Source organism: Strongylocentrotus purpuratus, unplaced genomic scaffold (assembly GCF_000002235.5).
Source record: "Strongylocentrotus purpuratus isolate Spur 01 unplaced genomic scaffold, Spur_5.0 spur5_scaffold_21, whole genome shotgun sequence".
Classification (NCBI taxonomy): domain Eukaryota; kingdom Metazoa; phylum Echinodermata; class Echinoidea; order Camarodonta; family Strongylocentrotidae; genus Strongylocentrotus; species Strongylocentrotus purpuratus.
In genome coordinates, this window is record NW_022145607.1 from 21093227 (window position 1) to 21213835 (window position 120609).

At 38.0% G+C, this 120609-nt stretch overlaps 6 protein-coding genes across 6 annotated transcripts; 1 reads left to right on the forward strand and 5 right to left on the reverse strand.

Moving 5' to 3' along the window:
* Positions 1-23383: 23383 nt before the first annotated feature.
* On the reverse strand, positions 23384-27238 carry LOC100892759. Its single transcript, XM_003724175.3, has one exon. It carries the CDS (start codon positions 26914-26916, stop codon positions 25054-25056), a length of 1863 nt encoding a protein of 620 aa, XP_003724223.1. The 5' UTR covers positions 26917-27238; the 3' UTR covers positions 23384-25053.
* Positions 27239-31688: 4450 nt separating this feature from the next.
* LOC582542 (S-methylmethionine--homocysteine S-methyltransferase BHMT2-like) lies at positions 31689-36035 on the reverse strand. The gene is made up of 5 exons (XM_030994231.1): positions 35862-36035; positions 34864-34975; positions 33450-33649; positions 32768-32849; positions 31689-32121 (listed from the first exon to the last, which is right to left on the reverse strand). The coding sequence occupies exons 1-5, from the start codon at positions 36033-36035 to the stop codon at positions 31814-31816; spliced, it is 876 nt and encodes a 291-aa protein (XP_030850091.1). The 3' UTR covers positions 31689-31813.
* A 5303-nt stretch (positions 36036-41338) lies between these two features.
* Positions 41339-46294, reverse strand: LOC115918913 (betaine--homocysteine S-methyltransferase 1-like). Its single transcript, XM_030994232.1, has 7 exons — positions 46279-46294; positions 45555-45745; positions 44936-45130; positions 44280-44391; positions 43900-44102; positions 43174-43255; positions 41339-41637 (listed from the first exon to the last, which is right to left on the reverse strand). Exons 1-7 carry the CDS (start codon positions 46292-46294, stop codon positions 41348-41350), a joined length of 1089 nt encoding a protein of 362 aa, XP_030850092.1. The 3' UTR covers positions 41339-41347.
* Positions 46295-48470: 2176 nt separating this feature from the next.
* On the reverse strand, positions 48471-56326 carry LOC115928328 (betaine--homocysteine S-methyltransferase 1-like). The gene is made up of 7 exons (XM_030995474.1): positions 55956-56326; positions 54045-54235; positions 53078-53272; positions 52374-52485; positions 51487-51689; positions 50469-50550; positions 48471-49671 (listed from the first exon to the last, which is right to left on the reverse strand). The coding sequence occupies exons 1-7, from the start codon at positions 55969-55971 to the stop codon at positions 49373-49375; spliced, it is 1098 nt and encodes a 365-aa protein (XP_030851334.1). The 5' UTR covers positions 55972-56326; the 3' UTR covers positions 48471-49372.
* Positions 56327-64972: 8646 nt separating this feature from the next.
* On the reverse strand, positions 64973-87773 carry LOC115928265 (macoilin-like). Its single transcript, XM_030995331.1, has 11 exons — positions 87441-87773; positions 79304-79448; positions 74696-74822; positions 73840-73972; positions 72565-72755; positions 71413-72025; positions 70796-70954; positions 70194-70361; positions 68585-68711; positions 66552-66723; positions 64973-65362 (listed from the first exon to the last, which is right to left on the reverse strand). The coding sequence occupies exons 1-11, from the start codon at positions 87653-87655 to the stop codon at positions 64977-64979; spliced, it is 2436 nt and encodes an 811-aa protein (XP_030851191.1). The 5' UTR covers positions 87656-87773; the 3' UTR covers positions 64973-64976.
* Positions 87774-104050: 16277 nt separating this feature from the next.
* On the forward strand, positions 104051-108135 carry LOC594195 (terminal nucleotidyltransferase 5C). The gene has a single exon (XM_003724176.3). It carries the CDS (start codon positions 104281-104283, stop codon positions 105685-105687), a length of 1407 nt encoding a protein of 468 aa, XP_003724224.2. The 5' UTR covers positions 104051-104280; the 3' UTR covers positions 105688-108135.
* Positions 108136-120609: the final 12474 nt, after the last annotated feature.

A 120609-nucleotide genomic window follows, 5' to 3' on the forward strand; every position in this document is an offset into this window, starting at 1 on the left:
TTTAAATATTTTTTTCTTCTGATTTGATATAGCACTTGGCAGTGGATTACTTTTTAATCCATTGACTATTGAATTCTCTCATAACCATAGACTTATTATATGAACTATCCAGTTCCCATGTGCAATGGGTTAATTTTGTTGGAAATTTTTATCTTCACACATTGGGGATGTTAGTCGAGTGACAAATTTGTTCGGCGGGACAGAAAATGCGGATGCGTTTGAGAAATTGCAGTCAGACAGGTTTCGTTAGATAAAACCGTTCAACAACTATTCACTTTTCAATGACCAGCAGAAATTCATGAATTGCTTTAATCACTCTCCCTTTGCTCCCTCTCTCCTATACTCTTAGCCTCCCATTTCTTTCTCCCCCCTCACCCTCTTCGCCCTCTCCCTCCCCTCTCTTTTTATCACCCTTCTCCTCGAACAGTTCCCCCTCTTTCAAGTTTCGATCGCTCATCCTCTAAATGTAAACAAAAACGTGTTGCTAGGTATTAGAACGAATCTTTATTGAACAGTGATTAGACGTTTTTTCACTATATACAAGAAATCAATAAATGAACTAATTTTTGTTTTCATTACCAAAAAATTGCGGACACTGCTAGTACCAATGCTATACAGTGTATATATGGAACAAACATGTCTGCGTTGCAACTAGAAGTTAGAAAATAGTCAAAAACTGTAATGATGAAAAGAGTCAAATGGTAGCACATAATTATATGCCTATCGACTCTGGCCCATCTGGTTACACACATAACGAAAATAAATTAAATATTGCTACAGATTTACATAAAAAAGAGTAATTAATTACATCATGACAGAATTATAAACTAATAGCAATCATTCATTTATTTATCATTTTTATTTGTTTAACTATTCATTTTCATTTTTTTCCTTTTTTCTAATACTTATACAGGGTAGTAAACAGTGAGGTGTCCCATGAGGCCCTGTTTGATAAAAACAATATTGAATAATAATTATGTATTGAAACACATAAAAGCAACAAAAACAAAAGTCAGAGGAAAAGATAAATCCATTGGTATCCTCGTAATAAACGTGGATGTTCAGCCAAATACCTTACTACACGTGCAGATGGTAATAAGTTGTTAAGCCTGACACATTCATCGTGAAGTTTTAAAGATAACAAATTTGAAAGTTCATAAACATAGTAAAAAGTACATTTTGACTAAATATTTTATATATGAAGATCCACTTTCAGGACTCAAGTTTGTACATACGCTGCAGCTTCTTAATAGTTACATAGAATATATTACAATATATTGTTTTTCAAATAATAAATTGTGAGTGTTAATGGTACAGCTTAGAAATTGAAATACAATCTAAGATACAAAGGAAAGTCCTACCAATTTCCCAAAACTACTGAGTAGCGATATAATATTCACAATTTCAGAACTTATTAATGAAACATCATTTGACACCAAACGGCACCCCAGACAATCCAAAGACTCAAAATTTCACTTTGTCAATTTAAGCTGAATTGAATAAAACTCTTCTTTTTTTTTTGTTGTTGGGGGGGGGGGGGAGGGGTATTAAGGTTGGACGGACAGGAAATGCCTTTTTTTCCCTTTACATCCAGAGCATATTAGGGCAACAAAGCGTGGTCAAAGGGCACTTCTTTCTTTCGGGGAGTGTTACTTTTGATCGGGGTTGGGGTCATGACCCCAACTCCGATCAATTTTCTTTCTCAATTTTCATGTTTTGTATTGCACAGAGCAAAACCTCTTCCTTCTGGAAAAAAAATCCGTGGATCTTAAGGAGAAAATTAACCCTTATGGGAAGGGGCAGTTAGATCTGTCAGGCAAATAACCAATCTCGATAAGTTTTGTCACGGTTTGTCTTCAGTCATGTCCAGTTGCACTACTTCCTATATGGTGACAGAGTTTTAATGCATATGTTAGACGGGGGTTAAATCGACACGACTTTAAGGTCTGTATCGACGGCTCGGTCGGCAAAACCCGATGGCTACCGTCAGGATTAGAAACTTTTTGGCAAATAGGATGGTCTTTAAGGGGTGAACAGGTGCATGGGTTGTCTACTTCGGGACAGGCTGATGGCCAAAAGGTTGTTTAGCGTCGTTGGTCTAATTTAGGAGTAGCGGACTTGGGCAACATCAAAGGGCAAAAATGAGTAATATTTCCTATTACATACAAGGAAATCGTTGCAAACAGAAAAATATGCAATGCGTAAATCGATATTTTTGCAACTTGTTCATTTGCATCTTCGTATACCGCTGTTGTTCTTGTTTCTGATATTGCTGGTACTGATGCGAGTATGTGATCGGATGGGTATGATGGGGGCACTGTTTGAATGCAAACATACTCAAACACATTGACCTATTTAATAATTAATCTCCTTGTTGGATTTTGTATTCCATAATACGTCTGAGCATTCACACTTTTATTTAGTTTCTTCTAAATTGGAAAAGCAACAGAACACATGGTTATCATTCCCTTGTACCAAAATCGTGTGGTTTAAAGTTGCCCTCGACAAATGTTTCCACTGACAAAGCAAAACTCATGAAAATAGGCTTACCTACAATAATACTCTTCCGCAAATTAAGGAAATAATGACAAGGTATAAAGTGGTCTTGAAATCTCACGAATAATGTACATTTTCCTTCCTAAAATATATGAGAATAAATATCATATGCTCGTTATAGTACCTTTAGCAAAACGGAGCATGTGGTGAATATTGGGTAACTCGCTTCTCTCGTTTCGACGCATGAATGTAAACGCCAAAAGGACGCCAAACATAGTATTACGCGCAGCGCGCTAGCAACGCGCTATGCATTCGGTGGCAGCTCGCTAGCTTCTCCCAAATCCTGACAAAAGTCGGGCTCACGATCGATTTTTAAAAGTGTGACCGGGCCATAGGAGTGGTGTGATTCGGATTTTTTGTCAGCCCCCCCCCCCCCCGGATTCACGGAAAATACGGCAACAACATATCAAAATTATTGTTACCATCAATAATATGACTGGAATGAAGCAAAGGATCACACCAAGTGACGATTTACTGGTTTTATGGGATTCTCTTTTAGTAGATTGTGTAACTTTCGTTATCTTTGATGTCATGGGATTGGATGCTGGCATCGATGAAACATTTTCAATCACACGCGCCGTGCTAGCTGTTGGACAAGGGTCTTGTATATTCGATTCGGTCATCGAAACTGGATCCTAAACAAAATCATTGCATTCACATATTCCTTTAGATTTTACAGAGGTCGTGGAGCAGCAAAATACATGTTGATTATTCTGGTGTACTATTATGGTCTGTTCTAGAGATTTACCGACTTTAAGAGGTTTACTAAACTGAGGCCTCAATTCGCCATCTTGATAACACAAAATCTGTCCCGGTATATCCCAAACTGGAGCTGTACAAATCAGTTTAACCCGATGCCCTTTTCCTAAAATTTTATTCCGTCTACATTGTGCCTTACCAGGAAGAAGATCAACACGTAACCCTACTCTTTCGATATATCCATTATTCTGTGCAAGGAGAATGTATGCTCCTTGATCTTCCCTATTCACATGGCTAATGTTTAACTGGAGTAGACAAATACCATCTTCAAATGAATCCTGCACCGATATTCTATTGAATTGACTAGAATGTAGAGTCAGAGATTTCGGATCAGCTGAATTGTAAAATGGGGTTCTGTATCCCAACTGTAACGTTGCATCTGTACTGTTACATGGATAAGGGAATTCGAGGTTTACCTCGCCTCCCTCTCTAGCATACAGTATAGAATCACATCTTATACTTGACAAATAAAACAAAATAATAATATAAAGAAATCTGTATCGAAATGGACCTTCTTGTAACATGTTTAAGCTTCATGAAAGATGTACCACATATAGTTGACTCTACCGACGAAGTTATGGAAAGATGCTCAGGATTTGAAGGTCTTGTTGCATCGACGGGAATTGATGATCTTCTTGTTTGATTCCAATGTACATACAGACCTTTCTTGATTACATGTATCTTTCAGATGAGTATAGCATTGACAGCCTTTCCCAGTTGAAGAGTGTAGGAGTGAAAGACGAGGACAAGCTTATAGTTTGTGCAGAGATTTCAACTCCAGGCCATATAGCTTTACTAGGTGAATCTGCACAGAAGAGCTCTCTCTTTCTCTCTTTTCTCGTGCAAGTACAATTCAAGTTGATATTTTATTGGCTCTGTACTAATATTCTTTTATGTGTGTGTCATGCAGGTGAACTTATCAAGCAGAAAGAGCAATATATAGCCAAGGACACGAGGAACTGTGACAGAAATCTAGGAACGCCGTGTACAAGCCACTCAGCCTCTTTCGGTCAATGTCGGTCAACGAATGTTACAGTAGCAATCCACTGTTATGATTTTCCGAAGGCGATCCAACCTAACAACTGAGAGTTTCTTGAAATCTGATCACGTGTTTGTCCGAGGTTGCTTGCACTCTTGTTTATCCAGTTTTACTGTGATTCGTTTATTCTAAAAATTAAAAGAGATTAAATACCCAAGTTTCAGTTTCACTCCTTGAAATTAAAAGATACTATCTTTATTGGGGCAACAACCTATTAGGTTGTTGCCCCCATCTGCCAATTTAAAATCTTGCTATGTGTTATGTTGGAATGTGGAAATATCAAACGACGAAAATCTCTTCATGAAACTATTATAATACACAAGTGGAAAATTGTATTTACACCCCCCAAAATATCAGGAACTGACCATATACGATTTTGCAATATGATCTGGAATCTAGGTTTTATTAATTTGCTGTTCTTCTGTTGTATCGGAATCATACTCTTACTAATATTAAAACACAAATAACTTATTCTTATATAAATAATCATTATATTGAGAAAAAGTCTGAAAACGGTTTATTTTAGTTACATATAACTGAAAAGGACTAACTGCTTACCAATTAACTGCTAACATAGACACTGCTTCCACCATGCCCAGAATCGCTGTAGAATGGCAGAAGCGAACCGCGTTCTTCAATTATGAACACCTCTGATTCGGTAACGAAATCTTCCATAAAAGATTAATTAAATAAAAGCATACCTCTTTTTATGATGGCTTTGATCGTGAATCTCATTTACATTTATTCACGGATTTCAAGAATAACAAAGTTCATAGTCTACCTTTTAAATGGCCACTTTTAAAAAAAGATGTCAAATAATCATAAATTTTCCTCGTAATCTCTTTTTAACAAAATAGGGGTTGTTAAAAAGAGGTTACGAGGAAAATTTATGATTATTTTTCCTCGTAATCTCTTTTTAACAACCCATGGTTGTTAAAAAGAGGTTACGAGGAAAATTTATGATTATTTGACTGATTATTTGACATCTTTTTTTTATGATTATTTGACATCTTTTTTTACACATCTTTTTTTTCATGGGTGGTTTTAGCACGAATACTTGGACTTTCATTTTGTATATGCTGTAATGATGAGATAAACACAGAGTTGTCAACAATCTTCAATACATATTATAGAATAATTGCCAATATTTGTTTAAGCTCTGTTATAAACGTGCTATAAATATTACGATATGAAAAAAGTGTAATACTTTTATCTTCACCAATTTCAAGGTCGAGCTTTGACTTGGAGCTTTTAATAGATGGCATTATTTGAAGAAGAAATGTCGTTGATATCTTACGGAGTCAAACCGTTCATGATTATGTTAATAATAAACATAAAATAAAGAGGGCACTCTATTCACGATATCTCTTTTTTCCTGCGGAATGGGATTGACGTGTTAAGAGTGTTTAAGACACCCCAGTTTCGAAAGTACACTGTCGCTCATATAGTTGGAATATTTTTGTTTTACCCCAATTTATGGAATTATTTCAAAAATAATTTTAAAATAATAGATCTAGATACTAGTATACATTCTCAGATGTTATTGAATAATCATTAGACAATGTGTGTTTTGCGTGACTGCTAAAGCATGTGTATGCTACTATGCGTATCAAATAGGGGACCTACGCCCTTAAGTCATAAATGACAGTAATGAGGATTAATGCCCCACAAAAGGGCACTTACATAGCACATCGACACGGTTTTGATGCTGGGGCTTCACAGTTACGAGGCCATTGCTTTGCCACTGAACAATGGCTGTACGCAGCGGGGGCTAGGGTAGGAGGCAGTTTCCATAAATATAAAAAAACAGAACATGCAATAAATTTTCAATAATTTATTGCATTTTACCCCGGTCCCCAAGATAAACAAATCCTGTGGATGGCCATGCATTAGGGCTCAAGGCATTGGGAACCGGGGTAAAATGCAATAAATTATTGAAAAAATATTGCATTTTCTGTGTTTTATTTTATTTATGGAAACTGCCCCCTATCCTAGCCCCCACTGCGTACAGTCATGGTTCAGTGACAAAGCAATGGCCTCGTAACTGTGAAGCCCCAGCATCAAAACCGTGTCGATGTGCTTTATTAGTGCCCTTTTGTGGGGCATTAATCCTCATTACTGTCATTTATGACTTAAGGGCGTAGGTCCCCTATTTGATAAGCATAGAAGCATACACATGCTTTAGCAGTCACGCATAACACACATTTGCAAATTATTATTCAATAAACTCTGAAAATGTATACTAGTATCTAGATCTATTATTTTTTAATTATTTTTAAAATAATTCCATAAATTGGGGTAAAACAAAAATATTCCACCTATATGAGCGACAGTGTATATCAGTGCGTTATAGTACCCTCAGGTAATACACAAAATATAACTCGTCCTTTGGGTATAGGAATCAAGAACTAATAAGCCAGTTCACGGTTGCAGTCTGAGCATGAGCAGATAAAGGTCATTGCAGAACAAATTTTGAAATACACGGAGACGCATTACTGGATGCGTGCTCATGAAAGTTATGTGATCATTATTCATTCATGCACATTCAGTGCACTCCATGATACACAGGTGGAAGTATTCTTTGAAAAGATGAAACAAAGGCTATCTATTTATCGCTGTAGGAGTGATTATTTCACAATGTACAAAGTGGGACGTCTTCATGTTTTGAAGATCTGTGGATATTCGGGGTCATTGCAGTGATGTGCTAACCGTGAACTGGTCTATTATATAAAATAGGAAATTTTGCGACTCACATCAATGAAAGAATTCAATAAACCAAGAAACAAATAGGAAATGAAAAATGAAACTAGGGAATATTTTTCTGACTCTTGACAGAAATTATTTATCAATAATCATTGAAACTATTCTCCCCTTATTATATCCACCAGTGTCTACAGCATTATTTTTTTATGCTACGTTATTTAAATGTTACTATATTAAGTACCATGACGAAATGCAAAGGAGAAAATGTGACAGCACTCGTGCTCATTTTGTTCAAGGAAAGTGTCAATCTTCCGGAAGTGGTTTTCTGACATATCTTTTCTACGCATATGGTAAGAACGGAAACGCGTTTAACCGGTTACCAGAGAAACCACCCGGAAGTGATTTATCCAAATCAGACAACAACCGGAAGTACCCGTGTAGAGCATGGACTGATTTGGTCATGATTTTTCTTTTCCAGCTGATTTGATACGCATGTGAAATCGTATTAGGATATTATGATGTAATTTAAGGTTATGACGAAATAACAGGGAGATGTTCACTAATAATGTGACGTAATATATTCAGGACATGGGCGAGATCACTTTCCATCATGTCCATTATGAGTAATAATATTCTATTCATTAAGTTTCAAAACTACATTTAACGAAAGTTGAACAAAGCTATGACATTAAATTACAAAGATCACAATTCCGAAGAGGAACCAACTTGGTGTTTTTTTGTTGGGGGCGGGTTCATTTCAGGAGACCAACGAAAACCTGATATTTATCGACCAGAAAAAAATGAGTCTTTTTTAAATCTATTGTGTAAGTGTGGGTGATTATTACCTTCAGTATCGTAGCTTGTTTAAATTCTCGGAATTCTTATAATTAAAATGTTATGATATTAAGTTGAACGATTCTGCTGCGTTAGATCATGCAGAGTTATGTCTCTTGACAAAAGTTTTATTATATTACATTTATTATCATATCATTTATTACAACACGAAGCGTAAAACCTCCATTTTTTAATCATTTTTTTAATACTTTTTAGGGGGGAGGGCATTACGCAAACTTAATATGGTATTAACTAGTATTAATATTGTTTGGTTTGAAAGGAACCTCCGGCATGTTCCTTATGAAAGTTCAATCGTGTATCAATATAAATTTATGTCTGTTGACAAAAGTTTTATTATATTATATTTATTATCATATCATTTATTACAGCGCGCAGCGTAACATTTCCAGATTTGTTATTTGTTTATTTTTTATTATACAGGTTTATGCCCGGGGAGCATTTCATTCCTAATGGATTTGGCGCTTTATAAGTCTTATTATCATCATATTATAAATACTAATACTAATACTAATAATGATAATATAGTTTCTTGTGCGCTCATGTCTTTCAGACTTGACGCTCCTGGTGCTCCACAAGTATTACCCGACTTGAGCATGGCTGCCATTATGACGCTCTAGAATTTCAAGAAATTAACTCCTGGCAGGTACCCATCAACCTCATCTCGGACGAGTAAGGCATGATTGTAGATCAATATCGTGCTGAAGGACGTTAGTGCCGCAGCGGGACTCGAACCGCGAGCCATGTAATCCACGGTCCGGTGACGTATTCACAAGACCACGACACCTCTACAAAATATGTCATATATTTAATTCTGCATAATGACATTTATATACCATCAACATAAAGGTTTGCAAATAAGGTTATATTGAGATTACTGAAATGATAATTTCATTATAGTGTATAAGCATTATAATAGACTACATTAATATTTTTAAGTCCGTGAACTTTGAAGTACAAACAAGATTAATGAAATACAAAGAAAAGATGATGTAAACTCAATGGCCAGAATAGCTTGGCTAAATACTTAAGATATTTTTTACTTTAAAGCATAAACGAAAGGTCATCTGTATGCTGTTCATAATAAAGGCGTGATAACAATAGCTGGGAAAATATATTTCATATTCACAGATACGATATTACACTACTAGGTCAAGTTTGTGCAGTTGATGTTTTTGCTTTCTTTATTCTGAGGCAGTTAGGTGAAAGTGGTTTTGTGGTATTTTCACAGCCTGACAAAAACACTTCCCCCAATTGTCTACACAAACAATCGCACTGCTTTAATCGTTGCAACAGAAACGGACGGATTTCTGTAAGAAAAATATGAAATATGACTTCATTGACAAAAACATTGCAAATCCTGAAACACACAATTGGCCACACTCATTGTATACAAATGGTTTCGATTTTAGCCGTGTCGCAATGGAGGCACGCGAGGGCAGGTCATGGTTTATACATTTCGGCCCAAGGGGGGAGGGGGAGCAGTGTCAAAAAATTTCTATCAAAAGTCTAAGATATGTATTCTTCTTCTTTCTACTGATGATTTGCAGCTAGATTGTCAGTTCAGGGTTGGAGAGTCACACAAGGGCGTCACTTGATATACAAGATGGAGTTTCTTGACGCCTTCTCGAAACCCTGTCAACACGCAGTCATTGATAACGTTCAACAAGGTCTGGGGGTGTTTCACAAAGATCTCAAGTTGAACTTAACTATTATGGAAAGCCGTTAGCATCTCTGAAATATTTTGTAAAAGTTATTTTAGAAGGCATAAAATGTTGATTTAATTCAATCATATTTTCTATTATCAAGGAGATTTCAGGTTCTTGATGAGGAATTTATGAACATTTTAAAGTACATGATTTTTAGCTTTTGAATATATCTTATTTTAAGGCTACAAATGGCTCGCCATAATGTTTAAGTCCAACTTAAAGTTGACTTAGGATCTTTGTGAAATAACCCCCTGGTCTGGGTGACCACAGTACCAGAGCCATCTATACACAGAGTTTGACCAACCCGGTTTGAGTTGGACACAATATGGCGACTACTGCTTTGTTGGGCAAGCACAACACAAAAGAATACACGCCATGTTGTGACCCAGTGAAACCAAGTTGGCCAAACTCTGTGTAAAGATGGCTCATGCTGCCTTCTCTTGGTACTTCCTTTTGTGCAGATTGTGTCCAGTTCTATATTTTCACAATTTAAAAATATCGAATTCAATGAGGTGGTAAAAGGACAAAGGTACCATAGGGGCTATCAAGGGATCACTAATCTGAATAGAAATTAGAGAATGTGGATAAATAAAATAAATATATCACAATACATTACTTGGAAAAGGAGTACGTTTAATGGATGTTCAGAAGGTGGCAAGACAGGCTATTTAGATGTTAAAATTCGGCAACAAATTCTATAATGGCTCTTCAACAATTAAACCATGTATGAAATATTATAAGTTGAGTGCTTATGATTCTTGAAAGATGAAGTCTATGCTTCGGGGGTCTAGACGTTTTATTCCCATTGCATCTCTCTTCGCATGATATAAATAAATTGTAAATATATATATCTGGCACAATGTGAATATACTCGGAACGAGAAAGCTAGCGCAATATAAAATGCTGGAATATTCTCATTGAAATGGTAGATGTATGGGCAAAATTACACATCAACTAATTTTCTATGGTAAAGATATAACTTTGAGCACTTTCACTAGTCACATGAAGAGTTGCATTGGTTGTGGTGTAAGAGGTATCAGTGAATCCTCTTTTGAGCACCCATGGACATTGTATGAGTATAGATCTGCAATTTTTCGAATATATACGTACAAGTGTAAATTTGCATAATTAAACAAATTGCATAATGGACCTGAAAATAGGAGAGCTGCGCATGTGCAACAAAACAGATACAGAACAGGTACTATAGGTTGATGTGCATGCAGCCCGCATGTATAGCTTACATTAATGTTTTAGTCTATATTTTAAAAAAAGGGAAGAGAAATAAAATAATGATACTCTTGCTGATGGGCTACATAAAAGGGTGTTGATGTTTAAAACAAGAGGAAAGAAAGACAAAATGTATTGTTTAACAAAAGAAAGAAGGGAGGAAAGAGAAAATTAGAAAGAAAGAAATAAAAGAAGGTAGGGAGAGAAAGAAATGAGGAGGAAAGAAAGACCGGAATGAAGAAAGAAGGATAGAAAGGAAAAGTTTCCTATATGCACATACATGTATGTGTTTTGCCAACAACGATAAACTAGGCCCTCACAACATTAAAGATGTCTCTAACAATGGTCTATATTTACATGATTTTGGTAGGGGCGCCATCCCTCCCATAACCCTATGGCTACGTCCACTGTGCAGAGGGGTGGGTTAAATAGAATCTTATCTGTCAAAACACTCTCAGGAGGTCGGGTGACACGGGAAGGAAAGTTCAGTCAATGGCCCTGTTTTTATAGCTTTCTTTCATTTCCCGTTCGCGTGTTGGTTTGTAGATACAAAATCAGGGAAATGTCACAAATTGTTGGTATAGACATCATGCCATTGTTTTGTACTTCATGATGTTACTAACCTACGTGTTTTGCTGAGAATATTGCTCAATTTTACCTGGCTTCGTCTTGTGAACATTCTTGAAGAACTATGTAATTATGTCCCTTGAAAGTCAATCTGTCTACAAACAAACACACAAACAAATAGACAAAACAAACCAACACGAACGAATGAACGAATAAACGAAATATTTTTAGATACTTGAAATTCAGGCAAGTTTGGCAAGTCATTGGTTAAGAATTATGTGTTGTTTCACACAAGATTCGATATTCTGTGCAGTTAAGACGACAATCTATATTTCGATTATATTTTGTTTACAATAATACTTTAGGACGTGATTATTGGAATAAAATTCGATTTCTGTTGAAGTGCATAAAAACGACGGGCGAATGTATTTTGGGCCTCGGAGTGTACAGAAAATTGATAGGGTAGCTTCCACACCCCCTCCATCCGCACCTCATTCATCCCGGGCAATAATCTGGCAGATTAAGAATGATTGTCTTACTGAAAATGATATAGAGGGACATCAAATCAATTGGTGGTCATTATTTGAATTGATAGATGTCCTATGAGAAATATATTCCGGTTAAAAATATTAAGGCAGGGAGTCAGGGGCAGTTATCAAAACGAGAGAGTGGTGATGTTAAGACGCCGTGCCTTATCTTGTCTGTAGACTAAAATCGTGCGGTTTCCAAAAGTTTAATTTATCAAACAACTAAATAGATTATCAATATATCCTGACAAATGCAGAAGAACTAATTTTATTGGGGCAGGCGGGTGGATGATTTCTTTCGATGTTGTTGCATGGATCAATATATTCATCCTTCTGAACCAGATAAAGCTTGCCTTTTTTGGTCATTATGCCAATTTCGTGAGGAAATAAATTCTATTGTGGTTTAAAACAATCCGCCATTAATTATTTTAATGTCTGACTCGGAAATTCCTAGGGTTCTCTTCTGTTTCCTTTGACGTGAAATGGGAAAGACAAATTCAGTATTTGTCTACTATTTAGGTTTTTATGAGCAAAATAAAAGGTTCTACTAACCTTGCGGCCTCTATCTATGGCCATGACAGGTTTTGATGAGCCTTCATTGTTTTCGTATTCGTCAATAGTAATTAGAGGGACTGCCCCCATATATAGACAAAATATATGAACTGTAATTAAACCCGACCTGGTATGTCAATTTTTAAAAACGAAGGCAATACACTTTTAAAGTTTCATATGGTATGCATCCCTTGTTTGGCTATTCTCAAAACAAATGCGTTGGTAAATAACAAATCGAAATGCATAGCCTCGTAATATCTTGAAAGAAATAATTACTGAATAAAATGAATCAAATATCATGAGATCAATGATAAGCAAAGTTTTAAAAACAATGTTTTTTGTCACGGTAATAATTCAAAATAAATCAAAATTATGATATTAATGGAACCTCTTTTGGGCAAAACTCTTGGCTTAAGATAAAGGAGCAAAATACATCTTTAGGCTAACAACCGCATTTTGACCTCCATTTATTGAACTAAAAAACCTGGTTTTATCGATGTTTTGAAAGTAAAAACGAAGACGGCGCCAAAATGACAGACACATCTATTATGGTTCAAAGCACATCCATATGCTACATTATTTCATCTCTCTCTCTCTCTTTCTCTCTTTCTTTTTATTTTCTCCTTCTTCTACTCCTTTCCCTTCTCTCTCCTTTTCTGTAGTGACTTCTTCGCTTCCGCATATCTGTTTGTACATTAGTGGCACTTCTTGAGTGTATTGTTTGTTTGTTGGTGTTTTTTCACGATTTGAAATCTCTTCTTGATAAGGATAAGATGATTTAAAATTTATATTAAAAAAAAAATTATATAAATATATTCATAGTTCATACTCCTTATTAATATCCGTTCGTCCTTCTTCTCAACGCGCGCACCTGTTTCCGCTTCTACATCATAGCCCAGTGGCGGATCCAGTGGTTGGGGGGGGGGGGGGGGTTATCGGCCGGCGCGATTTTCAAATTTTCGGGAAAAAAACCCCACTAAATTTCAAATAGTTTTCAAATTGGCCCCCCCCCCCCTAAGAAATCCTGGATCCTCGCATGTGTCTGTCATTTCAGTCCCCTTTGTTACTTCCTTCGTCTGCATAATACTGAAAGTAATAACCACAACCAGAAGACAATATTTGTAAGTAAAATGAAAATGTTATTCTAGGAACAAGTCTCATTTAAAATTATTTCTCCCTTCGATATCATCATTACTACGGAAGTGAGTTTGTATCGAATGGAACTGATCAGGTAAACGGTCGGTTTTGGAGGACATTGAATGTCCTTTCTTAATGGAATAAATTCTGCATCAGTGAACGTCCATGACTTTTTACCCATGAAGCTCGACACACCGTTGTATAGAAATTCTGTGCAGATGTTTGATATGTTCTACTCTATTTTTTTTAATTGATAATGCTCATATTATGTTAACCTTAAAATGTAATACAATCATCTGAGATATATGTAATTTCGAACACAAAACAGATAGAAAGATAGATAGACATATAAATGAATAAATGACTGAATAAGTGAATGAATAAATGAATAAATAAATGCATAAACCGATAAATAAACAAATAAAATAATCAATTAATTATCAGTTACATAAGATAAAGAAGGTAAATGGTAGACTTGACGTACCTTCAGAATTCTGAATAATGACCTTAAAAAAAGAAACAATCAAATTGTACAAGCCCCTCCATAGAACAGCTGGTTTAAATGTCATGCGTATTCATTGTAAACTATCTCGATAACGGAGGACATTCACTGTCCTCCAATAACGACTGTCTCACAGACTGGCAGTTCACGTCTGTTAGCTACAAATTCGATTTCGATGTTAATTAATTTTATCTCTCGATTAGAAATATTCTCTTGCTTAGAATAACAAATTTGCCAAAAAACTAAATCAGAAAAAAGCTTTTATTGCGACTTGCTCATGGAATAATATCTTAATTCTCTTGCAATGTCTTCTAATGAAATAATGTTGATGACGGGAGATGAGGATGAAGATGAAGATGACAGGAGCCAAGGAGACCGGAATAAAAGACAGCAAAACACAAAACCTTTCTAGCCAAACCAAAGAAGTGGGGGGAAGTGAAAATGGTGCCACAAATAACGATCGGGTGTTCGAATGATGAGAATGCAGCAAAGAGCGAGAGGAGACTGAAAAAAATGTACGGAAATTGCAATTTAATGTTTCTCTCATTTTGACACGAATACTTCGTCCTTAATCAAATTGGGATTGTCCCATATTTCAAACATTTATCCCTAATGGAACAAGTTTCCTCAATTACAGTGATTATTCTGTTATGGAAACAAACACAACAGGCTTCATGTCCAAGTTCCGTGTTCATATATTTCCTCTAGTTCAATGACAGACGTCACAAATTGAAAATACGTGCCCTTAATGTTTGACAACTTTCCAATATCAAAATATCGTTAAGAGGTCAATGAAAAGTGATAAAAGTCTCAATATTTTTGATAAACAAGAAATGACCGAAAAACTCAAATAGGCCAAGTGTTTTCTTATTGACATCAAATACAAAAAATAAAGGTCGAGCTAAGCTTTGATAGGAAATAGAAGGGATGAACCTTTTTCTTGTTATTGGGGTAACATTATTTTTTCTGAGATCAGCCGGTAACAATAAATTAATAACAATAATAATATACATTTATAAAGCGCTTAACAAAGATACAATGTAATGTTAACCTCCAAGTTACAATAATATTATACATGTACATAAGTAATAATTATAATAACAATTTCCTAATGACACTCATATAATAATGATGATAATAATAAGTAATCTTTTCATAGCGCTTTATAAATTAACAAACGAAATATAATTACATTTCTTTGAAAAGATAAGTTTTAAGTTTCCTTTTGCAGGTTTCTAAATTAAGGGATCTAAAGTAGCTGTTGATGGATTTGAAGTTAACGTTTTAGGTGTCTTCTACCATCAGAGTAACTATCCTCATTCTATTATCTTTCGATATTTTGGGGATGACTCTTGCAATTTTGTATATGGTATTTCAAGCATGAGTTACATGGATGTATTCATGCATCATGTTGTTTATTATGATAAGGTTTTATCTGTGTATAGTCTCTAAGACCTCTAGGAAGAACAGAGCCATTAAATGAATGGCTCTGAATAGAGCGATTCATCCGTATTATTTTTATTAAAGTAAATATCATTTTTGTTTATGTTCATACAAATTATGTATTTTTTTATACGGAGAAGAAAACCAAAGCATGTAGCGAGTAAGATTAAGCCTCGTCATCGGACTGTGTTTGTAACATAGTTCCGGAGTTCTGTTGATATGCTTGGGTTTTTCTGCTTACACCAATAATGTATCATTTACAATGAATTGATTCAGATTTATTCAACTTTGCCCTGGATAAAACACCTAGTCAAGTCATTTCCTTATTTAAACTGGGAAATCAAAGAAAACTGGACAGAGTAGCAAAGCATTTATTGTTTGACGGACTCATATAGGTTTTGAGCTGGAATGTTCGCATAGCCATTTAGGAGCAGCACGTCTATATTGAAACTGTATGAAATGAGCATTTCTACCAATTTTCGATCTTCATCATTACAGGCAACTCTAGTACATTGGTCGTTTTGCTTCCCTCGTTTGTCAACTTTTGGATACATCATAGATCGTTGTGTTTATTATGATGAGCAAATCAAACAGGCAAAACAAACAAAGCAACAACAAACAAGTAAACAACAACAAAAAGCAACAAAAACAACAAAACAAACTAACTACAAAACAACCATTCTAACCAAAACAAATAATACAACAAACACGAATAGGAGAAAGGCTTAGATGATTAATCATTTAAAAAGCTAAATCATTCAACAATTAACTGTTTTGTCGAAATATTGTAATTGTAAAAACAAATGATATCGGTTAAGCAAACAGGTGAATCGTGATCTCGGTCTTTCATCACATACGTTTTTCAATATCACTGACATTCCATGTGGCCTTGATATGTAACCAAACTTGAATGTATCTCTTTGTACTTCACATGAACGTGAGCTCTCCACGCTTATCATCTGTATAATCATTTATATTTCCGTTGGTCCGTCAACTCTCTTAATTGTCGACACCAATCGGGTAATTGAACTTTGAATAACAGGTCTATTTCTGTGCCCTTTTGAACGCAGTTGATCCTTGAAGTATACAACTTTCAAGCTAGGGTAATTTAGTTGTTTTTAAAACAGCACGAAACAAAACAAAAACAAAACGGGGTAAAACAAGACAAACAAGAATAACAAATTGTTTATAACAAATTGTTTACAAGACCGACTAAAAGATAATTATTGACAAAAAAGAAATAACAGGATCAAAATATATTGCATCATGTTTGAATGATCATTTTGTAGATTTACCATCTAAACGGAAAGGAACCAAAATATTTGGTGGTAATATGGATCAGTATATGACCCAAGTAAACTCAACATTTAAGTTTAAAGAGATTACAGATAATGAGGTCTTGAAATGTATTCATGATATTGCAAGGAATAAGGCCACTGGCCTCGATCAAATACCAGCCAGTTTCGTAAAAGATTCTATTGAATACATTGTTAAACCGCTAACTCATATCATCAATGCGTCATTAAGAAAGGGGAAAATTCCTTGTGTCTGGAAAAAGGCCCGGGTGACGCCTATTCACAAAGGTGGTGATAGAGCTAATCCCTGCAACTATAGGCCAATATCGGTCTTACCTGTATTATCTAAAGTGCTGGAAAAACTTGTGTTTAATCAAGTGTATGATTACCTTTCAAAGAATGAACTATTATGTCATAACCAACACGGCTTCCGCCCAAAACATTCGACTTTGACTGCACTCTTATCTCTCACAGAAGATGTTTGTAAACAATTAGACAATGGGTATGTAGTAGGTATTGTAACGCTTGACTTAGAAAAAGCATTCGATTTTGTATCATTTGAGATTTTGCTTAAAAAGCTAAGATATTATGGTTTTGATCAAAATTCAATATGCTGGTTTCAGGATTATTTCCATGATAGGGAACAATGCACTTTGGTAGACGGTAGCATGTCACAGAGCAGGAAAGTAACAAGCGGAGTGCCCCAAGGAAGTATCCTTGGGCCATTGATGTTTATTATCACTCTGAATGATTTATATAAATCAATCAACAAATGTTCCCTTTCTCTGTATGCGGATGACACTTGCATGTATTTTGCATCAAAAGACCCAAAGATATTAGAGAAAGTAATCAATGATGATTTGAAATCAGCTACGAAATGGTTTTCAAATAATGAATTGTTGCTTAACGTTGACAAATGTCAGGTCATGTTAACCGGCTCAAAGTCAAATTTGAGTCGTTTCTGTAATATTGATATTCGTCTGAATAACAAAAAATTACTTAGAGTAATGGAATGCAAATACCTTGGGATTTTGCTTGATTGCAATTTCTCATGGAACCCACAAATAGACCATGTAAAGAAAAAGGTTTTAAAGACATATTTTGCTCTAAAGCGAATGAGACAATTCACAGATGAAAAGATAGCATTAATACTGTACAAAACCTTAATTCAGCCTCATTTCGCTTATTGCAGCACGATTTGGATGAACGGTAGAGAAACTCGGTTAAAACAACTTCAAACTCTACAAAATAGGTGTTTGAGATCTGTACTTGGAGTGAATAGTAGATATCACACTGAAATTCTTTATAAAACCCTTGAAATTGACATGCTAAAAGAATACTGGGTCAAACAGGCTTTAGTTACTATATTTAAGTTGTTACATAATCTTGGTCCACCTGTTTTATCGTCATTGATCCAATTTAATACTAATGTAAGCTATAGGTTCCGTTACGCAAATTCACAAATCCCCCTTCCAAGACCTCACACTAATTTTATTCAACATAGTCCATTATATCATGCATCAAAACTTTTTAATACCCTACCCAACGATATCAGAATTATAAATGTTTTTAAATCTTACAACACTGAGATTAGTAAAATTCAAGATATTTGCTCACTTCTTCCATCTCGTAGATAATTTTTTTTTTTTTTTTTTTCCCTCCCCCCCCCCCCTCACTTTATCACTATGATTCTATTTTGTACTTCAATTTCTGTAAATATGTTCACTTATTATAACTTGCGTATTTGTTTGTAAATTGTATTTTCATTGTTTTATTTTCTGTTATATGTAATCACGGCCCTGCTGAAAAACAGCTTTTGCTGAATGCGGGCACAATTGTATTATGTTTTTAACCGTGAATAAATAAAATTTACCATACCATACCATACCAAGTCAGCTAATGAATTTTATAGTTTATAGCTAATAACAAGATTTTGCGGTAGCTACTTGCATTCAATGTGTGATGACCAGGGCCGTCGCTACACCATTTAGAAAATGGTGAAGTAAATATACCGACAAGCTCTTAAAATACATGAAACAAAATAAGATAAAATGATACAAAGTTACCAAATTAAAAAATGAAAACGAGGGGTCTTTAGATTTTTTTAAATTTTCGACAGGGAAGAAAGATCCAACGAAATATAGTTTGGCCGACAAATCGATCACCGACACGAGTTTTCGATAATGAGCAAGGGACCAAACCCCAAATCTTCCAGTGGCAAAGCCCCTTCCTCCCCCGCACTCTCCCCTATAGGCATGACCGGTTAGCAACAGTTCTGTTAGCTATTTGTAAACGTCTCTTAGATAACCGACTACCGCGCACCCCAAAAAAAGTTTATAAATGGAATACACACGTTTTAGTTTCACTGTAAACAAATCATACAGAACAGAGTTTGAAGGAATGAAAATCTGATTCTGTAAATGTGAGCTTTCGCGGTTCTACACGCAAAGTTATTTTTATGACTAAGGTCTGGTTTTGAATCATTATTCATCGCTGTGGTATAGACAAGACACACTCATACAAGAAAAATAAATTACGAACATGTAAGATAAAAATCGATGACACAGATAGACGCAGAGGCTTCAAGTATAAAGAACAAATTACAGGAGGAAGACATAGCAATTTAGACTAATTACAAATAAAAGACAAAAATGCCTATCAGTAGAAATATATGTAATCAAGGTAAACAAAATATTTTTAAAAGTATATCATGCCTATTAAATTTACCCAGATTATTTAACATAAACCAGGAGAAATGTGGGATTATGACAACGGAAAGACGGAAAGGAGGAGAAAAGCAGAAATATTGAAGATGATGATGATGATGACAATGATGGTAATGATGATGCTGATGATGGTGACGATCATATATAGATGAAGTATATCATGCTGATTTATTAGTTTACATAAAAAAGGAGAAACGGGTGAAGTATGACAACGGGAAGACGGAAAGAAGGGGGGAAAGCAGACATCTTGGTGACGATGGTGCTGCTGCTGCTGCTGCTGATGATGATGATGAAGATCATATATAGATGAAGTACATCATGCCTATTTACCTAGGTTAGTTTATATTTTTTTTAAAGGAGAAATGGGGGAATATGACAACATGAAGACGGAAAGGAGGGATAAAGCAGAAATATTGGTGATGCTGCTGCTGATGTAGATGATGATGGTGATGATGATGATGATGATGATGATGACCTACATGTAGTCAAGAATAACAACAAAGCGAACCCTGTAAATGATGATTCCTTCAATATTCCTACTCGAACAATCTTCAACCTAACATAATGTAAGTCATTCACAGGTCAAGAATAGCTATGACACCAGACTAGCTTTCTGCTGGTTTCCGACTCGTCATGGTTGTGTCTTGGAGCGGCTTCCTTCCTGCTATCATTAACTTGTAAACTAATATCGGCGTCTTTAACACAATCTTTACCAAGGAGAGGGTAGTTTGAGTGAGGCAAGACAGTGAGGGGGTTAACAGTGGAATCATGCCATTGTGACCCAAACCACTGACCCCGTACAGGTGCAGCTGTAATATTCGTTGGGTTCACACGAATTTCCGTAAACTTTAGGTTTAGCTCATGGCTTTAAACTTGGAGGTCATCTTGTCAATTACTATGTGGACTCACTCGTTGTTTATCGAAGATTGAATTTAAACCAGGAGTGGTCTCATGGTTGACCAAAACAATTGGGGTAACGGGTTGAGGGGGGGGGGGGGTCCTCACTCGAAGTAATGAGCCATGCGCAACTACCTTTGAGACTATGCCAGTTTGTAGTTTAATACAACGACTGCTTGCCCGCCCGGCTGGTAGTTTAAAACTTCGAGCAGTCGTTGTTCCAAGGCTTCGTGAACACACGTATTTGTTAGTTGGTCGTTGCTTAAAACTTCGAGGCTTCTCGAATCTAAAATTTAAAAAAAACGGCGATGCCGTGTGAAAACTGCCGTGTGAAAATAGATGTATCTATTGCTAAGTATAAATAAAACAAAAAGGACAACAGGCTACTCACACTATACTCATTTGTATTGTGTTATTGTCTTAGCTAGGTTCCCCACTTGATTTCCGTGATAATCCTCTTCTACTTACTTATCTGTATCCCATTTCAAAAGCGGATCGAGTTAAGGGCGGAGCGGGTGGGTGTCCCTGATTTAAAACCCATTTCCCAGCAAAACAAAATAATAACGGACAAACAAAACAACAACAATACTAGAGACAAAATTTGCGTCTGGCACACGGGGCCCTATGGCTGCTGAACATGACGCACTGTCCCTCAATACTTTTTTGCACTTGTAAATCTTCGCATTCATTGTTTGTGTCGTTTCTTTTATAACTGAATGGCAATCGGATTGTATACGATGGACTGAAGAATAAGAATAAGAAAAGGTATCCAAAAATTAAAAGGAGAAAAACGTTCCGACTTCCATTTAAAAAACAACCAACGCACATTGTAAACGGTTTTGTAGGCATCATGGAAGATGATCTTTACCAGTGCAATACGATACGTGTAATTTCTTAGCAGCCAAATCTTAGTAGAATGAACTCGGCGCTTTAAGACGCATAGCGTCACCGCACAGCCGGTCGACCGGCCTTCATTGTGTTACATGCTGCATTATCACCAAGGCGTCGGAAGTGGCCAGGAGCAAGGATAGACATCTAACTTAAATCTTTAAAAGAACTTGCTCTCTAGACAATTTTATAAAAATAAGATCATGCCTGCAAGGATTTATAAATCCATACGATGTTACATATAATCACAGTGATTCAAAGATTACGGGAATTCATCGATTATGATTTTTTTTTTTAATTTGATAACTCTATCTCTTATGTCTATTAAGATAGCATAGCACAGATTTCTCAAATGTTTCCAAGCCGTAAGCTCTTTTAAACATGTATTTTGAAAGATTAAGTTGAAAGAACAAAAAATAATTATGTTTCGACCGGGCACAGGTTCAACAAAGAAGTCTATACGCGTTACTATTAATTAATCAAGCTGACCTAACACGCCATTATTGTAAGACAGCTTTGTATAGTCTCCATGTTTCTGTAACATATAGGGGGAGTAAGAGACTCGCTTCTCAAATATGAGGTGTAGTTTTTCCCGAATAGTAGGGGGAGGGGTTGCAGCCTCCAGCTCCCCCCTCACCCGTACGCCTGTGTTTATATCGCTTACAAATTTCTCATTGACATTATTGGTGCCCATCTCTGCCTGTTAAATATGTAAGACTTGTTTCAGAATGAAAATGCTTACCAATGAGGATCGCTCACTTAAAAAGATTGTTTTCTTATTCCTGTCATTCAAAGGTCATATTATGTATTTAACCTTTTATGTCTGTATGCCATTATCTGTCGGAATTTCTGCTCTCCGTCTATATCTCTCTCTCTCTCTCTCTCTCTCTCCCTCTCTCCTTCTCTCTCTCCCTCCCTCCGTCTCCCTCTCTCCCCCTCTTTCTCTCTCCCAATTGTTTTAGTTACTAAGGCATTTAGTGAGGTTAGAATATTGGATGCGGCATTGTAATCTTTGAGATTTACACTATTTATATTTTGGAAAGTATTCTTATATGTTGACCATTACAACATAAAAATGTTTAATACACAAGTGGTGAATTCGTATTCGCATGCTAACATTAAACATTCTGATTATGTTCCTACTACATTTTAAGCAAAGCCTCCTTATGACTAATTTTTACGTGTCATTATTACTAGTAACATTATAACAACAAATGGACACACTAATACACCGCAATAACCCTTGGTCTTTAGTGGTAGCACATAACAACGTGAAAGAACTCAGTGCTGTACTACTGATATGTGTACATCTTCCGCTTGCTAACATCCGTAGCACAAGGTTATTTCCTTCCGGTGTCATCAGCAGATCCCACGTTATCACTGTCTCTCTCTCTCTCTCTCTCTCTCTCTTTCTCTTTCGCCCCTGTCTTTTTCTCCTGTCTCTTTCTCAACCCCTTCCCTCTCTCATGTATATACTTTTCTTTTGGCATAATCTTTCTCTCCATGTAGTATCCATTCATTTTGCCCCCCCCCCCTCTCTCTCTCTAATCTTTACATGTTTTACCCCCCCCCCTCCCATTTTGAAATATTTATATTAAGTTGCGTAATCCATTAGTTTTTCTATTTACAATTTTTTTTTTTGCACCTGAGTAATTGACTGATTTATGTATGTATGTATGTATGTATGCGTGTATGTATTTATCTATCTATTTATCGATGTATTTATTTATTTATCTATTTTTTAATTCTTTTTCAATTTTGTTTATGTATTCATTTACCTATTCATCTATGTCTTATTTATTCATATCTGATCAATGTATTCATTCATATGGGATCACCTTGGTTGGTCCATATGCATTTATGAACTCTAAAATAATATTCTATCAATATACATTGAGCTTGAATGTCAAGATAATAAGTAAGTCAGTGATAAGCCACACGAAATGGAACATATCATCATTTCATAAAAAACGACTCATAATAGAAAAAGAATAAAAACAAAAACGTTCTGTACGTTACTTAATTAATCTTTTATTTACATCTTTACATGATCTATACAACTACACTATTGTTTTTACAAACGTAAACATTGCTCATTACATATACAATTACTTTATATCCCCGTATATATAGTTCTATCATAACTTTACATTAATATACAACATAATTCCTTAGGAACAAATATCTTACATACCTTTTCTGTACATATTTATTACGAAGCCGAGTTCGAAATGCCGGCTAAAATGATTTTGTGCTGCAAAAATGTCATCAAAAACGTCGGTTCAAATTTCCTATCAAATATAACTTATAAAACGCATACTACTACTACTAGTTATTCAAATTGGCAGCATGTTTTGCTTTAAGAAACCTGAAGCCTTCCATCCTGCTATGCACTTAGAATTATGTCCTGATAATAAATAATGTGATATCACTTATTAAAAATATACAAACATGTAAGGCAGCTGTTACATCGAAAATTCTGACAACATAATTTAGTTTCATTTGGAGACTTAAACTTAATTCAATTATCTATGTTTTGTTGCATCCTAGTTGTGTATTATGATTATTCTAATAATTATTTTCCAATATCAACATTTTATACATAACGAAATAAAAGTGATATTATGTATGATAGAAGTAGAAATATCAGGAGATGCATCTAATTACATCCATACCTATGGATCGAGAACCAAACAAAATACACGAATATTTTCAACAAAATTAGGAAAACATGAAGAGTGTTAAATAAACGAATGAGGAGGAGTACGAGTGAAAGGGAAAGGGAGAAAGAATTGATATTTATACGAAATCAATATCAAGTAAAGGAGGAAGAGGAGTGGAAGTGAGGAATAGACAACGTGTAAAAAATGTAACCTGTAGAAGGGAATCTCGAAATGATACTTATAGAAATTAGACAGGAGCAAAGTAAGAGAAAGAGTAAAATAAGGAAAAGAATGTATTTAAGACATATAGGATGGGAAAGAAACCAACAGACTTAAATATTATACAGCAGCTCTAATATACAGCTAAAAAGGAAACAAAAAACATTGCCTTATGAAGTTGATCAACTGTAGGATATGGAACTTAATCTTGTAATTACTTTTTATAAACTCATTATGCGTGATGCGTGATAACGCGGCATACTTCGACCAGAAATATTCGAAAGAAAGTTGAATTCATGAACATAGGAACCATTGTTTAGTTTTTTTATAAGTGAGTGGTTATAATAAGCATGTAAGGAAAGATAAATGGATTCTTAAAACGCTGGTAACTTAAGTTTTTAAACACACACATAATCATCTAACAGACGATAGATGGATAAATCCCAAATTGCACAAAATACAGAAAGAAAAAGCAATCATAATATTCGATACTGTCACACGTTATAAACTAAACTGAGATTTATTGTACAATAATAATTCACCTGATTGGTGCTATAGAAACAGAAATTATATAATTCCAGCGAATACGCTGTCATTTATAGAAGAGAAGAGATTACTGATTACAAAGTTTGCGTCTTACTGTATTTTATTTGTGAAATAATTTGGTGTAGAAATACGTTACGAACTTATCTTTCAGATATCTGGGTAATAACATTAACTTGATGAAACTGTATCTGATTAAATATTGCTTTATATTCTTCTCTTAATATTCCGACTTATAGCTACGTGGTGTTAAACTTCGGTATGTTTAGCAAATCTTATATTACTATTGTTCACACTAAAATTCTGCTTTTTAGGGTTGTAATCGAATTCAGAATCACTATCACTGGTGTCTGATATTTCCTGCCTTTCCTCTTCGATTTTATCATCGGTAAAAGCAAGATCGGTCTGGCTGGCATGGGTCGTGTATTTCTTAAGAGGTGGGCATTCCTCGTACTTATGCTCGCTTGGCTGTCGGGTAAGCGTAGATTTCTCGCCTGGCGGTGTCGGGCTGCCTCTCTTCGGCGACCCTTCGTATGTGTTGTCCGTGGATTGGAACCGGTGAAATGGAGATCGTTCCATGTCGTCCATTTGGATCTCCTTCCCACACTCCTTCCCGTACTCCTTGCCGCATTTCCCGCCTAGTTTGCGAGTTGGTGATCCAGTCAGCTTGGGGTTGGTCTTGTACTCTGGCGACTCTAAGGATCTCAGGTGCATAAGAGCAGTAGCGGAATCGATGCTCTGGGTATCGTATGACATGGTGCTGAAGTTGCTCTGCATCCGTCCTAGGGAGTTGCTTCGATGCTCTGGATCAGGGGTGTTGTGCCGGGAGTGGAAGATGATGCTTTCGGCGATCGAGCGAGTGTCATCAGGGCCGGACATCATCGTCAGCTGGATTGGTGTGTCCCGACGTCGGCTGAAGGCGATGTAACCCAAGATAATGATGACTACCAGGAAAGCAGCTGCGATGATTATGATGATAATGTGCATGGTCGTCAGCATCATCGGTCCTGTAACTGGTGCTTTCGTAGGCGTGGGTTTGGTTCCTTCGGGTTCGGGTGCGGTTGTTGAATAACACAAGGCATTCGGATCATCGTTCATAACATTGATTGTAATAGATGTCGATGCTTTTCCGATGGTATTGTTGGCTGTACATGAGATTACGGCACCGTCGTAAGCCATGTCGACTGTCGTTAGGATCAGCTGGTCTCCTAAGGAATAATGGTTCATTCCCTTCGAACATCCCTGCGCCTCTGTCACAGTCCAGGTGTACTGAGCCTCAGGGTTAGCAGAAGTAGCGCAAGTGAAAACAACTCTTTCAGTATTGACTTCGACAACTGCCAACGATGAACCATCATCTGGAAGCATTGCAGAAGTTATCGCAATGTCCATCGGTTTGTATTTAACAACCAGAGGACCCTCTGTACAGTATTCTGGCTGATCTAGTAACTCCTGGCTTAATGTACAGCGGAATATCTTCCCGTTATCTTCCTTTCCAAGAGTTTTTTCGTAATTGAGCCTGATCTCGTTGGTCAGGATTTCCGTGGTTTCATTAACAGGTGACAAATCGTAGGTTGCACTGAGAGTCGCAGGTGGGTTTCCAAGATCAGCTTGACAAACGAATGTGATTGTATAGCCAATGCGCAAGTCTGAAGCCGATTCGGGTATTGAACACAAGAACGACGAGAGCGAAGGTGAATACTCAATGCTCACTGTCGCTTCTGTTGAAGTCTCTATGTAATCTCTAGAAGAAGCTTCTTGAATGATACATTTATACGCTCCTTTATCTCCCGAGATTATGTTTTGGATTTCAAGAGAGTAGTCTCCCTGAGCCCAGTTGCCGAATAAGCTGTATCGAGACGTGTCTACATGCCGGGAATCGAGGCTCTCGTTGTTATTGCGGGTAATTCTTGTTCCATCTTTGATCCAAACGACAAGGTACCCATCAGATTTATCACGGACCATGCATGTCAAATGCACGGTCTGCCCGAAATTTACAGTCTGGTTGTCAGGTCCTCTTGATATTGTAGGAACTCCTTGACAGGGTGTTAGTCTGGCCGTGTAGATGAGAAGGAGAACCAGGGCACCTGGTAGTCCTGTTCCTACCAATTCCATGTCCAACAGAGAGCGTTTTGTCACAGACGTATAGAAAGTTCTGCCACTTAATGCTTTCGTTCGTTTAATTAATCACTGGTTGCAGACGATATGCGACAGCAGAGGCTTTTGTTTTATTATAAGATTTTCGAGTGCGAAATGTCGAGAGTTTATTAATCCAATATGGCTGCCAAATTGACTTGAAAAGACGAATGGGCTACTCTTTACTTGAGAAAAATGAAACCAACTATACTGGGTGTGACAATGCAGCTATTCAAACAATCGATGCTTTTGGATCGGTAGGTAAGACAATAATGGCTTCATGTCAACTGACTCCCAAACAGCTATACAAACCTTAATCGACATAAACCGGTAACACCTTCTTCCTCCCGATATCCGGCGCATGTACAAACTAACGCGGTTGGTTGTACTAGGTGTATCAAAACAAAAAGATAACACCGCGCACTGGTGGTGGGTTTATGTGTGGTACATTGAGAAAAACATAGTCCAGTATATGAGGGAGTATATTAATCTCGTTAACTTTAACAAAAAGGCAATAGTTACTCTCAATATACACCCAGTAACAGAGCTTACTGACTTGGGTGTAACGGAAGTAAGAATGGAACTCAGACTATCTATTCCTTTTTTTTCTCCAAATTTGATACAGAAGGGGGAAATAATTAATACAAAATATCATGATACGCAAACAAGTAAAAACAAAACATTATTATTATTATTATTTTTTTAAACAGAGGAAATATAGGTATTGAGTGCATGAAAGGGTAGAGAGGTGATGTTGTGACTTTAAAAAAAATTAATTTGTGTTCTGTTGTGATATCTCCAATGTCTTTCAAAGACGTCGATCTAGTGTTTATATCGTTTTAAACGAGGGGGGTAACCTACTGTTTTATCCAATTCATGGGACGGGTGGAAATCCTGACAAACCATGCACAATTAGGAATTAACACACTGCCGAGGGAATCGAGCAAATGCAGGAGAGTCGATATCGTCAGCATCGACGGATGCATCAGCGGTTTATCGTGAGTACATCCATGGGAGGGGGCACTGGGAAAATTTAAGGGATGGGGCCCCGGTCATACTCAGAATATGAAATGCGAATGTTCAAGGTTTGTTGTGAGATAGTTCATGCGTTTTCATGTTTCACTTTTTTTCTCTCCTTTCTCTTGCTTTATTTTCTCGCTCTTATTTTCCCATTTATTTTTTCACCACTAAATTGAGGGGTGGGGGACGTGCCCATGAAACATAGATTCATCACCTTATTATCTAAAAACATTTTTAAATACTATCCTATTTCTCTTCTACTTCATAGATTCGTAACACATCTGGTAGACTAAACAGACGACAGGATATACTGGCGAATTAAAACAAATACACCGAATGATGAAGGAAAGACAAAACAAGGGGACCACAAAATGTGCGCCTACGTGTATTTCAACACCCGACGACCACATCTTGAAAATGCTGAAGTCGGATTTTCTCCTCCGACTTGTTTTCGACATTGTTAAATGTGGCGAGTAGGCTCTTGGATTTCCTTTTTCCTCCCAATGTTTGTCTTACTCATCCACAGAGAAACATCAATTAATAACCATGTCTGAATGCCCTTTGTTGGTTTCTCTGTTTCACGTTTAACTGAGCATCCCTGTTGTTTGAGACGTTTATGTGTTATCCATGTTATCAAAACATTTTCATGTCACGTGAACGGGTGCATGTTTCTTTTTCTTCCAACATCCAGGTCAAGTGGAACTGTTCTATTTCATTCCCTCTACCTTGAAATCGTTTGTTTTTCAGGAAGATAGGAAAAGATGACAATATAAGAAGATGGGATTTCTTGATCCTTCGGCACATTCATTGCATTCAAGGAAGCCGGACTATGTATGCTGTGGTCACAACCCGGAGATGCGGTCGGGTCGCAGGCCAACTTTAGCGATCAGCACGTCTTTCTTACGATCATTCGTGGGCGCCTTGCACCCTCTTCAAAAACATACTCCCCCACCCCCTTACTTGCAAAAAATCCTTGAGGTAAACTCACAACCCCCGTACAGGTGCCTTTCAACTGCAGAGCAATGTCTTACGGCTCCGTTTCGCTATGTACTGCGCCGTGCGGCGCCGTAGTCCAACTCAAGTAGCCCATGCACGGTTTGGGAAGTAGTAAAACGGCTACCAGTATCACCTGCCTTCATCAAAAAAGTAGCCACACATACAAATTATAAGACATGTCGAAAAAATGGCCTGCAGGCGATAGCGTACTCTGCGTGCAGACCCGTGCGTCCGGCGCAAGGTTGTTCTACGAAATCTGTCGTAGAGCAGTCGCAGAGAGGTGCGTTGCATGTTGTGACCATGGCTAGTGCGCATGCATGTTATACTACTACTAATAATAATTAAACGAGTTTGTATAGCGCATAACACATTGGCATAATTGCATGTCACTATGCTGCTGTATTCATTGGAATTTATTTGTGATCATAATTATAACCACGTGCTATATATCCATAACAACTCTAGGACAACTGTGATCTCCTGGACTATCACATATAGTACCTCTGGGACAAATACATGCTCATTTAACTACTAAGAGAGCTACATTTACTTTGCAATTTAGAAAAAAGTGAGTCAATCAGCCAATAACTCATACAAGACAGAAATCTTTCACCTCGAATCACCTCGAATGGCCAAGACTTTTTCAGTTTTGGAGTAGGTTTCGCAACGTGACAGTGGGTATTATGGTAGGTATTTGACTTACGTGGGCCTACATATATTGTTAATCTAGGTATATACTAAATTTACATGTAATCCAGAACATTCACCCCCATATTAATGAGTTTTCCACTATCCTATTAACATGCATGTCATATCGTACATTGCAGCTCGTGAGAAAGTCTGGACTTGTGGTTTCATGTAGCCTGTTATTGTGGTTTCATGTAGCCTGTCATTGTGGTAAAACCTATTTTCAGAACCTTTTAGGTGTCATGCTTTTTGTCGATTTTTTTTAAAATTCCTTTTTGTTTCATCAAGACATTGAGGCATTTTGATTTTTTCATGTGGTCAAAATTCTTTGTAAAAGACACACTATGGTAAAATGTGTGGAAATGTATAGTATCCACCGTATAGGTTATTTTTGAGGTTGATTCGAGGGAAGAAATTCTGAAAACATTTGAATTGTTTTTGTTTATGACATCGTTGTTCCTCTTGACATCCATGAACAGTTCAAATTCCATTCAAACACTTTCGACGCTGACCTCCTTCTGCAAGATTTGATTCACAAAGTCACAGATGAGCAGGGGCGTCGTTGTTTTTGAGGAGGCCCATTAGGTTCAGAACCCAAACCAAAAAAAGAGAAGTGGTTATTGTTGCCGACAAATGTTTTTGAAAAGTCGTATCTTTACATTTTGCCTGGCGTGTTTTCTGTAACATTAATAACAAAAGGTGAAATATATTTCAATATCGAGAAAAATGTAACCTTAGGAGACTTCGTCGTTATTTTCGGCCATGTGACATGCCATATAAAACGGATTAGTCTCCGGTAAACCAATATCTACCAACAGATGGCGTAACATTAAAAAGACAAAAAAATGATTTAGTTTTAATGACAATCTTCGTGTAATTTTCCACTATTTATTTGTTCACTCACTCACGGAGGAGAAACTGTCAGAGGAGCAGTGTCGTGCGGAAAGTATTTGTCACCGGTACATTTATCGATTCATGGGGAGTAATTGTCGGCGGAGAAATTGTCGTAAGAGCAAATATCGGCGTAGCAAAAACTTGTCGGCGGAGTAACTATCGGAGGAGCATTTGACGTCGGAGCAAATGTCCCGGAGCAATTGTCGCATTTTGCGGAGTAAACGTCGGCGGAGCAATCGTCGGCGGAGCATGTGTCATGGATTCTTCCACAAATATCGCCATTATGTAAAAGCGAAAAGCACAACGTCACAAACATAAAATGAAACGATACAAAGAATGATATAATTTCATGGAAAAGATGGGATTTAATGTAGGCTTTGTCAGAACGGAACATGAACCAGTGACGCATGCAGACCTTGGCCTGGGGAGGGGCTAAACATGTTTTGAGGGTCTTTGTTTGCGTTATGGGGGGGGGGGGGGGGGGTAGCGTCCATATATATAATATGGCTTATTTTTAAAATTATGTTTTTTTTTTCTTCTCCCCCCCCCCCCCCCCCCATATAATTCCCACAATGGGTATTTTTTAACCTTTATAACAAAAACATTTGTTGGGAGGTACTTAATTACTGTACAATGATTCCCTAACCTATTATTAGGTTATACAACATTAAAACCTGTCATGTTTCTCCCGAAAAGCTGTTAGGAGAGTGTACTGCCCTTTGCCCCTCCTTCGAACAACTAGTAGACTTGACGATATGAACTGATAGTCTAATTAGTAATTCCATAGTGTATTTATATAGTAGATATATGGCACAATTAGTCATCAAAACCATAACCATGATAATGTGTATTTATATCCGACATTAACCGACCAATTCTAAGATCTTTGTTGATACATGTTACCGGGCACCAAATCAAAAGTGTTTATGCAAATGTGATATTTGTCTATACTTAATCATGATGATACATTTCGTCTTATGGAAAATATATCTTACAGTACTAGCATGGTCTTTTGTTCCTGACCCTTCCAATGCTGAAGGCGTTTTTAATCGCCTACATTCTCACATTTCATCTGAAACTTCATTTTCGAAATCAAGACGAATTCATGCATTGTGAACATGGTGAAGATAACAAATTGTGAGTATTGTCATGATTACGTACATCGGAATGGACAGGTTCAATGCATCAAAACGTGAACATTGACCCTCAACATTTAGAAGCAGCTTAAGAAAATTTGATGCCACTGTATCTGTTAATCCAATTTTCATGACTATTTGTATTAGAAATTATTTTGAAATGACTTGATTGTCACAGAATAATGCTCATCGACGACGTCTTTCTTCGTTCCTAACCAGCCATGCATCGCCATATCGGGCGAGTACTTCGAGGCCTCGGGGCGGCGGCCGTATGATTCGGCGAGAGCTCGGGTGTAGTGAGGGGCGTTGCCGCAGCACAGTCCCACGTATGGGATTTTGAGCTGAGCACAGCGTTGCCCGAATTCGATGACGTCTCGTCGCGAGCAGAGCAGGCAGTCCATATCGGGGAACGCTCGTTCACCTGCAGGTATCATGATAAACATGGTATAAAATTATACGAAGGATGAGAGGAAAAAAACACAAAAACATCGGTCACTTATTTAACAAAAATCTAGTAAGTCCATAATTGAATGATGGGACGCACCCCAAAACGGGCGATTTAAATATAGTCCCTCTATGTAATTGTTAAGTTATGGGACTCAATTCGAAACTGTACATTACACAATCTGCCTGTAACGCTAACGATATTATTGGTCAACACTATCCCACTTCAAGGATCAGGACCAGAACAAATTCAGATGCAGAAGACAGATGAAGAGAAATCAAAAGTTTTCGCAATTATGACTTCAGCAACTAATGGCTTAAGCTACGGGGTACATCAAAGCGAAGAACGCGGAAAAGAGAAATTTAGCAAATGAAGAAGAAAAGAGGGGGCATGAAAAGGAGACGACACGGCCCCCACCAAACACCCACCCCTTTTATTTTGTAATGGCCTTGTTAAGTTGCATTACATCCATCGAGCAATTTTGGTGCCCAGCCCCTCATCTACACCACGCCCCTACCGTACACTGATGGAAAACCGAGTGATAACTGCCACAAATAACCGTTTATTTGCCTTTTTCTTTCTTTTAGTTTATTTTCCATCATCCCATGTGGACCCCCCTTGATAGGGTTTGTGTCTGTACACTACTACTGACCTGTCTTTGGGTCCGGCAATGAATGGAAAGAAGGATACTCGTCCGTAGTTCTGTAGAGTACTGGCAGGACGGCTAATGGCACCTGGTGATTAAGACATAAACAGAGACGAATATTTTTACCATGGACCCTAACACTCGACAATCTGATGACCGACCAGCAAAGTCAAAATCTGAGGACTACTTTCTTATAACTTTGCTTGTTTAATTTTCATCGACCCTGTACGCAAATTTGGTCCAACAACCCATTCAATATAGTCACCTATACACCCCCACCCCCTGTGAATACACAGTAGTGTTAACTCTTCTTTGTGTTGCCGCTCACATTTCAATTGTCAAGATATTAAAACAACCGGGAAAGACTTTCATAGAATCCAGTGAAAAAAATACACGGGGGCTCGGGGCTCGGGGCGAATTAGCCCCCGAAATGCCTAAAAGAGCCCCCGAAAATCAGAAAAGAGCCCCTGTAGTTTGCATAGAGTTCAATACAAAACAAATTTTAGAATGTTATTTCATGCAGGCAAGCTTGAAAAATAGCCCCCGAAAAATAAATATTAATTTTTTCCCTGATAGAATGTATTTCAAGCACTTGGATGGATTGACTATCATAGTTGATTTACTGTAATTTATCTACGAGACAAGACGGGAAGTGTATCATTGATCGACAATTGAAAGCCTTGTTGACCTTTATCCCTGCATTGGTAGCACTCTCAACCAATGTCATGATGGTTTCTGGTCCTCGTGTGCAGTTGAACCCGACCACATCAGCTCCTGCCTCGACCAGTCGCCGAAGCGCCTCATTCATTTCGACCCCATCTATCGTGCAAGGTCGGCCCTCATCGTCGTACTTCACGTGTGACGACAGCGTGACAACTGCTGGTACGCCTTTTTATTGCAAAGGGAGAGAGAGTTAAAATAAAAGGATGTGAAGCGTCATCATATTATCATTATTATGTAATTATGCAATTCTAACTTTATCCGATCTTATTTGACTTTTTTAAAAAGCAAATGCAGCTGTGAACACTATTAGGCTCTTCATCATCTGCCTTGCAAAAATCCGGGTGATTGATTTTAAAAACATGTACTTTTCGTTTAGATATAAACCACTTATCCTAATAAGGCTATCATTAAAAAATCACTCAAAAAATTAATGCATGCGCTGTGTTTCTTGGTTTTTTCAGACGTGTATCGATCAGATATGATTATTTACGTCTGGGGACCGACCTTTAACGTCACCATCCAAATTCGTGACTCAGTTTCGAACCGGGGTCCATCTGAGCCAGTTTGTAGGCGAAGATAGAGAGCTGACCAAGTGAACGTGCCGCTAGACCAACTCTCATATCCATATGCTGTACACTTTTACTGTGTTATTACCTACGCTACTAAAACCTTTGTAGTCAATGCATTAGCAAGGAATTCAACACAGCTTTTTTCACTGTTAAGTTTGTCTACAATTTCGGTCCAATCCTTTTCTAAAATGACGCGTAAAAAAAAAACACGCCAATCGCTGACGCAGTCGTACGTCAGAAAATGACCCTCGTGCGCAACGAGCATGTATCTTTAAGTTGCAATGATACCCATTTCATAACACTGAGAGGCGTGATATGCCTGACGTAGTACTGCGCAGGCGCGGATCCAGGATTTCTTAGGGGGGGGGGTGGCAAATTTGAAATCAATTTGGAATTGAGTGTGCTGAAATGTGAAAATCATGCCTGCCGATTTCCCCCGGTTTGGAGGGGAAGGAGGGGGGGGGGGAGTGAGCAATAATTTCTTTTTCTTTATTTTTTGCCCCTGGAAATTTGAAAATCGTGCCGGCCGAGATTTCGCTCAGTGGGTGGGGGGGGGGGGGGGGGAGGGGTGGCATAGTGCCTTGGGGCAACAGAGAAAAGGTTCATTTCTGGTCATAATTTGTTCGGGGCCTGCATAATGTACAGTGCACACATTTGCATTATGAGGTGAAGGCCTTCATAGACCTGATAGGTGCGGGTAATGACGCATTAATGACCCCCTACCTCGACCCCGGATGCAAAAGACATTGAACTTAGGCTGTATAAACGTCATCGTCTTGATTTGCCCCAGGTGCCGTTTCTAGCGCCTACCTTTGCCATATTCCTTGATGGCCTGTGCTGCAAGAATGGCCTCTCCGACGTACCCAAAGGTCTCACCCACAATGTAATCGGCTCCTTCGTCAACAGTCCACTCAACTTGTTCCTAATTAAAATCCAAAAATTCAGGCAATCAGGTAATACCAATGAAATTTATTACTCACTTTTTTCCGACCTATGACTTAGAAAAATGATACGAAGCATTACCTTTTCTTCTCATATCCCAATTTTTCTTGCAAGATACGATTGCCAACCGCATTTGCATTGATGGAGTTATTCAAGGATATTCATTTCAAGATTACAATTTGCATTATTTGTCACTTTTATTTTTTTTGCAACGACGTATCTTAATTCGTTTTACTTTACACCCCCCCCCCCTCCCTCTCCTCCACCTCCCTCCGCTTACGAAATTTATGAGCAGTTCTAGTTCTAGTGAGAAATGCGTTCTTCGAGCATTTCCATTGTGAAAGAGGAATCAATAGATTTTTAGAACAACCTGCTAATAAAGTCAATTTGACCTTTTGGCTTCTCTGCCATTGGAAGGTTTTCACGAGCACTGTGTACATACTATATAAACCATCATAAATAATGAATCAGAAAGGATTAATAAATGAATAAAACTATAAATGAGTGTGCAAATATCACTGTGCAAATCAATTTACAAGCCTCGAAATGTCCATTACAAAAGCACGAACTGCGTGACTGTACATGAATGAGTGCGCAGATAATTTTTCAGGGATCTAGGGACCTTTTTTTTTTGCAACGTCGTAACGACAACGCTGCCTTTCCTTTCGAAAATGACATTGAGCTCGTGCAAATTTTGATGACATGTTAAGCATATATTATCTCTAGAATTTTAGAAATATTCTAAAGTCAAATATTACACTAATATAAGGGAAAATTCTTGGCTGACTTCATGTAAAATCCTAAGTCCGGCGACGTAGGACTCCCTTATCATACAGACACCCGATATTCTATTCTTCCTGTTTTACCTTGAACATCTCCTTCGTTTTCTCGATCGCCTCGTCATTGTCGGGTTGGTAAACGAACGTGTTACTGAGATCACCGCACATCAGGGTCCCAGTGCTGTCGGCGACCTCCCGTGCCATCTTGAGGGCGAGACGGTTTTGTTTCTCGAGCTCGTCGCCGCGACCGACGATGCCCATCTTATATCTGTTTCCATAGTACTGACACAATAACACATCTATTTTCATGTGAGTGTCAATATGTCAAATAGTATTCATCTCAATCGCTTTGACCTACAGCAGTTCAATGCCTCCTTTTATGTTACATTTAAATGATATATGTTGATCTAGAATGCTAGCGCTTAGAGACTTCGGTGGTAAGCGCTTTATAAGTAACGTTTTTATTATTATTATTATTATTATTATTATTATTATTATTATTATTATTATTATTATTATTATTAGGACTCACAAGTAGGCGTTGTGGTGTGCGCCTGTAATCCAGCTAACAGTGGAAGTTACAAACTGATTCAGCCGAGGACGCAGGTTCGAAACTGAGTCACGTCTTTCGGATGGTGACGTTTAAAGGTCGGTCCCCAGACGTAAATAATCATATCTGGTTGATACACGTCTGTAAAAACCCAATACGCTCACACAAGCTAGGAATCACACATTATGCATGAACAGTGAGAGAGAGCTAATATCACAGAAATAGTTGAGTCAATAAATCACGCAGGAGCGGCAGGACATTGGGCCGTTCGTGAATAAGGGAGATATAATTGTACATAATTTGGAATCGAGGTGCCAACATTTTGGGTGTACACAATTGGAATTGTTAGTTTTCATCTCTGGACAAGAGTAAGGGAAATACATGCATACACGGGGAGTAAAAATCATGCTTGATACCAATTAAGTTGTATATCATTTTGTAAAAAAATGCCTTTTATAGGTAACAATAATTATATTGACAGGGCTTTTTTCGGGGAACGTCATATACACTGTATACATATTGACCGCGCTAAGACCACATTGCCTTCGTCTTCAACTCGGGGCAATATGGTCTTAGCTTGGTCAATATGTCTGATGTACCCCTCAAGCCCAGTCAATATAATATAGATATTTACCGTGAAAGCTTGGACTACGTCACTTCCTGCGCGCACGAAATCTTTGTACATCTGACGTACCAGCTCGGGATGATCCATTACAACTTCAGGGGTGTACGGCCCTGCTTTCAGGTATCCCAGACGCTCAAATGCAAATATATACCCCTCAGCAACAATGACAGTTTCCCCATCTTGAATGCGTTGTAGTAGACCTGTTGGTCGAAAAGGAACCTGAATGACACACGAGAAGACTTCCAAATAGCAAGAAGATTCATGTTCAAATTACGAAGTATGTCAACTTAAACATAAACTTTAGTACTAGTAATGCGATTGCATTGTGAAAGAAAAGGTGTGGAAAGGATCAGAAATAGTTGATCATGTAGCATGTAAGTATTGGTGTGCACTGCAAGGTTCTGGAGTCATCAAAATCATAATAAATTTGACCGAGTCTTGGTAAAGTAACAACCACAAAACACAGAAAGCTATATATAGATAGATAGATAGATAGATAATTTATTGGTCCATATTCAAAAACATAGACAATTGGCCTCCACTGGCAGCACATAAACATAATACAAAGTAGTTACAAAATAATTGATATGTCACATAATGTACATAAATTCACACGAGATCATGACATTAACAAAAAGCATAAGTATAAATTACATAGTAATAGGGAAAACTTAAGAAAGAAGTCGACATTCAAAGATTGAGAAGTGAGGAAAAAGTCGTAAGGAGACTGAGGAGCAAAAATAGTAATAAGAGAGAGAGGGGAGAGGGGGGAAGAGACAGAGAGGGAGGGGAGAGATAGAGAGATAGAGAGATAGAGGGAGAGAGAAAGAAAGATAGGAACGAAAGGTGGACGTAAGGAGAGAAGAGGGTATAAATAGAGGGAGGGGAAAGAAAAGGAAAGGAATGGGGACGAGTTATACACGACACATGTAACTGTCTATCTGAGAGGTAATAGACCAGTTTCGCAGTGTATCCACGCTGAATGCGCAGGTCCCCGCGAAGTGCGCGGACACGAATGACTCCTCCCACCCGCCAGGAACAATCGTATTCCAACAGGCGGAATGCGAGTTGCACACGAAAGACGCTACCAGGCTGGCAATACATTAGAGCTCGCCCAACCTAGCAACAACCAACGTACGCAACTCACACCCCGCCCACCAAAACACAACCACTCCCAACGGTGAATGGAGCCACCCGCATCCAGGCACCCCGACAAAGACCCACGCACCCAACCCGAACCCACTGCGGAACTGGTCCATTATGTTGCACATTTTAAAAAACCGGCTTTATGGTACTAGTTATGCGTAAAAACAGAGCAGAGGCAAGATTGAACGGTGGGTCAATTGGCAGGTGTTACAAGGAAAATATAAATATATGGGACAACACACATGGTGTCGGGGCTAGTACTACCTTGATTTCCTTGTCTTTCTATGCTCATTACTCAGCCAGTATACATTTTCTTCCAAAATTGTTTGGCACATGTCATTTATTTGTAATCTTGAACATTCAGTGTAAGTTTTGTTTGATTCTGTGAGAATTAATTTTCTTTTTTTACCAGAACTGGAGTTTATCTTTAATGTTCGCAGATTTGAAAAGGTGACGTGCATTGCCATTGAAATTTCGATTGAATAATAATATTTTCTTACGAATTGCCCCCCCCCCCCCCCCTCGCCGCCGACTGGATCCGCCCCCGGGTCCACAATTTACAAGCTCTGCTTTTCAGTGGACCACGATCTCCATTTCCACAAGTGTATTAATTTGTTGTATTACTTCTTCCTCTGTCAATTGTTATAATAAGTTTACATACAATTTGCATGATATTATTTTATCTTTTGTGGGAATGAAATAAATGAATGAAACCCATACAGGCTTGGCCCGCAGAAAAACAGCCTATAGCTCTGACACCTATCTAGGGCTATCGGGAAAATACATTTATAGTCAATATTATCGAGTCATTTTGCGGTGCAACTCAGGTATTAGAAATGAAAATAACAGATTTTGAGTACATGAAACAAAGACAGATACACCCAACAAGACTCTAATAACTTAGTAGGTACATACCTTTAGCCTTGGACATCCTCAACGACTTCCGTTTCCAGCGCGTTTACCAAACGAGTACAGGTCAAAAATGACGACGTCTATATTTCCTTCCTCTGTTCTCAATGATTTCATGCACGCAGCAATCAAATCATTACGGAGGTTCAGTTTTATAATCCAATAGCCGTTGAAAGGTTACATTTGATTATTCGAACGTTGCGGGCAATACGCATGTATTGTAGTAATATTCAACATTATGTATTGAAGTTTGATCTGATTGTGTGTTTTTTTCAATGCATTTTCATGGATAAGAATAACAAGATTGCCTTTGTACATGAATCGAATATGGTTGCTAAAATGTTGGTTAACCCATTACAAAGCAGTACAAGGTTCACCTAAGACTTGTTGAGGTTCTGGTTCCGTAGCTTGTTGTCACAACCGGCAGAGGTTGATTAAAGTAGTTTAGTTTTTGTTTCTCTTATATCTGTTTGTGTTCCCCTCTTATTTTTGTTCATATCTACATGCAAATATGTCGGTTTTTATAATATGTTCCCATCCTATTCCTTTTCATTGTTCATAATGTTATATGGACCTCTACTCTTGCAGCTGAGTTTGGAATTGAATAGAGTACATACACAACGTACATCCATCTTCTCCATTTTCCTATAGCAACGACTAGTCTGCCGGTACAGTCGCTTATTTGACACTAGACCACAATTCCTAAAGCCTTGAGCAGAGCCTTGCTCTGTCAGTCTCTGGCTTGGGGAGTTTTGAGTTGGTCTAGTGGTACGTTCACTTGGTCAGCTCTCTGTCTGAAGGCTGGCTCAGGCGGACCCTGGTTCGAAACTGAGTCACGTCTTTCAGACGGTGGCGTTAAAGGTCAGTCCCCAGATGTAAATAATCGTTTGTAATTGATACACATCTGTTATTACCCAATTACACGCACACACACACACAAAAAAAAACACGCACACAAATACACTACAAAGGACAAGGATTTGAGCCTGCAAACTCACAATAGTCAATAAAACCATAATTTTTTTTTTTTTAAATTTCTTCATGCGAATATATGGTTACTCGTTTATGTGAAATGTGTAAAGTGACAAGAAAAAAATATTCATCGAGTTGCATTTTTATCAAAAAAGTGTCAGAGAGAATTTCTTTTAACGGGGGAATGATTATTGGTTGGTGTTCTAGAATTTACATGTCTTGAAATGATATAGTAATGGTGCCTGGGCCCTTTTCTGATAGAGGTCATGAATCAGAACCCATCATAATTATTGCTTAAGTTGTTTGAATAACGCTGGTGTTATGAGTGTTATATTTGATATGGACAAAGTAGGTTATATATTCTAGTTCGTGTAGATTAGAGGGTTTTATCATATGGTTATTCAATATGGACCTGTTTTGACATTGGTTGTAAATTTTAAAAAAAAGACTTTATCCTTAAAAAATTAAAATACACTGAGGTTAAGAGCGCTATATTGGACTCTTTTTAGTTTGCTTAACAGTGTACTGACATTTTATGACATCCGATTTCTCCTGAGGTAGATTAAAAAAAAGGAAGAAAATAGCGCTGATCCAACACACCCTTTACATATAGTCACATATGAGGTAGAGAACAACAATAAAATATAATTTCGAGATCCGTTTACTTTATATTATGTCCCTGCACTAACAATACAACGGCGTCACACATCCATGACATCGGGGTGAATTAGGCGTTATAGCTTTATACAAAATTATGGACACGCTCTTACGGTTTGGTTTATGTATATCGAGGGCTCAAATAGTTTAATTGATGATTTTTATTCGCCAAGCTTCCATTATACAACAATATACAAGAATAACAGGTCAAAATTAAGTCAGCTTGAACAGGATAACCCATGAAAGCTCGAGGGCTTATTTCCAGTAGAAACTGCATTGTTCAATTGATGGATACATCGCAATATTATTGAGCCAAATTGGGAATACATGTACATGTATAATTATGTCAGACATTTATGATTATGTCAGTGATTTTGTCAGCACAATGGCAGAAATGTGTTCGACAAGTTTAGAATTCCTTATTTTGTATCCATATTCTCTCGTCTCATTTATATTTCGATGACGATTTTGTCGCTTTGGCATGTTTATGGTGTATTTAAAGACAGACTGTACTAAAATCACTACATCTAGCGTCATCTAGTCAGCTTATGCTGCGCTGAAAAGTGGTTTATCACATAATTTGAGCAGTGTAAATTTTGAAATGTGGGCACATTTTTCTTTCGTAACTTAGTGCACGTAAAATACACCACATTTTATTTTTCTAAGCGGCAACAACCACCCCTATATCTAGCTAACCAATGATTTCAACTATTTCTACTTCTTTATTGTGTCGCTTGAGGAAGTTTTGTGTAGGTCTGTGTAATATATATTGATCTTGGTGTCATCCGTGCCATACATCCCATGGACCGACATGTCCGGTGAGAACTTGGACGCCTCAGTGACCCTCCCCAGAGTTTCGGCCATGGCCCGGGTGTAGTGAGGGGCGTTTCCGCAGCACAGTCCCACGTATGGTATCTTGAGTTGGGCACAGCGCTGAGTGAACTTGACAACGTCTCCACGCGAGCAGAGGAGACAGTCCAGATCCAGGGGAAACGCTCTTTCACCTTGGAATATTTAGAAAATACACAAAGTATTAGGCTGTAAGGCGCATACGTCCCGGCGATATTTGCCTCGCAATTGTCTGAATTCCTTATATTAACCCTTCACCAATCAATATAAACCTCAACCCAAACATGTCAACCATAAACGTAAACCTAACCGAAAGCTCTCATAGCCAGCCCCACCCGCAACCCTATAAATCTTTCATACATTTTGGAACAATTTGTCGCCGGAGCATTATGTCGAGGCACAATAATATAGACTCTTGTATAACTGCTAAGATTGCATGAAGCGATTTGATTCAACCCCAGTTTTCTAGCATAGGGCCCATAGGGCAACACAAGCTACATGTACCTATACATGTCTCTTAAAATGCAGTATGGAAATGAAAACGGAGCCGGACCATCCATGGTCGGACCATGTAGGTCCATGTAGGTCGGACTAAGTGATTATGTTTCAAGAGTTGAAGTGGACGTTATATGCCTACACATCGGGTTAGTCCGAGGTGTCCCTCTAGGCGAGTTGGCCCTGATCCATTAAAGTTCCACCGCACTACTTATAGCTACTTGCGCCCTCTATATAACAAACAATGCATAATCGGTGACCATTGGTCCCCAATCTTGTTCTTATGTTAATTGAGAGCTGAGTTGATGAGATAACCACCTGTCCAGTTACGTTGCAGGGTGGTCTAATCACTCCCGTACACTAGTACAGATGTGCTTTAAAACATCCCGTGCATTTAAGAGATGTAGGCCTATAGGGTGTCCGGGTCCAGACCAGTTACCTACTGTTATCATGAATATAGACTTATACCCCATTCACAGTGGTTTTGAAATTTGTAGCGGCGTTGTAGCGGAGCGGCGACACCGCCATAACACCGCTACAAATGCATTCACAGTAGAAAAGTTATCCCGCTGCAGCAGCGGGATAAATATCATGTACCCATTCACGCTGCAGCGGGTGATTTTTATTACCTCCGTAACAAACACGTGTATGCATGGCTCATGACCCGCGAGTGACCCCGATATGACCGGAAATACTTCAGCGCGGGGTTTTATCATATTACTTTTTAAAAAACTAGCATTTTTATTGCTTCCAGTCAGAATATTTTAATTTTTTGAAGTGTGAAATATTTTTATTTGGATAATTATAATATCTACATAATAATAAAATCAATTTGAATCCACTGGTTACTTTATTTCTATTTCACTTTATGTTCCCCATTGCTGGAGAAAAGAGGTCAGTGATAGGTAAGTAAACAAATCACACGTGTTTGTCGCGGTGTTATAGCGGAGAGCCTTCACACTGAGTAAACACCGCGACAGCAGCGGGACTGTCCCGCTGCTGTAGCTAGGCGAACCTAGCGATAGTTTGTCGCGGCGTTATCGCGAGGCGGTGTTATCCCGCGATAGTCCGAGCCTTCACACTGAAGACAACACCGCGACAGCAGCGGGACAGTCCCGCTGCTGTCGCGGTGTTTGAGGCCACTGTGAATGGGGTATTAGATTGTAAAAGGAACAGAAATACACACGATGCCATACCTGTCCAAGGATCTGGTAAAGTAAAGAAACTCGGTTCTTTGATGGTTGTCCTGTATAACACGGGAAGCGCCGCCAAAGGAGCCTATAAGAGCATACACAAGATATGATTTCAGGTGACAGATCATAATTGAAAATCTACAAGTAATTGTATATTTACATGCTTCTCGTCTTCTCTTAAAGCCCCACTGCACTAATTATAGCTGCTTGCGCCCTCTATATAACAAACCATGCCTAATCGGTTACTGTTGGTTCTCCATGGTCCCCTTTATCTTATGTTTATTGAGAGCTGATTTGATGAGATAACCACCTGTCAGGGACCATGCAGGGAGGTCTAATCCCTCCTGGCCAAACTAGTGCAGATGGACTTTAATCATCACAAGTCATGTTGTACGTAAACGCATCTTAAAGTCCTTTAATGACATTCTATTTCGAGAGAAAATGTCTACACTAAAGGCCATTAATACCTCAGTCACACCAACGAAACTGACATCTTGGGGCGTTTCACAAAGCCTTTATTCAATGACAAACGACAAAAATCAGTGACAAATCTGCTGATAACCAATCAGAAGCAAGGATTTCAGTAGCTTATAACGAAAACTGTCATTTATCACTGATGACAAGTTTTGTGAAACGCCCCCAGACCGACAGCAGACCAAACAAAGAATTTTACTACCCCAAATGGCGAAGTAACTATGGTTATTTTGTTCGAATGTATTCCATCATTACCCCAATGTTGGCCTCCACGGCGCTCTCAAGGATGGGTATCATTGACCGAGGTCCTCGGGTACAGTTGAAGCCGACGACATCGGCACCTTCGGCCACAAGACGTCGAAGGGCTTCGTTGAACTCGATGCCGTCCGCCGTGGTAGGCTTCCCCTCCGTCGTCGTCTTAGTAAAGTGCGTTGCTATGGTGATGACGGCAGGTACACCTAGATACAAAAATGGAATGGGTTTGGTATCTAATTTTATTGAACAATGTATGTAAGATGATGTCAACATTGTCGGTATTGTCATCATTTCAGGTAAGAGTTGTAACCATTTGCTCATCATAAGTCCTTTAAAACGGGGGTTTCCTAAGTATGAAATTTATTGTGTCATGAATGTACCTTTTCCGTATTCTTTGATTGCCTTGGTTGCAAGCACAGCCTCTTCAAGGTGACCAAACGTCTCGCCCACGATGAAATCGGCTCCCTCGTCCACGGCCCACTCGACCTGCTCCTAAAATAGTCGGTAAGAAACAAAATAAGCTCCTACACATTATAAATGTTCTTATGAATTAATAGAATGTCAAAAGTTATGAAGCTTAATGTGCAGCGAGAGGGCGACATGTTTTTACTCGCCGATGCACCTTGTTAAGGCCAAGAAAGCGTGAAGGAGAGTTATTGAAACTCGCCAAGGCATCTTTTTAAGACGAGAAGGCGAAAAGGCGAGTAGTATAGTCATTGGTCTTCCCGCCTTCTCGTCATAAATAAGGCGCCTTAATTGGCGAGGTTTCATCATTCACCTTTGCGCTGCCCGTTCAAGCGTCCTTACAAAAACTTATTAAAGAATTTCTGGCACATTATAGAAAAGTTTACGTAATAGACCAAATATGTTGTTCTTTATTATCTAAGTCATGTTGTACAATTATTTATTGTTTGTTTAAATCGATTATCAACGATACCTTGCACATGCCAACATGTCATATTGTTTTATTTTATGTTTGTAAATGAAAATAAATGAAATGAAATGAATTGTGACTTGTATCGGGGCCCAGACTCACCTTGAACATCGATTTTGTCTTAGTGATTGCCTCGTCATTCCCCGGTTCGTACACCCAGGTGTTGCTGAGGTCACCGCACATCAGGGTGCCCGTTTCATCGGCCACTTCTCTCGCCATCTTGAGTGCGAGACGATTCTGCTTCTCGAGCTCATCCTCCCGCCCGACGAGCTTGAACTTGCTACGGTTACCATAATACTATCGGCAAATTGAGAAGGGAGGGAATGGAGGAGATTTTGAATGGAAGACTAAAACACGTGATCAATTTTTTTTTCGAACGGAGCAGAAGGTGAAACATTTGCTTTGCGGTTTCAACCACTCAAAAGGATTTTATGCACAGCTCAAATTATTCGGGGTGGGCAACCTAGAGCTAGTAGATCAACAGATTCCGACACCAATTACCCACGAGACCGACATCCCGCGGACCGTCATCTCAAAGGACCGATAAAACAAAGAAAAGTATCAGGGAAGATAGGGGGAAATGTAGGCCTCCTGGGCTGTGGGTCTGTGAAACCTCTGAATAGTTGCCACAATGCCCGTAATAGGGAGACTGTTGGTCTCGTGGACTATCGACCCTAATGGGCGTTATCGAAAAATGTATTATTCCTCAAACACCACTCACCGTAAAAGCTTGGACTACGTCGCTTCCAGCACGCACGAAATCTTTGTACATCTGACGTACAAGCTCGGGATGATCCATTACAACTTCAGGGGTGAACGGCCCTGCTTTCAGGTAACCCAGACGCTCAAAAGCAAAGATATACCCCTCCGCAACAATGACGGTCTCCCCATCCTGAATGCGCTGTAACAGTCCTGTTGGCTCAGAATGTGAGAAAAATAAAATTCATATTAAGTGAATGTTTTATTTCTAAATCACTTCATAGACGGGAACAGGTTGGGGGGGTATGGGCAGACTGGGGCAAAATGTCTATAAATTGCCCGGCGTTAATGGGGGGAGGGGCACAAGGGGAGCAGTATTCTGACAAGCAAATCAATGAAGTAGAAAAGGTTATCAAATTTTTCAGTTGCATGATCTAAAAAACAGGTACAACAACAATGAGTACCGGAAGATATGAAGGAGAAGAAGAAGAAAAAGAAGAATATGAAAAATATAAATAAGGGGCGATTATGTAGAAATGAATAAAAGAAGAAAGATTAAAAAAATAATGTTTAAGAAAAAGGGATGACGTGTCAGTTTGTTTTACTCGCACCATACTCACTTTCACAGACTATCAAATTCTTTCCACCCTGCACAGCCATCAACGGAGATTTTTTCTCAATGCAACAAATTCAAGATCCTAATGAAAAAATAAAATTCATCTTAATTGAATGTAAAATTTACATACCTGTAGTCTTAGACATCGTTCGGGGTCCAGATACAAATGTTTTCCAATCGAAAAAGGGAAAAGAAATGTGGAATAAAACCGGTGTTTTCGCAGCTATGGCACACAACGTCGTCTAGTCCCAATATCAAGTGATGTCCGATTAACAACTAACTGGGTCATAGTCAGAAGTGGAGTCACAAGACCCAACTTTATATGTGGCTAAACAAACAACATTTATGTGAACTTTCCACCCGAAATCTGTATACATAACAGACAAATAAATACTTTACAACTTTGAAGGACCAGTACACTTTTCCATGATCCACATATGCCATTTTTATATAATGTAAGCAATGTTCAATGTTCAATGTTCAATTTATTTCTCCACAAATGCAAAACATAGGGAGCTACATAGAATAAAATACATACATACAATACAATAATAGAACATGTACAATATATATAGAACGACTCCAGTTGGAGCAATGTATGTTTTAAAAAGAAACAAATCAGCAAATGTGGAAGGGGTAGTCAAAAATCAAAAATGATTTGTCGAGGACTACCCCAAAAAAGCAAATTTAAAGGGACTTGGTAACATTGTTCAGATGAGAGAAAGTGGTACTAAAGCTGTGACTTCAATGCTAGATGTACAATTAAAGATAATCTGAAAGTTTGAGTGAAAACGGACCATTATTAATGATGTAAATTGGGGAAACTGATCTGATCGATTCCTTTATTCTCCCAACTATATTATTTCAATTCAATTACATTTTAGGTGAATATAAATCGTCACAAAGCAATGAGTCTGCTCTATATATCATTCCAGACATTAAGCGATGAAAGATTTTTAAAAGCCTGTCTTATATCTTTTTTTCCTGGAAAAATGGTTGGGAAAATCCAAAGTTGGTTGGGAGAATTCACGGTTAATCCCTGTAAAAGGGTGTTGCACAGTGACACCTTCAAGAAAACCAAAGATATATTTGTGGTTTGAGAAATTTTTCGGGATTGTTTGCATGTTAGAGGGTTAGTACAGTAAAAGGAATATAATACGTAACATTTCAGTAAAAAATTGGACTAGTTATTCGAAAGAATGGTTTGGAAAATCTTGCACTGATGACTGGAAGAATAGAGGGGAGGAGAAGTAGGGGTAGAAGCGGGATTCTATTTTTGGACCAGACCCACACTACGCCACAGCCCTCCCCTTTTCGCGTGACTATTCTCTATGTATATATACGTACTACTTTTTTGCTGCTATTTCGTTTTCTGCTTAATAAGGATACTACTAATAATAATAATGGTGATAATAATAATGATAATGCTTTGTTTTCCAGGGTAGCCTTATTAGTTATACTATACTCCCCGAGGACCCTGCAATCATATCATTAACCAGGCTTTATTGAAACTAGCAATCATATCGCCTAGAAAATTAAGGAATTTTTTCGAAACCCAATACCAATCTTTATAGACCGGTTTGATCCATTGCACACGAGGCGTAATTTCGATTTCGTTATTTCCTGCGCTAACCGTGCCCCTTAAAGACGCATAGTAGTGGGCTCACATGGGGAATTCGACACCATTCGGGTGTTTATCCATTAACAGGTGTTTTTAATCACCAGTATTATTAGCCTTCATTTTATGAACAATAGGCTTTATGTAGTGCTCTGCATTTTTCACCAACCATATGGAAAAGTCATTATCTTACATTTCCCTCACCAGAAGACTCTCCGAGAGAGTTGATGGGACCACTCGTGTCCTATGTGCGAGACTTGTACACCCATTCATGGTTTTTCTACCAAGTCTGGTGTCAGAAAATGGTGTCCTACTGCACATGGAAACGGACTACCATCTCCCTAAGCCAGTTAGCCTCCTTTATAGAGTCATTCAATGCAGTGTCTGTAGCCTTTTCCCCCACTTTTTTGAACGATGTTACTCTTATCGTGTCATGTCGCGTCAAAGACCACGCCATTTGCTGACGGAGCGATACGTCATCAAAATGACGTCACGTGTGCAACGGGCATCGGGTTTAAAAATGTTCACTGCCTCCAAGGATGGTGTATCACAACCATAGATCACAACACACCGTCATACAGAACGCCACATATAAATGATAAAGTTTTAACAAAAATCAACAACAACAAAAAGGCAATGAAAAGTCCACGGTGGTTGAGACTCTCACACAAAAATCACAAATCAGAACTGTAAAATCAAAACTGTAAAATTTCAGTGTCGTTTATTTCAATCAGACTACAGGGAAAAAGTATTGCATACCACATTACATAACACAAACGTTTTAATCTTTTTTTTCCCCATGCATATTCGCACTGATATCAATGAATACTAGGAAAAAAAACTTCATAAAGTTCACTAGTTACACTTCCACAGATTATACATCAAGACTGCAGCTATTACAAATTGCAGCAAAACAGATTTGCTTTGTCAGTTTTGTCAGTGTGTTCCTATAATTGCTTAGATTCAATTCAATAAAGATGATTTCATTGAAGGAAAATAGTTATTCTACTTGCATATAGTGAAAGCACCAATACAAAAATTACCTTTTCAGTGTTCACAATACAAAAAACGTAAAAATGCCATTGTCACTGTGCATTCACAGATCAATACTAAGACATCCTATACTTCACCATATTAATGGCAGACCCATCAAAAGCATTTAAAAGTTGAGTAAATAAAATTTAGGGAACTGTCTTGTTCATGATCAAATAAGTAATATTTGAAGTAGGATTTGTGTAATTTAAATGGGTTTCTTCTCAAATTATATTAACTTTTAAAGTCTTTTAAGTCTATCACTTGTAGAAGTAAATAATATCGTTAGCCTAAAACGTGAGATATGTATTTTGCTGTACATATGATCGAATTGTTTTTACACGTTTTTCAAAAAGACCCTTTTTTGATTATGATAATCTTTGAAGCTAGACTTAGTCTACAGGACTATGCTTTACATTTTGAAGATTTCCTTTCTCTTTTATCTCATTTCTGTTCTATTTCTTCTTCTCCTTCTTCTTTTTATTCTTCTTCTTCTACTCCTTCTGCTCTTCCTCTTTCCCTCCTTTTTTTTTCTTCGTCTTTCTCTTCCTCCTCGAGACGTTCGTCTTGTTTTCTATTCTTTTGCGGTCATAGCCTTAGTTGCTGGCAGGTCTTGGGTCATCTTGGTGTAGTAAGTGTTGACCTTGCCAGCATTCGTGCCGTAGAATCCGTGTAGAGACATGTCTGGTGAATACTTGGACGCCTCGGTGACCCTCCCCAGAGTTTCGGCCAGGGTCCTGGTGTAGTGAGGCGAATTTCCGCAGCAGAGTCCCACGTACGGTATTTTGAGTTGGGCACAACGCTCAGCGAACTTGACGATGTCAGTGCGAGAACAGAGAAGGCAGTCGAGATCGGTATAAAATGCTCGTTGTCCTGTAAAGAAAAGGCATAATAAAATGAAGAAAGAAAGGATTAAGAAAGAAAAGGAAAACAAATATGATATCGGGTGGTGATTTCAGTTCTTGTCAGCTAGTAAGAAAGTCACAAGGACGTTCCCTGACATCATTCCCGTTCAATGCCCGTTCCCTCAAATTAAATGCTCACGGTTGACCACGAGGCGTCATTTCCTGACGAATGAACTTGCCAGCTAGCAACCGACGCGGACGGGTATTCAATGACGCTGTCACATGGAGGATATGACGCACTGTTACGTCAGCAAATGCATCTTGTACATTGGGTATAGAGTACCGAAGGGTGACACCATAGGCCTATACTGGCCAAGTTGTCAAGATTGCCGGTTCCTAACAACTTCGGGCTTAACAATGATATGTTGTGCATGGTGATATGCACACCAGCCCCATAATAAACACAATAAATTTGCCCTGCTCCATCTCTAATTTGCTTATGCGCAGGCTCTGTGTTTAGAACCAGTAACCTGGATAACGAGTGCATAAGACGTTAGCACTTCAGTAATCTATTAGCCAAGTTTAATAATGACATTCGCCCTTTACCTGGTTTGAAAACAACCGTCAAAGCGGTATAAATTAGGATCGCGTTTTTGCGCGCCTGTAAAACAGTGTCTAGTTTGAATGCTACAAAGAAGAGGGGAAATTGACCAAATAATTCATTTAATATCCCCCTTTGAGAATCAGTGAATCAGAATCGTAAATGACCGCATCGTAAAAATATATATGATATTTAAATTTCTATTAAGTATTGAAGATTCATACCTGATACGGGATCTTTGATGGTCGTGAAGTTTGGTTCCTCCATAGTAGTTCTGTATGGCACTGGCAGGGCAGCTATAGGAACCTACGCACGAAAAAAATAAAAAATAAAAAAAAGTGTATATATTGGCGTCAGATCATTTTCCCCGCGTGTTATAAAACTTCAGACTGTACTTCGGCCTAAAAACAAATATATTTACGGGGGTGTAGCATGGGAAATACTGGTTAACGCCATCTACGACTTATTTTGGACAACTGCGTTCGCGAAACAGACTGAAGTTCTCCTCACGCTTCGGTTTCACGTATGTACGTTTGCACGCAAGTGAATACTGCGGTCGCGTCGTCCGTAGTCATACCCAATTGGCCCCGAGTCAGGCTACGGAAAAAGACACTTAGTCTCGTCATGCTACAACCCCTTTAAGGAATACCGCAGCAAATACCGAGGCCAGGCTTCAATATAATCGTAACCAGAACATTTAGCAGTACACTGCACATAGTTGTATTAGATACCGCATTCTGCATGCGACTCCTTATTAGAGAAATTTTGTTCAAAAAAATATCCATCAAATGTATTTATTTGTAGGTATACGAAATGCAACTCGTAGGCCCGAATTCACAAAGGAGGTTTGTCGACAAACCTAGGTTTATGTGCGTCATATGACGCGTTTCGACGCGTTTTTACAAACCTTGGTTTGTAAAAACGCGTCGAAACAAAAAGGGGTTTGTCGACAAACCTCCTTTTTGAATTCAGGCCAAAGTGTTTGCGTAGTGCACATGTCTTTTTGTGTTCAAATGTTCAATGCGTGTGAATTTGATTTGCTAATGTGTTGTATACAGAAAACGCCATTTCCAAGACAAAACTTAACTGTTATGACCCAGTTAGCAGTGTAGCGGTCAAAAGCAAAAGCTATGCTCACTTTTGACCAATCAGGGGCCTAGATTCCCGAGGTTCATTACAATATCACTTTTTCAACTTCAAAAATCTTTTTTTTTTTGTTAAAGACAAGGATTCCTTAATTACCCCGATATCTGCCTTTGCTGCGCTCTCAAGTAGAGGCAGCATGGACGTAGGTCCAGACATGCAGTTGAAGCCGACGACGTCGGCGCCTGCAGCTACGAGACGTCGAAGAGCGTCGTTGAACTCGACGTCGTCGGCAGTCAAGACCTTGCCATCTTTGGAGTACTTGCTGAAGTGCGTTCCGAAGGTGATGACTGCCGGTACACCTGGGGGATGAGCAATTAATGAGATGGTTGGGTTCTGAAGTGATTTGTTAAAATGATTTGTGAGTTCCCCCCCCCCCAAGGGGTAGCATATCATAGTAGCTATATAATTGCTTTTCATATGAAAAAGATTGTGCTTGAAGTGCTCTCTTAAAATCAAGTGAAATAGGTTTAAAATAAAACTGGATCGAATGCCTCTAACCCTCCATTTAAAAATTGATAAACATAATCTCTTTGTATAAGCGATGGGATACATTTAAGTTATAAGATACATTAAAAAGGTTTTGTTTCATAGTACGTTACACCCAACTTCAATGTATGTTCTTTAACAAAAAGCAGAATACAGCAACATTTTCATAGAGCAACGAAAAGAGAACCTGTCCGATACAAAGTAACGTCATCAGATGTTGAGAGCCAGGAGGAATTTAACTGAAAGTAAAAGTATCAGATAATGTCCTTATGACACTGATCAGCAGGCACGTAGCCACGGAGGGGGGGGGGGGGGCACGTGCCCCCAACAATTTCCAGGATCGGTTGAACTTTTTTAGACCCCCTTTTTGTTTTACCTCGATCGATTACATGTTTGTGCCCCCCCCCCTCCCCCCCCCCCCCCCCCCCAACATCAAACTCTGGCTACGTGCCTGCTGATCAGAGGATCAGAGAATATACTGAATATTCAATGCTTACCTTTTCCGTATTCTTTGATGGCCTGGGTTGCAAGCATAGCCTCTCCCAAGTGACCAAACGTCTCGCCCACGATGAAATCAGCCCCCTCGTCCACGGCCCACTCGACTTGTTCCTATTTTATCAAGATAAATAAAGAACCATAAAAGACACGAGATACCTTCTGACTGCCAACTGAAATCATCTTCTGATCTTATAATACTTCCGAAGCCTACAGGGTAGAAGTGATGCTGAATTTTTTCCAAAGTCCAAATTTAATAATAAACAAATTCAAGCGGGACCCATGTAGAAAATGAATGCCAGAATTTCAACCTCCCCCCCCCCCCCCGCCCCCATTGAAAATTATTATTTTCGAATCGCACCTGAATAGTTAAATGAACGACGATTTGCTGATAGTGGGATTATCGTTTTGTATTTGAGCTGATGCTACGAATAACTTCTACCAACAGTCCTACTGCAGCCAAATATGCAGCCTTTATGCAGTGCAGTCAGTGACGGTTCTAGAATGGGCTTGAGGCTCAAGGCCCCAACCCCCCCCCCCCCACAAAAAAAACCCTCTTGATTTTGAATTAATTTAAGAGAGGCCCATGTATGAATGCAAGAATCCCCTAGCCCACCAAAGGCCCCCACGGTGATTCTTCTAGAGAACCGTACCTATACATTGTACTAGGTAAACATTTGATATTTTTAACGACGTATCTATTTACCTTGAACATCGCTTTTGTCGTAGCAATCGCCTCCTCGTTACCAGGTTGGTACACAAACGTGTTGCTGAGGTCACCGCACATCAGGGTTCCCGTCTCATCGGCCACTTCTCTCGCCAGCTTGAGTGCTAGACGATTCTGCTTCTCGAGCTCATCCTCCCGTCCGACCAGCTTGAACTTGTTACGATGACCATAATACTGTTTTGAACGAGAAGGGGAAGTTCCTATGGTCAAATATAATAGAGATAAGAACTTTATTTGATTAAATAAGTGAGGAGAGTGGATCAATTTTCATGATTAAAAGAAAGAAGTGTATAAACGATACAAACGAGCTTTTCATTGAGTCAATCAAAGATTACTATTTTCATCAATTTGTTATAAGGTTTACATATTGGATATCATATGGTAATATTTTATGGATCTTTTCCAGAAGCGGATCCGGGAATATTGGGCAGCAGGGGGGTGAGGGGGGGGGGGGGGCGCAAATAAAAAAAAAATCTCTGACATGAAAAAAAGAAAAAAGAAAAGAAGAATCAACAAGAAACAAAATAGAGCAAAAGGCTTTAGGGTATAAATTTGTCGCCGAGGGCCCAAATGGAGAGACAATTCCATGTTATGCTTGATGTGATCAAACAACATAATCGGAGGGCCAAAGTCAGACAAGAGGGGTTTGCCTGCCACTTCCACGGAATACTATTTTTCGTCAAAAGGGCCTCTTTTTGGACGCCCCCTCCAAATAAGGGGTGTTCGCTACAATTTTTTTTTTTTAATCTGACATACTGTGTATCATGATAAAATGTTTAGAATGAACAAGGTGTGCTTAGTTTGTGTGGTAGTGGCAGGCAAACCCCTCTTTTCTGACTTTGGCCCTCCGCTTAACATGCCAATTATAAAAATTTAAAGGGGCCCGTGCCCCATGCACCCTCCCCCCCCCCCCCCCCCCCCAGATCCGCCGTCGCATAAAGCTTACCGTAAACGCCTGTACTACGTCACTTCCAGCGCGTACAAAGTCCTTGTACATCTGACGTACCAGCTCGGGATGATCCACTACAACTTCAGGGGTGAACGGCCCTGCTTTCAGGTATCCCAGATGCTCAAAAGCAAAAATATACCCCTCTGCAACAATGACGGTTTCCCCATCCTTGATCCTTTCCATAAGACCTGTGGAAAGATAACGAAATGACAACACTGCATCATAAGAGATAAACTTACAATGTTTATCTATTGTAATGCGAAGTTTGAAGTTCAAGTATCAACTATCAAGTATCAAGTTTATTTGTCTTCCAGTAGTCACATGTAACAAAATATAATAGAGCATAATCATAACAGTAATACAATGTAGAAAAAAGAAAGACGAGGAGATTTTGGTTGAAGCACAACTTGTTAAGTTAAGTTAAACAACTACTCAACGATGCATCGGCCACAGCATGGACCTCCATGACCACAACAAGTATATATAATCGTATCCGGACACCTACCCCCTGGACATCCACCCCCGGATAACCACCCCCAGTCAACTACCCCCTAGGACAATTACCCCCTAGGACAACTACCCCCTAGGGCAACCACCCTCTAGGACGACTACCCCCCGGACAACTGCCCCCCAGTAAAATACCCCCTAGGATAGTTGTCCGGGGGTAGTTGTCCTAGAGGATGGTTGTCGTAGGGGGTAGTTGTCCGGCTGGTGGTTGCCCTAGGGGTAGTTGTCCTAGGGGGTATCATTGTATACGGGATAAACGGGGTTTTTCAATGATACCAACTTCAAGTATGATAATATAGTAACAAGAGAGATGCCAACGTTAAAACTTGAACTACAAAAATGTTTTTGTATAGGAGTTTAGTATACTATTATTATTTTGTTTTAAAATAAGGCTTGAGAATTTCGCAGAGACGCAAAAAAAATATTTATGAAATAGGAGGGGGTTATAATTATGTCCGGCCGGATAACACTGTTTCCCTTTCGGAACATAGATAATACAAGTATTACTTACTTATCAAGTTGAAAATAACAGCTTCCTTGAATATGGACTCAAAAAGAAGAAAAAATCATTTGTAATCACAGCCAGCTAAATCTTTTAAAATTACGGACTTTTCATCTTGCATGTGTATCCCAAATATCGTAAATGTATGACTTGTTCAATCACATTATTGTTCTACCCCCTCCGTTTTTACCAGTTTTGCACATAAAGGAAACCTTATACCTTACCCCAACTAATAATAGATTTATTGGATCTTGCCCATTAAAAATTCCACACCAAAGTGTATGAAAAGGATATTCTAAGTGTAATGTAAAGATTCTCAGCACGACATGGGCATCGCCGTTTTCTTAAAAATGTGACGTACTATGCGAAGTATTTTATCAAGTGAATGTATTCAAATTCTGTGTGTAGTGAGGAAATATTTCATTCACATCTTTTTACTATAATCATTGTCAGAACGCAAACTCTCTGCGGTGAAGGTATTGCTTAAACGAAATAGATTTCCAATTTGTTAGCATTTTAACATTATTATTAGTTACACAAAATTATTGTTCCCCTGTGATATATTTTTCACCAAATAATTGATTTATCTTCTCAGCTATGATTTTCTCCCATTTAAAGGTAAATGTTTTGTTGTTGAATTAAAGAGTCTTCTAAATTAGAGCTTGGTGCATAATTCTTGTACAAGTTCGCCTGATTAGTCACATTATCAAGAATATGGCTGCGCTCATGCCATGTCAAAAGACATTCCATCATGCCAAGAATATCTACATCGTTATATCTCTTGTACATTTTCGTAAAGAATATTTATTTCAATAGGCAGGAATAAATCTCATCTTCCAGCCAACCTACACTTATTCTTTGGATTAAGGTTTCCTTTACCTGTTGTTATAATTATTTACCTTTTGACTTCGGCATGTTGTTGTGATGTTGTACTATACGGTGATACTCAGCATAAACAGAACTGCAGAAAGACGGAGACAAATTTCCCACTCCTGCACATGCATGAACAACTCCAATCGACTTCAGAAAGAACAGATTTTTAGCGACTGAAAACGATGTACCTCTGTCTATAAGGGTGTCAAAGATCTGTATGTACTCAAGTTTGTGGGAATGACACTACACTGCGTTCAAAAAGACAATAATAGACTTAGATGTTTATAGACTGACATCGTACGCCCCGCCTCCTCCGTATGATAATAGTATAGTAGTAGAGTGTCAAGTGGCGGATCCTGGGGTGGTGTTTAGAGGGGGCACATATACTCCCCGCCCCTCAGCCAACCCTGTTTTCCTCCCTCCCTCTCTCTCTCTCCCTCTCTCTCCCTCTCTCCCTCTCTCTCTCTCTCTCTCTCTCTCTCTCTCTCTCATACTCTCTTTCTTTCTTCCTTTCTTTCTTTCTTGTTTCTTGTTGCTTGTTATAGAATTGTTTTAGTTAAAGAGAAAAGGATGCATCTCCTGTCAGAGAATCCTACCGGAATTCGCCTCTGGTGTCCCATGATACAAAATTCCCTAAAACCTTGTTTGACTTTAAAAAAAAAAAAAAAAAAAAAAAAAAAAAAAAAATCATTAGGGCCAGTCAAATTTAAGATAACCCTGAGATCGCTATCAGACACCTTGTACCTGGTGATATCAAATATTTACTTCAAGTGAGAATGATTAGAACAATCGATGAGTCAGCAATTTTATTTTATTTGGATCACACGAATCTGCTGAGTAAGCTGATTTGGAATACGGGCCGGAAATTACACACCAATATCAGACATAATTATATTTACTACGGTGAAGATATGAATTTGGTGTAACAAGACAAAAATAATCATTTCGATCCGCTGATATGTATTGGTAAATATTGGTTTAGTGTGTATTTGCCGATAAAGAAACGATAAATGTCTTGGATATGATTAAGGTCGAATGATGTCAATACAATAGCATGTGATTATTTACAAAGTACTGATCATCAGGGAAACGAATAATAAAATCAAATGTCATAATATCTTAATTATTGCGAACGACCCAACGTCGTCCATAGGCTGTGTGGGACATAAGTTGACGAGAAAAGGGGAGGGGGCAGGGGCGAACAGGGATTGAAATTCGGTTGGGGAAAAGATATTTAGTAGTGACCAGGCCAATCAATCATATGTATTCCCAAATTTCTATGTATTATCTTCATATTAAAGATACTATGTCCTTTTTGCAGCCAACATCAACTTCTGTAGAACTTTGCAGGAATTATGAATATGTCGTGTATGTCCTATCTGTGAAATGTCACATTAGCAGTGTCCTAATATTCAAATTATGCAAAGAAACCCGTTTACGTGCTAGACTTCACTGTCAGACACTATTGAGTGACTGATTGGCTTTCTTCTTCTTTGGTAATAACATGCATAAAATGAGCTGTAACGGGTACATGCGCATTTGTCTACATGAATAACCCACTTCTTGTAATGGCCAAAATTAAACTGATTGAATCTTTGCGCAGCATAAAACGTACGACCATTCAGTAGAATGGTCTGAAAATCAGACTACAACTTATTGGCTCTATAGCTCGATTCTACAACTAATAGTCGTTATTTTCCCACTTAAAGACATTTTCAAGCCCCCCCCCCCCTTTTTTTTTAAAGGGAAGTTCTAAATTATTATTATCTTTCAAATGCCGTTGGAATTTAACCTTTTCATTTTGTTTGGCCTGCAAAATGGGACATAGTCCCGCCCCCCCCCCCCTCCCCCCTCCCACTCCTGGGTCGGAATGACCGCATGCGTGTTACCAAAATGTCTGGTGAAGGGGTACTTTTCACGCACCAAAGTCCGGCTCGTAGTACACAAAATTGACTTTACACACCGGACTTAGGGGGTGTTTCCAAAAGGAGGGAACACGCATATGCGTACCCTAAATAACACAGTGAGTGGGGGGGGGGCGGGGACATAGTACCTTTAATACCGTATCGCGCGACAGACATTCCTCGATAACGCAGGCATACGCACGCAATTGCGCTCCAAAAAATAAATCAACTTTTCAATTTTTAGAAATAATTATTATCATATTTACGAGCGAGAATAGCGAGGTAGCACAATGTTGAACCTCTATTAAAAGACAATGCATAAACGATTTCAACATCAAAATAGTGTAGAAAGTTGAAACCACTTCGCTGTTCAAATATTGGTAATTTCAAAATTATCGGGGTATCTTGCCGGAGGGCACATGTCATGACCCCCCCCCCCCCCCCATGCCCCTAATCCGCAACCGAGTTTCGTATAAGAACAGTGTCTGCCATTACAAGGAACTGGCACCTATATTAAATCTCTTGATTGTTATGGCTAGGAGAATGAAAGTTCATTGTTGATCTGATAACGACAATGGTGTATTTAAAGTAGGGGCAAGGGGGCAAATTGCTCCTCAAGGCAAAAAAAAAGGGGGGGGGGGGGGGTACACGAAAATAAAATGCAACCATTGTCTTGTTATAGATATACGAGTAGTTAGCCGGTCAGCATATTATTGCATATCAACAATGTGAACCCATGAAATATAGACATATTCCAAACTTTTTTTTCCACCCAAAATAAATCAATTTTGTTCGATACCCGCCCCCAAACGCAAAGCATGCTCTCAAAAAGTAGTTTTCGGACTGAAAGTATAATGATCACTGTAAGACGGGATGTTAAGCACATCCTTAAGCCAAGGGCTGGATACGCCACTTGATAACGGGATTAAGAATTACGAATAACACCATAACCGTTCTGCCATAGAAGTGAGTGCCCTTGTCCCCCTGTTAATTAAGTCCATTCATTTACGTGTAGTTGTCCAAAAAAAGATGTAGATGGCGTTAACCAGTATTGGCCAAGCCACACTCCCTAAGCTACCAAGATTTACTGTCTCTCGAACCTGCAAACAGATAGATGAGCTTTTTCTGTTATTACCCCCCCCCCCCCCCCCCCCCCCCCAAAAAAAAAAAAAATAAATAAATAAATAAATAAAAAATTTAAAAAAAATAAAAAATCCTGGAACTCCTTACCCCTCCTACTCAAAGGTCGGGTGATTTTCAAATATAAGTTGATTCCTGTTGATGTGCAGGGCTGCATACAACTCAAATTTTCTTATTCAAACATCCAAATATACTTCATAGATTTTTTAATATTTAAAAAAAAAAATTGTTCAGACCTGCTAAGCTCCACCCTAAAAAAAATGCTCATGAGGGGTGTTTCACAAAAATTCTAAGTCGAACTTGACTCTAAGTTAGACTTAAATATTATGGAGAGCCATTTGAAGCCTTATAATGAAATATATTCAAAAGCATAATTCCACATTAAGAACATGAAATCTCCCATAATAGAAAATATGAATGATTTGAATCAACATGTTACGCCTTTTAAAATAACTTTATAAAATATTTTAAAGGATGCTAATGGCTTTCCATAATTGTTAAGTCCAACTTAGAGATAAGTTCAACTAGGATCTTTGTGAAACACCCCCCCCCCCCCCCCAGATCTCATTCATCTTGTGACATCATCTGTCAATCACTAGTGAGCTAAACAAGAGACAGCCCTGTACATCAACAGGAATCAATTTATATTTGGATGTCACCCGACCTTTAACTTTTAAGAATTGCCATTCTCTCAGTTTTTCGAGAAGTGTCTGGAAACAGCTCTTCTCATTTGTTGTAATATTCCTCTTTATTTTTAATTGATGTAAGCTTAGTATGATAATGTTCTATTTTTGTTTGTTTGTTTTTCTCGTTTATGCGCTTTGTATCTAATTAAAAAGCATTGTATTTTATATATTTGGTACAATTTAAAGAGAAACATAAGATATACACACGTACCAATGTGTAAAATACCCTCCCTCCTTCTTATTCTGTCTCTCTCTCTCGCACTCTATCCTGCATTGAATCTCACTTCTCTCTCGTAATCTTCAGTTCCGTAATCACAAATTCACAGCACGATCGAGAATAACGACCCAATAACAAGACGCATACAACATTTCGCCTTTCTTTTCAATTTTACTTGAATGAGTGAACCCAGATGTATAACATTACTGTAAGCAATAGTTGGGACCTGAGCTTAGGTTGCTTAGACCAAACCTGTTTACAAACTGAAGCGTAATGTCTCATAACTTATTCTCCAAACTCATTACCGATCGAGCAGATCGCTTGAACAGTGCAATGTAAACTTGTAAGAATTTCAACGGCTTCTCTTCTGAAACCGTAAACGTTTTGTTACGTCATCATCAACTTCCAATACCGCTGCTACAGACCATCTACATAGTTTTTAGGACACAAGAAACCAACTTAACTAGCCACTATTACTCACAGAAAGATAAGCCTAAAAGTATTACACATTGACCAATGGAGAAACGTAACTATACCGACGCGCGGAAGCAAAGTGACTTGCGCAGTGTAAGATAGTGGTGCTTGTTTTAAATTCACAAAAGGACTAATCTGGTTATGCCTGGTCTGGTCATGCCTGTAAAGGGCAGCATTAATGATTCCACCTTGGTGCAGACTTTAGTATATCTTGAATGAAATCATGTTCATCTTTAAGACTTTGCAAAATTAATAGGTCAAATAATGTGGCTTTTGATCATTAACAATGATCAAAAGAAATGTTATTAGATGCTTGTACTTCTAATTTAAATTTCAAGGACTGAAAATAATTGAACATTTCAAAAAATATATCTGGCTTAGAAGACTGCAAATGTTCCAAGCTAATATCGAGGGTTCAGTGACACAAAGACGTAACTTTATATTTTGCCAAATGAGTATTTGATATCAAAATGTTCAGAAAAATGTGGGCTTTCCAGGAAACATAAAGACTCAACTCCAACCCCATTGAAGTCAATGGCTAGTGACACATAGACTTAACTCCTTAAGGCCCAAGTGCCCAGTGACACATAAACCACTTTTCCTCAAAATGGCCAAAATGGAGTTACGTCTTTGTGTCACCGACCCCTCAAAATGTTCCAAGCCAATATGTAAATATAATATTGGGGGGAGGGGGCAGTATTCTGAAAGCTCAATAAACTTTCCATCAAACTTTCCTTGTAACTTTCCCCTTTATACCAGACCAGGTGAATATCTAACCAGTGTCTCCTGTGTAGTCCCATGTGCTTCTAATGCTGTGTGTGACAACAAGTACAAAACACAGCTCACATATTCTTCCATCACACAGTGCTGAAGCTAAAAGCTTTCAAACGGACATGTAATGTGCTACCTACAGCTAACTACACATGTATCGAGGTGAGATTTGCGATAGGTAGCCTTGTTCCACAATGCAATTTTTGTTTTAAAGGTAAATCCAGTGTTGGTTAAGAGTCAATGGGGTGAAAAAAAGTCTTCCCTTGTAAACATTTGTTTAAAAATGCAAATACAAGTACAGTGTTGGTCAAAATATGAACAAAACAAAAGAAGGCAAAAAAATCCAGGAGTGAGAAAACATATTTCCTTAAAGTTTCCTACTTCTATTCATCAATAAGGGGATAAAAAAACTTCATAAACATTTTCTGTGCGATGTCTGCATGTTTTAGAAATTACAAGTTTAATGCTGGTCTGTCAAAAATACATACAACTGTATTGTGATATGGCTAATATGGATTTAAGTTTTCCTGAGCATAATAATTAAGTTGTAATTATTTTTAAATCACAATTTGGAATTTCTGAACAGAGCAGCATATTTAAAACAGAAAAATAGTAAACAAATAAATAAATAAATAAAAATCCGGCCAGCAGATAAACCTGACCCATCTTCTCCCCGTTTTAATTTTCAAAGCTGAAGAAAACTGATGACCAACTGGGTCTTGTGCTAACTAGATCCACAAAGAAAAAGAAACAAATTGCATTTTGATACAATGGGAGTAATGGTGTTTTCTGTTACACAAATGTGAGGTAAGTCTTTTGACATAACCCCTAATGAGACTTTGGGGGGGGGGGGGGTGGTGATGCATGATCCCCCTCCCCCCCCCCCCCCAAAAAAAAAAAAAAAACAACAACAACGTAGGAGATTTTGCAATCCAAGACTTACACCTCTTCTTACAAAAAACTATGAAAATCGTACATACCATGATTTATAAAAAAAAAATGGAAACTAATCAAAAATTAAAGCATCATTTTGCAACTGTTATTATGACAATGTACTCGATCAACTTTGTAATGTGTAAAGCTTTTTTTTTTTTATACCTTGTTGTATTGCAAGCTGTATCGTCCAAGGTATAAAGCTGAGATGGTCAATTATTAACAGGGCAATACTGGTTTAATAGCAAAAGAAACAATTTCTTCCTAGCCTCACATAAAAAATGGGTACCCCGTTAGGATGCTAAAGTCAACAAGAGTGATGAACACGCCCGTACAACAACTGGCTGGACTCCTCCCCTGAAGAATAATCGAATCCAAGTGATTGGGGGAGTAATAATACTGGAAGCGCTTTGGTAAAGCACTTCCAGTTAATTGGTAAAGCGTTTCATAATAAACAATCATTATAATTATCACCATGACTTATGTGCAATGTAGTTTTGTATTGTTTGCAAGTGGAACAAGGCTACCCGAACTGAGTGGTGTTTCCTACGTACATTTACCAACGGTGTTAACGACCTCTCTCCTTTTTGTGCTAATGTTACGTGTGAAAGAGGCTCCTTCATTCTATACTGATTCTAGTGTGAGTAGACTACAGGAAATAGGGTGCGTTCACATGTGATGCTTCATTTCTCATAGCTGTCTGAACTCGTTCTTACAATAAGGTTAAACATTAATGTGAGCGTATCTGCTTCACAGAATATGTTTATAATGATTCTTGAGTGCATAAATCTAGATTACAGGTTAGAGGTCTTGTTCACATATGATGCTTCATTTCTCAAAGTTGGAAAAGTTCATATTAGCTACAACACAAATCCTGATTTTGAATGTCTATTCATTAATTAATTGTCACAAGCAGTGCAACCCGTATTTATGCCCTTTGTTGGGGAAATTTCAGCATATTTTTAGTCACTTTCTGCACACCAGTAGTCTACAAATAGTTTGTACAGCCTTTATAGGTTTGTATGGTTTAAAACAGAAGGATAACATAACTGGCATTACTAGTAATTAACCTGTATATGTATTTGCTTAACTCTGTATTGGCTTATCTTTGTCTACACCTGAGACATGCATATCACCAGTCTGCGTAGAACCAGAATGGCGATGCATGTAACCCTGTGCAATAAAGACACAAGCCAACAGTAGCCAGCGCGAGAGTCAAGTAATCGACTCTACCTGACTCCCGTCGAGAGCAACGAGAAGTCGACTCCCATTTATTCAGAGTCAAGTATTTGAGCCTCGCAATTCCACAGTTCTGTGACTCAATTCCGTTTTATGATAATACATAAGAGCCTTGGCATTACGCAGAACATATCCAACTGTATTTGGAGTAATGGGATACTGACTCTAGATCACAATACATCATTATCTTTATCCATAATGTACTGTGTGTATCCGTAATATGAAAAGACCTCATGCCATCCAGTTGAAGAATATTAAACAAAAAATATTATGTCAAGAGGTAGAATGACGTTAACTCTGTATCGGATTAAGTAAAATTAACACCCTTTTGGCACTGAGCAGATGATACATACATGGTAGCTTGAGAGCAGAGAGGCATTTAACTCTACCAATAACTTCAAAGGGGCACTTTGGGATTGTAGGGGGGGGGGGGTGGGGGGGGGGGACAGTTTGAAAATTGATGGACATCATCCACTTTCTATGGCAAATCCAGGAAGAGTGTCCATGAACAAAACAGAAAGCATGATTTATCATTGATGCAATTTCATATTGGCCTATACCTGAGAATGCAGGGGAATTCCCTATTAAACTGAAAATCTTTTTCCTTTAACCTAAAACATATCTTGATAAGGTCATTACAACAATATCATTATGATTGAGGATCACCAACAAAAAAAACAAGCACACAAGAAAAAGGGATGAAATTGAATCCTCAGCCTCAGACTGCTCACAAGAGCAATATTATCAAATTTGATACAAATTCAGTATTAGGCTCAAGACAGCTGTTTGGTCAGTTCTGCTTTACAACACTTTTTTCTTCCAGTTCCTGATTTATATGTTTTTAGAATTAATCACGCTTATCATTACATCCTTTCTATATAATACAAAGTGTGGGGGGGGGGGCTGCTTGATGTTGGCAAGATTGCAGAGATCACACCTGCTACCTCAGCAGCACCAAAAAAATGAATCAAAACGTACTTCAAACCAAACATTTTTTTTTACCACTGGGGTAACGTTAAGAAATCTGACTGCAGTTGGTCTGGTGTTGGTCTCATTGGTTTCTCTTGGTACTGTGGAATAGATCCAATTAAACGCAATGTTTCAGATGATTGTGATCGTTGCCTACCTCTCTATGTAACTTGTCTGTTCAAAGCCAGAAAGGAATCAACTCCTTTCAAGAGTTAATGCCCTTACAGATAAATTCTACGTGTATGGGGAAAAAAGAATAGATATACCAGTATGTTTAACCAATGCGCTTGAGAATAGACCGATACAGTACACTATGAAGCCCCATACATTCTGTAAACTTTGAAACTATCAAAGACCTGAATTGGAGAGGTGTAAGGGCTAGAAATTGAGCAATATTCTGAAAACTGGCATCCCTGATGGAAGCAATAAGTGGTTATCTACTTGTGCTTCAATCATATCAAAATGTTTGTGATCTTTAACTTTAAATATCTATCAATGTTCAACAGGAGCCATTGAGGAAGCATGAGACAACACATGTGGACACCCTTTGTTTTTCTGGAGTATGAATGAAACGGACCGTTCTATGTGAGCTATGTTACAAACAATAAAGCGACAACTTTGACAAGCACGAAAAAATGAAGCATCACACCATGACTAAGCACACCTTGGCAAGAAGATCCTTATCTGTTTTCTCTTTCTCTCTCTACTTATGTTCTAGTTACTCTTAGGTCTGTAGATGGCTGCATTGGGGTCGAGCCCCGATGACTTGGCGGGGGAAGTCCCCTGCGACTGTGCACCAGGGGGAGGGGTCCCTGGGTTGGATCGCTGCTGCTGCGGTTGCTGCGGTTGGGGCGGTGGCGTTGGTTGCTGCTGAACGAGGGGAGATACCCCCGCCATTGGCTTGGTGACCGCCGCTGGTTTGGAGCTCTCGTCGGCCTGTGACTGACGCGGGCTGCAGAAGTTGACGGAGTACCGCGGGGTGGCGGGTGCACTGCCAGAGGTGGAGGTTGAAGGGTAGTTAGCCATGGGCATTACTGCCATCAGGTCAGCTATGGTTGATTTTAACTCACGGATCTCAGAATCCTTGTGATGTAATTGACCTACACAACACAAAATAAAAGGTAGAGCGCAGTTCTTTAGTATTGTTCATCTACAGAAAAAATACTCACTGATGTATCACATCATTAAATATTTCAATGGCGTAACACAGGGCACCAGTCATATAAGGTCTCATATAGTATAACAAACTAAAAACATTACAAAACTAGATGGAACTTTGACTGCGCGCAGTCGAAAATGATGCCTCCGTCAAAGAGCGATTTTACAAACCGAAACAGAAGAAATTTTTTTAATTCAAGTTCAATTGTAATCCATTAACAGGTTCTCAGAATATCTTGATTACAAGCAATTTCTCATATACATATATGACCCTTTGATCTTTGACCTCATGACCCTAAAATCTACTCAGTTAATTGGCTCTGCAAGATGTCCCGAGTTAAATAGTAATCCATCTGTCAGTTCTAATGAGAATGCATTCACAAGCTATTTTTGCATACATAATGAGCCCATGACCTTTGAACTTTGACCTTTGAACTCATGACCCAAGAATCTACTCATTTCATTGGCTCTGCAAGATACATACATGATCTAAGTTTGGCAGGAATCCATCAATCTGTTCTAATGATAATGCGATCACAAGCTATTTCTGCATACATAATGAGCCGCATGACCTTTGACCTTTGACCTCATGACCCCAAAATCTAATCAGTTCATTGGCCCTGCAAGATACATACATGACCAATGTTTGGAAGGAATCCATCAATCGGTTCTTCAGATAACGCGATCACGAGCTGTATTTGCATACATAATGAGCCATGTGACCTTTGACCTTTGACCTTGTGACCCCCAAAATCTAATCAGTTCATTGGCTCTGCAAGATACATACATGACCAAAGTTTGGCAGCAATCCATTAATCGGTTCTTCAGATAACGCGATCACGAGAACGGGACGTACGTACGGACGGACGGACAACCCAAAAACATAATGCCTCCGGCTACTTCGTAACGGAGGCATAATTAACCTTATTATTATCATTATTATTTTGAAGAAAAAAAACACAATGCCTCCACAACCACCTACAGTGGGCCGAGTCATAAAAATAAAAGACTCTCAAATCAAAAAGCAAACTACAGCAAACTTGTGGCAAAGATCAAGTTTGAAGACCACCTGAGTTATTTGATTCACTCGTAATAACCTAGCCTCAAGTTTAAACATCACTTGAAACTTACTAGCAGCTATTTCAACCTGTCGCCTTGCATCACCCAGAGCCGAGAAGAGATCTAGCTTGAGTTTGGTCTCCGCCCTAAGACTGTTTTCCAGCTGAGCTGTTTTATCTTGCATGGCTACCAGGGCGTTCATCAGCCTCTCGTTATTGCTCTGGATTTCCTGACGTTCACGGAGCTGTGAAAGGCGAACAAAAACATACTTTCTACTGCTAGTTATCAAAACTCATGTATAAAATTTGCAATGAATTGTTCGTTATATATTTTTAAAACTGCAAAAGAAAAAGAAAATCAAACAGAAACTAAAAACAAGGGAAAAGCTCTCGGCGGTCTCGCCTGCATAACGCAATTCAATATGATAAACCAGAACTTCAATGACGTAGCACTCATCCGCATCTCGCAACAACAAATATCGTAAATTTTATGTGGTACACTTTTGAACTGATCAAAAAATCAAAATTTGATGCCCTGGAAGGGACATAATTTCATTTCATTCTCATAAAGTACCATAAATAATCAATGGAGCAAAATCTCTAAATTCTGTGTAGAAGTATAGTGTACCAAAGTTAGCTCTGTGATATAAAGCAAACCAAATCAAAATCGGTCGAAATATGAAGGAGAAGAAGCATTTTTTGTGATTTTTAAATTATTTTTGGAATAAATTTGCATAAATTACCATAATTAATCAATGGAGTAAAATCTCAAAATTCTGTGTAGAAGTGTAGTGTTCCAAATTTAGCTCTACCAGATAAGGCAAACCAAATCAAAATCGGTCAAGAAATGAGGGAGAAGAAGCAACTTTTGTTATTTTTGGAATAAATTTGCATATATTACCATAATTAATTAATGGAGAACAATTTCAAAATTCGGTGTAGAAGTTTAGTGTACCAAAGTTAGCTCTACCAGATAAAGCAAACCAAATCAAAATCGGTCGAGAAATGAAGAAGAAGCATTTTTTGTGATTTCCAATAAATTTGCATAAATTAGCATAGATAATGGAATTTCACGATTTTGAGTAGCATTTTTAAATCCCTCTCCTAGCACTATCATATGAATCAATCAGAATCATAATCGGTTGAAAAATAATGAAGAAGAAGCATTTTGAATATCTTGATGTTGATGCCACAACAAAGTCTAAGTTTGTTGACCTTAAATGACCTTTGACCTTAACTTAGTGACCTGAAATTCTACTCACATGATTGGGGAGACTTGATAACCCTATAGTCCAAGTTTCATTGACTAAGAACGTATACTTTAAAAATTATATTAAAAATTTAAAAACTTAACCTTAGGTAAAGTTTTTGATGTTGACGCCGCCGCCGCCGTCGCCGTCACTGGAAAAGCGGCGCCTATGTCTCGCTTTTTGCTATGCAGGCGAGACAAAAATCAAAGTAATAACAATAATAAAAAATAGTGTTTTCGAGAAAATTATGATTATTTTGTTTTGTCCGTTCGTTTTTTTTTCCTCTTTGAAATGTCAAAGTTGGGGGTGCTGCCTATGCGGCGGTGCGGCCTATCGCCGGCAAATACGGTATTCATAATTTATGCAAATTAACCTATGCATTTTCAAATATCATAAAAATAATGAAACCTCATGAATTTGAGATGAAGGAAACATTTATTCAATACATTTTCAAGATCTTCAAAACTCTACAGACAAATATGTAGAGTTTTGTGTAAAATGCATAAAATTAGCATTTTGCATAATTAATTAGGCTATAACGACAAAAATTTGCATATTAGGAAAAAACTAATTATACCATCTTGTTCCTTACGTAAATATCTACAAACGTGCAAATTTTTGTGTTCATCGGACAGTCGACGGCCGAGATCATAGGGGGGGGGGGCCTCCCAGGCCCCCCCCCCCCCCCCCCCCCTGTCAGTGAGGTACTCAAAATAGCCCAGTACAGTAGGGTTAAGGTCGTTAAGAAATGTTTTTCGACAACATACAGTCTGACAGTCAGCAACAAATATCTAACAATTTGGCCTCACAACAGCTGAGAGAATACTATCTTTGGCTACGTGGCTGGATAGCTTACCTCAATATTTTGTTCTAAATCTCTTAATCTATCTCCTTTGTCTCTTGTTTCCTTCAATAAATGTTGAATCTCGCTTTCCTGGTCCTGGCGTCTCGTGCGACAGTTTTCCGTGCACTCTTCCACGCTACTGTGTCAAACAAATACAAAGGAGCAAGATACAGACCACTACAACAAACACAAACAAACATATATTCATCAGTTACTTCAAGTGGTTTTGCAAGGATATGTGTCAAACTTTTTTTAAAGTCCTAGTAATTGTGACAATATATCCACTGAACATACAGGCCAAGGGCTGAAATTGTTCAATTTAAATACGGTAACAAAGAGTAATATTGCTGAGAAATGAATGAATTCTTAAAAAAAAAAAAAATAAATAAAAGTTGCACAGGAAACACAAGAAACTTTACCATGGACCCTAAAAAGCAAATAGACCATTGTATTTTGTTGATGACTTTCATTTGCATGGATGCATTGATAAACAAATTCCCACATTTTTGTCTGGGTGAAAAATAATTGCAGCCCTAGAAAACAGCAATTTTAATAATGCAGAGGCTCTCCTGGGTAGGTAAGACCATACTGCAATATAATAATAATTTTATATTTTATATATTAAATTATTATATACACTCCTGACGACAGACAGAAAGTCAACCTGTTTGAAACATTAAGCTCTTCCTACTACCCATCCTCTCCAACCGGCACTACAGAGCTGCCAACCTCCAGAACAGAAAATCAGTAATCATGAGGCTCAAATTCAGTAATTTGGGGAATAAATCAATAATTTCTTATGAAGCGCCATGAATCTAAAAAGAATGGCAAGCGGACACATGCGCGCATGATTATCTGAAATTTTTTGTGATTTCATCCCACAAAGTTGCTAAATAATGATTTTCAGTTCATCACAACACATAAGTTTTCAATGAAAAATTGGCTTCTATTAACAGAATACTTGATACTTTTCCATCTTTCTCATGCAGCGAGTGTTGGATGGCCACCATACTGCACAGCACTTGCTACGATAGATCCCTATGCGCAAACAAAACAAAACAAATCTTCTTCTTTTTTTTCTTTTTTTTGTAATCCGTAATTTTAAGACAACATTCCGTACTGCCGTAATGATCGTTAATTTATGTACCAATTACGGGAAATCCGTACTAGTTGGCAGCTCTGGCGCTATAGTACTATAAGCTCAAGAAAGATTACCAACAGTCCTTTTCAGGACTCCCCAATCCTCCCCCCTCTCTCACATGGTGCAACCAAAAGCCTATTGTATATTATTATATATCAAGGGTTCAGTGACACAAAGACGTAACTCCATATTTTGCCAAAATGAGTATTTGATATCAAAATGTTCAGAAAGATGTTGGCTTTCCTGGAAACACAAAGACTTAACTCCACTCAACACCCACATTGAAGTCAATGGCTAGTGAAACATACACTTAACTCCTTAAGGCCCAAGTGGTCAGTAACACATAAACCACTTTTTCTCAAATTGGCCAAAATGGAGTTACGTCTTTATGTCACTGACCCCTCGATATATCATAATTTTAAAATGATATGCATAATATCTTGGCAATGACGGCATCCAATCAATGCATCACTTTAATACCTTGCATGAGAATATTGTCTGCAGGATTCTTCAGCTTTTCTACTTTTACGTTCTTCCTTGAGCAGGTTCTCAAGAGAGGTTCTCCCATCCCTCTCCTGCTTGACCTTCTTCTCAAGCTGAATTATGTTCTGCTTGTCCTGCTGCTTCTGGGTCACCAAATTATGCAATCTGTGATGAGAGGTCAAAAGGTTAAAGGTCACGTTCAATTTGAGGATTTCAGAAAGCAAACGGCTATTGAACTGTACACACATGCAAATGCTTTCCTTTGAAATACATACATCATTTATTTTTATTTCTAGCTCCTAATATCAGAATCCATAAAATTTCAGATATAAAAACATATCTGTTGTACGATGCCTAATTGCCTATCAAATGATAAGAGAGAGAGAGAGAGAGAGAGAGATCGACAGACAGAGAGAAAGAGATAGAAAGAGAGAGATCGACAGACAGCGAGATAGAGATAGAAAGAGAGAGAGAGATCGACAGAGAGATAGACATAGAAAGAGACAGAGAAAGATAGTGAGAGAGGGAGGAGAAGGGGGAGAAAGAGAGGGGGTGAAAGAGAGGGGGAGAAAGAGAGGGGGAGAAAGAGAGAGACGAACCTGTTTTGAAGGGACTCATTATCTTTTCTATACTGTTCCATGACCTCCTTATCTTGTATTTCATCAGCTAATATACTGTTGACTTGGTTTCGAAGGTCACTCTCTACCTGACGACTGGCCTGAAGGTCAGCCTTCAGCTTCTTTATATCAGACTCCAACCTGTAGAAGATCAATAAGACATCTCTTAGTTAACTTGACTTCTCGCTTTAAAATAACTCTTTTAAATTGTACTAAAAAGAGATAAAAACTGACTAAACAAATTTGACGGGTTATACTTCCACTAAGCTGATGTTAAGAATGACTAACAACTTTATTAATCACAATAGTCCACAACAATAAAATAGTATTGAAAGAATGCAAAGGCTCATTCCTGATTGACTGCTACAGCCAGTGAAACTAACAGCCCAGGATACTGAAAGCACGGAAGACCTACAACGTCAGTCTTACAGGGACCGGTTTCACAAAGAGGTTACACAAAGAGGTTACAATCGTGCTATTGCCCGAGTGTAACCTCCCCTTGAGCGTATAAAAACAACAATTTCTCTCAAAGCAGTCATTATTACTATACTAATGCCCTCACTGCTGTGTATTGTTTGTACACTGCACTATACTCTTACCTAGCTATGGTATACTTGGAAGGATCCGTCTTAACTTGCTGGTTGGTGCTGTTCATCGTTCTGGCTTGCTCCGCACTAACGTTTGTATCCTTATCTTTATCTTTATTTTCTAGCTTGGAAGGCAGCGGCTTCGGCTTTCTACTCCCCTGCCCCGAGGAACTGTTCTCTTTCATCACGGGCGAAGGGTTGCGCTGCCGCGTCGACGACCCCACCGAGATCTGTTTCAGATTCTTGGCTTGCGTCTGCTCGTTGGCAAGATTTTCCTTTACGTTGTCAAACTCGTTCACAGAGTGACTGCTCGTCGTCGACGTCGACGATGACGACGATGATGATGACGAAGTAGAGGAGGAGGAGGAGGAGGATGAGAGTTGAGAAGTCTTTGTTTCTATGTAATTGCCATCCTGCGGAGTGGTCGACGTGGACTTGGCATGCGTGCTGGCATTGTTTGCTCCGACATGTTTATTACGGCTGTCTTTAGTCACATTGCTTCTCTCATTGCCTCCACCACCACCTCCGTCCCCTGCGGGGTGGTTCTTTGGTTGCTTGCTACTCGGAGACTCTTTCTTACCACCGACTCCATTCGCTACAGGCTCGTCAGGCTTTTTACTCACAGCTGTTGAGGATCAAAAATACAAATAGTTCCGAGCTTTATCCCTTTCATTGCCATCAATATCACAAACGTCTCAGAATAAGTATGTACTCACTAATGTTAAGACCAGTCAATAGAGATACAAATTAGAAAGGCAGTCTTTTATGTTTCTGCTTCATGTTATTTCAATAAACAACATGCGATCTAGGGAAACAATGTGGTCTTTACAGGCAGATGGTCACTAAAGCGAGTTAGACTTTATGAAAGTCACGGAAAGATATCATATACAGGGCAATTTTTCACACTCTTATACGTATCAATGTGCATTAATCCTCATTACCAGGTCCCCCAGAGAGTACCTAAAGCAGTCGGTTCTCTGGAAGCTCACGAACAAGCATTTATGCTTTCTTAGCAGTCAGGTAACATAACCACCACCACCACACAAGTCACTCATGAGTTAAAACTATAAGTATGAAAAGTGCTTGGTATTTTATTCTTAGTAAACTTGTGCTTTACTCATAGTCCACTGTGAAAAATCAAACACTACACAAGAATATTCTCACCTTTTGTAGGTTTTTCAGCTGGAGCGACCGCGACGCCATTGGCCGCCTGCTGCTCTGGGGGCAGTGCCTGCTGCAGGAGCTGCATATAAAAATCATTCTCCTTTTGAACCTCTTTCTGCTTCCTCAGCCTCATGCGATAGCTCACATAACTTTTGAAGTTGAATCCTAGAGTAACTACCGGATAGCCAATACTGAAAACAAACGGGATCAAAGAATTGTATTCATATGATTTATCCAAAATGTTCTTGACACAGCCACACTGCTTTGGTAGATGGTCGACGGTTGAAATACAGGCTTGCAAAACATTTATTTGAAAAAATTGAAAAAATTGACAACAAAATATGTATGCAAAAAGATAAATAGATTCAGCATATACTCCAGGAAGTGCCCATTAGATATTGTAGATGGTTTGGCAATGTTTCTTTCATTCCTGATATTAAAAAAATTACCTGATGATGGAATTGGAAACAATATACTTTATAATCTAATCAACCTTGCATATTGGGAATGGTGGCAATTCTTACCTGGTAATCTCAAAGGAAAATAAGTGAATGCTTCTGAAAGGGTTCAAAACTGTGATTAAAAACTTGTTCGCCATGAACTCTTTATTAAACTGACAGTCATAAACCCTTGCAACGCCTCCACAATTCTTCAGACCAACACTACTTTACTTTTTATACATGTACCTGATGTGACCTTGTACAACAAAGGCAAATGGGGAAAAAATTGTAATAAAAAGTATTGGAAATCTCATAAATCATGTCAATAAAAAATCAATAGATTTACTCTCAGTTTAGGACGCATTGTCTGATTAACGGGGTGCATAAAAGACTTTTTCACACATAAGCTGAAGCACCTTTTCATTTGTAAATGAATGATAACAGGGGATAAAAAAAATAACTGCACGCAACACAGGTCCTTTGGCATATCCAATCCAATCCAAGTATTTATAAAGCGCCAATATCTAGTTGCCTATTAAATCAAAGGCGCTGATGAGACTGAAGAACTACCAAACATGTCTGTTCATGATTCTAACTGGGAAAGACTGCAGTGACTAATTGTAAGCAATCTGAAATAGGTATGTCTTTAGTTGAGTTCTGAAAGTGGCATACAGGTGTAGTCGCTTTATCTGTATGTTATAAGATACAGAAATGTAGAGCATAACGTTATAAGTCATTATAAAAAAAGAAACATCAAGGTCAACTGCCTGCTATATAAACGATGTACGATAGAGCAAGATGTATTTGCTTAATATTACACCAAAGATCTACTTACCAGTGAGCAGCGAATGGCCTGCATAAATCCAGATGAAATGGAACCACTGATCTTAACCCTCTGAGTCTTACTGAAGCTTCAATGTATACAAACAGCAGCCATAAAGCCACCGTCGGTAAACAGATGCCTCGATCTATAAAAGGAGGAAATGCAACGGAATATGAGATCAAGGAAATTGTGATCAGCATGTTAAACAAATGAACGTGTACATCACATGGTGACACCTGACATTAGCACTGGTGGATAAAATCTGATCAATCGTGACAAAGAATAGATTTTTTAGCCGATAGTATCAAAATCATGAATTTGTTGCTGTTCATGTTTTTTTAAACAGGATTTCCGCTTCCTGACATCTCCGTAGGTTGCAAAAGAGTTTAATAGCTTGGAGCCCTGGATTACAGCTAGGGCTCATCTGAATAACGCACTTCAGTTCTTAGAGTTCATACCCTAACTTTAGCAGCGATGATTACAACTTTCTAAACTACTTTTTTTATCCCTTTATTATAACAATTGAAGAAAAAATTGACAAACTTTCTTGTTGGTGCCTTTCTACAGAAGACACCTTGGGGGTGTTTCAGAAAGGTCCTAAGTCAAACTTATCTCTAAGTTGGACTTTAAAATTATGGAGAGCCATATATGTATGTAGCCTTAAAATAAAATATATTAAAAAGCGAAAAATCAAGTATTTTAGACTTTTTATAATTTCCACATCAAGAAAAAAAAAATTGATATTACTTTAACAAAATATTTTCATAGATGCTAACGGCTTTCCATAATTGTTAAGTCCAACTTAGAGATAAGTTCAAATTAGGATCTTTGTGAAACAGCCCCCAGACAGTGTAGAGATGCTACTCACCAGTATGCCACACAAACTGGACCCACACGTAGGTGCTGGCTGCAAAGAAGAGCCAGTGCACTGGGATGAACAGCAGGCAAATCATGTCCGACGTGAAGGCAATGAAAATGAAGAACACCGAGAAGGCCTGCCAAAAGAAATAGTGATAACAATGGTTAAAGATAAATGTAAAGTGTACATGTATATACGCTAAAAAGAAAAGGCTGAATTCAAATCTTGACAGAAAGAATAAAGGCAATTAAAAAAAGAAGAACACTGGGAAGGCCTGCTAAAAGAAATATTGACAAAGAACGGTTAAAGACACATTTAAATTCTCAAAAATGGAAAAGATCGAATTCAAACCTTGACAGAAAGAATGAAGGCAATGAATACGAAGAGCACAGAGAAGGCCTGCCAAAAGAAATATTGATGAATAACGGTTGAAGATAGCAGATACATGTATATTCTAAAAAAGGAAAGGTTGAATTCAAATCTCGACAAAAAAATGATGGCACTAAAAAAGGAGCATATAGAGAAGGCCTGCAAAAAGAAATATTGATATACAATGATTAAAGGTACATGTTTATTATTCTAAAAAGGAAAATATTGCATTCAAATCTTGACAGAAAAATTGAAGGCACTGAATATGAAGAAGATTAAAGAAGTCTTTCCAAAAGAGAAAATGATAAACAAGATACTTGTATATTCTGAACAGGAACAAGTTAAATTGACAATCTTCATCTTGAAATATATACAATCTAGCTTTTGATGCAGTAATGTCTGAAGATATAAACTTTAAAACTAGAAAGTTCACTAAATGAAACTTTGCAAATTGTTAATATAGCGATTTTTCATGGCAACACCTTTTACAAATCTTAAAAATTCACTGATGTGTTGATGCGGTTCCAAGTGAAATCAATATAAAATCTGAACAAGACAAGATAAAAAGGCCTTATGTTTTGTCAGCTATTTGTGATTGAATTGTTAATTATCTCATAAAAAGAGTAAGAAGAAGATTATAAATTCTACACAGCTCATCAATTCCTGTACTCTCAACTACGCTAAAATGACGGAAATGTCAAGTGAAATGTTTTGTTCGACAAACATCAACATTTTGAAAAACAGATTTACAATCAACAGAACATTTCTATTTTTAATAATTCCTCACTTGGAGGACCCTTGAGAGACTCTTTGCATACACAAAATATTATAATGTAATACTCAGAAGTCTCCATAAACAACATGTATGTTTTCTTGAAAGGTTACTGGTACATTTTGTAAATCATATGCTTTCACAAATTCAGATACATGTATAAACTGTATTTCATTTAATTCAAATCTCTCTCATCCATTTTGAGATCAAGACGTAGAGGCACAAAAAGAAACGTCCGTAACGGAAAAAGGCATAATTGTTTATGATGTCGGTGAATTACAGTCGTAATTTGACATACTGTACACAGTATTAAATGTATTTGAATGACAGGTTTGACATTATGTGGCCTAGTCTGTGTCATACAGTTATTTCACCTGCTCCTCATCATCACGTCATGCCATGGTTACAGTTTGATGCCATAAAGTTAAGATTATGCGTATATGTAGCGTTCTGGATGCATTTTCTGTGCCACTACTACGGTTCATTGTAGTGTCAGTATACCTACATGTACATGTACAGTGTACCATCCTCCTAGTCCAACATAAAAATGGGAAATCTCTCAATTTCAAGACAAAATTAAGAATACAGTATACTTTGCATATATTTATACTGAAATTTAAAAATAAATTGAATCTGTGGCTCAAAAGATCAGCTGGAAGCTCAAAAATAGGAACTGTGCTTCCAATTGCACTACAAATCTATGGAATAAAACCCCTGTATTTTTAAGAAAACACATACGGTACATCATTTGACTTCTTCATAAAGCAGCTGAAAACATACAGTGTACCTCTACAATTCTTCTTAATTCATTTATAGACTAAATTACAAAGACCACCTGTCTACAAGGACCACATTTTTTGTTTCCCATGAAAATGGTTACTCATTAAAACATGAACTAAAGATCCCTGTACATGAAGACCACCTGCCTATAAAGACCACTTTTTTTATCTTACTTGGGTGGTCTTCATAAACAGGTTTCACTGTACATGTACGGTTTTGAAGTTGTAGGTACATGTACAGTACCGTATTTGCCGGCGTAAAGGCCGCAGTATTTTTGGAAGAGAAAATATCAAAAAGTCGGGGTGCGGCCTTTACAATGAAAGAGTAAAAAAAAAAAAAAAAAGTGTCAAAACCAACACGAATTTGCACGTATGGGACTAGAAACAGTAAAATAACAATACCACTATGGTACAGGACATTTCCAAACATCTTACCGACAATTTTATTTTGCATTGTTGACATGAAGACGAAAATAAACGTCCTAACACAACATTTGCCGATAGATCTTGATCTAAGTTCATGCCAATGCATTGCAAAGGTAAAAGAAGGGACAGTCCAACGGAGCTGCCGCGCACATCCATCCGAAGTCGCCATTTTGTTTTTCCATTTCATGCAGTTTCGCATTACACCGTACATTGTGGTAGGGGTATATCGGACACCAAATCTGCCTGCGATCACTTTTTTAGCTAAACTTCCGGTAAATTATAAGAATATGGATGAATTTGGTATCAGTTTGTAAAAAAAAAAATAGTGTTTTCGAGAAAATTATGATTATTTTGTTTTGTCCGTTTGTTTTTTTTGTTTTTTTTTCCCTCTTTGAAATGTCAAAGTTGGGGGTGCGGCCTCTGCGGCGGTGCGGCCTTATCGCTGGCAAATACGGTATGTCTAAAGGGGCTTTCACACCGGGCCTTGCGTAGAGTTGCGTAGCGACTACGCCGATCGTACGCAACCCTACGCCGATCGTACGCAACCCTACGCAACTGTACGCGGAGGGACGCGAATGGGTACGCGAGATGAACGCAAAAAATTAAACATGTTTAATTTTTTTCGCGTACCTTCGGCGTAGACTTTACTACGCAACTGTACGCCAAGCCTACGCAACTGTACGCCAAGCCTACGCTACTGTACGCCAAGCCTACGCAAATGTACGCCAAGCCTACGCAACAATACGCTACCCTACGCCAGTCCGACGAAGCATTAAAAACGTATGGTATAAAGATTTTTTTTAGGACCTGGATGTAAACTTGGCAGATATTGATCATTGATCATTCTTGCTTGTTATTCTGTTTGTACTACTACAAGGTATTTCAGACTGACATTTTTTGTTTTGTTATGGTTTTTTCAATTTGTGATAATTGACATCTCAGGCTGTTGATATAATAAACAGAGATAAGATTCATAAACTGATGCCTCATGCGAAAATTGTATTATGTTTTGTGGAAATCTGTATGTATTTGTGTCGGTTTGTTTGCTTGTGTGTACGTTTGTGGTCCTGTTTGTATGTTTGTAATATAATTTGTTTAATTGAAATGAGCAAAGAAATAATTTTTTCTCACTCTGTTAGTGAGACTGAGTGAGTGTGTATGTCAGAAGTATTTCTTTAATTTTAATAAATGACTAACATTTATATCATTACATTGTCACACACAAATACGCTACGGACCAAGGACAACGAATATCGTCTTCAAACTTTCAGGAAACTGTTATGGAATGATATTTTACAAATGAGTGAAAAAAGAGATATGGTCAACAAATATCAGACTGCTGTCCACATTTATTCACAAATCAAAATAAGTGCTCTCTTTTGTTGGCGTTTTGAGGTATCAAATCACATCACGTGACCTTGCAATGTTCATCAAAAGAAAGTTCATATATTACCCTTTTGAATGATACATAGTACAATAATGTAGTACATCAACAAAAATGTCTGCATTTTTTTGGAAAATAAAATCTTGAACAAATTAACATTACTGCAAAATAACCTCAGCAGTTGCTAATACCTACTAAAAAAACTGAAAATTTAACGGTCAAAAACGTGTACCGAATGCCACTTTTTACTATAAAAACTTATGGCAGGTTTATAAATGTTATTTTCTGCACTCACTATTTTACGCAAATTGGCGTTTCAGCCCTATTTCACGCATGCAAAAGAGACCCACTGCCCCTTGGATGTCACAGTTTGTCAGAATGTTATTATTATACTAAGATCAAGTTATGTTCACATGTAATAACATGTACAATTCTTTGTACACTGCACAGTTTATTTATACAATAAATTGAACTGTTTTTTAACATATTTTTTTTATTATATATGTTTATAAAGCGCCAATGGCTATACTCGCGGCTCCTACGAGCGTCTATTGCATTTTTACATGGCATTTTCTCCCACAGTAAGCAACCGTACGCAACCGTAAGCAACCCTACGCCAGGCCTACGCAACCGTAAGCAACCCTACGCCAGGCCTACGCAACCGTACGTAACCCTACGCCAATTGCCTACGCCGAAGGTACGCGGTGCCTACGCACAGGGTACGTAACTATACGCCGATCGTACGCAAGCCTACGCATAACCTACGCAGGGACTACGCCGAAGCATCAATTTATTCATGAGTACGCAGCTTAACTTCGGCGTAGTCGGTACGCAACACTACGCAACTCTACGCAGATCCGGTGTGAAAGGGGCTTAAGGCATCTTACCAGGCCTTGGTACTTGTAGGAGTCGTAGATGCTTCTTAGCAGCAGCCAGACTGGCCAGAGATACTCAAAGCGGAACTCCAGGAGAAAGTCAAGCAGCAGGACAAAGCCCCATATTCCAAGGAATTTCAGGTAGAGGAAAGTACTACTGTGAACGTGAACAGAAAAAGGGAGCGAGAAGAGGAAAAATGTTGAAAATGAGTTGAATTTTAGCAACAATAACAAATCATTACAAGCATTGTACAAAGAGAGTAGCGTGGTCTATAAGAGAAGTCCCCACAAAAATCTATTGTCATGTTATTAGCTTTGAGAGCTGTTACAGGACGACATAATGTAGGTCGTGGCCATCCATCTGGCCAAACAAAATCTGTTGTCCTCTATAAACTATTTTCCTTTGAGAATTCCAATTTGTTTCAGTTTTCATTATATTGAAATCTATTCTATATGAATACGGTAGTACCTTATCTGCAAACGTTTGGAAACAACACCATCAAGGAGATATTCACAATTGAAGTAAAGAACCACAATGCTGTAAAATCTATTGCCAAGGGCTAAATCCTAAATTTCAACACCAAAAAATGAACATATATGTCTCATAACATAAAGGTGAAGTACATGTGCATGTACCTGTATTATAGGGCTGTGAACTACCCTTTTTTAACCAAGGGTACCACTTCCCACCCCCCCCCCCCCCCACCACACACACAAACAAAAATGATAGTTATTTCTAGCCACTCCATCTTTAACAACACTACAAAATATAGAAAACATTTTACATTGCCATACAACATGTAAAGGTGTACACAAAAAGGTATAAATTTACAACCAGTGGCGTGGTATGGCATCGTTCCAGCTGTTGAGGGGGCACTGGAATTTTAGGGTGGGCACTGGTCAAAATGAAATACAAAGCAACTGTTTGGGGTAGGATGTGAAAGGGGATATTATCGTCTTGTTTTCTTTCTTTTTAACCATTTGATTGAAAAGTTTGTGCATCCTGTATCTAGCACTGTGTACAAATCAAAACAAGCTGGTACATTTCCTACGTGCCTCAACAAGAAAAGCATTTAATTATTTCATACATGTACTTTGTGGTTTACATTTGAATGCAAATCTTAGTCATATTACATGTATGTACTGTAAGGGACTGTACAATGTATGGGACTCAAACTGTACATCCGAGATTGGGGAAATGAAAAGTGATATTTCAATGGCAACCTGCATAATAGTGAAGTACATTTCCCCCTCCACTTTTCAGATAAAGAAATAACAAAATAGGCTGTAATAACAGCAATATTCTATAAATACAAATGAAAGAATCGATATGGATTATTTACCTAGCACAATACACACAAACAGACCTGATACAGAATTGACACATACTGTATCCCTTTCAAGACAGGATTTATATTTAGGGCTAAATTGACCACATAATTGTTCTTTTTAAATTGGCTATAATGATATTCTTTTTTCATTGTTACATGTACATTGTTCAAATAATAAATGATATCTGTGAAAACAATATGAATGGGCGAGAAAGTTGTTGCAAAGTTGACAAAATTGCCAGTTCCGATAGAAAAACAATGACTTTGAATCTCTCGTCAAATTGCAAATTTAAGGATTGAGAAGCATTTTTTCTTTTTTAAAATTCCTAGCGCAACAAAAAAAAGGTTTAATCAAGTCACAATCCAAAACTTGAAGTAATATGTCACCTTCCAGACTTTGTAAATCAATTCTTCTTTTTTTTTCCAATTATTTTTATTTTTACTTTTTATCATCACACTCTTTTCCTCTTTACCTTTGTACTTTCACTGACAACGATTTATCCCTTATAACTCTCAAATATCTACAATCTACAAACGTGTAAATGATCTAAAATTTGTACCTCATATACTATACAATACATATTAAAGATAATGATATGGCATACAAATGCTCTATGCATACATGATGTACATGTACTGTACATTTGAATTCTGAAGAGAAGAAAAGAAAAAATCCCTCATTATTCATGCAGCTCCACATCCATTACCAAACTTGACAAATTTTGCAAGCATGCTCCTTCTTTTCCGTTTCCCATAATTATGTCCTCCAACCCCGAGGCAACATCCTGATGATTTGTAAGGCACGCATCCAAAAATTGAAGTTACCGTGGCAACCGAGGATGACCTAGATGCATGCTGCGGTGGTCCATTTTTTATTCACCTTCCTCTCCCGGTTCATCACTTTCATCATAATGAGGTAAGGGAAAGATACCAGTCTGGCTTAGTTGTGTATTCAGTACTGGTAGTCATAACTAATGATCATGATGATGCTGTACACTGTACACCTGGGCAGCGTTTCACGAAACCGTCATAAGTACAAGTTCACCGACATCTCATTGAAAGGCGTGTATTAAGTTTAACACGCGTTTCAATGGGATGTCGGTGAAATTGTACTTATGACGGTTTCATGAAACGCTGCCCTGTACTACATATACATGTACATGTAATAAAAATGATGATGATGATGGTGACTGATGATGAAGTTGATGATGATGATGATGATGAAAATAGTAAATGATGATGATAAAATAATGATACCAATATTTCAAAATAATAATATTAATAACATAAATACAAATAACAATAATATTGTAAACAACAAAAGTAATAATCATAATGATAACAAATTATTATAAAATATTTAGGAGTGCTAAAAGCAACATGTACAGGTACAATGTACATAGCAAATAGAAGTAATAATTTGATACACCTGTAGTTCTTTTTTACAATAAAATGTGATTCAAAGTCACAGAGGTTATAATTTTTTAATTAGAAGCTACCAAAGTTGGGTAAACTTTTTTTTGATACACAATGTATAGTACATGTATTTATGCAATTCAAGATTTCCACAGTCCAAGAGAGTTGTGCACAAAATAAAACTACTTGTACAGAAATTTTTCTCTTTCAAGTATATCCTATTTATCTACTTTTCTTTGTTTTATTTTTTCTTTCTTTCTCTCCTTCTTTCTTTCATTATTTATTCCTTTCTTTTTCTTTCTTGTTTTCCACTCCAAGTAGAATCCTGCCTAAATACAGGCCTACAGGTACCCATGCATTGCGTGTTACATGTACATATTGCACAGAACAGTACATGTGTAAGGTCGGGTATCCCATGACTGTGGCATTGCAGAATACAGACCATTGCACAACAGAGATGAAATGCATTGAAAATTTAATAGCCTACATCTTAGTACTGTACAGAACATGGTGACATGTACAAATGTAGTGTATGTGCTCTTGCAGGTTGAATGTTCTGTAAAGCGTAAACGCCTTTTGAGATTGTGCTCTGAACTATCGTATTTTTTTTATTTGTAATTCCTACATGTACATTGTGTACTTCCTAATAATGCAATATTTAAGCATGATTGGAGTAATTCATCAATCATATTCAATTTCTCACTTCCCATTTATGTGCATCGGTGAAATTTCAAAGCAGAATTTTGTTTGATCACCGAGACTAGACTGACAAAAATAGGGAACTTCTGCCTATTAAAGGTACTACATGTATGTCCCATTTGCAGGCCAAAAAATGAAAAAGTTAAATTCCAACTGCATTTGAAAGATAATACTAATTTAGAACGTCCCTAAAAAAGGTGGGGCTTTAAAATGTCTTCAAGTGGGAAAATAACGACTATTAGTTGTCAAATCGACTTTAGGGCTATACATGTAGAGCCCAAAAGTAATAGTCTTGATTTTCAGACAATTGTACCGAATGGTCATACGTTTTATGCTGCGCAAAGATTCAATCAGTTTAATCTTGGCCATCACAAGAAGTGGGTTATTGATGTAGACAAATGCTCATGTACCCTTTACAACTCTTTTCATGTAAGTTATTACCAAAGAAGAAAAAAAGCCAGTCACTCACTCAATAGTGTCTGACAGTGAAGTCAAGCAAGTAAACGGGTTTCCTTGCATACTTTGAATATGAGGACACTGCTAACGTTTAAATTTCACAGACAGGACATACATGACATATTCATAATTCCTGCAAAGTTCTACAGAATTTGAGGATGGCTGCAAAAAGGACATAGTACCTTTAAATCTATATTTTAAAAAAATAATAAAAAGGGCGGTACATCTACAGTGTACATATCACATAAAAAGGGAAGGATGTTCTACCCGTAATAGGTTGTAAAATCATGCCACTCAAAGTGTCTGCATTATGCACACGACTGTTCATGAAAGTGTTAATATTCTACAAAAGAAAGGTACAGTACAAAGCCTAATTCACACACCAAACTATGAAGAGATGTGTGTGCATGTGAATGGCATCCTTTTTATTCTGATATATTCTGTTTGGATGAACATATCACATCTTGAGTTGGAGTATGTTGTGTACAATTAGATATAAATAACTTTTTATACAACTGAAATTCATAGATACTGTATGGCAAATGTTTTATATCGATAACTTAATTTCAATAGAGACATGTACAAAACTACAAAACCTGATATGCTAAAAAATCCTCTACAGGTATGTCATTATAATTTATTCCTACTCTTCCTGCCTAAAGCAACTACAGTACAGTTGTAATAATACACTCAGAATATTATATAATGTAATGTGCAATCTCCATCCATATGAATTAAGGTCCCACTGCACTACTTACATCTATAGCTACTTGCGCCCTCATGTAGCAAACAATGCCTAATCGGTGACCATTGGTCCGTCATGATCCCCTTTTTCTTACGGTATGTGAATCGAAAGCTGATTTGATGAGATAACCACCTGTCAGTGACCATACAGGGAGGTCCAATCCCTCCTGGCCAAACTACATGTAGTGCAGTGGGGCGTAAATGAAGATGATATCTTATCATGTAACCAGTGTATTTTTGTAATGGGGGCCCACACCTTTTCAATTCCAATTTTGATAAAGTTGCCTCGACACAAAATTAAATTGAATTCAGCTAAAAAAATCGGTTGTTAGAGACTTTTCTTTAAGTCAAGAAAATAATTTTTTTAAATATATTTTATAACTCATAGTTTAACATAACGCTGTCAGTTGGGGCTTTGATTGGATTGGAAGATCAGAGCGACACCCTCGCACCTGTGATTGGTATCGGCAAAAATAATTGGCAAAAAAAATCGGCAGAATTTTTTTAATGATGAAAATTTTCAAGTTTTGGGATGTCAAATACTTTTGAAAAATTCATGGCTGGGATTATTTTGTCATTTGGAGTTGTTGTAGACCATGTTTGTTGATATTTAGTGCCTTTTCATGACTTTGAAATTAATAATATTGGTCTAAGAGAAGAGGCAAAACATGCGGGCCGCCATCTTGGATTATAATGCATGCCTACATTATAATCCAAGATGGCTGCCTAAGTATCAACAAACATGGTCTACAACAACTCCAAATGACAAAATAATCCCAGCTATGAATTTTTTTAAAGCATTTGATAGCCAAAAACTTGAAAATGTTGGCATTTAAAAAATCATTTTTATTGATCGGCGATCGGAAATTATTATCCGATCACCCCTGATCGGCTCAAGATCGGCCTATGATCCGATGATCTGTTACAGGCCTAGTTTAACATTTACCAAATATTTATGTGCTATGATTTGTATCAAGATTAGGCTTGAAAATGGAAAATGTCTAGAGAAACACCTTTACAAAAATTTCGTCATTCTCGTTGATCTGTAATTACAGACTGTTTGATCTTCGGTGACTTCTCTATAGTAGACTGATTTAACTACAAAAGATATTTGTATTATTTACTTGTTAATGCATTAAAACCTTATAAGAACAGCTTGTATGTATTTATTAAGAACTGATCAGTGAAATGAGCTAGAGCTTAAAGATCAAGAAATAAGTTTTAAAATAAATTTTTTAGTTTTAATCATTTCGCTGCCCATACACCGACTTAAAGTTGCCTTGAGATGACATTCTAAATGTGGTGGGGGTTGGTGGTTATTTTATTTTTTTACTCGACTGCTAAGAAAGCATAAATGCTTGTAAGCAACCAGACGGCTGACGGCTTTAGGTCCTCTCCGAGGGACCTGGTAATGAGGATTAATGCCTTACCAAAGAGCACTAGTGCATCGACTTGGTTTCGAAACCGGGTCACCGGATTACGAGACCACTGCTCCTAGACTGAGCTATCGCACCTCCTCCTAAATAAATATGACGGGTTTGGAGTCATGACAAGAAATTCTCGCTCATCTTGGCAAAGACAGTTTTGTGAAACACTTAGATCTACATGTAGGCCCGAATTCACAAAGGAGGTTTGTCGAAAAACCTAGGTTTATATGACGCGTTTCAACACGTTTTTACAAACAAGGTTCGTCAAAACCGCGTCAAAACGCATCATATGATGCACATAATAGGGTGTCTGAACGATTTTTCAATTTTCAATTTGGGATCGTTTTTCACCATTTTTGTTGGATATTGGAGTAAAAAATGTAATCAGAATAATACCTTTCAAATTTCAAGACTCACCGATGTTTCTATCAAAAGATACAGCCCCTCAAAAACTGTGCAATATTCATAGCATTTTGGTCAGAATGGACAGAAAAGTGGTTCACGCAGAGTTATAATTTCTGCTCAAAAGCTGCACAGCTAATGCACAGCACGATATGCAAAGCGTGGAGCAAGGGTATTTTCAAACTGTTGTAACAAATGATCCCTTGGGACTAGAGAAAAAATAAGTGCATGGATATATTCTTTACAGCTGGCCCAACTTATCCCTCGGGGGGCAGTTCGTGAAATTGGTAAATCTCCGAGTTACCATGGAAACGATGTTTAAATCGCTGTTTTGAGCAAGATATATTTAGAATTCCTGGGGTGGCCCCCTATGGGGAATATGGAGAAAAACCTGCTCTTTCATATGACACCACATTTATTGAGTTTCACCTTCAGGATCATTTGTTATAAAGGTTTGAATTTCAAATTTTTCATAAAATCATTGACCAATTTTGCTTGGTCGCGCAATGCATGTAGACCACATAGGGATGTGTGCAATCTCTATGGGAAAGATTTTAGCACACAACATCGGGTGCGCGATCAGACACCCTACTAGACCGAATTTTCCGTCTCTTTCGTTCGTTAGCCTCTTATTGGGGTAGGGTCGGCTCTCTCTTTAGAGACGGAAGCCGTTTATACACATGTCCTTGCTAACGCCACGGCCAGTTCTGGTCGTAGCGTTTTGCCCCCAAAATCCCCCAAAATGTCATTTTACCTCGAGCATGTTATATTGTAAATTAGGCCTAGGCTATAATAAATCAGTTCCACTTACCAACTTGACTGAAATAATCAGTTTAATAGTCCCTTTTTAGGAAATTATGGGTCAAAATCGGAATCCATGTTGAATAACATGGATTCCGATTTTGACCCATAATTTCCTAAAAAGGGACTATTAAACTGATTATTTCAGTCAAGTTGGTAAGTGGAACTGATTTATTATAGCCTAGGCCTAATTTACAATATAACATGCTCGAGGTAAAATGACATTTTGGGGGATTTTGGGGGCAAAACGCTACGACCAGAACTGGCCGTGGCGTTAGCAAGGACATGTGTATAAACGGCTTCCGTCTCTAAAGAGAGAGCCGACCCTACCCCAATAAGAGGCTAACGAACGAAAGAGACGGAAAATTCGGTCTAACACCCTACACATAAACCTAGGTTTGTTGACAAACCTCCTTTGTGAATTCGGGCCTCAGCGGACACGTCAAGCGACAGTGTCGAGATGTCGTTTAATGGAGCATCATCGAGGTATCCGTTTTTCTCATCGTAAGCTTGTGCATGTGGGTGAAATCAGTGAATGAATGACCTCATCATATCTCATAATCATCATATTCTTCTTGAAATATGGGATTGTCCATTGACCATGTTGACATCCAATTTTTGTTTGCATGTTAAAACTAAAAGTTAGACAATGCTTGAATAAGGTTAACCTTACACCCATTTCTGAAACTGTATACATTTAATGTTGAATATCCCTAGTTTAAGTCAACATCATCCTTCACAGTGAAAACAAACAACAGTTCATACACTTTCAACTTGACAATCTGTCACCCACAATCAGACCTTATCATCACACATGCACAGGGCCAGGGACACTGTCACTGGTCACTGACATTATTTTGTCTCAAAAATTACCTGCCGTAAATACCCTCCGTGATCTTTGTACGTTTCAAAGGACGTCTAGGTCTGCCGCAGTCGGCAGTTCGCCTCTTCATATTCCCGATAGCGCCCAGCTTGTGAGAAATTACTACAAATTCGGAGAGAATGGGGAGGTATTTCAGAAAATAACTTTCACCGCTTCTAAAAAAATCTGGCTGCTGCGCTGTACACAGTGTGCGTCCGCTATGCATATGTTGACATGTTGTATACAATTTACAAGCGGAGCGAAGCTGGCTGGCTACGGTACGGCGAGAGCTCCCGCACGTATTTTACAGTACGAGGATCGACATAGCATAGACTGAGAGCTTGAGCCATAGCGAATACGTACGTGCAAGTACATGTGTACATGAATATTGTACACATATCATTGCGCTTGCGCAAAGCAGACAAGGACGCCATTTCGTTTTCAACATAACTTCGGAAGAAGTAATTTTCATTCTTCATTCTTCAGTTTATTTTTTTCAAATCCACTGGGGCAAATTTTATGGAGACGTTTTCTAATCTCCTCTTCATTCCATGACCATGTACTCACGGGCGGCGCTCCGGGGGGGGGGGGGCAGGGGGGACACAATGCCACCTGCTGAAGTGCCCCTATCTGCAAAGGAAAAAGTGCCTACTTAGTTAGAGTGCCCCATTTTCACCTCTGATAAATACCCTCATTAAAAATGATAAGGGTCCCCTTATCCTCCCATCATTAAACGTGCCCCGAATTTAAAGGGACTAAGAGCGATTTCCCCAAAGCTCGCTCGCATTTATAGGTTATTACTTAATATGTTACTTAGCAAAGGTCTTTCAGTCTACGCGTACGTTATGAGACTGTGTTTGTAAGAACCACATCAGGATTTTTTTTTCTTTTCTTTATAAGATGTAAATTTTCGCACTGAGACCTCACAATCTTCGCTCGCTAGCAAATGAATATTCAGACCAGCACACCTTAAATGCAAAGTATGATGCTTAATTATCTTGTATAATGCACCGGATGATGCATAACGAGAAACTAACATTGAAACCTTCCCTAGTATTGTAATCACAATGTAGGGGTTTATACAAATGTCTAATTTCCCCCCTCTTTTTTGTTTGCTTTGAGATTTCTCTTTGTAAGTGCCCCTTTTTCATTAGCGCCCCCCCCCCCCCCCACTCTGGAAGTCGCTCGGCCACCCCTGCGTTTACTTGATGTTCCTCGCCACTAACCCAGGCGAATCTGATCACCATGCTACTTTTACTTCTCAATCGTACTTTTATTGTCCAATATCCAATTTAAACTGAATAATAAAAATTAAAATATGTATTGATAAATAAATAACAAATGGTCTCACAAACATGGTCACAATTCAAGAACACACTGTTATTTTATCTTTTGAAAATAGTTTATTGAGACAAGGAATGATCCCATTCATTCCGATGAAGATGGTGATATCGTCACGGAAGAGAAAATTGGTTCAATCTTCCACGCGTCCAAAACTAAAAGAGCGCCACCTCTTGTTATTCATGCATACTTGTCAGTTTCTATGATTTTTGTATACAAAACAGAAGGTAAAGAACTGCTGCAAATGGCTAATCTGGTTTGTGGTCTTAGTTTTTTGTTTAAATACAAGATGCACGGACATGCATAAACGAAATGTATATAGGTAAGTGCCGAAAGGTGTTTTTTTTTTTTTAATGTCACCCCACCCATCGAAAGGTGCGTATCGAAAGGCCAAAAAGAAACTGTCATGGCGTGTGAGCACTGAGCACAACGTCAATAAGACTATGGTCACTAACTTATTTGAATTTGAATTTGAATTGATTAACAACATAACACAATGTTACAAATGTACTCAAGCGGGTAACAAGATAACACAAATTAAACAGTTGATGTCGTATACATATCCATGTACATGAGTTACAAAGAAAGAGAAAATATCCATAGTTGACCATTATGACTGTACACATTAAATTAATCATTATCATGTAATATAAAACCTGTGAATTAGCCATAACTTAATAATACGCAGAGATTTGGTTGGATTCCTTAAAGATACAAAAAAAAATGTGACTAGAATGGAGATTCACATAGTTCCAATAGTGTATAATTGATTCAAATAAAGGATATTTTAAACTTTAAAAAACTTTAAATGTTGTTAAAGGGAGAACCAGAAGTTAGCACGAGTGCTAGTCGGGATAGGTTCTCCGAGTTTCTAAAACTGTATGAAAAGTCATATTAAGGTATATTATTATCTTCAGTGTAAGAAATTTACAACGTTTTACTAAATTTAAAATAATAAAAAACTGCTTCAAGTGCATTTCAGTAACTATAGTGTATCCCCTCTTTGTGCATATTGCACGTAACCTTACTAAGCATCCTTGTCACATTTCAAAGTTTAAAAATAAACTGGCGAGATTCGGGGGGAGTGAAGACGAAAATCGATGGCTTCAAGTTGTGATATTCCTGACAACAATAAGATTTGTCTGGCTGTTAAAATCAAGCCAGATGTGGAATTCGAGGATCGTGGAACCCCCCCCCCCCCCCCCCTCTCCCGTGCCCAGCCCATATGAACAGCTTAATGTGACATGGGCACCGTCTTATAAAGAGTTACATGTACGATTGATCCCAATCAATCGCAAGTTTGCAGTCTTCTATCTCTGATGTTCATAATTACGAATGATATCAATTGCAAATAAGCTGTGTTTAATATCAACTCTTTATAAGGCGGGGCCCTGGTTAAAGTACACATTTCACGCAAATGTTAACTTCTTTAAGTACTGTGTTCCTCATAATTTATTATCATGCTCACTTTCTCAGTGTTCGCCCACACGTAATACTCCAGTCCGGAGTCATTCGAAATAATTTCTGGAAAGAAATATTCATTAGCTATCACGACCATAATTTTCACTTTCATGGCCCCTTTTCTCGCTGTGCTATAACATTGGCCCAATATCAAGAAAATTATGTTGGGCCAACATTGGGCTGGCGGACATTTTAACATCGGACCAATGTCAACATTTTGATGTCGAGCTGTTGCGACGTCTCAAGGTACAATCATTTGGCAAAACGCTGGCACAATCTCCTATTGCTAGCTGGGAGAATACACCAGTTCACATCCAAAAGCACTTTTGAAACGAAACGTTCAAAATCTTTGACGACCCATTTCATGTTCTTGGTACCCCTCTTCTCGATCCGAGACCATAATGACGTCACGATAATTACCTTGGCACAATCTCCTATTGCTAGCTGGGAGAATACACCAGTTCACATCCGATAGCAATTTTGAAACAAAATGTTCAAAATATATGACGACCCATTTTCATGTTCTTGGTACCCCTCTTCTCGATCCCTGACCACAATGACGTCACGATTACCTTGATAGCACGATTTCTTATTCACCTTCATGCACTTGAGTGTATCTCCGGTGCTAATTTCACGCCATATTCACCCAGCGAGTACATTGAGGCATTGGTGTAGCATGGTTTTAGCAAATGAGAGGAGAGGAGGGGGAGGGTCACTGGGAAGGGCGGAAGCACCGGTTATACACTAAAGTTGAATGAAATACGATAGAACAAGGCCTAATGTACGATCGGGCTGATGATGTGAAAAGGGGGTAATTACTTTCACGTTGCCTCCCCTTCTTCTTGTCCTCCTCTCTCTCTCTCTCTCTCTCTCTCTCTCTCTCCCTCTCTCTCTCATTTAAACTCTCTCTCTCTCTCTCTCTCTCATTTAAACCTCTTTCTCTTTCCAATTCTCTTTCTCTTCTTCTTTCTCTCTGCCTCTCTGTCTCGTTCTAGTTTCCCTCTGTCCCATTTGTTATCTCTCCTTTACTTTCCTGTGTGATTGTCAGGTGCTTTATTTTTCATGCCTTTCCCTTTTTAAATATTTGTCATTCTCTTTTTCTTTGCTATTCAATGGGAGGCACGTGCCCCCATTCCCCCTGTCCCGTCCCCTGTTCAGCTACGTCAAGGTATGGTGAAACATTGCTCACAGACCCATCGGCAATGTCATGAGAGGGAAACCATCACTACGTCACAATGCTAAAATAATACGAATGAAAGTCAAGAGGTAAAGTTGTTTACACTTTGTTTAATGTCATAGGGGCCTTGAATCTAAAATAATATAGCTAAAGGCGTGAACACTGCCTGCCTTCAATCTTGCAATATTGGTATTAATTGCGTATAAGACCGGCGTATAAGTGATTTTGTTAGATAAATAAATCCTAGAATCGAGTGTAAGAATTAATAAGTTTTCACAAAAGAATCATCTTATCTAGTTTACGAAAGGGATATCTTTCAAGCGAAATATATTTGGTAAGTCTATCTATATGCACACATGGATTATTCACTAGCGGTAAACATTTTCCTTTCTTGTCTTGTAAGCCCCAGGATATCGATGAACTCAAAATAGACCTTTGGTAAAACCCGCAACGATGCAGACTCAATCACTTCATGTTTTTAGCACTTCTCGACGTAACAAGACGCTTTTTTAAATACTTCTAAAGCTATCCCCGAGGTAAGAAATTTCATGATAAAGTATATCCTATTTCATCATTATCATAGTGTGAACTTAGTGTTGTGGATTAGTAACGGGGGCACAAGGGCATGTGTCATTAATCAAATGGCAAAGAGGGAGAGAGAGGGAGAGAGAGAGGGAGAGAGAGAGAGAGAGAGAGAGAGAGAGGGAGAGAAATAGAGAGAGAGACTAGAGAGGGAAGAAGGGAGAGTGGGTAGAGAGAGAGAGACAGAGAGAGAGAGAGATAGACAGAGAGAGACAGACAGACAGATAGAGAGCCGAGAGAAAGAGAGAGAGAGAGAGAGAGAGAGAGGGAGAGACAGAGAGACAGGCAGATACAGAGCCGAGAGAAAGAGAGAGAGAGAGAGAGACAGACAGACAGATACAGAGCCGAGAGAAAGAGAGAGGGAGAGAGAGAGAGAGAGAGAGGGGGAGAGAGAGAGAGAGATAGAGAGAGAGAGAGAGGGAGAGGCAGACATAGTACGTACAGACATACGGACAGACAGATGGGGGCAAAGTGGAAAAGGAATTTTTTTTTTAATCGGATGATAAAACCTGATATAGCTGCGCTCTATACCCGTAAAGTTTAACCATGGATTATAAGATAGATCTCCATGGTTTATCGATGGTCTTGATAATTCGCATTCCATCCACTGGTCAAAAACCGGTGCACCCCCGTTCCCTCACCCACGCTTTGGCATATAGGAACCCGAAACAATGTTAACGGACGCACATTCCGCCTCCCTTCTGATAATATTATTGATATTTACAAAAGAAATTTGATTTCTAGATTTTAAAAAAAAATGAAAAGGCCATAAAAAATGAAGGCACATAATCATTTTGTACGCCAGCTGAAAAGATATAAAACCCTTTATCGCAATATTGCTCTTTGAACGCAGTAAATTTATACGCAAGATTGTCGCTCTAAACTAGGAAGAGCCCTATACCCCCATTTCAAAATGTATGTCAATACAATTAATAGGGCCTAACTGTTGTCGCACATAATGTTTGTAAATCAACTACTCCACTCCTCCGCTGTGGTCGTTGAGGCAATTAATCTTAACATTCAGGACTTGTTTTACCTTAAAAGCAAAATATCGTTGTCAGCACTTCCCCCTTCTATTTATAACCTCTACTGGCAATACCCCTTATTCATTACGATGACGTCGATAACATTGTTTGTCGCTATGGTATTAAAGCTTGTTTATACCCCCTAATAACGAAAATGGAACTTAAATAACAATGCTGGAAAAATCGGTCATGTCTTGAGAGAATATGAAAGAAAAATAACAATAAAACAAGTAACGGTGTATTGTTTTTTCATCTCGAATAAGCGCCAACTATCCCACTGGAATCAAATTCTAAATTAGCATCCATTTAACAGCCAGACAAATCTTATTGTTGTCAGGAATATCACAAGTTGAAGCCATCGATTTTCGTCTTCATCTCCCCCCGAATCTCGCCAGTTTATTTTTAGACTTTGAGATGTGACAAGGATGCTATCTACAAGCTCGAACACGCAATTGAGAAGCTGCCAGCCCATCGGGTGAATGCAGTGGGTTTTTCCTTCTCGTTGTTTCCAAGGGGCGTGTTTCCACTAGCCCGAAGACACAAAAACAGCTGTTTTTATATAAATTCGAATTTCGAATTGAGGGCCATGCATAATTATGTTATAAATAAATTAATATTGTATATAAAGCATGCGTTACTTCAATCCTGACAATAGTTGTTTGTCAAGTACTAACGCTTGCCGAAGGTTTCCAACGTAGCAACAACCAATGTTACTGATTATACTCAATTCACATTTTGTTTAAATATATTGTTCATAACGGAACAGTCTATAATTTTGCTATCGTAATATAAACCTATTTTTAAAACAAATACACAAAATTGTGCCTACATGAATCGCAGTCTGATAATATTGTTACAACGTCTGAACAGATATCAATGTGAGTGTATCATTACTAATAACACCCAACCGGCACGTTATGCCAGGTTATCTGCCATCACGATGGAATTACCCTCTTTTTTCTTTATTTGTTTTTTTAGCATTTAATCGTTGTTGTATTGTTTTTTAATTTATTTATTTGGGGGAATATGTTAAAGAGTAAATTCGTAGGGCCTATTATTTACCCTTCAAAAAAAAAGAATGCAGTCAAACTGACAGTCAGATCATCAGCGTTATTTTGTCGTATGCAAACAGAAGCCATGCTAAATTATTTTGTTTAGAGATTGAAGTAGTTGGAGATTTTAAGACTAGTCTCAAATCCTATTTCGTGGAAATGTCCCAATAAAAATAGATACAATATCGAGACATTTAAGATCCTGTTTACTTGAAACAATAGGCCTATGTCGTTTATTCCGAAGGTTCGTCTTTCTGACAATAAAATGGAGCTCATAATTCCGAGAAAAAAAAAGCTTCGTAATTCTTCGGTATAACGAATCCTATCTATGAACAGAATTAGGACAAATTTTGAATAATGAACAAGTAGTATACAACTCGATACGCTTTTTGGAAAAATGAGAACGGGGTTTCATTACTGCGTGCAGAACAGCCCTTTGTGCCTAAAAATAGCCGACGCGGGTAGACTGTTTGCCCGCTCGGGACGGCATGCGACAGTGAATGAGTGTTGACGTCACACGGGGTTTCAGTGCAAGGTGGCTGCTTGTTCAAGGGAGACATAGGGCGTTATGCAGACTGTCACTATCTTGCGTAGATAGTAAACGAGTATGGGCCATATTATACTGTGGTTGGATGCAGTTCATATTATATAATGGCGCTGCCATTTCGCTATGTTTTGCCTCAGTTAAATTCAACATTCACGATTCAAGATTCAAGTTTAATAATGAGATACGGGGTATATGGGGGCACCTACCCCCTTCCCCCACACATTGCAAGGCGAGAGGGGATAAATGAAAATGATACAAAGGGGAAGAGAAAGGAAAAGGTGAAAAGGAAAAGTAAATTGGCTCCCTCCCTGCACCCTTTTGTCTGTTCAGTGGACCGATGAGACCCAGTGCCCTCACCCTGCTCGTTGCTTGTGATTCTTCATTGGCCGGATCAACGCTTCGCCATCGTCTATAGTGAGGCACCACAGGCAATTGAGAATCTCTTACATTTTCGCCAAAACTACTTATTTATTAATAAAGTGGGAAGTAAAAGCAAAATATAATCGGTAAACGCAACAAAGATTATCCTGTTGAAAAGCAATCATGCAACCTTTTGAAACAAGGAATATTATATTATTGTGAATTAACTGAAAGTGTATCATTATAATCATATGCGATTACGGTGACGATCAACTTAATAGCACCAACACGTTGATGAAGTACCTTTATCAGTAGGACTACCCTTTCAAATCAACAACAACAAAATCACTGATTTTAGCGTAATTAACCCCCTCCCCTCCCCCAACTGAGCGCGAGGCTGCACTATTGTACAGTAGCTGTGTGGCGCCACTTTATTCGCAATGCTTCGGGACATTGTCTGCTGTATGCATCCTACTACGTAATACGTTGTCCGGAGCCGCCTTGTGACGATTTTGACGTCACCGTTTGCGTAGGCGACTAATCCGGACGGAGAGAGAAACTTCTAGAATGCATATACCGTATATTGCCTAAGAACAAATCCGATATTTACAGGGAGAAAATGAACAATTTTAAAAGATTATCCCAAGATCTTCTAATGCAGCTTTACTCTTAAAAATTCGTATCGAATCAATAATTTATAGATGTCATTCTAAAGACAGATTGTTAGTTGTTTTTTTGCACCAATTAAGCGGCAAATCCTAGTTCCTAATATAGAATGGGTATGGTATTTTGGGTATAAACGAGTGCCATATGGAACCAATCGTTTTGCCAGGAAATCGATTTTAAAGAAGCAAAACCATATCTAATTAAGGATAGCTTACACAATGAAAACAAGACAGTAACCTCCCCAGACGCATGCATTGGTTGTGTATTTTCGGCATCGATGATTTTCGGCAAAATAAATAAACGGTACTCAATACACGATGTTTTAATATTCATGAGCGGGAGGACGGGACTACTTTTGGAGAGTATTTTGCCATCTAAGGATGATTTCCGCCTCGGTGTAAAATGGAGGATGAATGAATGACGCTCTCAAAATGAATAATTGCTAGGGATCTTGTGACGTCATCAAAATCATCGGTACAGGGTATCCTGGAAAAATGACCTTCTGACCTACATGTTATTTGGTTATAGGGAAAGAAACGCGATATTATACGAGTTTGATTTGAAGAAGTATATTTCTTATTGCAGATATTTACATAATAGTGGTGGAAACATAATTGTAGGCTAAGGCCTTATACAGCCATGAGAAACAAGACCAATGGCATATTTCGCAAAGGATTACGTTAATGATGAGACTTATACGATCAAGTATAGGCTTTTTAAAAAAGGTTAGTATCTGGTCATGAATGTTTCCTTAGGATTATGTGAGCTTTCGTGCCACCCCAGCAAAACGCCTCTTCTGAATAAAGCTAATACAAATTAAAGACTTGTAAATATCTCTGATTTTAAATAATAATTTCAAAAAGATCAGCACAATTACACCTACGTAACTTATACAATAATGAATAACAGCTGACGTTGAACAGAGCTTTGTTTCTATGCTGGAGACAAAAATAGGCTGCGTTAATTGAAAGAATGAATTATCGCTAAAAATAATAAAGTATACTCGAAAATGGATATAAAAGTATTAAATGTGTTAAGCGCCAAAAGGGCCTATTTTCTAAGGCCTACTTTAAGTGAACCGGTAACATTGTTGAAGGTTGATCAAAAAACTGCGTAATTTGTGTATGAAATGTTATTAATATATTCCTTTTGATTGTGCGACACTCTCTAACAGTAAATTCTCCCAACAAATTTTTGAATTTTCCCAACCGTTTTTCCATGAAAAAAAGACATAAAACAGGCTTTCTAAAAATCTGTCAACACTTAAATATTTGAAATAGTATATAGAGCCAATACAATGCTTTGTGGCGATTTACATTCGCCTAAATTTAATTTAGTTATAATAATATAGTTGAGGGGATTAAGGAATCGATCAGACTAGTTTATTCGAATTTTGTCATTAATAATCTGTTTCCATTCAAACTTTCATATTATCTTTAATTGTACATCTAGTATCGAAGTATACCTTATAGCACTATTATCTCTCATCTGAACAATTTTACCAAGTCCCTTTATCATGCTAAACAGAGTAAACGTCCTTGTATAGAATATTTCTTGTGTGTACAGTGTCGGATCCTGGGACTGGCCAAATCGGCAACGGACCCCCCCCCCCCCCCCCCCATTTTGTTTATGGTGGTCCTCAAAAATAGGGGGAAAGATAAAATCGGAGACAGTGATGGGGGAAAAGGGAAGAAAAAAAGAAGAAGAAGAAAGAAAAAGAAAAATCCTGAATCCGCCGCTGGTGTATATTGTTTATGTTATGTTAAACACGATAACAAAGACTTTCGAGAAATCAAACTCAATAATGAGGGGGTATCGCCATCATCCTTTGAAATGTGCGAACATCGCAATAACATCTTACGTCATCTGAACATGATTTCAATTGGCATTAAAAGAGGGTATCAAAATTCCCCTTGAGTTGATTTTTCCAAAGTCTTTGCCAGAATGTATTACAAAGATTCGAAATGAAAAAACAAAATCTTTCTTATATCACATTCTGAAAGCATTTTTCAACAAAGACAAAAAGAACAATTAGACATGCAAACAAAAGTGATGTCGAACAGGGAATAAAGGATTAAAAGAGTATACCATACTTCATTGTGGTTGATGTTGTTGTTGGTTCTTATGGCGTTTTCCATCGTTGTTGGATGATTTTCGCCGTGCTGCCCTTTTTTTCTTTAATGCCATGTACAACTGTATTTCCACGTGAAAGAACTGGGATGCTTGCGTAGGAAGCAACCCCCATTGCATCCTCCGGGGCGACTGAGAGAGTGATGCGGGGGCGTTTGTTTACTACGACGACGATACTACAGTTTGTGAATGAACCCGCCATGCATTAATAGATGTCTTCTCCACGTGGGCGAACGCCTACTATCTCATCAAGATAGTAACGTACTGACATGATGAGAGTTCGCCTTTAATTTCCTCCCTTTTTCATAAGTAAAACAAAAGGTATTGATGATATTCCAATGATGGTGGCATGGTTGACACGTAGTGGGTATTGAAGTTCCGGAAATGGGGGTAGATTCCCTAAAATATTGATGTGTTAAAATCAGTGAAGAGATATGACTTTTTTTGTTTTATTAATTCCTTTTTTAGGGGGGGGGAGGTAACCGGTTGGTGGTGAACCGAGTTGAACGTAGCATTATATTAATATATTCCGTACAATGTTAAAAAAACGTCCATTTCCCTCTTAAACATAATCACTTTGACCATAATTTAAGGAAATATTAGGCTTTATGTGCTCTGAAAAATAGGGCATATTGACGCGATTGATGTTCTAGCCCCGTTCCTAATCTATATTTTTTCTTTACTGTCTTGTTCCTGTCTTTTCACCCCCCCCCCCCCCCCACACCCCTCTCATTTTATTTCCAAACACTCTTTGAACGAAAATCTTGCCGCTCATCGCTATATTCTGGTCTGATAATTGAAATTCAGAGCGTGCAATGAGCAACGTACTTCAATTAAGTTTTCTTTGAAATGCCCATCGGTAATTTATCATTATGGTATTGGCGAGGGGGATCGTTGAAGTGGCATTTCACTGTTGCCACTCATGAAAAGACGTGCGGTTAATTTATATCATTTTCACAAATTGTAGGGCAAATTGGAGCGCATCCTCTCCCTCTCTATTATTATACAGTCAAATCTGTCCATAAAGACCACCCAAGGGAGACAAGAGAAGTGGTCTTTATAGGCAGGTGGTCTTTGTAGACAGATTCCTTTAGTACAAGTTTCAAAGAGAAACCACTTTTAAGGGAAACAAAAAATGTGGTCTTTCTGATCACTGGCTAAAGTAGGTTTGAGTGTTTGACTGTATGACTTGTATCTCTCCCTCTCTCTTTCTCTCCCCCCCCCCCCCCCCCTCTCTCTCTCTCTCTCTCTCTCTCTCTCTCTCCCTCTCTCTCTCTCTCTCTCTCTCTCTCTCTCTCTCTCTCTCTCTCCTGCCTCCCCCTTCCTCATCCATATCTAGCTCGCCCACTCGGATAATATAACCAAGACCGGCATATAGTTTTATTATTATAATTAGGATGAAATGCGGTGTTGTGATTTATCATAACGTTTCATGAGCGGCCGGCCGGCCAGCCTATACGTACCCGCATCTATACAAGGTCGCTGACATCCTGTCAAGCTAAACGGCGACATAATCCTCACAAATGGTTATAATTTCATGTGGGGAAATAATATTACCCAGCAGATGTTTCATTAAAACCGGAAAAGAAAATAAAATCAGACTATACAAGTGCCATTGTGATTCTACTTTGTTCACCTCTTTGTATATGGGTGATTCAGGTGAAAATTGCAAAAGGAAGTGAAATAAATAATTATTGATGAATACTATACACTTTCTGTTGATGAGATCACAGGGAGGGGGGTAAATAGCAATAGTTTCCCATTGACCTATGATTATTTTCCCCTGGCGCTTTCCAAGCCTTAAATGGCTATTGAATTTGTTGATATATTCATTTTGCTTTTTAACAACCATGGCAATATCTTTTCTCTTAAGGTTGTTTATCATACCCCCCCCCCCCCCCAGCAAAAGTTATGAGAAAGATTTAATTGACGGAAGAGCAAGTAGCGTGCGGAAAACAATATGAAACTTTTATAATTATAGTTATCATCATCGTTATTGGTGATATGGGATTTCGTCCTTACCCTACATTATTGTATCGATATTTGAATGGCAGACTGTCCTCGATTCTTAGAATTAGCTTCCACATCACTATTTTTCATTCTACAAAGTATATAGGTTAACAGGTTTCAATCTTCAACAGCTGTTCATTAGACTTTGATGTGTTATCATGGAGGCCTTGCATGGAGCTTAAGTACGTCATAATCATTAGTGATGCCGTGATTCGGTGGTTGGTGTAGGGTTTTTACCATTTCAGTGGGTATTGGCATCAAAAAGGCGGGGGAGGAGAGGGAAATGGGGGCACCGCTCTTACTCCATAAATGAATTGCGAATTAACCTATTATAAGGTGTTTTTTTTTAAGGAGGGTTCCTATTTTTTTCTCGTCCTTAGACACCTCTCCCTTTTTTCCCCTCACCTTTTTCCATTTGCCCCCCCCCCCCGGCCCCCTCACCAGTTGACTGGGGCACGCCCCATGCATTTACTGCATCCCCCCCCCCCCCCCCTCCTATCAATCTTTACAGCAACTTAACCGAGTAGAAGCTAAGAAAATTGGTTAAACTAGCAATTGGAAGTACTGTATGAGGAAAATGAGACATAAAATAAGAATGACAATTTCCGGTTCGGAATTATTGACGTCACTATAAACGGGAATCAATTGTCAATTCGGTCATTATACCTGTGCAATATCATATTTTACACACTCAGTGAGAAATTAAAATCATACATTAAACGCAACAACCAGCATTTTCTAATCCAAATGCATTGTGAAATCCATGATAAAGTCACGATTAATAATAGGTTTGTATGCTTTCAGCAATGGGTGGAATCATGATTAGACGCAACGGAATATTCAAAACATTTGTAATTCTCAAAATTGTATACAGTTCGTATAATGAACAAACACTCCGATACTGAACTAGCAGTTATGGAATTTAAACACAAGGTGATACCACGGATACCATTATACATAATGCAGTCAAACCTGCTCTAGTGACCACCTGTATACAAAAAAAATGTTTTGTTTCCCTTTAAAAAGGTTTCTAATTTAAACATGCCCTATATAAAAAATAAAAAAAACCTGTATATAGAGACCGCCCGCCTCTAAAGACCACTTTTCTTGTCTCCATTGGGTGGTCTTTATAGATCTCTGTACACATGAATAATACCTTCTCATTTTAGGCAGTGTGTTCTTTATGAATTATAATCATGATAGTCATGTTGCTCTTTATAATTATCATAATTACATGTTTGTTTGTTTTTAAATGGGGGAAATTATTTAAAAAAAATTAAAGAAAAGAAGATAAACAAAACAAAACAAAATGAAATAAAAACAAAATTTTATTTTACGATAGTATCCGACACTAGATCTTAACTGCCAGTCAAACTAACTTAAACAAGAGTGCATCAACCTTGGTAACATAATCTGCTTTGAATGATCGAGGGAAGCATCCTAGATTTACAAAATTGGTTTCCATTTTGCATAAATTGCTGGTACATTGTTGTTATATATGACATATTGTAATATAATAGGCATTTAAGTATAGACATTGGGAGACGTGCGGATGGTTCTTGCCCGTAGACCTATCATAAAATCGTCTATATCATATATTTTTTTTGTCATAAATGTGTTTCTTTTCCGGTTTCAATATACCACCCAAATTTACTGTACCCATTTTAACTATCAAAGGGGAAGAGCTGATTATTTCAACACGCACATGCACACAGCGCCCTCTCTTGTCTCTTCAAAAATGAAAACATAATGAAGGGTATTTTCACTGTGAACCTGTCAAAGTTTGTGAAAGGATTTCCTTAAAAACAAAGCATACTATCAAATTAAAGAGTGGACTAATCCCTGTGTTGTTTCAAATGTTCACCTATTATTAACCACAATATATCTCGGGTTCAAGTCCTATGTCCCAGACTGAAAGGCAATGTTGAGATAATCTTGAAACGACCCTACCTCAAAAGGCGCCTAAAATGACTGTACCCCCCCCCCCTTTCCCAATTTTCTATTGCTTCAATGTTTTGCTTGTTAGAATCTTGTAAGAACATTGAAATAACCCCTTTATGATATAACATTTCCTTTTATTCTCATAGTTTTTCATTACATTTTCACTAATTTCATCTATCTATATCTATCCATCTATTAATTTACTCATTCATTTATTTATTTACTCATTTATTTATTTATCAACCTTTTTATTAATCAATTAATTGATTAATTATTATGTGTTGCCTGTCAAAGACTTTATTCGAAATTTGAAATTCGGACATTGAAATAACCCCTTTGTGATATAACATTTCCGTTATTCATTTCACTTATTTATCTATCTATATCTATCTATCTTTCACTCATTTATTTATTTATTAACCTTTTCATTTAATTATTACTTCATTTATTATTTATTATTTTGTGCCTGTCAAAGACTTTATTCGGACTTTACCCCCCCCCCCCCCCCCCCCTCCCTCCCTCTATCTTTCCGCTGACAAGAGAGTCATGAATCCGCCACTCTTAGAGGGGAAAACACTTCTAAATAATTCCCGGTTGTATATGCCGTCTTCTTTTTATTACTTTTGTAGCTCAAATAATTCATACATGTCAAAAGGCGATGACCCAAATCAGGTATCTTGTGGATCATGTATAGAGCGTATAATCAACAGAAACCACTCAAAAGAATACCTACATTTTTAACAATTAGCTATCCAAACGTCGTACAAATGTCTAACAATACAAAATCATAATACTTTGATAGAAGGCAATGAGCGTGTCTGGTATGCCACTATTATGCGAGAGACCCATGCACTCACGTTATCACGTAAGTGGGGTTGACAACTGAAACTTCGAGGTTTTTCAGGCCACGGTAAATCACGAATGCTCCTGCTTTTGCGAGTACGCAACGTGACTCTTCTTGTACCACTTGAAGGAAAACAAATTACAAGTGCTTGTTATTGAGACAAATCATCACGTGCATTTCATGTACATGTATTTACTCTTTCATAATTTGTTTTATTATACGTTTGGTTACCCCCAGTTCATTTGGTGGGTTGGTGGAGGGTGGGTGGGTGGGTGGAGGGAAGGCCATGGGAGGGGGGTCCGTCCGGTCACTGGCTGGAGAACAACTTGCATGCTCCTTTTTTGTTCGTCTCTATTAAGTGACCATTTACATTAATGTTGTTAACATCTGCGTCAAGTACCCTCACCTGTCCGTGCCTGGTACTTCTACGAAATGTTAGGTCACATGTTCTTCGTAACTTACTCAAAACGTGATACATGATGCCACATCTATACAATATTATGTAGGATGCCAAAGGTTTGGTTTAGACGTTTATAATGTCATCTTTCTCGTAAAATGATGGGGGGGGGGGGAAAGAATCCCCCCTTTCCAATACAACCCCTGCCCTCCCCCTCTCCTCCACCCCTTCCTTTCCTCTTTTTTAAATTCTTGCATAACTATGCCCATTTGAACCTATATCCCTCCTCTCCACCCTCCCTTTCCTGTTTATAGCAGTATTGTAGTACATGCATTAACACATGTCGTGTCAGTATAAACTCCTATTTCACGAGTGAGACAGCAATTTGTATACACTATTAATAGCAATGGCCTATTCATCACATTTTCCCCTTCTGATCCTTTTATTATGAAATGAATTGAAAAATCAGACCAAATAACAACTTAATCAAAACGTGTTTTCGTCTCTATTATTCTCCAAATGCGAAACGCCCAAATCATATCCCCAATTCTATGTACGCATGCACCACGGCGAATGATTTTCGACAAAAGCCCAGAAATGTGGAAATTTTTCCGGATTTCAAAAGATGCGCTCTGATGTGTTTCTTCCATTGAGTATTATTGCACCACAGTTCTCTGAATGAACCCGATTTCGTGGGCGAGGCAATCTGCCTTCATATTGCTATGGGTTACGCACAGTTGACCAATCAGCGTAAAGTCTATCGGAGGGGGTGGGGTGCAATGCCCAGAGTGCCGATGCACTACTCAAACACTAATTGGATTGAGTGGAAATCCATGCGCGTTATCTAAACATAGAGCGAACAGATTTCTAAATAATCCTCTCAAAAACTTAAAATTTATAGCATTTGGAGTTTGATTAGGTATTTCTCATACAGTAGAGCAACTCATGTAGAATAAATGTGTTGCAATTATCTGTCATAGTATTTATGCGGAAGGATATTATTTTGTTAAAGAGCCGCCGTCGACATGTCCCAGCTGGAGAATTACGTATGTCGCAACATCGCACCAAATACGTATGTAGAGAGATGCCCGATACGTTTCCTTACCAGCTGTTTTTAGAAGCGAACTGACGGCAATTGAAGATACACGAACATTAGCAGCTGTGAACAAGTTCATAACGTGGACATAGTTGAGCATATGGATATTTCTATTTGAAGCATATTTTCTTCAGTGAACTTGTAATTCTTGTCCTCGCAGAACATCTCCGATTAACACAATTATCTTTAGGAAATAGTTTTGTTTTCCTCAAGTTCATCATCATGGCATCCACGGAGTCTGGCGCACGATTTCAGGTGCTTAGCTACCCGCAGGTTGTGCGGTTAGACGAGGTGCTGACTACCCCTGTTGCCGTGCATGGAAGGGGCAACTTTCCCACCTTGGATGTGACTCTCTTGGATTTAGTGGAAAATGTTCGTGAAAAACTGGTTGGCAGCAATATTGATGTCCGGTGCATTCGAATGAATGGCGGTGCGGCTAGTTACATCTTGAGCACGGAAACGAATCAATCGTACAACGACTTGGATTTGATTTTTGGGGTTGACCTCTCGAAGACGGAGAACTTGGATATCATCCGTGATGCTGTCTTCGAATGCCTGCTCAACTTTCTACCCGAGGATGTTAATAAGGAACGTATGACATCATGTACCATGCAGGAGGCTTACACGGAGAAGATGGTGAAGATCTACAATGATAATGACCGGTGGAGCTTAATCAGTCTCTTGAACTTGGCTGGTAAGAATATTGAGTTGAAGTTTGTGGATCTGATGAGAAGACAGTTTGAGTTCAGTGTGGATTCCTTCCAGATTGTTCTTGATTCTCTCCTGTTCTTCAGGAAGATATCCGAAGTGCCCATGACCAGGCATTTCTATCCTTCAGTCGTGGGAGAGAGTGTCTTCGGAAACTTTGAGGAAGCCCTTTACCACCTGCACAATAAGCTGATCGCCACAAGAAACCCGGAAGAGATCCGGGGTGGTGGCCTGCTCAAGTACTGCAACCTCTTGTCACGGGACTACAGCCCTGCTTGTGAGGAGGAGATCAAGAAAATGGAGAGGTACATGTGCTCGCGATTCTTCATCGATTTCTCGGACCTTCTCCAGCAGCACCAGAAGCTGGAAAGCTACCTTAACACGCACTTTGCCGAGGACGTGGACAAGTACGAGTACCTGATCATCCTCCGCAGAGTCATAGACTCAAGCACGGTGTGTCTGATGAGCCATGAGCGCCGTCAGACGCTAAAGCTGATCACAGACTTGGCCCAGAGTGTTCAGTGGTCTCTTGCCTTCCAGTCGCAGTCGATGCAACCCGTCAACCTCTACTCCCAGCTTCCGATCGCCTTCGCGGTGCCACCACCACCTCTTCACACCTCCACCACCACCAAACACAACAGCTGGCATTCCGGAGTTGCCACTTCCCGTCACCACCAACAGTACCACCCACCACACCATCAGCAGCAACACCACCACAACAAGAACAGCAGTCAAGGAAGACATCACAACAACATTCCCTTCAGGTCACATCAGGGCAGGAACACATCCTACAACTCCAGCAATTACGGGAAACCACGATTCATTCCACACATGAACAACTACAGGCATGATGCCAATAATAATCACAGCAATGTGTTCAGAAGTAATAATGTTGATCCAAGGTGGACAAGTTGCTACTAATGCTCACATTAAGTCCATCAAGACTGACTTTAAACCTATTCTCATAATTCTAATAATTCTACAAGTGTGCGCTTCCTGCTATTTAATCAGAGTGTACATGATGTAGATATTGTTTCAAATTATCAAAAAGAAAAAGCTTTAAAAAAGTACTATGGAAATGTTTTATGTTATGTCATATTTGTGGTGTATTGAAATGTTCAATACTGTTTATTTTTGGTTTATGACTCAAACTTGCCAATTTATGTTCAGACAATCTGAGACAGGTAGATTTTATTCAGGAAAGATGAACTAATATGATGTACTCTTTCGCACTTACAACAATGTACACTGATTCCATTAGAATGTTCAGATATTCCTGTCTCCTTTTCCACTAGTATGTTTGTGGCTCTAGTTTGGAATGGAGAGGGGTAGCATTCAGATGGGACAGTGCTTTTTTTTGTCTCAGGAACACACATGATTTAATAAGATTTTATAATTCCTCTATATTACAGTTCAGTTGACAGTTGCCCCACCCAATCCCCTTTTGAAAGTGTGAAGTATTGTTGCCTTGGAATCCTGTTCATAAATATTGTGGGCCAATTTAAAGTGATATCGACTCATCAAATGCTTTACCGGTGAATAGATTTTGATTTAATGGGCAGTAGAGCTTAAAATAAGCCTTTTCTCCAGAGCAAATATGGTGCTATGATCCATGTGCAAAATTGTGCATTCAACAGATAAAATTATCTTGAAATATGATATGCTTGAAGTTTGAATTAAAAAGAAACTTCTCTTCCTTTCGATCTGAAAGTATGTTGAAATATTTAAGACCATTACTGTATATTATTTCCAAATTCCCATTGGGTACAAATTTATCCTTTGCATAAAACTGTGAAGCATTGTAATTTATGTTAATTATTAATTATTATCCTGTGAAAACCAGGGACAAAAAAACTTGAAAAAATGAAATCAGCATTGTCACAACCTAAAAATCAGTATTGTAAAACATTTGAGCTGACAATTATTGGACAAACATGTTCAGTGACAATGCATTTAGTTATTTATTCAAACTGGTAGTAAACTTTGCACTTACAGTGTCGATGCATCAACAGAACTGAAGGTCTAGGAAAAATAGGAATGGGGAATTCTGGAATGGTTCTACATTGTACCCGTCTTTACAATCTTGTTTCAACCTGTTTACATGTGTCAATATCAGGATGATTGCGCCACAAGCCATATTGACTGTTAGGAGCCAGAAGGGAATTGAATCAGTGTCAAACAATGAGCTAATGCCCTTCTTTTTCCGAGCAAATGATATGTACCTGTAAGCCCCCCTTATGCAAAAGATCCAGGAAGCTTATGTACACAATGGATGGTTAAAGGTCTGAATTGTGCAATTTTTTTTCCTCTCGTGTATTGTTTCACTTCGATGGACCTTGGCACATGTATGGCTCCAGTCAGCCACAAACAGATCAGGCAAAAAGCTCCTCCCAAGAGTCGTTCTCAAATCTCAAGCAAACAATTTTTTTTTTTAGTGGTGCTCAATGTAGTGCGTGGGTGGACAGTGGGTGAACCAGTACTGCGGTAAAGTGCCTTGGACTGTTTCCTTGAATTTGGCAAGGCTTCTTGTAATTTGTGAGTAAGACGCGTTAAAAGGATTTTTTGAATGACTTCTCTCTAACTTGGGTTAAGGGGTTACTTGTAGGCCTATAACTAAATGTATACCAGATATTTACATGTATGTTTGGCTTTAGTAACCATTTATTTTAACCCACAAGGACCTGCTGCAAACTCTTATTTCTTCAAGAATAAGAAATTCCCCTTTTTTTGCATTGATGTTCAACTAATGTACATTTCAGTATACCAATTTGAAATCTATTGGTATTAAATTCATCATGTACAGTCAGTGCTTGGTGTACATGTACACGGAAGCATATTTTTGGGGCCCACCTTTCACTGACTATGGAAATAAGGCTTGGTCAAAATTTTCTTCAGGAACTGAAAGTAACTAAGGACATATTGACACCAAAGATTCAATGAGGCCAACATGTACAGTACAGTAGGCCCTACACATTTTTTCATCAAACCTTTAACATTTTATTCTGTGCTGGCTATAAGCGGCTCTGTTTAAAGTGATTTGTTCTGGCTTGATCAGTGTAATGTGACAAAGATGTAAAAGGATAATGAGATTTTTATAGAAAGGGTTTACTTAAAATTAGGAGAAAAAGAATAACAGCCTAGAAAAGCGGTTTAGATGGCATTTGCTCTTTGAAGCATGTCTCCTACCAAACCATGTACATGTACACAAGAAAGAGACAAGAAAATTAGGGTATCAGGAGCTCAGACCATTTTGTTATCTTCCTAATCCTCTTTTAATTTTGTGTTTAACTTCACTCAAGTAGAAAACACTCTAGTCAGCTTTTTCCTCACCAAAAATGACAGGTATGTGTATTTGACAAGTCTGTGTGACCAATCCAAGTTGTAAAACATATTTTTTCTGGAAGTATTGTGCAGGAATTGCGCATTTTACTTGGAGAAGCATGATGTCTCTGGCAGACAAGAAGTTGACAGTTGAACTTCAAGCCTTGAAGATGTGTCACAGTGTGACAGTTTGAAACAGGTGGCTGGCTTGTGGGTTAGTAGTAAACAGGGCTTGGGGGCATTATAGTATTGAACCTTATGAGTTGCTAAGGGATGGGAGGGCACGAGGGGGGGGGGGGTATTGAGACCCTCCAAAGAGTCCCTCTAAAGCGTCATAATCGGAAGCAAAGCACTAGTGTACAGTTACAAATCTGTCGACTATCTGTACTAGTCTGTACATCGGTGCACTGTACATACATGTATATGCACACTCCTTGCAGTTGTGCAGAGTTGAATGATTTTTGATGCATTTTAAAAGTGATAACTTGCAATGTGAATCGGATTACCGTATGGTGGAACATGTTTTGAAGGACAGTTTAGCAATACCAAAACAGAGACCAATTTTGTGTGTTACTGTAGAAGTAATATAATCAGTGATTTAATTTGAATTGAATCGCTGGATGTTCAAAATACGTAGTCTGTTCTGTTGTACATGTACTCCTGTAAAAAGGAATCAAAGCATTGGTGTCTAGACACAATTAAATGACCATAGCAGCTGTATATGTAAATAATAACTTTACAAGGAAAACAAAAGAATTCATTAATGATTATTCACCTTTTACATTTGTAATGGGCTGCTAATGTACATGTACATTGTTCATACATTATTAGGTGTGACATGAACACATCTTGATGAGCTTGCAAATTGCCCAAATATGGACATTATTCCCCTCTTTTTCCTTTCGCTTTAATCAAAGCAGAGCCAACTAAGATGTAAATATCTAGAAAGTGAAACTTCATTATTCTTTTATTATTGTCACATTGACTAAGGTCCATATGTATAGATTTTGTATCAGCTTTCTCCTCGGCTTATTTGCACAGGGAAATTGGATCCATGTACACCAAAAAAAAAAAAAAATCAATTTTGAAAACATTGTGGGGAAAACCCTGCCATCAATTCAGACCGAGTTCTTTGCATCCAATGTTTTGCCTGTTGCGCAACAATGTTGTAACAGGTGTAATTATTTATATCCAGTAATGACGTTCCCAGCGAGTTATTATCATACTGATAGTCTCTGTGGCTTGTCTGTTTAAATTTTAAAATGAGAATGTTGGGGCAGTAGTCAGTCCAGCTATTTTTTCTCTTCATTCATGTGTATTTGTAATTTATCTTCTTGCAATTAGTGTGTGATGGACATATCAAAATATTTCAAAATTTGAAAGAAGCAATTTATATTGAAAAAAAGAGGAAATATTCTGTAAATTGAGTAGACCGCTTTTCTATCACATCATGCTACCGGGTACACTGTATTTCTCCTACCCATTGCCCATATACCTGTATGTATAAATGATAGTCAATACAGGTACTTGACACATGTATGTCTAATTATTCAGAATTACAAGTTTTTACTGTATTGCTGTAGTCAGGATGCATGTTGTACATGTTGTTGCTATGTCGGGCTAATTGCTCATGGGAAATATACATACATTTTGATGCGAATGTGATAGAAAAGGAGTCTACATGTATATGTATTGAGTAAGTAATTGTACAGTGAAGAACGTGGTTATGCAAAGAGAATATTGGACCATTATGTTTTTGATTGCTTTGATCTGCATACACCCTGTACATGAGTTGATACATGTACACCTGTAGCTTTGTGCACATAAGATGAAATTTGTCACTATAATTTGACTAAAGAGAACTCGTAGCAAAGTAATGTTGCTAAAATGACCTGATTGTGCAAGCAGCATCTAATCCTTCACGTTTGTGAGAGGATAGATTATCCTGTCTATGATTTAATTTAGACATAATACATGTATGAGCTTCCAAAACTTGTTCATATAAGGATCATGTACAAGTTACAACATTTATTACAGATAGAAGTGTCAATCACATGTAGCATCTTAAAATTGTTTTGTTAAGAGTTTATTGCATAGAGGAGGGTTTGAGCCCCCTCTTTCAAAACAGGTCATCTGTTTGAAGTGTGAAAGTGGCCCTGTTGGCTCCAAACAGACAACGTCTTCTGTTTCGACTTGAGAGGCAGATGGACGTTTTTAACATTGTACTCACATGTATATCTGATATATGAATGCTCTTATGGCTTCAACAGACAGAACGTTGTACATGGGTACTTTCGTTCTGTTGCTATGTCAGATTCATATACTACCTCAATTGGCCTGTCCTCCTCTGCAAAACTGAATAATTGCTCATCCGATCGTCCTCTAAACTTTTATCAACATCAATAAACAAACAAAAACATGTTGTCTGTTTGGAGCAAGAAGGGCAAACTCTACTCCGTGTTAAAAAATGTGTAAATTTCGCTCTTTTAGCCCCAACGGACAATCTAATCGATGCATTTGAACAAAGTGTGTACCTACTGTTGTAGATGAATGATGCCATGAAATATTACTTTGTTAATTTTTTTCATTTTATTTTTTAGAAAGATGTACAAAAAAGTGTACGTGTTCTACTATCAGGCACATTGCTCATTTGTAAACAAAAATGGGGAGTTGATTTACAATCTTGTACATTTGTACATGTGAAAAGAAAAATGTATAAAGTCTATATAAGTTGACATGTAAACAGTTGTAATGTACATAATACATAAACACTGTACAATTGTACATTATACATTGTAGTTTTTACTCTGCAGAAAGCCAGAAGGACGCTAAAGTCATACACAGACTTAACGCCCTTCTGGCTCTCTGCTGATGAGTCCTGTTGGTTATCATGCTATTGAATACGCATTCCTCATTCAGTACTATATTTTGTGTTATACATTTATCTGTTTCATTCTGAAAAATGTTGCAATGTCAACTTTTGCTTGGTTTTATGCTCGGTTTTATGCTCAGACACACAGCTTGAGGTTTTCAGTATTTAGTTCTGCTTGTTTTCTTAAGTTGAGAAAAATACTGATAAAATGATGAAAATGAACAGCGGTATTTTGTCTAAAGAAACAATAACAACAGTGATACACTTTGTGCGCAATTTAGAATGATAACGTTTTTTCTGATTAAAACTAAGCCAGACTAAGAAATGATTTAAGTGGACTTCAAAGAGATGAATCTGTAGACAAAACAAAGTTATCTGATCTATGATGGTGCTCAAGTTACAGGATAAAGACGAGGGTGATCAAATTGAAATAAGTGATTCTTACATAATGTCTAGACTAACATTATGTGAATGTGGAAAAGACATATCTGAATCAGATGCTGGCATGACTGCAAAAACAGAAGACTGAGAAACAGGTACAAAAATGAGTATCAGAAAACAAGTTTATGTTGATTACTGTGTACAACTGTAAATGTAACTTCTTTTTTTCTTGCGCATTTTGTTTCATTTGCTTTGTCATTGCAAGTATCTACACTTTTTGTCTTTTTCCCATATTGTAACGTAAGTGTGTTCATCTTATCATGTTTGAATAATGAGTCACATGATCTTGCAACATTATTTTACGCTTTATCAACCTACATGTATATACGGAATGTTCTCCATTGTTCAATAATTAATGATCATTCGTTTGAATTTCCAATTGATTGAGCGATGATTGTGGTACAGAATGTATACTATCTATGGTGCCTTGTAATTGTGCAGAGAGGTAATAGGCGTTAATATAAAGTGTGTTGAACTGTCATTTTAATAATAAGATATACCCTAATATTTTGGCAAGCATTGTTAAAACGCATACCAAATTAATGCCTATTAAAAGTCAAATTGAAATTTCTTAATTTTAAGATTTGAAGAGAACACTGAATCTGTATTAATGAAAGGTTCATTTTTATTCTGGAAAATCGATAAAAGGTCACATTTTGTTCGTAGCAAAGAAACTCAAGTGAGGAAGAATACACATTCTTAAAGTCATCTGTGAAATATGCCTTGTATATTTTCTGTTTCTGTAAAGTTGTATATTCACTGATATTATATGCTATATTTTTGTGCATTATTTCGATCTTTACCTGTTCTCAACTATGTACATGATATTTTCATGGTCATATTATTTTTATTCCTGCAGATAAAAGGAAAAAAAAGTTATTTTAATTTAGGAAGCAAGTCGATAGGTATCAACCCTGTTGTGCTAGGCATTCATTCTTCCTTGGAGAAAAAAATATTCTGAAAAAATGCTGAAAAAAATAATAAAAAACTCCAAAAAACCTGAAAAGAGAAAACAATAATGTATCTTGGTGTTTTTGATGTTTTATTTACGCCTGTGGTAATGGAAATGAGCTGGAGAGTGATTGAGATTTGAGATCTGAGTATACGAGAGAAATAAAAGGAGGGAGTTGGAAAGAGAGAGAGAGAGAGAGAGAGAGAGAGAGAGAGAGAGAACGAGAGAGGGAGGAGAGGGTTGTGTAGGTGCATGCATTGAAAGTGGTACATCCATAAATGAGAGAGAGATGGGGGGGGGGGGGGGGGGGGGGTTGAAAGCAATAACGATGAACGTGGGTTACTGAAAGCACTTCAACAAGTGCTTCCAGGGATACGGGAGTGGGGGGACAGGGGGCATGTGCCCACAATAATTTGGCCTCCCCCCCCCCCACAAAAAAAAGACAATTTAATATTTTAAAAATAGCCTAGGTTGCATTTCATCCACCGTGTAAGGCTACCCAATTAATTCCGTGCCCCTTAATTAGATCTGGTAAGCCAACCATGCCAATGTCTAGTGTGGTCAAAATGTGAGTTATTGCTAGAACTACTTATTGGAGAGTTGCTGTTGTAGCTTGGGCGGTCATGCTTTTTATGATTGTAAAGAGCAATGTCTCAGTCTCTCAGAGGCATGCAAGGAATTAGAATTTATTTCGTTTAGTAATGAGTTTCCTCTACATGATTGTATAGTGCCGTAAACGTTGTCTGAATGACTGTTTAAAGCGGCACTAACTCAAGGGCAGATGCACAGTCTAGCGTATCGCCTATTGTAAAGTGCGATTCATACAATAGCTGATTTACGTCATCAAAATACACAGTATGATATTGAACTGCCTCGTTAATGTCTATTGACGTACTTATGAACAAATATGTAAAAGCTAAATTTGTATATTAAGGCCATCCTAGGGGGACAAAAATTGATCTTCGTGTAAACAGGAATGGGTGGAGAGAGAGAGAGACGGAGAGATAGAGAGAGATGGGGCGGGGGGGGGGGGGGGGGGGCATATACGTGACCAATGATCACTTTAGACAGGTTTGCCTCAGATTCTGAAAAAATCCTGGATTTAGCTCATGCTGCAATCTTAATTATAAACCTTTAGGTCAGTCAGGAATCCCATGTTGAGTTTTACTAGCCGATTGCCTGTCTGATTATCAAGATATTTATGATTGGAAATCGAAATTTCATTGTTCATTTCCTTGAGGGTTTGTATAACACTACAGTCTATTGGGGCAAATGAGTAAGGTAAAACCGGTCGATCAAAGATGTCTTACTTTTTTGAGGCTTCAATATTACACCATATCACAGACACTAATAACACGTAGGGCCATGCATATCAGATTTAACATTGTTAAACGATGCCTTCAATGGAAATGTGGCCACAAAATTACCTCCACAGCAAAAAGGTTACATTAAATTCAGTAATTGTACAAAATCATATGCTGGTGAGATCGGGCGAAGCACTCAATAATTCTCCCATATTTTTCTATTTCACGGATGATGATTTATTGTGAAGGCTATTAAAAACTGCATTTATATCCCATAACCCCAAAACTTGAACTTTTCTTTCTTATCAGTCCAAGCAATATGCACGACCTTCGCTGTGCATTTAGATGATGGGTCCAAAGCAGGAAGTACTTCTTAAATCGCCCCTATTCTTGCCTTTCTAACTCTTTAAACCGGTTCTATGGTACTGCCATCGACCTCTCTGTTCCAAATCCTTCTCTTATGTAATGTCATACTTAAAGCCCCTCTAAAATTCGCCAAAAATTTGATGGCAAACTTTCATATTGCGAAAGAGGGTGTCATTTTATTATTACGAAACACTTCTGCAAAGACCCCCTCGCCCCCCCCCCCCCAAACAAAAGTGTTTGAGGACAAAATTTAATATTGATAACAGACTACATAATCTGGGTTTCTGTTGTATATACGCAGAATACCTAAATGTTGTATTCTTTCATCAATACTCGACTTGCAGTAATCCTTGCAGTAATGTGTATATGATACAATTTAAGTGAAATTATACCACCAAAGTTAGGGGGCTCCCAACACTTTAAGAGGGTCTTTAAGGGCTATAAATTAAACCCCTGCGGGCTAAAATGCAAAATACATGCTTATGACGTGAAGATGACAAATAACACGGGTAAATAGTGAGTGTGGTATATTGTTCTTTAAAATATCAAATTCGTTGTAGAAAATTATCACCTTTGTTTTTTACAAATAGGGTTCAACAAAAGGTTGAATCACAAAAATACTAGTTGGCCTATGCACTTTACGTGTGCCGTATACTGATTGATCAATAATAAAGGGAGATTGCATAATCAGGTCGCCCACATACTTCCTTATTGTTTTTATAACATGTTTTCCGTCATGGTCGTGATTCGATCAAAAACAATAATGAGGCATAATATTATTATTCATTTTGGCAAGAATGATGGCAGAAGTATGATGTTTTGGATTGCCCGCGATAAAGAGAGAGAGAGAGAGAGAGAGAGAGAGAGAGAGAGAGAGGGAGAGAGAGAGAGAGAGGGAGATAGAAAGAGAGAGGGAGAGAGTGAGTGAGAGAGAGAGAGAGAGAGAGAATGTGTGGGAAGGGGGGGGCAGACAAAGAGACATAAAGACAGACAGATAGGGGTGGACAATAGGGGGAAAAAGTGAGAGAGATAGTAAGAGAGAGAGAGAGAGAGAAAGGGGGTGGAAGGGGGGGGCAAACGATATGGAGGGGGAATGCAAATACAAAATGAAATACTTTTTGATAAGTTACGTGTTTAATGAGATCTGGGGAAGAACACCTAAACTACGGTGATAAATCTAGGAACTGCCGGAAAAGGTTATTTCTGAGTGTTATTAAATGGAAATAAATAAGGGTGATTAACAGGTCAAGCTCATCGATGCAGCTAACATAATATTTATTTATCACCTGATTACACTTGGTAATGATGCAATCCTGATTTCCATTCCAATCACGGTGACGAGACTCTGGTCTCGGTTCCCATTGAGCTAAATATACCATTTGTATATCCTATCCATATACTGTATCTTGTTACTTCATATTAGCCAGACATACGACGTGTTTTCTTCTTGCCCCAAGCAAATAATCCCCAATGGCATTATGTACATCCTTGATCCTCGTCAAAAAATGTTTAAATAGAATCTTATTTTCAGCAGTGTTGCTATCTTTATCCTATAATTCCCACCGCATCGATATTATGTGTCATAAATATTCTTGATGTAATTACAACAAACAAAAAAAGGAAACGTTGTGATATGTTGATAGTGGGAAAGGAGGCTTATTAAATTCCCCTCATCAGTAAAGTATTGATTGGTACTTTTGACCGTCACGCATGACTGCATTTTCATGGAAGTGCATCCAAAGAATATATCATAGCCGGTAATATTATTGTTATTATAGTAAACCACTTGACCGGAATGTATCTGATATTAGACGTCGAGTATGTCCATAGTATGACGCAAGGGTGAGAGACAATATCACAAAGGTTCTTCACCCCCTCTCTCCCCTTCGTGGCAGATCAGGGACGGGGGGGGGGGGGGGGGAGGGGGGAGGGGGGAGGGGGGTCGTAACTAATGTGGGTTATCTTTAGTATGCACAAAGCGTGGTTGTATTTTGTGCCCCCTGCCCCTTGCATATAATTTAGTTTTATAATGCCAATGAAAACGTGATGACCTTTTATTTTGTATGATATTTTTCTAGTTGCTTGTCAGAGAATTTTAATTATTATCCTTTTTGGGGGGATGAGTATATGCCCCCCCCCTTCTCTCTCTCCTGATATCTAGTTATGGAGTGCCCCATGTGGTTTCGGAAAATCACAATTATTTTTAAGTTTCATTACCTACATATTTGTTATGTTATCATGGAAGTTGTGCCCATCAGCCTATGATTAAGAAATTGCCATAATTTGATGTCAACATCTTCTGCAGCATTGCTGCACAACATTGCTGAACAAATCTTGTGTACAACATTGCTGTACAAGATTGCTGTAACTAATGCACGATAGCGGTACAACATTAATGTAACACATTGTCGTACTGTATTGCTGTACCGTATTGCTGTACAACATTGCTGTAACTAATGCACGATAGCGGTACAACATTAATGTAACACATTGTCGTACTGTATAGCTGTACAATATTGCTAATATTGCTATAAAACGTTTCTGTAAAACATTGCTGTGAAACGTTGCTGTTTACCATTGCTAGACATGATTGTTGTTCAACATCGTGTACTTTAGTGCTAAATTAACATGGAAGAGGCAAGCAGGCAGTATATGCGTGATTAAATTAATATTCTAACATGTCAAAAGTGTAATCACACTTGGGACACATTTTGATAGAAAACACGCAATTATCCCCCTTCCCCCTCCCCCTCCTCCTCCTTGGGAACTCCATATTTGTCATCGTTTCCGGAGAATTTCTCTGGAAATACCCCCTTCCCTTCCTTCGCTATAAAACAATTTCCGTGACAAATCGATCGAATTGTGATATATTGTTGACCTCAGACAATTTTTATTACATTACACACTGGGTATTGCAGGAGGGCGGATTTCATAAAGTCTAAATATGGATCAATTTCCTCCAAATTCAATCTAGTAATTCGGACTAGGTATAGCGTCTAGGTATATGAACTTGACTTTTTATCTGGAGTTTAATTGATGTAGTTACAGTACACCAAAGAACTGGCTATATTTATATATATAATGTGCCACACATTTTTAAATAGCTGAACTCAAACTAGATTAGTCATAACTGAATATATATTATTTTATTGTATGCGATACAAGACTTAAGGTGGCCTATACACTCATGATGTCCTCATTGATTTATTTATTCGCCAATATAAAAGAATAATAATTATAAATTATAAATAAAGATCATAATTATGATAATAATAATAAAAACATTAAAATGATGATGATAGAAATTATGATAAAGTACAAGAAGAATAAGAAGATAAATAAAAGGAAGAAGAAGAAGAAGAAGAATTTCTATCAAACAACAGGCCCTATAAACGAAGACTGATGTAGGCAAAAATGTCCACGAACAAGCAAATTCACGTATAGGCCTGCATATATACAAATTTGAGAGCTCTTATATCGCGTATAATAATAGTCATAGACTAGACGAATAGCACTTCATAATTATAACCTATATATTCCACTTGAATGTAAACAACGACAGGTGCGATAGATTATTAAACTATCATCCCAAGGTTTAATCTCGCTAATGAGATAAGTATGTTAACACTTGCTATCACTTCCTCCCAATCTGACGGTGATATAACCTATATAACCAACTACTGTATACGACAGTCTCTCATTATAGCTATCAGTCTACCTCTGTCTGTCTGTCTGTATATCTGTCTCTCTGCCTATCTATCTATTGATCTACGCAAAACACTTTCAAAATGATTTACGTTTCGATTTGAGCTTTGTTTGTATTCTGTATTTGCTTTTTTCATTACTATGATCTTTGTAAGGCGAATCGATGTGTTTTATTACAAGCCATTGACCCAATTCTATTATATATGATATCTTTGGATTTCATGAAATTAATAAATTGATTGAATACAAATATTTTCCGTGAATAAATAAAAAACAAATAAACAAAATTAATAGCCTGTCCATCACGAACGTTGCGAACGTTACAATGACATTTTAACCCCGAACATGGTTTGTTAGGGATATAAAATATTTGTATTGACATTGTCCCTGAGTTGATTTCTCGAAAGTCTTTGCGAAGTTGTTCTATTCGTCAATCTATCTATCCAACTTTCTTCCAACTATCTATCAAACTATCTTTCTTTCTATCTCTGTCTGTCTGTCCAGATATTTATGTCTGTCTGTCAGTCTATCTACACCTGTATCTATCTATCTATCTATCTATCTATCTATCCATCTATATATCTATCTCTATATATATCTATCTATCTATATATATATCTATCTATCTATCTATCTATCTATCTATATATCTATCTATATATCTATCTATCTATCTATCTATCTATATATCTATCTATCTATCTATCTATATATCTATCTATCTATCTATCTATATATCTATCTATCTATCTATCTATTTATATATCTATCTATCTATCTATCTATCTATATATATATCTATCTATATATCTATCTATCTATCTATCTATCTATCTATCTATATATCTATTTATCTATCTATCTATTTATTTATCTATCAGTTCTATCTATCTATCTATATGTCTGTCTGTCTGTCTATTGGTGTTCCCATCGCATCTCTCTGGCAAGAAAACAATAGTACTAAAGAACAAAACCACAAACGAACAACCCCCCCCCCCCACCTCTCATAACACCACTCTTCTAATGCTTGGTTCTACACACTTTTGACAAAACCGAACATATACCGATGACATTATTCATAGCTTGGTGTTTAATGTATTTATTACGCGGTCATCATCAAACAGATTAGCACAATTATATCTTTGATTTATAAAAAAAAAAAAATCATTGACATGGTTGACGAGTTTAACGTCAACATTATTCCAAGTGGCACTTCAACTGATGGCCTGTCATGGATGTGCGGGTATAGGAAATACAATTTCCATTTTTTTTGTTAAGAGGCCGCTGCCAATTTTTTATATCGTCTCTATATGCGTAATATATACCAGCATAGTACATACTGTAATGTTTTTGAGTCAGCTAACCGATAATCATTTTTTTAAATATTAGACAATGTAATTACAGAAGCACATAATATTACATAATATTAATATTTAGTACGACCATAAATGGCATATTAGTGCAATGTCTGATTTGCTGGTCGCCCATTTAATATGATCAAAAACTCATTTTGAAAGAGAATATAATCACTTAGAACTTGGTTCAATTTCACAGGACTGAAATGAGCCAAGACGCAAAGGTTGATGGTTGAAATATTATTATTATCATCAATAGTAATAGTAGTAGTACTAATAGTAGTGGTAGTAGTAGTAGTAGTAGTAGTATTAATTGCAGCAGTAGTAGTAGTAGTAGTAGTAGTAGTAGTAGTAGTAGTAGTAGTAGTAGTAGTAGCAGCAGCAGCAGCAGTAGTAGTAGTAGTAGTAGTAGTAGTAGTAGAAGAAGAAGTAGTAGTAGTAGTAGTAGTAGTAGTAGTAGTAGTAGTAGTAGTAGTAGTAGAAATGTTATCATAATCTTGTTATCGTCAGCATGATTTTCATCTTCATTACTAAAAATAACTTTTCAATTTTTTGTTTCTTCTCCTTCTTCTATGAAAAATTAGTTGCGAAATGTCATGGATGAAACTAAACGAAGAAAAGAATCATACGAATTACATTAATATATTAATGGTGTTAAATTAATTCAGTATTCATGGGATTCTTACCCATCTATCAACAGTAGAATTAACTTTTGACAACACCATACGCTCCTCATTCCACGTAAAAGACATCATTATAATAATAGTCGCACGTACAGTGGCGTATCCATCAATGGATAAACGAAGGGGGGGGGGAGGGGGCTGGAATCATTATCATTTTATATGTAGGGGGAGCGGAATCTTTGTCAAATGGGGTAGCGCGGAAATTATGTATTCGGGTATAGACCCTGTGCACGGTTGATCGACCCATTGCAATCTGAAACCATTTTTTGCTATTGTTAAAAATTATTTTGGCGGAAGGAGCTTCAAACGACCGAGGGGAGGGGGGGAGCGTATTTTAACTTCATGTGAAACTGAACATGCCACTGTCCAGTAGATGGGCTCCCACTCACTTTCGCTTCTTGTATAGGTAATTAGCGCCTACGTGCATGATTTGTTTTGAAAATGGCTATCAAATGTCATTAGCCCATCAATTAAGTACTTTGGTTATGCGCCCACATGACTGTTAAAGGTAATACAAAGTTTTGGGAAATTTTGAAAATTGGGTGGATAGCGATTCTTTACAATTTTGATATATTTGGATGCCCATGTGGATGTATTACAAGTACTGCAAAATTTAGCCCCTAAAATACTTCTGCTTTCGAGAAAATTTGAATATAACAATTTACCGGTGCTCCCGGTAAATTTTGATAAATTTCAAATAGCGCCTACGGCCGAACAATGGTAGCTGCGACCCTGAAAATCTCAGAATATGTAGTTCTGATATAATTTCCATACTGGAAAAGCTAATCGGTCGATTTTAGTCAAGAAACATTGTTTTACAGCTTAATTAATATCTTGACCTTGA

Excerpts from the sequence above, each read along its gene's own strand:
- LOC100892759 (XM_003724175.3), bottom strand. The coding sequence starts at position 26,916 with ATGGAATTGGTAGGAACAGGACTACCAGGTGCCCTGGTTCTCCTTCTC.
- LOC582542 (XM_030994231.1), bottom strand. The coding sequence starts at position 36,035 with ATGGGCATCGTCGGTCGCGGCGACGAGCTCGAGAAACAAAACCGTCTC. Across the intron at positions 34,976-35,861 it reads AAACGAAGGAGATGTTCAAG|GAACAAGTTGAGTGGACTGT; the intron begins GTAAAACAGGAA and ends GATTTTAATTAG. Across the intron at positions 32,850-33,449 it reads CTACCAATGCAGGGATAAAG|GTGCCATTAGCCGTCCTGCC; the intron begins GTCAACAAGGCT and ends CTTAATCACCAG.
- LOC115918913 (XM_030994232.1), bottom strand. Across the intron at positions 45,131-45,554 it reads ACGTAGTCCAAGCTTTTACG|TATTATGGTAACCGTAGCAA; the intron begins GTGAGTGGTGTT and ends ATTTGCCGATAG. Across the intron at positions 41,638-43,173 it reads TTTACCAGATCCTTGGACAG|GTGAAAGAGCGTTTCCCCTG; the intron begins GTATGGCATCGT and ends AAATATTCCAAG.
- LOC115928328 (XM_030995474.1), bottom strand. Across the intron at positions 50,551-51,486 it reads CAGCAAAGGCAGATATCGGG|GTTCCTATAGCTGCCCTGCC; the intron begins GTAATTAAGGAA and ends TTTCGTGCGTAG. Across the intron at positions 49,672-50,468 it reads CATCAAAGATCCCGTATCAG|GACAACGAGCATTTTATACC; the intron begins GTATGAATCTTC and ends TTTTCTTTACAG.
- LOC115928265 (XM_030995331.1), bottom strand. The coding sequence starts at position 87,655 with ATGCATAGCGGACGCACACTGTGTACAGCGCAGCAGCCAGATTTTTTT. Across the intron at positions 73,973-74,695 it reads CCAGTTTGTGTGGCATACTG|ATCGAGGCATCTGTTTACCG; the intron begins GTGAGTAGCATC and ends CTCCTTTTATAG. Across the intron at positions 72,756-73,839 it reads AGGCCATTCGCTGCTCACTG|TATTGGCTATCCGGTAGTTA; the intron begins GTAAGTAGATCT and ends GTTTGTTTTCAG.
- LOC594195 (XM_003724176.3), top strand. The coding sequence starts at position 104,281 with ATGGCATCCACGGAGTCTGGCGCACGATTTCAGGTGCTTAGCTACCCG.